The 121,780-nt window shown below is 35.0% G+C and overlaps 14 protein-coding genes, 5 non-coding genes and 2 pseudogenes across 44 annotated transcripts; 15 read left to right on the forward strand and 6 right to left on the reverse strand.

The window, feature by feature from the left end:
• Positions 1-25,274: 25,274 nt before the first annotated feature.
• LOC129889233 (xyloglucan-specific galacturonosyltransferase 1-like) lies at positions 25,275-27,284 on the reverse strand. The gene is made up of 2 exons (XM_055964452.1): positions 26,447-27,284; positions 25,275-26,044 (listed from the first exon to the last, which is right to left on the reverse strand). The coding sequence occupies exons 1-2, from the start codon at positions 27,282-27,284 to the stop codon at positions 25,275-25,277; spliced, it is 1,608 nt and encodes a 535-aa protein (XP_055820427.1).
• A 1,862-nt stretch (positions 27,285-29,146) lies between these two features.
• Positions 29,147-29,217, forward strand: TRNAG-GCC (transfer RNA glycine (anticodon GCC)). The gene has a single exon. It is a non-coding gene; the product is annotated as a tRNA-Gly (tRNA).
• Positions 29,218-29,253: 36 nt separating this feature from the next.
• LOC129889238 (probable phosphopantothenoylcysteine decarboxylase) lies at positions 29,254-33,202 on the reverse strand. 2 transcript variants are annotated; one of them, XM_055964471.1, is made up of 3 exons: positions 32,899-33,202; positions 30,438-30,686; positions 29,254-29,973 (listed from the first exon to the last, which is right to left on the reverse strand). In XM_055964471.1, the coding sequence occupies exons 2-3, from the start codon at positions 30,672-30,674 to the stop codon at positions 29,677-29,679; spliced, it is 534 nt and encodes a 177-aa protein (XP_055820446.1). In that variant the 5' UTR covers positions 30,675-30,686; positions 32,899-33,202; the 3' UTR covers positions 29,254-29,676. The 2 variants fall into 2 exon arrangements, with proteins under 2 accessions (XP_055820446.1, XP_055820438.1); XM_055964463.1 differs by having other exon boundaries at positions 30,351-30,686.
• A 5,500-nt stretch (positions 33,203-38,702) lies between these two features.
• On the forward strand, positions 38,703-39,423 carry LOC129889249 (auxin-responsive protein SAUR68-like). The gene has a single exon (XM_055964482.1). It carries the CDS (start codon positions 38,770-38,772, stop codon positions 39,214-39,216), a length of 447 nt encoding a protein of 148 aa, XP_055820457.1. The 5' UTR covers positions 38,703-38,769; the 3' UTR covers positions 39,217-39,423.
• A 2,239-nt stretch (positions 39,424-41,662) lies between these two features.
• Positions 41,663-42,479, forward strand: LOC129889258 (auxin-responsive protein SAUR68-like). The gene has a single exon (XM_055964494.1). The coding sequence runs from the start codon at positions 41,829-41,831 to the stop codon at positions 42,375-42,377; it is 549 nt and encodes a 182-aa protein (XP_055820469.1). The 5' UTR covers positions 41,663-41,828; the 3' UTR covers positions 42,378-42,479.
• A 1,736-nt stretch (positions 42,480-44,215) lies between these two features.
• Positions 44,216-44,797, forward strand: LOC129889267 (auxin-responsive protein SAUR68-like). The gene has a single exon (XM_055964501.1). It carries the CDS (start codon positions 44,269-44,271, stop codon positions 44,704-44,706), a length of 438 nt encoding a protein of 145 aa, XP_055820476.1. The 5' UTR covers positions 44,216-44,268; the 3' UTR covers positions 44,707-44,797.
• A 1,814-nt stretch (positions 44,798-46,611) lies between these two features.
• LOC129889275 (auxin-responsive protein SAUR68-like) lies at positions 46,612-47,718 on the reverse strand. The gene has a single exon (XM_055964511.1). It carries the CDS (start codon positions 47,307-47,309, stop codon positions 46,761-46,763), a length of 549 nt encoding a protein of 182 aa, XP_055820486.1. The 5' UTR covers positions 47,310-47,718; the 3' UTR covers positions 46,612-46,760.
• Positions 47,719-54,420: 6,702 nt separating this feature from the next.
• LOC129875720 (V-type proton ATPase subunit F-like) lies at positions 54,421-59,225 on the forward strand. Of its 5 annotated transcripts, none has more exons than XR_008763225.1 (6): positions 54,421-55,028; positions 55,617-55,698; positions 55,892-55,974; positions 57,020-58,272; positions 58,362-58,711; positions 58,811-59,225. XR_008763225.1 is itself a non-coding variant. In XM_055950992.1 (5 exons), the coding sequence occupies exons 1-4, from the start codon at positions 54,879-54,881 to the stop codon at positions 57,134-57,136; spliced, it is 408 nt and encodes a 135-aa protein (XP_055806967.1). In that variant the 5' UTR covers positions 54,435-54,878; the 3' UTR covers positions 57,137-58,272; positions 58,362-59,225. The 5 variants fall into 5 exon arrangements, 1 of the variants encoding a protein (XP_055806967.1); XR_008763224.1 differs by having other exon boundaries at positions 54,423-55,028; positions 58,362-58,564; XR_008763226.1 differs by having other exon boundaries at positions 54,422-55,028; positions 55,909-55,974; positions 58,362-59,225.
• LOC129903850 (U6 spliceosomal RNA) lies at positions 54,533-54,635 on the forward strand. Its single transcript, XR_008770303.1, has one exon. It is a non-coding gene; the product is annotated as a U6 spliceosomal RNA (small nuclear RNA).
• A 1,519-nt stretch (positions 59,226-60,744) lies between the features above and the next one.
• On the forward strand, positions 60,745-70,219 carry LOC129876717 (V-type proton ATPase subunit F-like). 15 transcript variants are annotated; one of them, XR_008763475.1, is made up of 10 exons: positions 60,745-61,011; positions 61,277-61,384; positions 61,650-61,742; positions 62,337-62,418; positions 62,612-62,694; positions 65,097-65,149; positions 67,654-67,746; positions 68,349-68,430; positions 68,646-68,704; positions 68,869-69,749. XR_008763475.1 is itself a non-coding variant. In XM_055952245.1 (5 exons), exons 3-5 carry the CDS (start codon positions 61,680-61,682, stop codon positions 69,945-69,947), a joined length of 321 nt encoding a protein of 106 aa, XP_055808220.1. In that variant the 5' UTR covers positions 60,745-61,011; positions 61,277-61,384; positions 61,650-61,679; the 3' UTR covers positions 69,948-70,219. The 15 variants fall into 15 exon arrangements, 1 of the variants encoding a protein (XP_055808220.1); XR_008763424.1 differs by lacking the exon at positions 68,869-69,749 and adding an exon at positions 69,756-70,219 and having other exon boundaries at positions 60,746-61,011; positions 65,097-65,170; positions 68,622-68,704; XR_008763438.1 differs by lacking the exon at positions 68,869-69,749 and adding an exon at positions 69,756-70,219 and having other exon boundaries at positions 60,746-61,011.
• On the forward strand, positions 60,833-60,935 carry LOC129903856 (U6 spliceosomal RNA). The gene has a single exon (XR_008770304.1). It is a non-coding gene; the product is annotated as a U6 spliceosomal RNA (small nuclear RNA).
• A 1,159-nt stretch (positions 70,220-71,378) lies between the features above and the next one.
• LOC129876273 (auxin-responsive protein SAUR68-like) lies at positions 71,379-72,321 on the forward strand. The gene has a single exon (XM_055951700.1). The coding sequence runs from the start codon at positions 71,875-71,877 to the stop codon at positions 72,319-72,321; it is 447 nt and encodes a 148-aa protein (XP_055807675.1). The 5' UTR covers positions 71,379-71,874.
• A 4,168-nt stretch (positions 72,322-76,489) lies between these two features.
• On the forward strand, positions 76,490-77,049 carry LOC129876438 (auxin-responsive protein SAUR68-like; annotated as a pseudogene).
• Positions 77,050-86,463: 9,414 nt separating this feature from the next.
• Positions 86,464-87,471, reverse strand: LOC129875891 (auxin-responsive protein SAUR68-like). Its single transcript, XM_055951156.1, has one exon. It carries the CDS (start codon positions 87,143-87,145, stop codon positions 86,597-86,599), a length of 549 nt encoding a protein of 182 aa, XP_055807131.1. The 5' UTR covers positions 87,146-87,471; the 3' UTR covers positions 86,464-86,596.
• Positions 87,472-93,641: 6,170 nt separating this feature from the next.
• On the forward strand, positions 93,642-98,458 carry LOC129876629 (V-type proton ATPase subunit F-like; annotated as a pseudogene).
• Positions 93,704-93,806, forward strand: LOC129903863 (U6 spliceosomal RNA). The gene has a single exon (XR_008770305.1). It is a non-coding gene; the product is annotated as a U6 spliceosomal RNA (small nuclear RNA).
• A 1,658-nt stretch (positions 98,459-100,116) lies between the features above and the next one.
• Positions 100,117-105,524, forward strand: LOC129875965 (auxin-responsive protein SAUR68-like). 7 transcript variants are annotated; one of them, XR_008763327.1, is made up of 7 exons: positions 100,118-100,454; positions 100,635-100,810; positions 100,931-101,085; positions 101,353-101,434; positions 101,628-101,710; positions 101,823-103,382; positions 104,057-104,939. XR_008763327.1 is itself a non-coding variant. In XM_055951264.1 (6 exons), the coding sequence occupies exons 4-6, from the start codon at positions 103,339-103,341 to the stop codon at positions 105,380-105,382; spliced, it is 534 nt and encodes a 177-aa protein (XP_055807239.1). In that variant the 5' UTR covers positions 100,117-100,454; positions 100,718-100,810; positions 101,628-101,710; positions 101,823-103,338; the 3' UTR covers positions 105,383-105,524. The 7 variants fall into 7 exon arrangements, 1 of the variants encoding a protein (XP_055807239.1); XR_008763305.1 differs by having other exon boundaries at positions 100,119-100,458; positions 100,718-100,810; XR_008763287.1 differs by having other exon boundaries at positions 100,121-100,454; positions 100,718-100,810; positions 100,943-101,085.
• LOC129903868 (U6 spliceosomal RNA) lies at positions 100,276-100,378 on the forward strand. The gene has a single exon (XR_008770308.1). It is a non-coding gene; the product is annotated as a U6 spliceosomal RNA (small nuclear RNA).
• Positions 105,525-108,623: 3,099 nt separating the features above from the next.
• Positions 108,624-109,205, reverse strand: LOC129876541 (auxin-responsive protein SAUR68-like). Its single transcript, XM_055952035.1, has one exon. The coding sequence runs from the start codon at positions 109,150-109,152 to the stop codon at positions 108,715-108,717; it is 438 nt and encodes a 145-aa protein (XP_055808010.1). The 5' UTR covers positions 109,153-109,205; the 3' UTR covers positions 108,624-108,714.
• Positions 109,206-109,704: 499 nt separating this feature from the next.
• Positions 109,705-110,126, forward strand: LOC129877243 (auxin-responsive protein SAUR21-like). Its single transcript, XM_055952760.1, has one exon. The coding sequence runs from the start codon at positions 109,777-109,779 to the stop codon at positions 110,053-110,055; it is 279 nt and encodes a 92-aa protein (XP_055808735.1). The 5' UTR covers positions 109,705-109,776; the 3' UTR covers positions 110,056-110,126.
• Positions 110,127-111,396: 1,270 nt separating this feature from the next.
• LOC129876190 (auxin-responsive protein SAUR68-like) lies at positions 111,397-112,420 on the reverse strand. The gene has a single exon (XM_055951587.1). The coding sequence runs from the start codon at positions 112,014-112,016 to the stop codon at positions 111,498-111,500; it is 519 nt and encodes a 172-aa protein (XP_055807562.1). The 5' UTR covers positions 112,017-112,420; the 3' UTR covers positions 111,397-111,497.
• Positions 112,421-121,780: the final 9,360 nt, after the last annotated feature.

Raw genomic sequence — 121,780 nt, forward strand, 5'->3', positions numbered from 1 at the left:
ATCCGAAGCTTTAGTCGGTATCGAAAAACTTAATGAACACTCTTGAGTCCTGGTTTTCTTTCTCACCGGAATGTTTTGTGTACTACCCGGAGTATATGAATCACCGGAATAGTATTTCTTTACTACTAAAAACTAAAACTATATTTGAGAATGTGTAAAGAAGTGTATAGAAAGAAGACTTGCTTGAGAAAGCTTGATGAATAAAATGAGGAAATAAGGTGGGTATTTATAGGTGGGAATGAGAGACCTAACAATAAATAAAATAATTATAAAGAAAAATCTGAAAATTTAATGGAATATATTGATGTCATGGATGATGTTAAATGGAGGACAATTTATGTCATGAGTGATGTCAAATGTATCTAGATCTTTCCATGGTAGGTGAAATGTGTTATCTTTCACAGAATACTCATTTTCAGAGCTGCGTTTGAATAGGATAAATTCCTTATTAGGATTTGGTGTCTTCATAAGAATTGTAGATATAGAAATATAGTTTCATGTAGTTTAAGAATCAACCAATTTGGAGCATCCTACAGTGAGATATGAATTTTCTTCTACAAACACTCCATTTCATCAAAGCACGCTGTCTTACAATAATTAAGTTATTTGACCTACTTAAACTCCAAAAATTAACATATGGTCTTCACAAAAGTTGTAGGTAATGATGTTATAATTACTCATAAATTTCAATCCCCTAATTTGGACTAGTCTATAAAAAGTTATGCCCAAAATATAGAGGTTGTATCATTTTTAGGCAAGAATTGAAACATCGTATACAACGTTCTTAGGGATATGAAAGGCTAAAAGAATGTTAAGAGGCTTGATTAAGGTACTTTCGGGTTTCTCATTCGCCATGTCACATCTAGGCCCTAGGCTTGATTATATTCTCTAGATAATGACTCGTGAAAGACCACCTCGAAGAGCAAGGGTTGACGATGAGGACCAAACTCCTCCAGTTCCCAATGCTCCACATCATGAGGATGGAGTAACCCATGACGAGTTTTGCAGTGTCATTACTTTGTTAGCTCAAGTCGTAGACAACCAAGGGCATCTAAGTGTTCCTCCTCCCCAAATGCAAAATCCAGCCTCTAGGATTCAGGATTTCCAAAGGATGAATCCACCCGAGTTCGATGGTTCTAAACTAGATGAAGACCTTATGGAGTTCATTAATGAGGTTTATCGGATTGTGGCTATCATGGGCGTGCCACCAAATGACAAGGCCGATCTAGTGGCCTATCAACTCAAAGGTGTGGCTCGAGTGTGGTATGAATAATGGGTTGTTGAGAGGGATAAAGAAATAGTCCAATAGGATGGGAAGAGTTTAAAGGTGCCTTCCTAGATCGCTTCTTCCCATTGGAGCTAAGGGAGGCCAAAATCCAAGAGTTTATCAACCTCCTTCAAGGGAGTATGAGTGTGAGGGAGTATGCTCTAAAATTCACTAAGTTGTCAAAGTATGCTCCCTTCATGGTCTCCGACCCAAAAGCTAGGATGAGTAAGTTTATTTTCGGTGTCTCAAGCTTGGTGTCCAAGGAGTGCAAAATGGCCATGTTGGTCAACGAGATGGACATATCTCGGTTAATGACTTACGCAGAACAAATTGAAGAAGAGAAGCTTAGAGAGAGATCAAGGGGGTTCAAAAAGGCTAGAGTAGATGGTGGAGGGTTTAACCCTTAAAAGTTCGATTATGATAACAATGGCAAAGGACAAGGTGGGCAATGATTTGTGGGACAAGGTTCCACCAATACTCCCCCTCTAAGGTTAAACAAGGACAAGAGTGGTAAACCAATGGTTCCAAGAGAAAATGTTGCTACTCAAACTTTTTCCGCTTGCAAGAAGTGTGGAAGGACTCACAAAGGAGAATGCTTAGCCGGCTCCAATGCATGCTTTAAGTGTGGCAAGCTGGGCCACCATGCTAAGGATTGTAGAGATGGTGGTGGTAGGACTCAAGGCCAAATTACTCATGGTCAACAAGTCCAAGGAGGTGTCTAACGCACCAACCGCTTTTACGCCTTGCATGGAAAACAAGAGGTTGAGGATGCACCCAATGTCATTACCGGTATGTTAAAGGTTTTTTCTTTTAATGTGTATGCACTATTAGATCCGGGTGCAAATTTATCTTTTGTTACTCCATTCCTTGCTAATAGATTTGATGTTTTACCTAAAATGTTATTAGAGCCCTATTTAGTGTCTACCCCCGTTGGTGAGTCAGTTATTGCTAGAAAGGTCTATAGGGGTTGCCTTGTGTCTATCTTGCACAAAGTTATTCCTTGTGATCTCATTAAACTTGACATGACAGATTTTGATGTCATTCTTGGGATGGATTGGTTACATGCATCTTATGCTTCCATAGATTGAAGGACTCGTCGAGTCAAGTTCCAATTTCCAAATGAGCCTGTTATTGAATGGGAGAGTCGTGATTCGGTGGTGAAGGGTAAGTTTATTTCTTTTCTTAAGGCCCGCAAAATGATTTCTTAGGGTTGTATTTACCACATTGTGAGGGTTAGGGATGTCAACTCCAAAAGTCCTCCTCTTGAGTCAGTTCCTATAATCAATGAATTTCTCGCTGTCTTTCCCGATGACCTTCCCGGTGTCCCTCCCGAAAGAGAAGTTGATTTTGATATCGATCTCCTCCCCGATACCCAACCTATCTCTATTTCTCCTTATCGTATGGCCCAAGCAGAATTGAAAGAGTTGAAGGAACAATTAAAGGACTTGTTAGAGAAGGGGTTCATTAGACCAAGTATTTCGCCATAGGGTGCTCCTGTTCTATTTGTGAGAAAGAAGGATGGGTCACTTCGAATGTGCATATACTATCGGCAATTAAATAAGATGACCATTAAGAACAAGTACCCACTCCCTAGAATAGATGACTTGTTTGATCAATTGGAAGAGGCAAGTCACTTCTCCAAGATCGACCTTTGGTCCGACTATCACCAACTACGGGTGAGGGAGTGTGACATTCCCAAAACGGCCTTACGAACAAGGTATGGTCACTATGAGTTTGTGGTGATGAGTTTTGGGTTAACGAATGCACCGACGGTGTTCATGGACTTGATGAATAGGGTGTTCAAACCTTACCTTGATACTTTTGTGGTGGTTTTCATTGATGATATTTTGATTTACTCTCGGGGTGAGGAAGAACATAAATGTGAATTTTAGTTAAAGAAGGTAGCATTTCTTGGTCACGTAGTGTCCGGTGATGGGATCAAGGTTGATCCTAAGAAAACAGAGGCTGTCAAAAATTGGCCTGGACCTTTGTCTCCTTCAGACATTAGGAGCTTCTTGGGTCTAGCTGGGTACTATAGAAGGTTCGTCCAAGGTTTTTCTTCTATCTCATCTCCTATGACAAAATTGACCCAAAAGAAAGCCAAGTTCATATGAACAGATGAGTGTGAGAAGAGTTTCCACACCTTAAAATATTGACTTACCTCCGCTCTTATTTTGACTCTCCCAGAAGGATTAAAAGGGTTTGTAGTTTATTGTGATGCTTCAAATATTGGTTTAGGTTGTGTCTTAATGCAAAACGGCAAGGTCATAGCCTATGCTTCTAGGCAATTAAAAGTGCATGAGCGTAACTACCCTACCCATAACCTTGAATTATTGGCCGTTGTTTTTGCTCTGAAGATTTGGAGGCATTTTCTTTATGGGGTGCATGTGGATGTGTATACTGATCATAAAAGTCTTCAATATGTGTTCACCCAAAAAGACCTTAATCTAAGGCAAAAAAGGTGGCTAGAATTCGTTAAGGACTATGACATGAGTGTGCACTATCATCTGGGTAAAGCCAATGTGGTTGCTGATACACTTAGTAGAGTGTCTATGGGAAGTGTGGCAGATGTAGATGAAAGGAAAAGGGAGTTGGTGAAAGATGTTCATCCGTTGGCTAGATTAGGGGTAAAGTTGAGTGGTAATGACGATGGTGGTATGGTTGTTCAAAATAGGTCTGAATCCTCATTGGTGGTGGATGTTAAATCAAAGCAAGATCTTGACCCGAAGTTTATCGAGTTAAAGAAGTTGGTAAAGGAAAAGAAGATAGAGGTCTTTTCCCAAGGGGGAGATTGGGTGCTATACTACCAAGGTCGGATATGTGTTCCAGGTGTTGATGGCCTAAGGAGTTTGATTTTGATCGAGACTCATAATTCTACATACTCCATTCATCCCGGTTCAACAAAAATGTACCGAGACTTAAAGAAGTTGTATTGGTGGGGTGGCATGAAAAATGACATAGCAAGGTTTGTGTCCGAATGTACGAATTGCCAACAAGTAAAGGCCGAACATCAAAGGCCGGGTGGCCTAGCCCAAGATATTGAAATCACTACTTGGAAATGAAAAGATGTGAATATGGATTTCGTAGTGGGTTTGCCTCATACCTAGAAGCGTCATGACTCAATTTGGGTAATTATTGATAGAATGACTAAGTCAGCTCACTTCCTACCAATTAAAACTTCCTATAGTGTCGAAGACTATGCCAAGTTGTATATTCGAGAGTTGGTGAGGTTGCATGGTGTGCCGTTATCCATTATTTCAGATCGTGGTACCCAATTCACTTCTCACTTCTGGAGATTATTTCAAAAAGGCCTCGGTACTAAGGTAAAACTGAGCACAGCATTCCATTCTCAAACGGATGGGCAAGCCGAAAGGACGATTCAAACACTAGAGGATATGTTAAGGGCTTGTGTGTTGGAGTTTAAAGGAAATTGGGATGATCATCTACCGCTCATCGAGTTTGCCTATAATAATAGTTACCACTCAAGTATTGAGATAGTGCCGTTTGAGGCTTTGTATGGGAGATGATGTAGATCACCGGTTGGTTGGTTTAAAGTAGGTGAGATGATCTTGTTGGGCCCCGATTTGGTACTTGATGCTTTAGAGAAGGTGAAGATCATTAGAGAAAGGTTGAAGATGGCTCAAAGTCGTCAAAAGTCCTATTCTGACACTAGAAGAAGGGATCTTGAGTTTAATGTGGATGATTGGGTGTATCTGAAGGTTTCACCCATGAAAGGTGTGGTTCGATTTGGTAAGAAAGGGAAATTGAGCCCTAGGTATGTAGGGCCTTATAGAATCGTGAGACGTGTTGGTAAGGTTGCATATGAGTTGGAATTACCATTGGAAATGGCCATGGTTCATCCGGTGTTTCACGTGTCTATATTGAAAAAATATGTGGGTGATCCTAGTTCCACATTATCTCCCCCTTGGGAACATTCGTCCTCGAATGAGGAAAGACTTAGATTGAGTAGAGTAGAGTGTAAAACAACAACCCATCATTAATGCAATAGTGTAATTTAAGACATCGTTTAAAATATATTTTATAATTTTGCAAACACATGACAAGAAACGTTGAGATGCAAAGATTTTAAGTAATTGAGCAAGGACAACTTAATACCTTAGGTTTGGGTAGAGGGGAAAAGATGAGGGTATCTCTTAATCATATCCGCTTCCACTTCCTGTGTTGCACTTTTTATTTGTTGATTCCTCCAAAGGACTTTAACAGATGCAACTTCTTTGTTCCTCAATCTCTTAACTTGCCAATCTAAAATTTCCACAGGAACTTCTTCATAGGTCAAGTTTTCTTCAATATTCACTACTCCCATAGATGATAAATAAACAAGCGAAAATCATAATAGTAAATCTTTAACTTACATATGTCCAACAATACCTCTAACTATTAGATTTAACGGGGCTAAGACAAATCCCTAGCTTACCCTCAATCATAATAGAAGAAATGTCATAGTAAAATATCTTAACATAACATAATCTAGAAAGATAAAGGAGTATTATTCCCGGAACATGGGAACTTACCAAAAGTAGTCTTCAATGGAATCTCAACTAGCCACGTGGAGGAGAACGAGGAGGAGCACTGGTCCCTACATGGTGATATCATGTAGGGCAAAGAGTATGTGTTAGTACTTTGAATGTACAAAGTATGTAAGGATGCATGAACATTGAGAAAACATTACAACATTTATGTAATATGGAACATAATTTAATGTATGCATAATAAATCATATAGATATCCTTTAAAACATTCATTTTATGGGAAATTAACCATAACCGACATTTAAGACCATGCGAGCTATTACATGAAATCCAACATAATCCCCTACTTTGGCCGGGGAGACTACTTGCCAGATAGAACTCCGTCAACTTCATTCATTTCTTTAACTTTAACTTTAAGGCTATTTATGGATCCATTAGCCTAAGTCTACAAGGGCTCCTATGTTGGCACATAGTTAATGAGACAAGGGGTTGCTACTAGAATTCTCTTACCGAATCCCACCTCAATGCCTCATTCAGTGCTAAGTCAATCCCACGGAATAATTTAATACTTTAAAATATTCATAGAATATAACTTGAGAATTCAAATATCATATTCGGTAGAATAGCTCATTAAAATATTTGAAAATTCAAATATGCAAGAATTGTCCTTATTGCATAAAGAATCCATCATTCATATCATTCCATCATTCTTTATTTTCATAAGACTCCCTTTTGATCATAGATATTGCTTTCACAAATATTCATTTGGAGTCAAGGCTTTCGAGTCAAACTTTATTAAAAATATAGTAAAACTAAGTGGGTTCAAATCACTACAACTTGCAAATATGTATGTAAATAAATATACATAAATACTTTGAAATCCATTAATTAAAAATCATGCTTTAAACAACCCACCATGAATTTCAAGAACCTTTAAATAGATAAATAGAGGAATTACTTGCAAACCATCAACTCATACATATAAAATTATGTTGCATTAAAATAGACCAATAATCATTAGTTTAACCATGATTCATACTATTAAGTAAAAATAAGAATTACCATAAGAAAATATTACTTGAAATTAAGAAACTTAATTGAAAGAGTTTTTGGACTACATGGGTGGAAGAACCCATGGATAAACACCCACATAACTTAGAGTAGAGCTTAAAGAAAATAAATATAATTTATCATATAATCAAAATAATTTAGACATGAGTGTGGAAGGAATACTCTCATTGAAGCCTTACATACCTGGAATCTGAAGCTTTAGTCGGTATCGAAAAACTTAATGAACACTCTTGAGTCCTGGTTTTCTTCCTCACTGGAACGTTTTGTGTACTACCTGGAGTATATGAATCACCGGAATAGTATTTCTTTACTACTAAGAACTAAAACTATATTTGAGAATGTGTAAAGAAGTGTATAGAAAGAAGACTTGCTTGAGAAAGCTTGATGAATAAAATAATGAAATAAGGTGGGTATTTATAGGTGGGAATGAGAGACCTAACAATAAATAAAATAATTATAAAGAAAAATCTGAAAATTTAATAGAATATATTGATGTCATGGATGATGTTAAATGGAGGACAATTTATGTCATGAGTGATGTCAAATGTATCTAGATCTTTCCATGGTAGGTGAAATGTGTTATCTTTCACAGAATACTCCTTTTCAGAGCTGCGTTTGAATAGGATAAATTCTTTATTAGGATTTGGTGTCTCATAAGAATTGTAGATATAGAAGTATAGTTTCATGTAGTTCAAGAATCAACCAATTTGGAGCATCCTACAGTGAGATATGAATTTTCTTCTACAAACACTCCATTTCATCAAAGCACATTGTCTTACAATAATTAATTTATTTGACCTACTTAAACTCCAAAAATTAACATATGGTCTTCACAAAAATTGTAGGTAATGATGTTGTAATTACTCATAAATTTCAATCCCCTAATTTGGACTAGTCTATAAAAAGTTATGCCCAAAATACAGAGGCTGTATCATTTTTAGGCAAGAATTGAAACATCGTATACAACGTTCTTAGGGGATATTACATCGTCCCAATTTGTCACCGACCTACATTTGTATTATTTGATCCTGGATTTAGTTTCTTCTATGTGTCTGCCTATTTTGCATCTGATTTTGATTTAACTTGTGATCGCATGCCCGTGCACGTTCATGTTTCCACACCCGTGGGTGAGCCCTTAATGGTGTATTGAATGTATTGATCTTATTTTGTTTCTTTAGCAGGGTTTAATACTTAGGTAGACATGATTATTTTGGAGATGGTAGATTTTGATGTGATATTGGGTATGGATTAGCTTTCTCCTTATCGTGTTATTCTTGATTTCTATGCTAAGATAGTGACTTTAGCGTTACTTGGTGCCCCGAGAGTTGAGTGGAAAGGTACTAGTGATTCCTATCCTAGCAAGGTCATCTCTTATTTTCGTGCTCAAAGATTGATTGATTGGGGGTGTATGTCGTACTTAGCCTTTATTCGGGATAATTACGTTAAGTCACCTCTCATGGTTAAGGAGTTTATCGATGTGTTCTCTATCGATCTTCCGGGAGTCCCTCCGAATAGAGATACTAATTTTGCTATTGACTTGAAACTGGCATTGAGCTCATTTCAATTCCACCTTATCACATGACCCCGATAGAGTTAAAGGAGTTGAAGGATTAGTTGCATAATTATTAAGTAGGGGGTTTATTCTCCCTAGTATGTCACCTTGGGGTGCACCAGTTCTGTTTGTGAAGAAGAATGATAGGTCTATGAGGATGTGCATCGATTATAGGCAGTTGAACAAAGTGACTGTCAAGAACAAGTATCCTCTTTTTCACATAAATGATTTATTTGATCAACTTCAGGGAGCGGCCATGTTCTCCAAGATTGACTTTTAGATCGAGGTATCATCACTTGAGGATTAGGCCGTCAGATATTCCTAAGACAGCGTTACGGACCTGTTATAGCCATTATGAGTTTTTGGTTATGTCATTTGGGCTGACTAACGCCTCGGCAACATTCATGGAGTTAATGAATGGGGTATTTCGGTTATATCTAGACTCCTATTTGATCGTGTTCATTGATGACATCTTAGTATATTCCAAGACAGAGGAAGATCATGCTTGTCATTTGAGATCGGTGCTTCAGAAGTTGAGAGAGCACAAGTTATATGCAAAGTTCTCTAAATGTGAATTTTGGCTCTATTCGATAGAATTTTTTAGGCTCGTGGTGTCCAAGGAGGGTATTAGAGTGGATCCGGCCAAGATTGAGGCAGTTAGAGGCTGGACTAGACCTACTTCTCCTACCAAAATGCGGAGTTTTGTGGGATTGTCTGATTATTATCGGCGTTTTGTACAGGGTTTCTCCACCATCGCGGCTTAGGGTGGCATAAAATACCAAAAACCGAATTACCAAACTGAATCAGTTATTTTGGTATTCGGTACTTCGATTCGGTATTCGGTACCAAAATTTAATATTTTGGTATTTTAGTTTCAGTTTTGGTATTTATAATTTTTTCATTCAGTATTAGGTAAATACCAAATATCGAAATTATTTCTATTGGCTATTGGGCCTCCTGTAATTATTTTTATTGGGCTCATTCCTATAATTTACTTATTCAGATGATCCATTTCAGTATTCAGTATTCATCCCTATACTGCCCAGCCCTAATCTTCACTCTTCACTCTTCACTTCTAACTTCTGAGTTCACCACCTCAAACCTCAGTCTTCACGCCGCCATTAGCCCTTAAGCTTCATGTCTTCACCGCTTCACGCCGCCATCAGCTTTCCGTTCTCCATCAAATACCAAATGTTTTGGAAAGATTTATATCTGATTAGGCTTTACAGCCTCACACACTGCTTCACACCATCTTCACTTTCACCACTTCACGCCGTCATCAGCTTCACCACTTCACGCCGTCATCACCTTCGCCGCTTCACGCCGCCTTCACTCTTTGCTTCTTCTCTTCCTCTTCCTCTTCCAGTCTTCCTTCACATTTTGTCTCTATTTCCCCCCCAAATAAATTATCGCATTGTCATCATTTGGCTGTGTAATCACTAATCAAGCATTTAAATATTCTCGGGATTCAGTGTCAACTTAGTTCTTTTTTTGGAGCATATGCACAAACAATTTTCACCTTAGTCTTTTTTTCTTGAACCAAATTACTTTTATTTGTAACCTTAGACTAGTTAAGTGGTAATTACAATAACAACAACAAAAACTCAAATATATTGCACAGAAAGAACACTACTATGTAAAATTAACAAATTCTAAGAGCACCTAATTTTTCAGAAAAAACAAAAAGAATATATATATTGCACATAAAGAAAGAACACTAGTATGTAAAATTAACAAAATCTATGAGCACACAAATATTCCAGAACATAAAAAAAATAGAAAGAATGTATATATATAGAGAGAGAGAGAGAGAGAAAATAAAAAAAAAACTATACTAAAATAATAAACAGTGTGTTAATTCTATTTCTTCACAGGGGATTATACATGACCATTATCGACGTAATTTTTCCAGTACCAATGGTCTGTCTAGACTCGAGACATCTCTTCCATCTCTTCAATAAACGGGCATATTATTTGTGTGTTTCGAATTATTGTTAATTTATGTCTTATAATATTTATAATCTCTTCTATGTTTAGATGGAAGATGAAATAAGTCGAACAACCAATGTCAGTGGAAGCGTACCTCTGGCTCTTACTAAGTCTCTTGATTCAACACCGGAAGTTGAACAACATTCAATTGAAGAGGAAAGCTATAAAATCAAGATCTGCTGCTTGGCCGCATTATGATAAGCTCATAGAAGATGGAATTAACAAAGCAAAGTGCAAGTATTGTGGTAAAGTTCTCTTAGCTGATTCAACTAAAAATAAAATAAGTGGATTGAATAAACATTTGAAAACTTGTCCTAAAATCCAAATAAGGCTAACACTTTCAATTCCAAGTACAAATAATCAAATTTAAACTTTCCATTAGAAGGTGAAATGCGTGATGGGGCAATATGGACTTTTGATCAAGAGGCATCTCGGAAGGATTTAGTTGAGATGTTAATCCTTGATGAGCTTCCTTTTCGTTTTGTTGAAAAGGAAGGTTTTAAGAAGTTTATGAAAAAAAAACCAACCTTTATTTCGAGTTTCCTCCCGTAGAATAGTGATTAGGGATTGTTATGTAGTTTTTGGTGAAGAGAGACAAAAGTTTATGAAGTCTTTGAAAGAAACATCACCAAGAGTTTGTCTAACCACAGACACATGGACTTCTATACAAAGAATAAATTATATGTGTTTGACAATACACTTAATTGATAGTGATTGGCTCTTGCATAAAAGAATTTTAAACTTTCAGGTTGTTACTAGCCATAAGGGTGATGAAATAGCCCATTGTATTAGTAAGTGTTTTCTTGATTGGAAATTGAAAAAAATTATCACTATAACTGTAGATAATGCTTCTTCTAATGATGTCATGGTGAAAGAGTTACACAAACAAATGGTTAATTATAGATCTAACATGAAATGTGGTAACCATCTTCACGTCAGATGTATGACTCACATTTTGAATCTTATTGTGCAAAATGGCATGAAAGAAGTTGGTCCATCGATCAAACATGTTAGGCAAATGGTGAAATATGTTAGACAATCTCCCGCAAGGATTAGAAAATTTGAGGAATGTTGTGAACTAAAAAATATAGACAATAAGAAGTCATTATATTTAGATATTTCAACCCGGTGGAATTCGACCTACTTGATGTTAGATGCCACACAACATTTTGAGAGTGCTTTTGATAGGTTTGATCTTGAAGATGGTGGATTGTCAACTTATCTTGCTAATCATGTTTGTGAAGATGAAAGTGTTACAGGTGTACTTGAAAGTGATGATTGGCAAAAGGTGAGAAATATGGTAATATTTCTTAAAAGATTTTATGATCTAACTGAGAAGGTTTCAGATTCACTCTATGTCACTTCTAATGGTCACTTTGAGGATATAGTTGAGCTTCACAATCATTTAAGAGAGTGTATGGAAGACAATGATCCTTCTTTGGCAAAAATGGAAGAAAAAATAAAAGAAAAGTTTGTCAAGTATTGGGGTGCTCCTGAAAAAATGAATAAAGTGCTTTTTACTGCCTCTATCTTAGATCCTCGTAACAAACTTGAGCATGTTGGCGACGCACTTGAGGATATGTTTGGAGATGAATAGGGGAGTGAAATAAAAGATGAAATGGTGACTTACATGAAATTTATATTTGAAGAGTATGTAGCAAAATTCTCTAATGTATCTCGATGCTCATCTTCTCTCTCTATTTTATCGGGTCAGACATCGGATTCATCTATCTCTAACACTAGCACAAAATCAACAAAAGTGAGAAATAGGATCCAAATAAAGAGGAAAAAACAAAATGGTACAGGTTTGGGTGGTAAGTCAGAGTTGGAAAGGTATCTTAGTGAAGAACTAAAGCCAAATGATGATGACGACAATTTTGATATCTTATCATGCTGGAAAGCTCATTCTCCTAGATATAAAATTCTTTTCGAGATGGCTCGTGATGTGTTGACAATTCCAATTTCTAGTATGGCATCGAAATGTGCCTTTAGCACCGGAGGCCGTATTCTTAATTCATTTAGGAGTTCTTTGACTTCGAAATTGGTGCAAGCTGTTATTTATCTTCAAGATTGGCATCGAAATGAGCCTTATCCCATAAATGTTGAAGAAGATTTTAATGATCTTATGAAACTTGAACTTGGTATATTTTTCAGTTTTTGTATTTTATTTTTATAGTTTTTTGCTTTGTTTAATTATTGACTTATTTTAAATTCTTTTTAGCTATGGATGATATTGACTGCATTATTCAAGCTGAAAAACAGGTGGATGTTATTTGTTGGTGTTGTTTGTTGCTATTATTGTGTGTTGCAGGTATAGTGTAGGTTGTGTAGGTGCTGCAACTTATGTTTTTTGATGCTGTTGTTGTGTGTTGCAGGTGTAGTATAACTGATGCAGGTGGTGGTGTTGACTGATATTGTTGTGTATTGCTGCTGCAGGTGGGTGTTATTTGTTGTTGTTGCTGTGTGTTGCAGGTATAGTATAGCTGCTGCAGCTTATGTTTTTTGTTGCTGTTGTTGTGTGTTGTAGGTGTCAATTGCTGCTGCTGCAGGTGGTGGTGTTGACTGCTGTTGTTGTGTGTTGGCTGTTGCAGGTGTAGTGTGTCGCTGATATAGGTGGGTGTTGTTTGTTGCTGTTGTTGTGTGTTGCAGGTGTAGTGTAGGTTGTGTAGCTACTGCAACTTATGTTTTTTGATGTTGTTGTAGTTGTTGTGTGTTGCAAGTGTACTGTAGCCGCTACAGGTGTTATTGTTGAGTGCTATTGTTTGTTGTTGTTGTTGCTTTTTAGTTTTAGGAACTCACATAATAGTAAAATTAAGATGGTTTGTGGCTACTTATTTTGTAATTAGATCAGATTCAATCATTCAGCTCACCTGTCAGAGGCCAGAATCTATCCTCTTATGTCGTGCTATAAATAAATATAATGTGAGTATGTGACTCCAGCAAATGTGTCTCTCCTTGCATATATTTTTTGAAGCATTTGTATGCTTGAAGCTAGAGAGAAATTAAAAGATGAGAAGACTTGGCCTTTCTTCTATTGTCTAAAATATTAGTTTTCAGAAACTTGCAACTGCATACGGAGGTGATCCATTTAAAAAAAAGTGCTTGCATTTTGGTTGATCTTATAAGATGCAAAAATTTTGGTATTACCGAATATCATACCGAATCGAATTTTAATTTACCGATTACAGAATTACCAAACCAAAGTTTAAAAGTTCGATATTTGGTATATACTTTGAATTACCGATTATCAAATTATTGAATTCAAATTTTGAAAATACCAAACCGAATACCTAATGCCCAGCCCTAATCGCAGCTCCTTTGACTAGATTGACTCAAAAGGTCATGGATTTCCACTGGTCCAATGAGTATGAGGCGAGCTTCCAAAAGCTCAAGACCTTGTTGACTTTAGCTCCTATATTGACCCTACCCGAGGAGGGTATGGACTTCACCGTATATTGTGATTCTTCTGGTGTTGGTTTTGGTGGGGTCCTAATGAAGAAGGGAAAGGTAGTTGCCTATGCATCTAGACAGTTGAAAACTCTTGAGAAGAACTACCCTACACACGGCTTAGAGTTGGCGGTGGTTGTATTTGTGTTGAAGCTGTGGCATTACTATCTATATGGGAAGCATTGTGAGGTGTTCATCGATCACTGGAATTTTTAGTACATTTTCATTCAGAAGGATCTGAACCTGAGACAGCGCAGATGGATTGAGCTCCTGAAGGACTGTGACATAATAATCTTGTACCATTCGGGGAAGGCCAATGTAGTGGTCGATGCTTTGAGTAGGAAGGCTCCTAGTATGGGGAGTCTTATAGTGATTAGTTTTGATAGGAGGCCCTTGGATAGGGATATGCAAAGGTTAGCCAATAGTTCTGTCCGATTACGAGTGTCTGGGGAGGGTGGAGGCTTTATTGCTTTCATTGAGGCTCGATCTTCACTAGTTGAGTAGATTCAGGAACGACATTGGGATAATGAGAAGTTGTGTCTCATTCGAGACAAGGTGATGAAGGGAAAGTCTAAGGAGGCCAAACTCGATTCAGAGGGGCTTTTGAGGATTGAAGGTAGGATTTGTGTGCCCAAGGTGGGTGATTTGATCAGATTAATCCTTGAGGAGGCTCATTGATTCAGATATTTTATTCATCCAGGTGCGGCGAACATGTATCATGACCTTAGCCAGTACTATTGGTGGTGTGGAATGAAGAGAGACATTGCAAAAAATTATGTCGAAGTGTTTGACTTGCCAGCAGGTTAAGTGTGCGCATCAGAGGCCTAGGGATATGAGTCAGAGGATTCCTATTCCCACTTGGAAGTGGAAAATGATCACCATGGACTTCCTTGTGGGTTTACCTCCCATTGTGGGTAGTTATGACTCTATATGCATGGTTGTTGACAGACTCACCAAGTCCGCCCATTTCATTCCAATTAAGGTGAAGTACAAGACTGATAGGCTAGCGCAGTTGTATATTAGTCAGATCATTCGGCTTCATAGAGTCCCAATATCCATTATTTCGGATCGAGGTTCGGTGTTTACTTCACACTTTTAGTAGGCTTTACAAGAGGGACTGGGTACTAGGCTTGATATGAGTACAGTTTTTCACCCACAGATTGACGGACAGTTCGAGCGGACGATTCAGGCATTGGAGGATATACTTCAGACCTGTGTTATCGATTTCGGTGCTAGATGGGAACAATATTTTCCCTTAGCGGAGTTTGCCTACAACAACAGTTATCACTCTTATATTCAGATGGCCCTATTTAAGGCATTGTATGGTAGGCAGTGTTGATCTCCTATCGAGTGGTTTGATTCACCTAGGATGGATTTTCTCGACACAAATTTACTTAGGGATGCTATAGAACAGGTTCGTATGATTCAGGGTAGGCTCTTGACTATCCAGAATAGGTAGAAGAGCTATGCAGATAGAAGATTTTGACCCTTGGAGTTCATGGAGGGTGACCATATTTGACTCCGCGTGTTGCCAATGAAGGGTGTAATGCAGTTCAGAAAAAAGAAAAAGCTTAGCCCTCGGTTCATTGCCCAAATAAGATTTTAGGAGGAATGGGAGAGGTGGCTTACAGATTGGCCTTACCACCAAGCTTGTCAGTTGTGCATCTGGTATTTCATGTTTCTATGCTCCAAAAGTACATTCCGGATGAGTCTCATGTGATTTCTCTTGATTCAGTGGAGTTGGGTCCAGATTTGTCATTTGAGGAGGAGCCCATAGCCATTCTTGATAGACAGGTACGTAAGCTTAGAACCAAGGAGATAGCTTCATAAAGGTCCGATGGAAGCACCGTATAGTTGGAGATGCTACTTGGGAGATGGAGTCTGATATGCGTGCCCGATACCCACTGTTTTTTGAGACTCCAGGTACTTCCTTTACTTTATGTTCGAGGACGAACCTTATTTTTAGTGGTGGATGATGTAATGACTCTGAAGGTCATTTTTGAATCTTTTATAAAAATACCATTTTACCCTTCTCTCTATTTGCCTCGAGCTTTTTTTAATTTGTATCGAGGGTTGGTTTTGGGAAAATTCTATGAAAAGATTGGCATTTGGGAATTTTTGAGTTTCATAAGCTTTAAGTTAGTAAAAGTGGAATTTTAGTCAACTAGAGTTACGAGTCTCGAAATAAAATTCAGTCAATTCCAACAACTCCAAAATGGGAAAATTGGTCTAAAAGAGTTTGCGAAATCAGAACGGGGGCTATAACAAAGAATTGAGGTCTTGAGTTGGAAATTTGATGAATTTTAGGTCAAGGTTTGACTTTGGTCAACTTTGTGAGTTCCAACGCTCGGAATGGAATTCCGACGATTTCCTTGGATTCGGGGGATAGTTTTTGGTTTAAATGAAGTGTTAGTTGAATTTTTAGAGGTACCGAGCCCATTTTGATACTATGGAGGCCTAAGTTAGTTTAGTTGTGACTTTCTGAGTTTCGGGTCAAGGAGACCTCGAATTTCAATTCTGATTATTCCATTGAGTTCGAAACATCAAAATTAGTGTAGTATCATATAAGGCTTGTGTGTTCGGAATTCCAAACGAATCCCGAGGATTGATTCTGAGAATTGAGACTTAGTGTTTTTGTTGTTGTTTGCTATTATTTGGTGCTTGAAGCATTGTTCTTCGCGATGGCGTAAGCTTAGTCGCGATCGCGAAGCGTAATCTCGATCAGTCATCACGATCGCGTGGGCACTGTTGCGATCATGAGGGTCAATTAAATAAGTTGACCCGTTGATCTTCTACAATCGCGAGGTACTGTTCATCGCGATCGCAAAGGGTAAAATGTGCCTGAACAATGTTTAATCCCTAAATCGCAAAATAGACCTCATTTCCTCCATTGTTGGACCTTGGGAAGCTCGGGAGAGACGATTCTTGAGAGATTTTCGAGGGACATCGAGTGGGTAAGTAATTTCTATCCAATTTTGTTATTACCCATCTATTATATATTCTTTTTAGCCTCTAAATCATGATTTATTGAACTCAAACCTTAGGGGTTTTTCAAGAAATCAAGTTTTAATATTTTGATGATTTTAGATTGGTTTTAAGTCTAATTTCAATTTCATTTTCACTAATAGTTTCTAAATACCTCAAGGATCGTTTTCATGTAAAAAAATTTGGATTTCTGTTCATTTTTTGAAATCGGGTAATTTGGGCTGTTCATGTCAGTTTTGGAACGGGTGTTAAAAATATAAAATTGGGTATCGTTAGACTCGTATTCTTATTAGGATTGCTTATTTGAATAGATTATCTTGATTCGAAATGTCAGCGTAAGGGTAAAGCTTAGATTTCAGCGTAGTTCGAAGTTGAAATCGAGGTAAGTAAATTTCTAAACCTATGTCTAAGCTTGTAGGATCATGCATTTGTGTTTTACGTGTTTGGAAGTGATGTAAAGTGATTATGGGGATTAGATGAGGATAATTGATGTTTAAGCAGATGTATATTGAATTAAAGGGTAATAAAAGGTGAATGAGAGGATTTATACATGTTGTGCTCAATAGGGGTGATACTTGACCGATCGTGAATATTTGAATATATTGTTGTGATATGGGTTGATATTTGACTTATTGTGGATATTTGAACTTACTGTTGAGATATGATTTGTGATTTGTTGATATTATCATTCCATCATTGTATTTTTTATGGACATTGCCTATTTGCATTGGTTCTTATACTTTGAGATGGAATTTGATTTGATGATTATGCCGAAGGAAAAAATGGTTTCTGTGAGAAGTAATTTATGCCGAAGAAAAATGGTTCCGGCAATGCCGAAGGAAAATGTTCCAGTGAGAGATGAGTTATGCCAATGGAAAATGGTTCCGGCGGATACATGGTCCATGTGTGGGCCCCTATGGGTTCTGGCCTGCTAGTCAGCGGATGTGTATCATTTAGGACAGACATGCATCACTATATGTGACATTGCATTGCATATCATTACATTATACATCTTTGTCATTTTGGACCTTTTACCCCTGCTATCTCCTTGATCTGTATTATTGATTAATGAGACCATTTTTTTGATGCTTGGGTTGTACTGTTACGGAGGCTTATATGTATACTCATATTGTACTGTTAGAACTGTTAGGCTGGGCTGAATTCCGTGCAGGTTGTAGTCTGGGGGTTGAATTGTATGACAGGAGTACGTGTGTCTTATTAGCTTAGCTTAGTCTTAGTTGTTCGCTTGCTGGGTACCATGTCGGTGGTACTCACTCTTGGTATCTACACTTGTGTAGGTTCTCAGCCCGAACAGTGATCCCGTTTTCTCATTTTCCATTTGTGGCTTATTGAGTAGATTCGAGAGATAGTTGTTGATGTCGGCCATCTTTCATATTCCTCTTTATCTCTTACTTTGATCTATTTGAGATACAAAGGTTGAGATTTGTATTTACTTCAGTTTCTTACTTTAGAAGACTTGTTACATGTGACAACCAGTCCGTGGGAGAAATTTTTTTAATGATTAAGACTTCCGCTTTTGACATTTAAATTGCTTATTTTTAAACTATTTCCGCTTTTATTTTTCGCATTTAGTGAATTAGGTTGACTTGTCCGATGAAAAAAAATAAGTGCCATCACATTCGAATTTCGGGTGATGACATGAAAACATTATAAAAATGTGAATGACAACTATTTATTGAGTTCTTCTTTCATCCTATGTTAAAGCCTTTTCAAATGCTAAATAATGTGTTCTTTAATTTCATCATCATTAAGCCTCTTAGATAACGTACTTACAGTATAACATAAGAAATAAATAATCAATGTGCCCACATCTTTTTTATATTGTCCACCTGACATTTCATAAATAAAAATAAAAATAAAGTACAAAATAAATATATCTGCATTTTTTATCATTCTTTTGTTCTTCACTTTATTTTTAGTTTTGTTATTTATTTCTGCAGTCAATAAATTAATTATTAATGGCAACAATCTTGATTAGCATTAAGTTTTTCAACCTTTGATATTTACCAATTTATTCGTTATGAAACTGAATCATAAAAAGTAAATTACTTCTTAGCCAAAAAATAAAACTTAATGAGTAAAGAGTAATTTGTTCGAACCTCAACACATGATAGTGCTTCTGTTTTTGGTGCTTCAATAACATACAAACAATTGCTAAAGTATAAAATTATGAAATTATGATGTAACAAAAAGATGACTAAATAATGTGTCCAAATATTAATTGGATCTCTTGTAACAAATAAAATTAAACTTATTCAAAAAATAATTTAAAAAATTATAAAATAACTATTAGCTTGAACGTCTTCAATGAAATGAAAATGTTTCTTATTAATGTACCCTTCTCGAAAGATCTTATTGCATCACCTACATTATAACCATTATAAATAATAATAGGTTTGAAGCCATTCAACGTATTAATTCATCAAACCTATCACTAAAATGAATCAACAATTTTAAAAAATTCAAAAGATGCTATAACACAACCTTAGTTAACCAATAAAATTAATAATCTAAAAGAGCAAGTGAATATGAATGGTACACATGAAAAAAAAAATGTTGAACCAAGAATAATATATAGTCAAGAAATATGTAAAAATAAAAATAAATTGAGCACTGAAAATCATATTAATTTACGATACATGAATAACAAAAAGACACAAATCACAGTTGAGGCTGAAATCAAAGTTCATGATGAATCAACTCCAACAATTTGCGCATTTTTTTTAAATATTATTTCTCCTCCTTAACTTTACTCGTAAAACCTATCAACAACTTCTCACGTTATTTTTACTCCATTTAGTTATTTATTAGCTTTCAGCTATAGCTGCTAATAGCCAGAAGCCCAGAAGTAACTATACAGTAACACAAAAGACTGAAGGCTTTGTAATTTTCAATTCATAAAACTCACTTGTGCAATAGGAAAATACAGCTTCAAGCAATACTTTTCACTAAGCAAATATATATAAAGGCAAAAAAAGAAGTAAAATGAATTGAAAATTTATAATCCACAAACAAAACTTACCTCAAAAAGATAAATAAGCCATCAGAATAAGAAGAAGAATGATCCCTCCCATATTGATCTCTCAATAGGATGAAAACACATCACCTTTGGTCTTTGGACATAACCACATTACCATCTAAAGACCATTTTTGTTTTCCCTAAGTATTTTCTCTCCTTTGCTTAAAGTTAAAGAACTAAAACTTCCAAAAGTTAAAGAACTAAAACTTCCAACTCGAAATGGAGGAAAGTTGATGAAAGAACAGTTACATGTTTAAAAAGATATTTATTTTTAAAAATAATATAACATATAGGGGAAGATAAAACATTATAAGAATAGGGAAAGATCTGTAGTTGAAAGGTGAAAGGTTATAGTATTAAAAAATATTAATGAGGTATACTAGAAATTAGATCTATAGCAACAATCTAAATGGCAACGGTTCTAACTTGTTGCAATAACATTTTCCGTGCTGGTAGAACAATTTGCAACTAAACTGTTACACAAGTAAAACAACCGTTTCATTAGATAGAGTCTATTGCAACGGTTTGTAAAATAGTCGCACAGACCCATCTATGGCAACGGTTCCAGGGTGAAATATCTCTCTATTATGGCAGGCCTTCTTCTAATATCTTTAAAAAAAAAACTAAAAAAAAATACTTCTTTAAAATCTCCTTCAGCTGGTATGTATGAAATTTGCACCTATATTTTTGTTCATGGTTCCTAAATTGTGTGTATGAGTCTAACGTTGTATGTGTCATTAACATATTTTCCTCACTTAACCTTAAAAGTTCAAACTAGATGAAAATGAGAATTCATGTTCTAATCCATTAAGGAGACATGGAGAAGTAAATGAAGTTCATTACAAGGAAACTACTATGTACGGACTTGATATAAATAGGTCTAGGTTCTTTGTGTTGTAATCATGAGTACATATTTGAAGGGTCGTATGAATTTAATATCAGCTTATCCAGATCTGTTTGAAGTTCCTTACATATAGTCTTGCTTATGTGTGGTAATCCATTATTTTCCCTAAACTGTGGAACTATATCATCATATTTGGTGATTTATAATAAAATCTCTTACTTTAATGGTGTACATTATGGCTGAGGTAGTTAAATACACATTGTAAAAGATGAAGAACTAGAGATGGAATGGTAAAATCTTCCCCACTTGTAAATGATAGTTTCAGGTTCATGTTAAGTTGATATAGTGTTTAAATTTTTTATATCATGTATGTAAATGCATTTCATATTAAATCTCATATGCTACCTCCTACAGTTGCACAACCTTAACAAATCAATGTTTCTTCCACTTTGCTTAGGAAACGCCATATTTCTCCTTCCAGGTGTTTTCTTATTTTTATTTAGCAGCTTTTTAATAGACACCTTCAAAGTTTCCCATAAAATGACTACTACCTCAATTGATATGCCGTATCATCTTTTATTTATACTGTTCTTGATCATGATCTTGATCAATAGATAAACTTATAGTATGCAACTTGATTCATTATTAAACAACTACTTTATGGATTGATACAGAGAAGCAAAAGTATCTCATATTAGTTCAGACCAAGAACTTGTAATTATAATTTGACCACTTAATGTTCCTTTTTTTTGTTTTTTTGTTTATTAGTTAGAGTGCTTATGGATCTATGAAAAGATAATTCTTTTGATGTTTTGAAAGAAGTAAAAGTATTTTTTTAGCCTAAATACTGTTTGTGAATATATTTGTTTGTGAAACTTTTACTAAATTATTTATTTATCATTTTTTGTAGGTGGTGAAAATGAATAAAAATTAGAGGAGAGCATGGGAGATCATCCTTGGAAGTGTGTGTTGAGTGACTTACAAATGTTATAAGAATGTTTCAATTTTTGACCATTTGAAAACTTGTGTATGTTTATACTTGAATTGTCAAACACTACTGTTTATTTTGCTTTTATATATGGATAACACTTGTTAAAATTTTGGATTATGATTTTGTTGTTGAATAGTTTTTTGTGATTTATATTGATTTCTTCATTATATTTTATTATATAGGTAAAATTTAAAATTCAAATCATTGCAATAGGTTCCAAAAGGTGTTGCAATAGACTCAACAAACTGTTGCAATATGCTAGAAAACCATTGCAAATAGATCCTAGTCACTGTTACAATATGTTACTGCAACAGATTTTTAACTGCCCCAATAAACAAAACAACCGTTGCCATAGATAGACATCTTGCGACGGTTATGGGACCATTGCATTAAGATGTCCTATAGTAACGATTTCACACCCGTTACAGAAAACCGTTGTAATAGGTCTATTGCAACGCGATCAGATGAGACGGTCGTAAAATCGTTGCAATAGGTCTATAGCAACGGTTTTTCCATCTATGGCAACGGTTTTGAAACCTTTGCAATATCCCTTTTTTCTAGTAGTGATATAATATATATTATGCAGATTTTTTAGACCAAAAACAAAAGAAAAAAATTCAAAAAATTGAGAAAAAAGATAAATGCAATCCTTGGCCAAAGAGAGGTGCCACGCCACTTCTCTATCATCTAGCTTTATATTATATATAGATATAGATTATTATATATTAAAGCATTTAAAATGTTATTTTTTCTTTGAATAATATACTCTTTATTTATGTGTATTATCCATCAATAACACATTTATGAATAAATTCATTTTGACAAGAGAAGTCGGTATGCAAATGAAGGGTATATAAACAGTCACGTATTGTTAAAAAAATGAACAAACTGTATATTGACTATATTTACTAAAGTATTATTATCTACTTGTATTATGTTTATTAACACTTTAACTTCAGAAAATAAATTTAAATTATCAATATTAGTGTGATTATTAAGTATGTTTTAAAGAACGTTCAAGGTTAAGAATTTTTTATTTTTTTTCAAATTCTCAACATCTAATGATCTGTCATCGATGACCCCTTAAAGTTGTCCGCATATTTCACTTAGACACTTCAATTAACACTAATATCTATTGAGCACTTAAATCATTCAAAATGTATACCTATTAAACACAAAATGCTGATTTGATAAAAAATGTGTTTTGCACTCTCGTTGAGTGAGTGGAAGGATCTTAAAACTTGCCTTTTTATTTCTTTTATTGACACTTGGTGGCACTAAGAAAATAATTAAAAATAGTTTTTATTTATTTTTTTAATAATAATAATAATTTAATTAAAAAAGAAAAAGCAAACCCCTACGCCCCTCCAGTCTGTCATCTTCCTTCCCCCCCGCTCTTAATTTTTTCACCTATACTCCTTTTTTGTTTTTTTGTTCTTTGATAAAAAAATTTAATTATTTACTGAAGAAAAAGATTCATGAATCAACTCTCGTTTTCTCTGGCTACCATCGGAGCACCTTATCACTGCCATCTCCGTTTATATGATTTGGTACAAGAAATAATATTTTTCATTTACAATTTCTATTTTTGACATTTGAATCTAAAAATTTCTTTTTTATTTTTAATGATTTATTATTATAAGAAGGAAAAAAAAATTGAGCCCCTTAGAGGAATATGGGGAGACTATAATGAGGGGAAGAAGACAATAGGGAAAAAGAGGAGGGTGGTTTGGCTGGGAGGGTGGCGCGGGTGCGGGGGGTGGAGGGTTTAGTCATCAACAAATAGAGTATTTTAAAAACAGTAATCCAATTGCCATCATTTCATTGGTCCATTTGTTGTGTATAGTCACATGCATATTTGTCATTTTATGGATTGTGTCAAATAAATATTAATTTTTTAAGATTAAAGTGTTCAATAGCTACAAGACTAAGTTGAGATCTCTAAGTAAAATATGCTAATAACTTTAAAAGGCCACATATGACTTAAGCTTAGAAAATATTTTCATAAGTTTCGAATTGTTCAAATTTATTTTAAAGTGAAAATATAATTTGGTCTACTCTATATTTCTTCAAAATACTTTGTAATTTTATTGTAAAGTCAATTGTTTATTTCTATATATTATAGGTTTACAATAAAATTTAAATTCTGTATTTATCACATATGCAATTATTGTTTTGCAAAAATCATAGCATTTACAAAACCTTCTTCCCTATATTTTTTTAAAAAAGAAGATGAAATCACCTCTTAGTTGAGTGATGTGCGTATCTTTTGATGAACTAAACAATTAGCTTTAATACTTTTATGTTTTGAATCTTACTAATTTCTACTCCCTCTTTCCTGGCACTCCCTATAAATATTTATTGCAATATACTATTAAGATTGTACATCATGATCATAAACTATATCAAACTAATCTATTATTAATATTAGGATTCTACATCCTAATTTTACACTCTGTTGCTCTCAATCATTAACCATATCATAAAGTACTAAATTTGAATTATGACAACCACAATGGAGCATAAAAGACTTCAGAATTTAGACCAAGAAGTCTTCTTTGCACTCTTTATTGTTTTTAATTATATTGAATCAATTATCTTATTCTTATCCTCTTAAATTATTAATCTCAAATCCAATATTTTGTTTATCTCATCCACGATAATTTGAAAAAGGTCTTTTTCCATTTATATCTTACTTTTAAAAATTCTAAAAATATTCAGTAACTTCGAAAAGACCTTTTCCTTCTAGTTAATTTATTACTCCGTTCCATTTTAGTTGTCTGGATAAAGTCTTGCACAATCCTTAAGAAAAATTAATAAGAATGCAATTTGACTAATATAACCTTACTATGAATATTCTTCAATCATTATGAGAACTAATCTCTATTAATGGATTATTAAATTTACATATTAAATATCATAGATTGATGTGTTATGTTTTGAATAATAGGCAAGGAATACCAAAAGTTTAACAAAAAGTAATCTTGTAACTTTAAAACGGCCTTTTTGAAAACTGTAGTAATAGAGTAGAGTTGTAGTAATAAATTTTTTCAAATTTCAAAATAACTTAATTACTAAAGATAGAGTTGGAAAAAAAGTGACTGATTATTTAAATTGACAACTATTTTTTATATACCTGACAACTAAAATAAGACAGGGAGAGTACATAATTAGCTACTAGAAATAGGACAAGTTTATAAGTAGAAAGATTCCATTATTCTTTATTGGTGTGTATATACTTGTACAAATCATTGAATATAAATCAACAAAAATTTCATCAGCTCCTTTCGTCTATCAATTCTATTAAAAGGATAGAAAAAAATAAATTAAATATAATACTTAATTGAGTCTCAAGTTATGAACATGTAAGAAATGATTAGTAAATTCTGACTGAAGTAAGATACATGTGATTAACTCAAGTAAACAAAACCAACATAAATATGAGACTTCTTGTGCACTAAGCTCTCGCTATACACGATATTCGAAGAAGAATTCGGATCTGTTGTACACAATCTTATATATAACCTTGCATTGTAAGAGATTGTTTCCACACCTTAAACCCGCGACTTCCTGAATTACATGACAACAACTTTATCTGCTACAATCTATTCAACCTTTCAAATAGATTATTCATTGTTATAGAAAATGCATCTTGGAATTTCTCCAGCTTAGATTTTGGATCTCCATACACCAATCCAGGCAATAATTCATAAATTATATATCTTCTCATGTTCTCTGTTTCCCCTGCAGGAATATTCATTAGCCTTTCCACAACATTAACTTTCATGTTCCGCACATCTTCTTGATCAATGAAAACAGAATATTTTTTGTAATCTTCTGGTAAATGCCATGGATATTGATAGTATGCTGTAAATGGATCAAAAATTACAGGAATACAACCTGATATAAGAGAATCAAATACTGATTTTCTTGTTGGGCTATCGCCCGGAGGCTGTAAACAGAATTCGGATTCAATGAACAACTCGATGATGGACTCGGGTTGATCACATGAACCCGAACTACAATTCATGAATTTGCATTTACTAGTTGAAGTGCATTGGTTGATTAAGATTGACCTAATGCTTTCTGGTGCATCAGGCCTTGCTGCACCAGCAAAGCTTATGAGGCTTTTTCGATTTTCGTTGAGGATTTTTAGTTGCCATGTTGTTATGTCTTCGTCTGATTGAGGATGGAAAAAAGTTGGATGAGGTATTCCTATGTCGTTGAGGTGCCATGGTTGTCGTTCTATCAATAGTTTCACCGGATTCTGCATTTCGTCTAGCTCCAAGAACCTACTTCCCCAATTCGAGTTGCTATATCTTCTGAAATCCCAAGAAATTTTCCCAAGAACAAAGATATGCTCTTTACCTGCATGTACCTTGCACGTTATAACTTCAATTGAATACGCAAAAGAGTTAATGATCAAAAACATATATAACTATCAGTTATTCCCTTTGCTATTGAACTATCACTACTATTTACGTATTGAAAACACACGACGAAGTTGACTAAGCCAACTATCTATTGTTCCTTTTTCCTAAGTAAACAATCACCATCTATTCAACTAGGTGTGTCTGTTTTTGAGATGTGAAAAGTGAAAAACTGATAGTTGAGATATGAAACTCACAAAAAAGTGATAGTTTAGATTTGAAAAATGAACAACTGATAATAGAAATGTGAAACTCATGAAAAATGATATCTCTATGTAAAAATACACTAAATTGTTCAATGCTATTATAAAGGTTGAACCAAGTCAAGTTTCTGTTTTACCTGATCGTTTAAACCAAGTTGGTTGCGACTCGAGCCATTTCACAAGTTCTAGTCCCAAAGAATCCTTGACATCATTTGTTACATTCTTGAAATGCCATCTCAAGACATCAAGTCCAGCATAGAAAGGCACATAAAAAAGCTCTGCTTCACTTCTGTTCTGTACTCTACAAGGATGACTCATAACTCTTGAGTGAAATATCAACTCCAATGAATATTGATGAGTTTGGTACCATCCTTTTCCTAGCTTTTCTACTGGTTCACCCATTGCATCATTGCTGAAATACTTACATAAATCGACCCACGGAATCATATCAGCACACTGAGACACCAAATCCTTGTTAAACTTCGTTGGCAATTCGTACACATAAATTCCCCTGCCATCACATAATGTTGCATTATGGTTTTGGCTCGTTGATGTCCACGATCGATGCACAACTAATTGATCCTCCACGTCGTTATAAGCCACAAGCAATTCCTCGTCACTCTTAACCATGCCATTTCTAAAGGCATGATATCCTGGAGGGATCGGTATGCCAAGACGTGTTGATTTTTGTTGCAAGTCATCAACATATTTCGTTGAACTAACGTTTGGTGAAAGGGCACTAGAGACATCAAGATTTGGTTGTGTGCCTGCAGAAATGCAATAAAGATCATTGAGTTTACGCGATTGGAAGCATAAATGGATGATTTTACCAGAAATAATGGTGGACGACGATGACCACAAGAAGATTAGAAGCAAGAAGAGGATTGTAATAGGTATGAGAAATATAAGTTTAGCTAAGCTGCAAAGTTCATTTTTGGAAAGCTTAGTTTTTTTCTTGGAAAAAGTAGTAGTCATCTTTGGTGACTAACAAAATTTTTTTTTGATCCTTTTAAAATTTCTCTTCTACAATGCTTTATTTGTTTTAATTTTTGTGTCACCAAGAGGATTAATTAAGTTGACTGAACATGGAAGCACGTAGCAGCATGTCAAATATGAAATACCAATATTAATTGAGGGCACGTTTAATAGGATCCATCAACTTATATAATTCCTGCATTTCAATTTATTTGTTTTTTTTTAATTTTACATTGTTTAAAAAAATAAAGAAGATTTTTGATTAATCTTATGGTCATAAACTAAAGATATGTCAAATGTATCAAAACGTTCTTTAATCTTGTAGTCTTAAAAATGTCGTGAAAAGTTAAAATTAATGAGTTGCCAAAAAAAAAATTAAAAAAAATTAAATGGAAAATGGTCGTATTTGCCCTTGTACTCTGAAAAAAATGTTATATTTATCCTTGGTCATACTTTTTTGATATATTTGCCCTTACTTTCCAACTTTAAACATATATTTGCCCTTAAAATGTTAATTCTCACGTCCTCAATCTTATTATCCTAAGTAACGCTTACCTAAATATATTTTTATCCCAAATAAAATTTGCTTTCAATTTAATTAGTCTACTCACCCAATATTACATCCAACTCATCTAGCCCATTAAACTCAATTCCTAACACATTTTTAAAAGTTTAGTAAAATGTATCTCTACTTTTTTCAAACCCTATTGAACACATCCTAATTGTACTTAAAACCAAACTAATTAGCCGTCGTCACATGGTCCCACATGCACACTTGTCTGCTAATCTATGTTGCTTTAATGCAGGCCTCTATCCATAATTGCCTTTTTTTAAAAAAAAAAAAAAAAGTTTCCTTAGTTGACTTTCTCTAAAATATACTATATTTAAAAGATAGTACTATAGGATATAAAGTTGTACCACGAAAATTAAAAAAATATTACTCCATCCGTTCCGGAGTCCTTACTATAAATAATTTTTTTTTTAATATTTATCATTTCATAAAATCAATACATAAATAACATTATTCTTTCTATTTTATCCTTGAAAGTTATTAGCTTTAAAAGTATGAATTTGACCAACATAGAAAAACTAAATGATTAATTCATGTTCATTGGTCAATATTATTAATTAAAATAAACTAATTTATGTTCATTTATTGAAAACCAACTTCAAGAGAACACTAAATAAAGGTACAATGACAAACTTAACTAGTTTCTTAAGGGACTTGAAATTTAAAATGGTGAAATATAAATAGGAACGGATGGAATATTAACATTAACTGTGCAATTAGGAGTACGAATTAAGTATGTTTATCCTAGTACAGATGTAAGCACTCCAATAATATGTGATATTGTCAAATCCCAAGTTGATTAATCATTAGAGATGTTATTATTTTGACCTCTTGAAAGTCCAACAAAACTAATTCTATAGAAAAGTAATTGAGTTAAAAAATAAATAGATAGAGGATAATTACCAGAGCAGAGTCAAAACTGAGAAAAATTATGGGTTAATATAAGATATAGTACCATTTTTATCTCAGTGCTATAATAGAGATATCCAATGAAATTTTAGAAACTTTAAAAAGTGAGTGAAAAATATATTTTGTGATCCAAATTTTAAAAATAAATCTAATTTTAGGCAATTTAAGAATCATATACAACATTTTTGAAAAAATAAAAATAAAAATAAAATAGAACACTTTACCACGTATGCAAATGATCTATTATGACATATCTACAAATTAAATAGAAGAAAAGGCATATAATGGATTATACACAAAAAGGGTATGCACGTCGTGTGCTTCAACTAATCCATAAATTATATGCAGATATTACATTATTTGCATGCATTTGCACACCGATGCACCAGTGGTCTAGTGGTAGAATAGTACCCTGCCACGGTACAGACCCGGGTTCGATTCCCGGCTGGTGCATTTTTATTTCATTTATTTTGCTGCAAGCCCAGATAGTAAGGTGAAAGCTTTTAAAATCACTCAATTATTCCCAATTAATCTTCAGTAACATGGTAGAGGATGCAGTAAAGTTCAATATAGCACAATAAGCCTGAGATCAACCAATTTGTACAAGTAAACCTAGTCTCAAATAGATTGAGTTTCAATCATCATTCGCTACGCTAATCAAGAAGCTGTGTCTATTTTGCACACGTTGTTCCATGATTACGTCCACTTTTAGCAGCTAATACTACTTGGAGTTGCATGGTATCTGCACACAAAAATGAAAGTGAACCCAAAAGGCAAGTAGCTCTAACGAGTACACAAACAAGACAGCAGGGGAGAAGAACAATATGCCAAGCCTTTTGGCGAATTTCAACAGCAATTTCTATGCCTTGGATGAAATGGTGAAAGAATTTTCATGATCCATATATATATATATCATGACATGGTTCTACTCCCCCCCGGTTGTGATCGGGACTCTACAAAGAGTCTTACAGTTGAGAAGATGTGAGAAGGCTCTGCCATCGCTCCATTTGCATAATCTCCAGAGGCAAGCCTCGTTGATACTGGTGGTATAAGAGAGATACCAAGCTCGTCAATTGTCATAAGGTGACGTTCTGTGAATGAGTTATACCACATAAATGTATTCATGGCTGGTGCCACAAAAAAGGGTTTCTTATAGTCCCACGCTCGCACAATGCAGGTCAGCAAGTTATCACACAATCCACCAGCAATCTACATCACAAAAATACATGTCAATTTATAACCATGAGATGCAAATCCTTCAAATATTTTATGTTTAATATATCAATATTCTGGATGACTGTTTTACCGAATTCCACACTTGCTCATGGGTACACGAGAATTCTGGGGACCAAATTCCATGATAATTTCAATAAGTCTAGGTCCTCGGTCAAATTAGTCATTTTTGAACATTTATCTGAACTTTGGTAATACCACTATGGTTTAGCGTGGCTCACTTTTTCTAAGTAATGGGGAAGGGACCGAAACGTGCCACTGAAAGACGTGTAAGGAAATGAATTTGTTTCTTGCAGTGGAATGTATATCCAATATGATGGAATGATGAGTAAAAAGATACAAAGAGATATCACCTTTCCAAGCGTATTTGCTGATAAAGGGGCAATAACCATGATATCAGCCCACCTACGGAGCTCAATGTGTAGCACACCATCACCTACCTTCTTCCAAACGGCCCATTCATGATCATCTGTATAAAGGTCGACGTCTTTTGGAAATGACACTTTGTCTATGAATTGAAGAGAAGCTTTTGTTGCAACTGCTTTGACATCTGCCCATTCAGAAAAGCAATGACATAGATTTGCAAATTTGATAGCTGCCACACTTCCACTTGCAGCTAGCAGAATCCGAGGTTTACGTGAAGCATAGTTAACTTGAACTGGAGTTGTAGGCTCCATGTTTCCTATAACCTGCAAAAGTCAGAACGGATTTTCTAACTAAATCAAGAGAAAAAAACAATAATTAAATGAGCATGCACCTATGAGAGAGAGCAGCAAGCAGATACAACATAGATCACTTGCAAAATTTGACAACCTTATAAATCTATATTTCCATTCAGTCGAGATAGAACTTCCATTTTCAATGGCGTTGATTGTGATGCCGTGACTCCATATCACTAAGATTTGCAAACAAAGGCTTCATGCCTTCATCCACAACAATAAAAACAACAGCTCTCCCTTTGCAGAGTACCAAAACAAGTAGTTATTAAGGAGATAAATATTATGTCAAAGAACCAACTTTGTATAGTAAAGCACCATTCGTTATAAGAATTAGGAAAGATTAATGTGGCAAATAGTCACTCTCCTTCCTATCACCACAGAATCTTCAAGTCTTCGGCAATATCGCTATTCACTTCAACATGGTTTAGTACAAAGGAAATCCCATCTATGGTTTAGTAACACATAATTAGAGCATATCGCAAAATCCCAAAATAAGGCAAAGTAGAGCGTATAAAAAAGATACAAATAGATATTTGTACTGCTGTCCGAATATATATGTATACTGTGCTAAATATTGGAATCTAATCGACAAAAACGGCAATCTTTTTGTGTCAAATTCCTTATTTAGATCACACCACAAATTTTATAATCCTACTTATATGTACTCAAAGCTGATATTGCTGACTCTGCTTTGCTGTAGTATTTTTCTTTTCTTGACACCGTCCATTTTGTTCTATGTTTTCAAAAATGACAATTCATTTTGAGATATTGGTTTACAATTGTTAATCCTAAATTGCGAAAAAAGATCAAATTGGAATCATCTGTTCATCTTAAAAGCGGACTTCACATTACAACTCTCAAAACCAATTATTTATAAGACCTTTCCCCAGAACAAAGAAGAAAAAAAAACATAACAGTGTCTCTTAAGTCTTAGCACAAAGCTATAGCCCAATCTCAAAATGAAAAAACTCAAACCAAGTGTACGGACCAAACCAGGGGCTACCTTCGGTGAAGGGGCTTCAATTGAATCCCCTTCGCCAAAAAATTACACTGTGCACAAAGGATAAGTAATTTTTTAATATATTCATAAGCTATTGAATCCCCTATTCCCCTTGACTTAGTTTCTTTTTTTTATAGAGTAATAAATTTCATTAGAAAAGGGCAAAAGCTTGCCCGTATACAAGAAGTATACCAAAAGTAGAAAACCTTACAAGAGGACATGGTTTTCTACAAATAACACCCACTCATCTATACATGTAGGAATCCTATGGGTGCATCAAAAAGAAATAAGGGAAAATAGGTCATTCCTCAAGTGTAAAAAGTCTTTCTCTACTTCCTCAAAAGTTCTTTTATTCCTCACTCACCATATGATCCACATAAGTGCTAGAGGAGCAACATCCCATTCCCCTTGACTTAGTTTCATATCTCAGGCATGACACTTTTACATTTCTTCTAGTCCCCATAACAAAATTTCAAGCTCCACCACTGGACCAAACTATGTTAATTTACCATGGTATGATCAATTGAGGCAAAATTATAGTACTCCCTCCATTTTAATTTGTTTATCTTACTTTCATTTTTAGTCCATTTCGAAAGGATTTATCTCTTCCTATTTAGGCAACTCTTTAGTTTCAACTTTTCACATGACATGTTCAAGATCACAAGATTAAAGGACATTTTGATGCATTATACATATCTTTAGTAGATACAAGATTCATAAGCATTCTTTAATTTCTTAAACTCACATACACCAATACTTCATGTTTACCATCCATCTAGTCCGTTCCAAATACAAAATTACAGTTCTCCCTCTCTTTCAATTTGTTCATCTTACTTTACTTTTCAGTCCATTTCAGAAAAAAAATGTTTCTCACCTGACATATTCAACACCACAAAATTAAAGGACATTTTGATACATTCAACATATCTTTATTTAAGACAACAAGATCCAAAAGCATTCTTTAATTTCTAGAACTCACATACACCATTACTTTATGTTTACGATCAATCCATCTAATCAATTCCAAATACAAAATTATAACTATACATACATTCCACAAAGGAAAAATTGAAGCACCACTCATTCCTTAAAACTGAAAAAAAGATCGACTGCAAACAAACGGAAAATGAACATTCTGGAAAAAACGCATAAACAGAGTAAGATGAAGAGTAGTAAACTTACGAAAAGCTTGAGTGGACGTGGAAACAAAAAATTGAAGTGCAAAACTTGTGAACAACAACTCTAGCAACTCTATGAATGTATGTATTTGCAAAAGAAAATCCAACAAGTCAGCTCCCCGTTTACGTCGGCGGCGTTGACAAAACCCTAACCGGAAGTCGGACGCCGATCAATTTTGTAAATGGAAAAAGGGCGGGATAAGCGCAATTTGTGCTTTATAACTTTTTCCACGGAGAATTGGGAATTGGGACTCGGAGGATTTTGAAAACAAAAGTCTATATAGTTTACTTGGGTAGCGAAACCCAATTTTGGGCCTCCATTTTCTTGCCCCGTGTCCATTATAACAACATAAATTTTACTAGTTTAGAGCCTAATTATGTGCTTTTTCGTGAGATTTTGAAATTATCATTCGTGCTAGTTTTTGGTTCCAGATACATGTATCTCGGATAAGTATGATCATAATTTTGTGTAATTTATTTCAGATACATTATATTCAAACGAATTTGCATGTATCTGGATACAATGACTCTCTCACTAGTCTTTTTTCTTCTCGCTCGCCTTTTAGAATGTATTTGTATCTCAAATACATGTATCTAGTTTAATTCATATGTATCTGTGATACACCGACTCTCTTGCTCGCTTCTCTCTCTCGACATATCTGCAAAAATACATATACTATGTGTATTTGACTTGAAATATGATATAAAATTATTAATAGTGTAGTTTAAGATATATACAATAAAGTAATTAGCTTACAACAAATATAATCATATTTTTTTACATAAAAAATAATCAAAAATCATACGAAGTATACACTGACTATACAATATAGCTTGCTAAAAGTCATAGAAAATATACACTGATTATACAATATAGCTTACATACACATGAGTTATACACTGACTATACATTATGATACACTAAACAAAAAGAATATAGCTATACATTATGATACACTCAAGAAAATGAATATAGTTTAACTATATATGAAATATACACTAAGGGGTCGTTTAGTTATGGGATACATACAAAGCTAATACATGAATAACTCTGGTTATTCATGTATTAATTTTATACCATGTTTGGTTTGCAAAATAGGATAAAAGTTATTCACATATTACTTTTATACGATGTTTGGTTGCGTTTTTTGTAATCTTACATAATTAATACTTACATAACTTATGAGGAAATCTATGTATAAGTTATGCGGGATAGAAATTACTTAATTGCTTTTAGTTATTTTTATTTACTTTATTATTTTAGCTATTGATATTTATTTAAATTTTAATGTGTTATTTATATAGTTATTTATTTTAATGAGTATAATAAATACTAGCTCACTAAATATTTTGAAATTAAAAAATAAGAATTAACTCACTATTTTTTTTTGAAACTCTACATAACTAAATTTTGCATAATTAATACCTACATAACTATTGTTGTTGTTGTTGTTGTAATACCTACATAACTAAATCATGCATAACTAATACCTGCATAACTAGATTCTTCATAACTAATATATGCATAACTTTAATCAGTAACCAAATGGCCCTAAGTACACATAAAGTATATACCAACTATTCAATCTCGATTAACTCAAAATCACTTCTAAACAGACCCAAAAATTAAATATGAATTCCTCTCGATATTTCGAGTCTTATTTGTGAACTTAACCCCATTAGAAACGTAATATAGTGACGGTGACAATATTTTCATCAAAACAGATTAAATTAAATATGAGCGTGCGGATCAAATATGAACGAGCTAAACAAAATTCAATTCTACCTCAATACGAATAGTAAAATGAGGAAATTAAAAAATGGGAAACTTACATAAATATACAATATTAAAAAAATATTTACCATCTATAGCAATAAAAAAAAATTCACTGAACACTTATAATACATTTATAATACAGTTTTAATACATATTGTAGAAAATTATTTATAAAACATATATAATACAAGTTTTATAGATAGATAATACATTTATCACATACTTTAATAGATTTATAATATATTATGTCAATTTCTTACTACACAAACATAATATATATTTTAAAACACTTATAATACATTTATATTGTATGCATAATTCACTTTTAATACAAGTATAGATTTATCATAATATTGCTATGTATTACTATAAATAGTAATAAATAAAAAATATCGCTAAAATCAGTAATTAATTTTTAAAAAACACTCAATTAAGTAATTTTTCCTTAAAAATCATATTAAGCTTTCTATTTCTTAGTCTCGCTGAGGATGGAGGATGGAGGATGGAAGTATTTCATTACTGAATGCTGAGACTGGATTATAAAGTAAGAATTTAGTTAGAAGAATTATTTGATTCTTCTAATTACTACTAGGCAAAATCTTAATGTAACGTAAAAGGACACCCAGAATAAATTTAAAAAATTAAATTACCTGATCTAAAAATGAAAAATTAAAAAATTAAATCAAAAGAGCTGATGAAGAGGGAAATTTCAATATTTGAATATTAGCTTAGAATAAATATAATTATATTTTATTTATATAAAAAATATAATGAAGATGGAAATTTTAATATTTGAAATTTAAAAAGGGAGGGAAGATTTTTCAGAATTTTTGAATTTGAAATATTAATATACCCCCAATTTTTTTTAAGGCTTAAGTTATCTACGAACCCTTATAGTTATCCGCATAATTCACTTAAACACCTGAATTCAGACTAGTACATCTACCTCTTCGAATTTGAATCATTTGGACATTTTTTTAACTATCAGCTAAAAGTATAAAATGAGTGAAATACACTTACAATGATATGGCAATTTTGACAAATTAAATAACAACACGTGTTATTTGGCTTTGAAAAAATATTAAAAAAATTTGCTATAGAATAAAAGAAAAGGAAAATTATTTTTTAAGTAAAAAAAAAAATGCCGCAACTCACAACCACCATCCCGATCTCACTGATCTTTTTCTCAAACCTCAATTAAGAGTTGTTGATATTCTTTTGTGTTGTGGATTTGAATTTATTAACAATTTCAAAAAAAAAAAAAACAGATTTGTATTAGTCTTTGCCCAGAAAAAAATGAAGTATAGTGAACATCAAAGTGAAGGAGATGATCGACCACTGATTGCTTTGCTATTTTTTTTGTTTATATCTTTATGTCATGAACCTCTATTTACATTCCATATCAATGGAAAGGCATCTCCCGCTCCATCTTCTCTCCAATTTTGTTTTCTTACTTTTTTTTAATTCTTAGATTTAGATTTGATTAATGTTTGGATTTGATTTGACAAAAAGAGATGAGAAGGGAGAGAGAAACATGGTGTCAGCGGCAAATTCCATTATTTCCGACGAACAAGGTAATTAGAGTTACAGATTTGAAAGTTGTGGTTGGCCATGGCTAAGGAAGAAGAAATATGTTGGCAACAATAAACTTGAATGAAAAAGAGGTGGTGTGGAGAAGGAGAATGATTGGAGATCGAGAAATAAGCGGAAGGAGCAATGGATGGTTACTGTGGTGGCGTTGGCGGTTGCAGTGGTAAATAGAGGTGGAAGCATTGAAACGATGAAGAAGAAGAGAAACTAAAACCCATTTTCCCTAAATATTGGTTTTTCACGCGCATGCATTACATACACTTTGCCATATCAGGTTTAATAGGCACAAAGCACAAAACTTTTGTAGTATAAGTGTTCAATAGCCATAAATCTAAATTTAGGTGTTTAAGTGAAATATGTGAATAACTTTAAGGGACGCATATTATTTAAGCTTTTTTGATTATTCTAATTAAATCTACTTTTCATTTAATCCCATTTACCAAGTCAAAGTCATCAATAAAAACAAGACTTGAAAGACACCTTTTATTAAATCTTGGCATCTTTCTTTGAGTACCAAAATATTTTCTATTGAGGCATCAACAAGATCAATAATTATTTTTTTTAAAAAATACTTTTAGATAAATAATTTTAAAAAAGTACATATTCATTTCGAAAAGAGTTCAAATAAAATGTGCTTAAACAATTACTTTTTGATGTACTTATTTGATTGAATCAAAATCTTATATGAAAAAGAGGAAAAGTGTGAGGTCGAAGATGACTTATTCGAACCACAAATTCATTAATTCATACATGGCATAATATATGTAGGACGTCACATAGGACGCAAATTGTCACGTAGGACGTCACGTATGACGTATGCGTCTACTTATTCAACTTTATATAAGTTTAAATACCTACTTATATACACTCAAAAATTAGAGGCTATATATGTCAACTGAAGCCACAAGTTTAATTGTGGTAGAAATGTCAGAAAATGATTTGTCTCGTCTTATCCCAGATTTCTGCTTTAAGCATGTCTATTGCTTTTTTCATTTTCGGATCATGGTGTTTGAACTAACTTGCATGTAATACTTGTTGGGTTGGGTTTCTTTGCTCATCAATGCTTGGATAGATGAAAAGAAATTATTAATATTGTCTCGATAGGTAGGCCCCCAATAAAACCCGCAAGAATTGGTGAAGTTGATCAATTTGTTTGCACTTAATGAAAGTCTGAATCTGAATGATTTAGACATTAAATCATTAAGTGTATTTATTTTTATTAAAATTTAAAGCACTTAATTGATCTGAATAGATCTTTAAAATCTAGAATAAAATTTTAATATCATTAAAAGGTATTCTTGTGTGGATAATATTCACCATTACTCTATTCATAATCACTAGCCGCCACCACTAAACCATCAAAACCACCACCACCATTGTCAACTATCATTGCCGTAGTCTATCACCAACCACCTCTACCATCACAATCACCACCGTTGCTAACTATTACTGTCAGCTGCTACCATACTTACCTCCATTATCATTATAATTATATCAATTGTTGCCGCCACCTCTACCACACTATAAACCACTATCATTACTACAGTTGGTTTCTACTATCATCAAACTCCGTCATCACAACTAGTACCGATGCCACCTCCACCACCATTATCAACCACTACCACCATTGTGGTCAATCTCTACAACCAACCACTATCCATAATCAACTAGTACCACCATCAACTACCACAAACACATCATCAACCACCACCAACACCACCAACTGCTTGCATCAACCAACTTCACCATTACAACCACTAACAACACTACTAATCGTCACCATTATGACAGTCACCACAACACCAGCCATCTCCATCATCACAACTATTACCACCATCATTACTAGCAATTAACTCTACCATCACCACAAACTATCTCCACCATCACTAGCAAGCATAATTATTTCATTTTTTAATCAAATAATATATATATTTTTCAAAAAAAGTATTTAATTAATTTTTATTTGAATGGTATATTTACTATGTACATATAAATATATTATGTATATTTAGATATTCAAAAACAAAGAGTCTTAATCATTCAATGTTCAGATCTAAAGACGACATTTTAATCATTCAGATATGCATTCAGATTTAGACGTCTAAATTTTAATGAAAACAAATGAGGCCTTAAGGTCACCTATCTACTTGATAACGAAGAGAGTAGAACATGGTTTTGCTTCTTACCAACAATTGTTCATTTACTGGTCTCAAATTATTGGCATTGCTGAGAAATACAAAGTAGGTCTAGTTGGTTGTTGATCAAAGAAGCTTATCATCTTTTATTTTCAAACTAGCTTCATCTACAAACTTTAGGCCCCATACTAAATTGGCCAACCGGCATCAGCACATGGCTTTGCCTTTGATTAGTAACAAAAAATTCTGTGTATAAATAATCCCTCTTTCATGAGCCTTTTCATCATCAACACAAGCATTATCAATTCAACAATCAAAGGTCTCTAAATTTCTTATTTACTTTCTTGTGTCCAATCTTCCAAAAAAAACAAAAATGGCAATGATAAGTACCAAGAAACTCATCAAAATGGCTAGGAGATGGCAGAAGTTTGCAGTCATGCAGAGGAAGAGGATTTCATTTCCAAGAAATGGCAGTGATATAGACAGTTGCAGTACATGTTCATCCTCTATAGTTGAAAAAGGACATTTTGTAGTATATACAGCTGATCAAGTACGCTTTGTCATTCCATTGGCTTACCTTGAAAATGAAGTCATTAGGCAACTCTTGAACATGTCTGAAGAAGAATTTGGGCTTACGAGTGGTGGTCCTATTACATTACCCTGTGATTCAGCCTTCATGGACTATATCATTTCGCTAATCAAGAAAGGTATAGCTTCTGGAGGTCTTCACAATGCGTTGCTCCTCTCAATTCCTTCATGTTGCTGCTCAACTTCTTCTTTCCACCAAGAAAGTGGAACTCAGCAGATTCTTGTTTATTAAGTCATAATCAATATTCTTTTTGTACATGCTACCTCAAATATAGTTTTCAGAGAGGACGGAGATTGAAGAGCACACAATTGTAAAACGCATCATACAGATTGAATACTATTTTATCAAAAAATTTACCATATTCATGACTTTCACTTTTCAATTTGGTTATTACAAGTCCTAATATTAACTAGTACATTATCCAAATACCGCTTTTATCCCAACACAGACATACAAATCGTTAACTAATAAAAGGGCAATTGACAAAAACCAGATCCAATCAGTATTACATTTAAAATAATTGGTAAACATCTCAAGTAACAGTTCGGTACCATGTCAAGTAAAGGGCTCGTCCCACCTAGAAATTCATAACATTCCGTAACACCATTTTATTTTCAAAATCATATATAAATCATGCATGTTATGGAAACACAAGTTACAACAAGGTCCACTACTCACATAGTACTCGTGTCGAAATCCCAAACTCGTCACCTAGAGCAATCCGTACGGCTTCCTTTGATCCATTCACAATCACATCATATCAATCTCATGCTATTTAAAACAAGAACTCATCGTGTTGCTTACCTTAAAGACGGAGTAAAATATCCCTCAGAAACCGAAGAGATTTGTGCCATATGTCAAGCGGAATTTGAGCATAAAGAATCCATTGAGACACTCGGGTGCGGACATGAATATCATATTGGCTGCATCAAACAATGGTTGCTGAGAAAAAAAGATTGTCCTATGTGTCGAGCTTCTGTTTTGCCCTGAAAATGTATAGCATTTAGAAATTCTGTGGTATTAATCTGAAGTTTTGACCAATACTTGTTTGTGGATTTTGTAAAACTCATCTCATTAAACTTAGTAATACAATTGTTCTGAAGTCGTGGATGTAAGGCACTATACATCTTTGATACGTTGTCGTCCTAAATATTGTTAAGAGACCACGAATTACAATATCATCTACATTTAATTAGTTTGTGTAGACACTCTAACGTACATTTATTAGACAAATGATTTGTACGGTGGTAAACTGTCTTTTCCACAACTGTTGTAGCAATGTGATATATTGATGCTTGTATTTCTTATAATGTTCGTCGATTAGCTTATTTTCGGTTGATTGTCCAGACATATGGAGATCAACTACGCCTCAACCCCAAAACTGCTTAGCTCAATTATATGAATCATCTTTATCCGTTATGTTCTAATCACGTCCATTTATTCCGATACTGAAAATTTTATCTTTCAAGTGAATCAGGTGTAGTCTAAAACTAGTACATAGTATTACATTGTACGGATCTTTGCATTCATTTTTTTTTATGTTCACGGTTAAGTTTGTATTAGCTCCAAGAGATTGCTAATATTTTGAGAACTTCGTGTGATATATGGTCTAGCTCATTCTGTCTTACCACCGTCCATCATCATACTGTTGCACCTATGGATAAGTGCATCTGAATGTCCACGTAGGATATGATGGATCTTATCTAATATTATCATCTATATTTGCACCACAAGGTGTAGTAGAACATTTACTCATAAGTAGAAAGAAGAATTCTAAGCGATTAAGGCAATTCTTTAAGCAAATATTACCAAATCGGAGATTAATCAGAAGCAGAACAATTTCTATTCATAAACTGACCATGAAGAATTTTCCCTCCAAGGTTCTTGTATATTTGAACTATACAATGAATTTTCTCTTTCTCATTTACAAGCCTACTATTCTACAAAATTTCATTTGTTGAATAATTTGCACTATGATCTTCTTAAGCGGGAAGTAAGATCAACAAACACATCCTCTTTGCAAAATGTTGTTAGACCACCCATTACCGTGATCAAAGCCAAACTCCTCTTCAGATTTAGAGAACAAATCTTGAAATAAAGGCTGGCTTAAGTATGATACTGACACGATAAATCTCTTCTTACGGCTCTCTCCTCCATATACTGCACAATGACCTTTTGGAACATCTCCGGATGCTGAAGACCTCCTTAAAAACCTATTAGCCTGAATAAATGGAGTCATTTTGATACCCATTTTCTTCAAGGGGTGTTTTGTAATTCCAAACGATGAAGGCAAAGAAAGAAGAAGAATTTTAAGAACTACACAGACTGTGAAAGTTGCTTTGAATGTCTAGATACTTGTGGTCTGCTCAAATGCTTTGTGTATTAGTACATAAAAACTAACGACAAGTATCATACACAAATGTTTTTTGGTGAAGATAAGAGAAATTCGAGAGACAACAGAACATGAAGTTTCACATGGTTTTGCCTACTCCATTATTGTCAAATTATTCAGGCCATAAATTTGTTGAAGAACAACACTAGGTCCCTCTTCTTCTCATGATTTGGAACAGAAGACACCCTTAAAATTAAGAGCCACAAGAATCGATGACTTAGTTCAGGACAACTTGGTTTAAAGATATGGTGACAGAGAATTGAATAAATGCATCAACCTCTTTGATTAAAACTAGACAACTTATAATCTTTCATCCTTTCAAATTTAAGGCCCCATATAAACATAGCCACCAAGCATCAGCACATGGCTTTGCCTCCGGTGGTTAGTGACAAAAACTTCAGCTCTAACAGAAAGCCTGTCTGCAGCCTTTTGTATAAATAACCCCCCTTTTATGATATGCTTTCATCATCAATTACAAGCATTATCTATTCAGACACCAAATCGTTCTAAATTTCTAGTTTACTTTCTTGTTTGTAGACTTCCAAGAAAAATGGCAATGCTCAGCGCTAAGAAACTCATCAAGATGGCTAGGAGATGGCAGAAGTTTGCTGCCAAGCAGAAGAAGAGGATTTCATTTCCGAGAAGTGGCAATGATTTAGAGGGTTGCAGTACATCCTCATCCTCTATAGTTGAAAAAGGGCATTTTGTAGTCTATACAATTGATCAAAGCCGCTATGCATTTCCCTTGACTTACCTTGAAAATGAGGTCGTTAGGCAACTTTTAAACATGTCTGAAGAAGAGTTTGGACTACCGAGTGCTGGCCCTATAACATTACCCTGTGATTCAGCCTTCATGGACTACGTCGTTTCACTAATCAAGAAAGGTGTAGCAGCCGGAGATCTTCACAAAGCGTTGCTCCTATCAATTCCTTCATGTTGTTGCTGTTCAACTTCTTCTTTGCACCAAGAAAGTAGAAATAAACAGATTCTTGTTTATTGAGTCATGACATCATGTTTTATAAATTTTAGCTCAAAATAGATTGTATAGCTAGTGAAAAATAGGCAACTGAAAGCATGTATTGTTACAAATTGGAATTCAGAAGCTTTAACATACTCATCTTTGGACTAATTTTTCTGAATGTATAGAATTTCATCCTATGGAAAACCAAATTTGGTATTTGGTATGATCAAATGCATGACTAGAAATCTTTACACATTCCTTTCAGAATAGGAGAGGAAAATAATGAGTTTTATAAGGTATAAAACAAGTTCACATGGTACACGCATTTTTGGGGCTCGATGATTGGTGTAGCCTACCAGACAAACTTGTGAGTTCCATGGGATCAAAGCTAACAGTACGAACCAGGGCTTGGGTTACGACATATTATCAAGCCCAAGAGACAAATCCGTTAGGTTATTGTGTCAAAGCGGTCAATATATGTCATGAGCTTGGGTCATGACATCTTTAGAGCACTATAGAAGCTAAATTCAGATATCTAATTAATGAGACTCTTTTCAACTATCTGCATTTTAAAGTCTTTGTTTGGTTTCATTTCTTGATGTAGTTGTATACATTTCCAGTGTTGACAAGAACAATTAAAACGATGGCGATTAGATGGCCTATCTCCGTTTATTAGTTGATTTTCCAGGAAACTATTTCTGATTCAAGTCAGATGCCAGATTTTACGCTCATCCAATTTTTATTTCGTGTTCGAATTAATCTTTTTCCTGTTAAATGACACTCTCCAGTACACTAGTCTCCTCCACATCAATACTTGTTCAGCAGCAAGACATTATAAGAATATGAGAATTGTCTAGGCAAATATGACTAAAGAGTGAGTAATTAATAAGAAGTAGAACTCTCGCTACTCATAAATTTACAATGAAAATTACCTATCTCTAAAATCTCCTCTTTCTCATTTACAAGTCCTATTTTACAGAAAAATCATTTGTTGAAGAATTTGCACTATGATGTAACTCATGATCTTCTTAAGCAGGAAGTAAGATCAATGAACACGTCCTCTTTGCAAGGTATCGTGAGACCACCCATCGGATGATCAAAGCCAAACTCTTCTACAGCTTAAGCAAACAAGTCTTGAAATAAAGGCTGGCTCAAGTATGATACTTGCACGAATCTCTTTTTCTGTCTCTCTCCTACATATACCGCACAATGTCCTTTTGGAATACCACCAGATGTTGAAGACATCCTTAGGATTCGATTAGCAAGAATAAACAGAGTCACTTTGATACCCATTGTCTCGAGAGTTATTTGGCAACTCCAAATGATGAAGGCAAAGAAAGAAGAAGAATTTTGAGAATTACAGACAACAAAAGTTCTCTTGAATGTTTAGATACTTTTGTTCTGCTCAAACTCTTTGTGTATTAGTATATATAAGCTAACGACAAGTTTCATACATAAATGTTTTTTGGTGAAGAGAAATTTGAGAGACAACGACACATGAAGGTTCACATGGTTTTGCCTACTTCATTACTATTGTCAAAATATTTAGGCCATAAATTTGTTGAAGAACAACATTAGGTCCCTCTGCTTCTCATGATTTGGAACATCAAACACCCATAAAATTAAGAGCCACAAGAATGGATGAAATCGATGACTTAGTCGTGGACCACTTGATTTAAAGATATGGTGACAGAAAATTGAATAAATGCATCAACCTCTTTTGTTAAAACTAGACAACCAGCCATGTCCACAATTCAATAGGTCCCATATTCAACAACAGCACATGATTTTGCCTTAAATGCCTAACTCAAGTTGACAAGCTAGAGCTATAAATAAACTGCTTCTATGAGCCATTTGATCATCAAGCAGATATCAGTAAATCAAATCTTATCATCAACTTTTTTCATTCCTGTATTCCAAAGAAATCAATATGATCAGTGCGAAGAAACTCATCAAGATGGCAAGGAAATGGCAGAAGTTCGCAGCCAAGCAAAGGAAGAGAATTTCTTTTCCAAGATCCAAGTACAATGATGCAGAGAGTTGTAGCACATCATCTTCTATAGTTGGCAAAGGGAATTTTGTGGTATATACAACTGATCAGAAGCGATTTGTGGTTCCATTGGCTTATCTTCAACAAGAGGTAATCAGACAACTATTGCATATGTCTGAAGAAGAGCTTGGACTTCCAAGTGATGGCCCTATCACATTACCATGTGATGCACAGTTCATGAACAATATTATATTACTCATCGAAAGAGGTGTAGCTGCAGATGTACAAAATGCTTTGCTTGTTTTTGTACCTTCCAGTCGATGCTCATCAGCTTCATATCTTCAAGAACAACAAACCCCGCAATTGCTAGTTTGTTAAGCTAACTGTGATAAGTTTTGTAGTGGATACATGATACTCAACAAGTGTAGAGAATGTTAACATTTATTATACACCATTTTCTTGACTCCAACTCGTTCTATTCTTTGACATTTTTGAAAAAGGTGATTTCTTTCCATCTATATATCTGTCTAATATTAGGAGGACATAGTTATTCGATATCTTGTTCTAGTCCTCGTGTTGTTTGAAAAGTTATTTTGATACTTGTATCGGTGCAAGGTAGCAAATATGACACAGAATGCCCCAAATATTAACAACCTCTTGGAGCCAACGTGGATTTAACCGAGAACATAAAACAATGGATGCTAAAGAATCTATACATCTAATACTAATCAGTTAGGATTAAAATTTAGTTGTTGCAATAAACATTACTGTCTGGTGGTTATCAACTGTCTTTTTATTATTTAAAGATTTGTAAGAGCCCGTTTGGATGGGCTTAAAAAAAGTAACTTTTATGTATGAAGTGTTTTAGAACTTTAAAGTGCTGAAAGTTATTTTTATAAATAAGCAGTTGAGTGTTTGGATAAAAGTGCTTAAATGAGAAAAATTATGTGAATTTTAGGATTAAAAGAATAAAAAGGGTAGTTTGAGAATTTAGTTAAAATATAAGGGATATAAAAGTAATTTTCATGGTCAAAGAAAATGACTTTAAGCACTTAGAAAAAAAATAATAGGAATCCTAACTTTTCATTTTTGACTGACTTTAAGAACTTTCTGGCTTAAAGTTAGCATTAGTCAAACACGTCCAAAAGCTGAAAAGGGGCTTTAAGTTGGTTTTGACTAACTTAAAGTCAATCCAAACGGGCTCTAAGTCTGTGTTGGGAAAAAAGTGAGATTTAAAGAATGTACTAGTTTTTGACTACTCCAAAGTTTGACTTAATAATTTACACGGTTGTTTTTCCCATTTAAACCTATCTTAATTGGACTTCTTCTTTTTAATAGGAATATTATTATAATAATAATAATAATAATAATAATAATAATAAAATAAAATAATAATAACAATAATAATAATAATAACAATAATAATAATAATAATAAGAGGAGGAGGAGGAGGGAGGAGGAGGAGGAGACGAAGAAGAAGAAGAAGTTTCCTACTTCTAAAAAACTTTCTCGACACATGAATAAATTTTCATTGTAAATTTATGAGTAGCAAGAGTTCTACTTCTGATTAATTACTCACTCTTTAGTCATATTTGCCTAGACAATTCTCATATTCTTATAATGTCTTGCTGCTGAACAAGTATTGATGTGGAGGAGACTAGTGTACTGAAGAGTGTCATTTAACAGGAAAAAGATTAATTCGAACATGAAATAAAAATTGGATGAGCGTAAAATCTGGCATCTGACTTGAATCAGAAATAGTTTCCTGGAAAATCAACTAATAAAGGGAGATAGGCCATCTAATCGCCATCGTTTTAATTGTTCTTGTCAACACTGGAAATGTATACAACTACATCAAGAAATGAAACCAAACAAATAGAAAAAGTAAGAGACTTTAAAATGCAGATAGTTGAAAAGAGTCTCATTAATTAGATATCTGAATTTAGCTTCTATAGTGCTCTAAAGATGTCATGACCCAAGCTCATGACATGTATTGACCGCTTTGACCCAATAACCTAACGGATTTGTCTCTTGGGCTTGATAATATCTGTTAAGACCCAAGCCCATGTTTCGTATCGTTAGCTTTGACCCCATAGAACTCACGAGTTTGTCCCTTTGGGCTACATCATCATCGAGCCCCAAAAGTGTACCTACCATGTGAACTTGTTTTATACCTTATAAAACTCATTATTTTCCTCTCCCATTCTGAAAGGAATGTGTAAAGATTCCTACTCATGCATTTGATCATACCAAATACCAAAATTTGGTTTTCCATAGGATGAAATTCTATACATTCAGAAAAATTAGTCCAAAGATGAGTATGTTAAAGCTTCTGAATTCCAATTTGTAACAATACATGCTTTCTGTTGCCTATTTTTCACTAGCTATACAATCTATTTTGAGCTAAAATTTATAAAACATGATGTCATGACTCAATAAACAAGAATCTGTTTATTTCTACTTTCTTGGTGCAAAGAAGAAGTTGAACAGCAACAACATGAAGGAATTGATAGGAGCAACGCTTTGTGAAGATCTCCGGCTGCTACACCTTTCTTGATTAGTGAAACGACGTAGTCCATGAAGGCTGAATCACAGGGTAATGTTATAGGGCCAGCACTCGGTAGTCCAAACTCTTCTTCAGACATGTTTAAAAGTTGCCTAACGACCTCATTTTCAAGGTAAGTCAAGGGAAATGCATAGCGGCTTTGATCAATTGTATAGACTACAAAATGCCCTTTTTCAACTATAGAGGATGAGGATGTACTGCAACCCTCTAAATCATTGCCACTTCTCGGAAATGAAATCCTCTTCTTCTGCTTGGCAGCAAACTTCTGCCATCTCCTAGCCATCTTGATGAGTTTCTTAGCGCTGAGCATTGCCATTTTTCTTGGAAGTCTACAAACAAGAAAGTAAACTAGAAATTTAGAACGATTTGGTGTCTGAATAGATAATGCTTGTAATTGATGATGAAAGCATATCATAAAAGGGGGGTTATTTATACAAAAGGCTGCAGACAGGCTTTCTGTTAGAGCTGAAGTTTTTGTCACTAACCACCGGAGGCAAAGCCATGTGCTGATGCTTGGTGGCTATGTTTATATGGGGCCTTAAATTTGAAAGGATGAAAGATTATAAGTTGTCTAGTTTTAATCAAAGAGGTTGATGCATTTATTCAATTCTCTGTTACCATATCTTTAAACCAAGTGGTCCTGGAATAAGTCATCGATTCTTGTGGCTCTTAATTTTAAGGGTGTCTTCTGTTCCAAATCATGAGAAGAAGAGGGACCTAGTGTTGTTCTTCAACAAATTTAATTGGGGAGACCTTCTGCTAATCTAAGATCGTTAAATAAGACCGAAAGATTTAACTATAATAGAGGAAACTAGAAAGGAGAAAGAATATTTTGAAAAGGAGAACTTTGTTAGGAAGAAGACTCTTTGATTTAGTTTTTTTTTTGTTTTGGGTTGATTACAAATGGCTAATGCCATCCCTATTTATACTTGTGTGGGATGGTTCTAGATATTATAAGTTCTAGACTATTCTAATATTACTACAGATATCTAGCTCTTTAGAATATCCCCATATTTCTTAGATACATCTACAAGAATATTCTAATAACTTTATCTTCTACTCTAGAATATCTAGACATATTTTTAAGATAATTATTATATAATATTTCAAAAAATCTATGATATTTCAAAAAATCAACTTTATCTTTTTTCACACTCCCCTTAAAGTGATTTTTTTGAAAACTACCCCACACTTGTCGTGGAAGAACTCAAACGAAGCTTTGAGCCACGTCTTGGTGAAATTCTCAGCAATTTCTTCCGGACTCCTCTTGCTTCTTCAAATGATGAAGATTCTTCATCGTCAATTGATCCATGCGAATTTTCTCCTTGTTGAGTTTTCGGACTCCCCCTTTCCCTTAGCTTTCCAACAGTTGTACTAGCTGAAGAAACATTAATGACAGGTGAGTTTGCAACTCTTGGGTTCAAGATTCTGGTACCTTCTCCTTCTAACGCAACTCCATAATAGAAGGGGATTTCATTTGTATCAGCCTCCTTATTTGAGTCAGTGACTATCTGATCATCAATTTCATATGAATCCTCTACATCACAATAGGATCTACCACCGAATTCTCTTTCTATCTCTTCAATAACCTGTTTATCAGCTTTAGAGCTTCCGAAAAATATGTCGTTTGTCTCTCCACCTAAAATTTGGCCTTTAAGGTCAACTTCTTCATTTTTTGATCTTCATTTGCTTCCAATATTTGATCTAAGCCAACGATTGACCTCGATATGGCTGAAGATTGATTAGAAATTTCAACTTCTAATATATATCTCTCAATGCTTTCTCCGTAAAGGTCACCACTAGCATATATAATTTCAGACACTACATGTTCAGGATCTACTTCCTTGATTTCTTCAATAGAAGCTACCACATGATCACCTGTATTATATTCTGAAACCTCGATCCAGTCTCTTTCAAGGTTGATAGAAACCATGGCATCTATTGCTCGAGCCTCATCTAAGAAGCACCTTCCCCAGTCTTCTTCTTCAACAGCTTTCTCAGCTTGAGCCATATTTCTCACCTTAGCTCGACAATATCTTTTTATGTGTCCTATTTCACCACAACGGCAATATTTGAGAGGCTTCTTACTGTAATTGCTAAAAGACTCTTCCTTGTTTCCAGGCGATCTTAAACCACCTGATAATCTAGAGTGCGATATATTTCTTGATTTTCCTCTAAAGTTCCTCTTGTCGGCTACAAGAACATTTCCTTCCTCTTTTTTGATATATACACCAGCCAAATGTTTGGCTAGTAGCTCCTGTGATGACAACAAATTCTCAAATTCCTCCAAGTATGGTTGTTGATCCCATCCTTGAATTGATGTCACAATTGGAATATATTCAGGTTTCAAACCACGAATGATAATTCTTCTCATTCGTGCTTTAGAGATAGCCTCTTCCAGATTTAATAAATATATCTTAGAACATAAGTTTTTAATCTTTAAAAAATAATCGGTGATAGAAAGATTACCTTGAGTGATTTTAGTCAATTCATTCTCCAATATCTACAACCGAGCTTCATTCTTCTAGTTGAACAAACGATCGAGGGTCCTCTATATTTCATGAGCTAATTTACACTTTGTAATATGATCGAATAAATCAGAGGAGATTGTCCTCTTCAGAATGAACTCCACCTTCGCATTCACTTGCTTCCACTTCTTGTATGTACTGCTATTTTCCTGCTCGTCCTCAAGAGGACTTGTGTCACTTCCATTAACAACATCCAACAAATCCTCATCCATAAGGTATGATTCCATACATGTCTTCCATACCTTGTAATTGGACTGGCTCAATAATTCCATTCCAAGTCCATTAACACGACCACTTAAATCCATTTAGACAAATCAGTTGAATCAACCACTAACCCGATCTTGAAATAAAATCTAGAAGTCAATGTATGGCTATGGCTCTAATACCATGTAGAGAATAGCAGAAGAAAAGTATAACTGGGGGGACGTTCTGCTAGCTCAAAATCGTTAACTAAGATCGAAAAATTCAACTATAGAAGAGGAAACTAGAAAGGAGAAGAAATATTTTGAAAAGGAGAACTTTGTTATACAGAAGACTCTTTGATTTAGGTTTTTTTTTTTTGATTTTGGGTTGATTACAAATGTCTAATGCCATCCCTATTTATACTTGGGTGGAATGGTTCTAAATATTATAAGTTCTAGACTATTTTATGACTTAGTACAAATATCTAGCTCTCTAGAATATCCACACATTTTTTAGATACATCTACAAGAATATTCTAGTAACTTTAACTTCTACGGTAGAATATCTAGACTTTTCTTTAAGATAATTATTCTAGATACTACCCTAGACTATTCTAGAAACTATACTAGAAAAATCTATGATATTTCAAAATATAAACTTTATCTTTTTTCACAACCCCCCCCCCCCCCAAAAAAAAAAGAAAAAAAAAAAAAGAAAAAAAAAAGGAAACGGGAAATAATACTAAAATGATTTAAAAACAGTTTTAAAGAAAAAAAGAAGATGTAGTGGGCGTTTGAACATGAGTGGTTGAGATTTTTAAAAAGTATTTAAAGTCAAAATAGAATATGAATCTGAGATTGTTCTTCATATTTCCTTATAAAGTGATTTTATCATGAAAAACATCATGACACATGTATTAATTTCAATACTTATACAATCAATTCTCTGTTTCTTATTTGTATATATCAGTTAATTTTTTTTGTTGTCAATAACTAATAAATATTTCTACCACAAATAACTATTATATACTATTTTGTAGGTGTACACTACGAAATTAACAATGATATATCAGTTATCATAAAGGAAGACATATGCCGATTGAAAGCTCTACAATTTATAAACTACGATTTCTTTGACCAAACAAATTAAATGTGAAATAATATATGAGATAGGGATAAAACCTACAACTCATATGCTTAGTCACTAATATAATTTATAATCATACACTGCTTGAAAGTGAAGATCATTCTTTCATATTCATAACTTGAAAGAACTTGTTTGTTTATGTTCCACACGGTTAAATTGGATTTATCATTTTATCAATTTGCATTTGTATCTTCTTCAAACGTAGTACTCTTAACACATATATTATTTAAATTATTTTAAAATATTTATTTAATTAATATTAAATATACGTGTGCGAAAATTAATGTGTGTATATATATACACACACACTAATTGTTTATATTAAAAAATTGAATTTATGATAATATAGTACAAAAAATGAGGGAAAGTTTGATGTCTTGAGAAGGATGAACTAGTGAATTCATCCGCGCTTCGCTCGGTAATATAAAAACATCCTATTATTTTTTTAAAAAGATTCTTTATAATATTTGAAACTAAAAATAATTTTGAATATTATAAACCTCATACCAAAAGAAATAGATTTTAAGTTTTAATACTTCTAGTTATTCATTCTTAATTTTATATTTTCTCTAACTTTTCATCACCCGAGACTTGATTCCGAGGAAGTAGATATATTCAAAGAGAAGAAAGGAATTTTAATAAAATTTATATTTTAATAAGAAAAGCTATATTCACACTTTGCATAATTAGCTATCAATTTTAGAAAAAATTACAGATTTTCTTTGTTTTAAGTTTGTTTGTCTAATTTTGAAACAAAAGTAGTATGTATTTTATCTTAATTTTTTTCATTATTGATAAGTAAATAAAGCAAAGATATAACATCAATCCCTTCATATTAGCTTATAGACATGTTTCTATTAAGAGAATATCTTTTTAATTATACATTTATCCCTTCATATTAGTTAAAAGACATATTTCTATTACGAAAAAATAGTTTTATAAATACTAACAAATGGAACAATAAAAAAAAATATGAATAAACTATGTGTTTGTTAGCTTGAAGAATCTCTACAAAGGGGCACCTGAAATAAAAAAACAAAGTACAATAAATGAGATTCTATGACATATCCACAATTAGTGATATCAATCACCACATTCATGATAGACGTTCATATCTAATGTCAATCACATAATATGACTATGTATTTGTAGCTTTATTTATTCAAAAATAATAAATATTTATCGTCTAAAAATGGATTGAGACACAAAATGAAAGAAATATTGAAGAAAGAATTGATCCGAATTAACACAATATTTGCACGTATTAAGTATTCAATTACCAGGACTAAACACAATAGCGTCAAAGAATATGAATTATTTTTTATAATAAATAAAACGAAATAAAGAAGGAAGAAAGATGATGGAAGCTCAAGAAGTTGCAAGAAAGGAAAACAACTCTACCTTCTCATATAGCATCAAAATAGAGAACTTTCTCAGTTTTCTTGCATCTCTTCTATTTCTCAAACCGATGATGGAATAACTGTTAAATTTTGATTAAAATGGTTGTTGATGCATTAACACTATGTTTGGATAATTGTTACGTATTGTTTCATAATGTATCGTATTGTATTGTTGTAATGAATACAGTGTTTGGATAGATTATATCGTTTTCCATCGTTACATAATGTCATACATCCATGATTCGAATGATAAAACTCACCAAAAAAGTAGGGGTACGTGGTAGAGTTACTATAAAAAGGTAGGATAAAAGATAAAATATAATTATTAAATAATAAATAAAGACAAAATGAGAAGAAAATATTAAGGTAACGACGCGAACACACCAAATCGGTCGTTACATGAGTCTTTTCATCGTTACCTAACGATGGATTTAAATGATATGATACAACAGATTTTAAGTAACAATCAAAACAAGCATTGTATTTAAACTAATAATACAATACAATATAATACAATGGGTAACAACCATCCAAACAAGGTGTAAATAAATTACATTTACATTTGTGAAAATTTTAATTGCAATTATATTTGTAAATATTTTAAATTAAATAAAGAAGAGGAATAAACATCATTAAAAAATTTGAAAAAAAAAACACGGAAGACAAAGAAAGAACTATTCTGAAACTCCCACCTTTTGGAATCATGGCTAATATTTTGAAAATTAATAGATTGTTTTATTTAATCTAAGCGTGAATGAGTCGACCTGCTTTTATGATTCCAAAACTATCTTCTATAAAATTCTCCAAACTTCAGATTCAATCCCACTCATAGAAGGTAATTAAACTCTTCTTCAAGGTTTGGCCTTTCGATAATATTAGGCATGAGTCCATAATCTTTTTTTGGCTGACTAATATAGACAACATTTAAACTCTCAATGTTAAACATATATTAAACTAATAAACATAATCGTGTTCAACTTAATTTCAAACACATTAGCTATAAGCACCACGTATGACATTTCGAGGGGGGCGGAGGGGAAGAAGAAAACTACAAGGACATAAAAGCTTTAACTTTGAAATTACATCAATTAAATAATTAGAAACCTAATAAAGTTATAAAAATCACATATCTGTATTTATGGTGCTTGAAAAAAAAGCAACTGCCAGTGCTCTAGAAAAACCACCACTGTTGGCTAAGAGAAAATCTTGAAAGAAAACAAGTTCAAATGCTCCTGCTCAAATGTAGACAGTAGAAATGAGAAAAGATCGATATGCCACACTTAATTCGTTATAGTTCGTTGATGTATTGTCAGATCTCAATTCGCAAGGAGGCTTTCATTTCCTCGTTAAACGAAACATTGAAGAAGAAACTGATGCAGGCCATAAAAAATAAATTAAAAAATACATTTACACAAAAAGGAAAAGATGAATCAAAAAAATCCAATAGTAAAAAGGATGGACAAAAATTCGTTGAAGAAGATAGATCGACATTTTTTGAAAACCTAAAATATAATAATAATGAAAGAGAAGCCTTAACGCATTTTTTATAATGCCGAATCTAGTTCATGTTGGGTCATAGTGCCATGTAATATGTTTCTTGTCGTGTTTGTTAATTGTTAGTTGTCCTATGACCTCTCTAGGGTGGGAAAGATGGGAAAGAAGTTACACATCGAGGAAAAGAACAAAACTCATATTACTTACTGCCAGACTCTATTCTTATTATTGCAAAAATAATACTTGAAACATCTTAAACGATGTAATTATAGTTTTTATACTCACATGTGAACCTCCCATTGAGAATTCGCATAAGATTCAAAGTTGGATCTTTCAAAGCACCATTGTATATAACCCAAGTACGTAATAAGTTGTTGATGTAGTATAAAATTGAAGCACAAAACAGAGAAAAGAAGTGAAGTACGTAAAAATGGCTAAAGGTAACAGATTAACAATTAAAATAAAAGAGGATCAATTTGTGAAATAATAATCAAGGAAAACGATGAGAAGCGGCTTTAATTGGAGGAAAGTGACGTTTGAACGGGGGAGAAGAGAAGCGATGTTTTGATAAATGTTAAAGCGACGATTGAGTTCTATTGTACATAGATTACCTTCTTTTTTTTTTGAAATGGAGAAAAATTGATAAATAGATTTCCTGATCATTGAGGCATGCCACGTAGGTGGACTTAAGATCCATATATATAAGATCAGATAAGATAGTTAAATGGGTAATGTTGAAATAAACGATTCTTCAAATAGGACGAAATGTTTGGTTTTCGAAACTTAAGGACCCAAACCGACATTTACTCTTCTTTTACGTTTCTCCCACATCGTGTAAAGAGAGAACTTTACAGCATAATAAGAACCCTAGCGAAGCAGTGGAGTTCGTCCCTTCGGGGACATCCGATAAAATTGGAACGATACAGAGAAGATTAGCATGGCCCCTGCGCAAGGATGACACGCACAAATCGAGAAATGGTCCAAATTTTTTTGCCGGTCGGAGGCGCTGATGCTCCGGTTGATCTGTATTTTTTTTGCCGGTCGGAGTTTCTTTCGTCTATTTTATTTCCTGTTTCCCCAAATTTAGTCGACGAAGATAGGCATACTATTAGTTTATTATGCCCTAGTTTTTCTGTCAACATGATTGGATTCAATTAGTATATTGTGATTGTGTTTTACTTCCTTGGTTTGGACTTAATTTGCATCTGAAGTTTTATCAGAATCCCCAAATTCATGTTTTTGCTAATTAGGTTTTGCCGTTTGATTAACTTACATTTTTTTTTTGTTGTAGTTGGTTACAATTACAATAAATTCAGTTTAGATGGCGAATCGAGCTCCGTCAGAACAAATAACCCAGCCCTCATTGCTATGATTGCTGATGAGGTTATTCACTATTTAATCTTTTACTAATAACCAATATGCTTTCATATCTATCTTTACAATTTGAATCTGTCACCTCAAAGGTGTGGAGGTAGCTGAGTGTTGTTGCACTTTGTTTCTTTTTCTACTATGTGTATTAATATCGGTTTGCTTTATTTTGATTTGTATTTTGCTGTCATATTTTCTTGCTACCATGCTTTAAATTCTTTTCTTTTCTGTCGAGCCGAGGGTCTATCAGAAGTAGTCTCTCTACCCCACAAAGGCAAGAATATGGTCGGTATAAATCCTACCTTTGTCAGACCCCACTTGTGGGATTACACCACCGCTATCGCTGAGGGTATGTTGTTGAATAGATTTGTTGTAGTAAATGATGGTGTATAAAACTGAATTGTGTCATGGGATTGAATATGTTCTTAAATCTTATTTCTGATTCTAACAAACTATAAAGTGGAAATTGTAGACATCAAGTATACTGTTAGCGTTATGGCCCCTTGTCAACGAGTCAATTCCTTTTATCTTATTGCACTTGCAGGGAAATTGGTATCTTAAATTCATATTCTCATCAGTGTACTTGCGAACTTGTTAATGTAGGATACAATCACTGGGTTTTTACTAGCAGGAGTTGGTAATGTTGATTTGAGGAGGAAAGCTAACTATCTTATTGTTGATTCAAGTATGTTTTCAATTTTTGTTCTCTCTAATATTGTGATTTAATAGCTGAAAAAATTATGAAAGAAAGAAAATCGAGGAGGCTTGATTAGGATTGCTAAGTCCTTATCAGTGATGAAGCTTTTACATTTTGTATTACTCTAATTTGATTTTTTTGAGACAGAAGGTAATGTATATTTCCGTTTCTTATGGTTTAGAAATAATGGTGAAATAGATTGCAGATGCTGTTAAAGAATTCACCACAAGGGAGGACATTGCGATAGTGTTAATCAGCCAGTATGTGAGTTTTTATCATAATTTGCCTCTTGTTTTATGGCAGCATCCGTAACATCATTTCAACTTCTGGTTTTAACTTTGTCATGGAGAATGTTGAATAATTAGTATGTTAGTGTTTATTGGAGGTATGACAGCCTAGATTTGAACTTGTGAAGTACCTCATCACAGGAAAAAATATAGACTTTCCTAAACTCAACAGTAGCTGAGAAGCCTGATTGAGAAGTGAAAAATAAAGTTTAATCAGAGTGTGATGTAGGAAGGTAAGCTTCATAAAAATCTTTTATGTGACAGTTCTACCACTTGCCCGGTATACTTGTATTTGCAAAGTCAACCTTGAATGGTGTGTGGCCCTCGAAGGGGAACCTTGGAGCAACGGTAAAGTTGTCTCCGTGTGACCTATAGATCATGGGTTCGAGTTGTGGATGGTTACACTGGAGTAGGTTGTCAATATCATAACCCTTTCCTTTTGGGTGCGGCCCTTCCTTGGACCCTGCTAATGTGGAAGGCTTTGTGCACCAGACTGTCGTTTTAACCTTGAATGGCGTCTAAAAAGCAAAATTGAGGAGTCATTACCATATAATGCCAGCTTCTATTAAGAGGAGGGCCGTTTTTTCTAATATGTGTCTGTCCTCTAGAATTGGACAATAGTGAGGACATAAATTACCTGTTAATTGCACCAAACAACTTGAGAGAAAGTAGAAACACTTTCCCTAGTAAAAGTGTCTAAGGATGTGCTTTCTGCAGTCAAATCGTTTGTCTTTGTTTATCATTTCCGACTCCAGTAAAATATTTCCACATGTACTACTTCAAACTAATATCGTACATTATTGTGACAGTAATCAATTTTACTTTTTTGAACTTTGATTGGTTTTGTTTTCTTCATATATTAGCAATTTGTATGTTGTCCTTCGACGTCTCTTTAGGGCAACTAGCTGCTCCTCTTTTGCCTCTATTTTGAGTTGCTCTAATAAATACTTTGGATCGAATAAAAGCTTCTCCCTTTTTTCATCTATCGTACAGCTAATATATCCACTGGTTTCCATATTCAGGTTGCAAACGTGATCAGATTCTTGGTTGATAGTTACAGTAAACCAATCCCAGCCATTCGGGAGATTCCTTCAAAGGATCATCCATATGATCCTGCTCACGACTCTGTTCTTTCATGAGTGAAGTAGCTCTTCTCTAGTGAATCAGTGGCATCTGATAGACGATGAGGAAAAAATGGTTTACACATACCTCTAATCATTAGTTTCACCATTTTATCATGCATCTTTCTATCATCATTGTCCTAAGATTATTCCTTAATCATTCTTGATGCTTAACTCACATTGCCTGTTCAGTTCCTTATTTACTGCTGCTTTTTTCACCGCTCGAGTGAGTGACTTATCCTTTTAATAAGTTGAATGTTGGTCACCCTACAGAGTTTGCACTTATTTTACGCAACAGAGTTTTTATAGGACAGAAATGTACTGTGTGCTTATTGATATTATGAGTCAAGATTTGGGTTTGTGTTGCTTCAATGTATTAAAGTCTTGGAAGGTAAACTCACAATGATCTTGTATCTGTTTTCTGTTAAGTTTTTGCCTTTTGTTATTCAAATATTAAGAGACAGAAGCCATAATTTGATTTGATATTGCATATCCAATATGATGGACATGTCGTGGTTGATAAATATCAAAGCCGTGTGGTCCTCAGACTGCCCCCTACCCGAAATTTCTTCATTCTCATAACTCGAGCCCCAGATTTTCTGGATATTCTAAGTCCTTTGACAATTTCTCTTTGTTGATACTAACTCGGTTAATTCAAATTCTCACCATACATAATCAAGTAAAAGAGAACATATCAGTGGTTTGATCTCCATTCACAATTGGACAATACACACGCCTCCAATTTTACATCCATGTACTCTGTTTTGAGATTTTCTTAATTGTTACATGTCATACAATGTTAACGGTTCTTGCCTCGATGATGAACTTTTAGCGTAAACGTTGCTACTTAAAGGTAGTGAGCCACTTCCTCAATGTAGATGTCGTGTAGCTGCTCCACAAGAATATATTGAGCCTTATCCTGTTCCTTTGATCTTATGGAAAACACCATCGGATTTTTTTGTTGTATGCACAGCGAATACTTGCAAAACTTACTATTATTTTATCAATCGCGTTAAGACTCACAAAGGCTTTGATGATTGTAAAGATTGTTTTGATCTTATTGGCAAAGAGAAAATTCGTTGGACAGTGAAAAATGGTGCTGGTGTTGACTTCTCTATGGATGAAGTGTTAGCAACAACGAGGGTTATACCTGTGTACATTAGCATCTTACAAAGATTTTCCTTTTTCGACAACATATTGAATACCAACACTTTTACACTTCTTGTTTTTCGATATTTTATAGGGTGTTAAGGCCTGGTGAGCTGTTTTGGCTTGACCATTTCTTCTGTGTTGGTTGAGCAATTGGAGAAAGTGTATGCACCACTTATCGATAGTATTGGTTTCAATAAGGTGAAGTGGATCGTGGGAAGGAAACTCGATAGAGGCCCCGAGCTAAACGAAATGTTACCTTTCAGCAATATTGGAAAAGCCATTGAAGAATTCTTGGTGACTCTACTACATCTTCCTTTTTCTTTTTCTTTCTTTGTAAAATACTTATATCTTTCTTCTGCATCTGTTGAAGTGATCGATAACTTGCCCTACTGGAAAAACGCAAGTTGCTGATGGCCTTCTCATTGAAAATCTGTCAAAATTGTACTCTTCATACTTCCTTTTCATCGAATGGTCTTGCTTACTACCAAATTGTCAAGTATTTATAATTTAGACCATATTGACTATTGTTCAATACAACAGGCCCTACTGTTAGCTTCTGACTAATCGATTGGAAACAAAGCAAGGCTTCTGGTTCAGTACTGGTGCCTATCAATTGATCTCAGAAGATCTCCATGTCAAGTGAAAGTGAAACAAATATTAATGAAGTTGTCAACAAATATTACCCTCTGATTCAGCCTTCATGTTGCTGTTCAACTTCTTCTTTGCACCAACAAAGTAGAAATCAACATATTCTTGGTTATTGAGTCATGACATCATGTTTTATAAATTTTAGCTCAAAGTAGATTGTATAGCTAGTGAAAAATAGGCAACTGAAAGCATGTATTGTCACAAATTGGAATTCAGAAGCTTTGACATTCTCATCTTTGGACTAATTTTTCTGAATGTATAGAATTTAATCCTATGGAAAACCAAATTTTGGTATTTGGTATGATCAAATGCATGAGTAGGAATCTTTACACATTCCTTTCAGAATGGGAGAGGAAAATAATGAGTTTTATAAGGTATAAAACAAGTTCACATGGTACGTACACTTTGGGGGCTCGATGATGATGTAGCCCAAAGGGACAAACTCGTGAGTTCCATGGGGTCAAAGCTAACAATACAAACCATAAGTTTGGGCTATGACATATTATCAAGCCTAAGAGACAAATCCGTTAGATTGTTGGGTCAAAGTGCACAATACAAGTGATAAGCGTGGGTCCTGATACCTTTACTATATGGGAATTGACTAGGCAAATATGATTAAAGAGTGAGTAAATAATCAGAAGTAGAACTTTTGCTCCTCATTAATTTACGATGAAAATGACCTATTTCTAAAATCTCCTTTTTCTCATTCACAAGTCCTATTTTACAAAAAGAGAAAAAAACATTTGTTGAAGAATTTGCACTATGATGTAACTCATGATCTTATACAAAAAATGTGTAATTATAATCTAATTTTATATTAAAATTGTAAATATGATTGAGCATATTTATTTCTAGAAATTTTTAAAAGAGGATAAATATTTTATCTTAAATTTTCATTCGCAACTTTGAAACACGTAACTTCTAAATTTCATAAATAGAAAATCCCCCTAAATGAGTTAGTGGGGCTATATACAGTGTTATTAGTTCTTTTCTTTTCTATTTTTGATATTATGCTCATGCTTTTTTATATATTTGAGATTGTTTTGATTAAGCTAAATTTATTTATTAATTACAATAGGAGGAGATTTGAAGAGGAAGATATTACTATATTAATTAGTGGGGTTGATTTTAATATGTGTTATCAGTCGTAAGTTTAGATTTAAACTTTATGAGTTCAATCTTTAAGATACTTCAATTGAATTTGTTATGTTTTTTGAATTACAGGTTCAAATCTACTTCAATAAATTCTTACATTAATATATGCTCTACATCGAAAGCAGCGAGTTCATATGAATGCGACGTGGCAACTCTACATCCACCCTTGTCGAAGAGAATAATTGAAGAAGTTCTAAGAAATAATAAAACACCTAATCTTTATTGGGTTTAAGATTCAATATTTAATGCCACTTTAGTTTTAGAAAACGTTTTATAATTAGTTTCTTATGTTAGTTTTCTATTGTGTAAGCTTAATTCTTCTTAGAGAAAATAATTTAAGCTCACCAGGAGCTCCTTATCACATTTTTCATGGAAAATTACTATGTGTTTGTATTATTTTTGAGGTGAGTGTTTGACTAGACACACAGATTAAGAAAATAATAAAAGATTTTGACTTTTTTTTTTACTATGTTTCAATAGTACTTATTTATTTTATCTTTTGATCAAATACATATATATATATATATATATATATATATATAGTACGATTTATGTAAAAAAACGATTTAAGCTTCATGACGTGAATGAATAGTTAAATGGGTGATGTTGAAATAAAGGATTCTTCAAATAGGACGAAATGTTTGGTTTTCGAAACTTAAGGACCCAAAACGACATTTACTCTTCTTTTACGTTTCTCCCACAACGTGCAAAGAGAGAACTTTACAGCATAATAAGAACCCTAGCGAAGCAATGGAGTTCGTCCCTTCGGGGACATCCGATAAAATTGGAACGATACAGAGAAGATTAGCATGGCCCCTGCGCAAGGATGACACGCACAAATCGAGAAATGGTCCAAATTTTTTTGCCGGTCGGTGGCGCTGATGCTCCGGTTGATCTGTATTTTTTTGGCCGGCGACGGTCAAACGAGATTTCTCGAAGTTCGTAAGCAATTCGGAGTTTCTTTCGTCTATTTTATTTCCTGTTTCCCCAAATTTAGTCGACGAAGATAGGCATACTATTAGTTTATTATGCCCTAGTTTTTCTGTCAACATGATTGGATTCAATTAGTATATTGTGATTGTGTTTTACTTCCTTGGTTTGGACTTAATTTGCATCTGAAGTTTTATCAGAATCCCCAAATTCATGTTTTTGCTAATTAGGTTTTGCCATTTGATTAACTTACATTTTTTTTTGTTGTTGTAGTTGGTTACAATTACAATAAATTCAGTATTTTTTTGCCGGTCGGAGGCGCTGTTGCTCCGGTTGATCTGTATTTTTTTGGCCGGCGACGGTCAAACGAGATTTCTCGAAGTTCGTAAGCAATTCGGAGTTTCTTTCGTCTATTTTATTTCCTGTTTCCCCAAATTTAGTCGACGAAGATAGGCATACTATTAGTTTATTATGCCCTAGTTTTTCTGTCAGCATGATTGGATTCAATTAATATATTGTGATTGTGTTTTACTTCCTTGGTTTGGACTTAATTTGCATCTGAAGTTTTATCAGAATCCCCAAATTCATGTTTTTGCTAATTAGGTTTTGCCATTTGATTAACTTACATTTTTTTTTGTTGTTGTAGTTGGTTACAATTACAATAAATTCAGTTTAGATGGCGAAGCGAGCTCCGGTCAGAACAAATAACCCAGCCCTCATTGCTATGATTGATGACGAGGTTATTCACTATTTAATCTTTTACTAATAACCAATATGCTTTCATATCTATCTTTACAATTTGAATCTGTCACCTCAAAGGTGTGGAGGTAGCTGAGTGTTGTTGCACTTTGTTTCTTTTTCTACTATGCGTATTAATATCGGTTTGCTTTATTTTGATTTGTATTTTGCTGTCATATTTTCTTGCTACCATGCTTTAAATTCTTTTCTTTTCTGTCGAGCTGAGGGTCTATCAGAAGTAGTCTCTCTACCCCACAAAGGTAAGAATATGGTCTGTATAAATCCTACCTTCGTCAGACCCCACTTGTGGGATTACACCACCGCTATCGCTGAGGGTATGTTGTTATTGTTGAATAGATTTGTTGTAGTAAATGATGGTGTATAAAACTGAATTGTGTCATTGGATTGAATATGTTCTTAAATCTTATTTCTGATTCTAACAAACTATAAAGTGGAAATTGTAGACATCAAGTATACTGTTAGCGTTATGGCCCCTTATTGACAAGTCAATTCCTTTTATCTTATTGCACTTGCAGGGAAATTGATATCTTAAATTCATATTCTCATTAGCATACTTGCGAACTTGTTAATGTAGGATACAATCACTGGGTTTTTACTAGCAGGAGTTGGTAATGTTGATTTGAGGAGGAAAACTAACTATCTTATTGTTGATTCAAGTATGTTTTCAACTTTTTGTTCTCTCTAATATTGTGATTTAATAGATGAAAAATTTATGAAAGAAAGAAAATCGAGGTTGCTTGATTAGGATTGTTAAGGCCTTGTCAGTGATGGAGCTTTTACATTTTGTATCACTCTAATTTAATTTTTTGAGAAAGAATGTGATGTATATTTCTGTTACTTATGGTGTAGAAACAACGGTGAAGCAGATTGAAGATGCTTTGAAAGAATTCACCACAAGGGAGGACATTGTGATAGTATAAATCAGCCTATATGTGAGTTTTTATTCTATTTTTCCCCTCTTGTTTTATGACAGTATCCATAGCTTCATTTTAATCGGAGTATGATATAGGAAGTTAAGCTTCGTAAAATATCTTTTATGTGACAGTTCCACCACTTTCTTGGTGTACTTGTATTTGCAAAGTCAACCTTGAATGGTGTGTGGGCCATCTAAGGGGAACCTTGGAGCAACGGTAAAATTTGTCTCCGTATAACCACTAATGCTTACATTAGAGTTGTTTGTCTACATCACACCCCTTCCCCTTGGGATGCGGCCCTTTATTGAACCTTGCTAATACGAGAGGCTTTGTGCACTAGGCTGCCATTTTAACCTTGAATGGCGTCTAAAAAGCATAGTTGAGGAATCATTGCCATATAATGCCAACTTCTATGGCTGCAAAAGAGGAGGACCATTTGTCTAATATGAGTCTGTCCTCCGGAATTGGACAATAATGAGGATTACCTGTTAATTGCACCAAACAACTTGGGAGAAAGTACAAACACTTTCCATTATAAAAGTAGCTAAGGATTTGTTTTCTGCAGTCAAATCGTTTCAATCTTTTGTTTGTTGTTACTGACTCCAGCAAAATATGTCCAAATGTACTACCTCTAACTAATATAGTGCATTCGTGTGACGGTGATCAATTTAACATTTTTGAACGTTGATTGATTTTGTTTTCTTCATGTATTAGCAATTTGTATGTTGTTCTTCGGCGTCTCTTCAGGACAACTACTGCTCCTCTTTTGCCTCTATTTGTAGTTGCTCTAATAAATCCTTTGGATCGAATAAAAGCTTCTCCCATTTTCATATTAAGGTTGCAAACATGATCAGATTCTTGGTTGATAGTTACAATAAACCAATCCCAGCCATTCTGGAGATTCCTTCAAAGGACCATCCAGATGATCCTGCTCGCGACTCTGTTCTTTCATGAGTGAAGTACCTCTTCTCTAGTGAATCAGTGGCATCTGATAGACGATGAGGAAAAAATGGTTTACATATACCCCTAATCATTAGTTCACCATTTTACTATGCATCTTCTATCATCATTCTCCTAAGATTATTCCTTAATCTTTCTTGAGGCTTAACTCACATTACCTGTTTCAGTTCCTTATTTACTGCTGCTTTTTTTTCACCGCTTGAGTGAATAATTCATCCTTGTAATAAGTTGAATGTTGGTCACTTTACTGAGTTTGCACTTATTATTCGATTGATGTCGTGATGGAGTTTTTATAGAAGAACAGAAATGTATTGTGTGCTTATGGATATAATGAGTCAAGATTTGGGTTGGTGTTGCTTCAATATATTTAAGTCTTAGATGGTGAACTCACAATGTCTTGTATCTGTTTTCTGTTTAAGTTATTGCCTTTTGTTATTCAAATATTAAGAAACAGAAGCCATAATTTGATATGATATTGCATATCCAATATGATGCACATATCCTGGTTGATGGACATGTTATGTGGACAACAATTGAGGCCCTGTAGGGATAGCAATGGGGCGGGCAGGGAAGGGCAGGGTAGTGAGCCACTTCCTCGATGTGGATGTTGTGTAGCTGCTCCACAAGAATATATAAGGTGAAGTGGATTGTGGGAAGGAAGCTCGATAGAGGCCCCTAGCTAACGAGATGTACCTTTCAGCATTGTTGGAAAGGCCATTGAAGAATTCTTGGCAACACTACTATATGCTCTTCTTTTTTTTTCATATACTTTCTTACTTTGTAAAAAATTAGGGGTCATTTGGTAGAGTGTATTAACAAAATTAATGCATGCATTAATTAGATATATTAGTATACCTTGTTTGGTACACTTTTTCATGTTACGTATAACTAATGCAGCATTAGTTATACAATCTATTGTGTATTAAGGTGTAAATGCAGCATTAGTTATACACTCTATTGTGTATTAAGGTGTGTATTACTAATACCATGGATTTCTAGGTATTAGTAATGCAAAGGGATTTAATGCGTGCATTAATATGATTAAAGACCCAATTACCCCTCAAAATCCTTTTTATATCTTTTCCACCATAATTGTTGAGGATATTTTTGTAAATAAATATTTTTATGCAATGCATACTATTTTAAATACACTAAACCAAACAATGCATAATAAATATTCTATCCATAATTAATGCAAGCATAACTTATACAAGCATTACTAATGCAAGCATTACCAATAAACTCTATTTAGCATTATTTTTAATCACTCTACCAAACGTCCCCTTATATCTTGCTTCTGCATCTGTTGAAGTGATAACTTGCACTACTGGAAAAATGTGAATTTCTGATGTTCCTTTTCATTGAAAATCCGTCGAAATTGTACTCTTTATACTACCTTTTCATTGAAAATCTGTCGAAATTGTACTCGTAACAAGTCTTTCCAATTTCCTTTCCCTCAGGAATTCCGACTTCAAACAGCATTCCGACTGGCCTTTCCATTGGATGAAACACGGTGATTTCCAACCCCTCAACTGTATAATACATTAACCATCTCTTTCATTGCTTTACAAATTTGTGTTAGCAAAAAACAGAGAATTTTTTCCCTTCTCATGTCCTAAACAAGCACGAAATGAGATTAATGAAGAGTTACTCTCCACAAGGAATTGTAAAACTGCCTATCATATGATCAAAATCAACTTCTTCCTCAGCTTGACTCAGCAAATCTTGAAAAGAAAAAGGTTGGCTCAAGAATGAAATCGGGACAATGAACCTCTCTTGTTATGGTTCTCACAACATAGACAACAAAATGACCCTTTGGAACATCTCCTAGTGTCGAAGACTTGTTGAGGGCTTGATTAGATTGAGTTATACGAGGAACTTGGATGGACATAATTATAGCTATAGAGGAACAAAAGGAAGCAGCTATCAACCTAAAACTAGACAACCAACCTCCACAATTCCTAAGGTCACCTATCTACATGACAAAGAAGAGAGCAATTCGGAGTTTCTTTCGTCGGTTTTATTTCCTGTTTCCCCAAATTTAGCGGACGAAGATAAGCATATTATTAGTTTATTATGCCCTAATTTTTCTGTCAACATGATTGGATTCAATTAGTATATTGTGATTGTGTTTTACTTCCTTGGTTTGGACTTAATTTACATGTCAAGGTCAGTCTTGTTTAATCACAAAATAAACAGAAAATAATCAACACAACATATTTTTTGGGACAATTTTCTAAGTTTCATTGAACTGAATTAAAACTAAGTTGAAAACTATTACAGTCTAATAATGAAAATAGAAAATGGATAGAGACTAGTCCGTATTCCATTGATGTACTGCTAACCTGATAGAAGAAGAAAGAGAAGGGAGTTAGAGGAGGAAGACAAGAAGAAACAGAAGGAGATGAGAAGAGAATCTGGACGAGAGAGAATTTATAAGAGTGAGAAAAATACCACTTTTCACGTAAGCCCACTCTCCCATGTCAGGGTGGTTATAACAGTGATAACTGCCCTGATGTCGTGGTTGAATCCTCGCCCTTGCTATTCATTAAACTGATTTCAATCTCAGCCGCTCAATTTAAAAGAAACGAAATTAGCCTCCCTTCCTTAACTCCACTTCGACTCTCTACAACTATGCTTATTTATTCTTCTATATTGGACTTCTCAGATCATAACAGTCCAGCTCCCATGAAATCATCCTTGACCTCAAGGATCAACAATCAAACCCCGGAAGCTTTGCCTTAAGGAACTGGTAGTTCTCCCAAGTTGCATCTTCCGAAGGAAGATTACACCATTGCACCAGTACCTTCACAACAGCAACATTATTTCTCTTAACCTGATGTCTCTGAAGAATAGCCACTGGCTTAACCTGAAATTGACCATCTTCTCCAGTAGTAGGCAAAATAGTCTGAACTACTACTTTATCACCCACCTTTTTCTTGAGAAGTGATACATGGAACACCGGATGAATCTTAGAATTAGGAGGGAGTTCCAACTTGTAAGCTACAGTACCAATCTTAGCAATCACTTTGTAGGGTCCATAATACTTAGAGCTCAGTTTTAAATGTTTCCACAAAGCAACAGAAGATTGTCGGTATGGTCGTAATTTGAGATAGACCAAGTCATTCACCTGAAATTCTCTTTCTGATCTCTTCTTGTCTGCATAGAACTTCATCCTTTCCTGCGCTTTACTGAGGTTATCCTTCAATAGTTGAAGCCATTGTTGCCGCCTCATTACCGCATCATCAGCTGTAGGAGCCATGGTTTCAAGTAGAGGACCAATTGACTCCTGAGGTGGAGAATAACCATATAAAGCTTCAAAAGGTGTGCATTGTAGACTAGTGTGAAAATTTGTGTTGTACCACCATTCAGCTGCAGGCAACCAGTGACTCCATTGAGTAGGTCCGTTGGCAGTCATACACCTCAAATAATTCTCCAAACATCTATTTACTCGCTCTGTTTGGCCATCACTTTGAGGGTGATATGCAGTACTATAGTGCAGTTGTGTACCCAACAGCTTAAACAAGGACTGCCAAAAGTTGCTCAAACAAAATTCTGTCACTGTCAGTAACAATAGATTCGGGAACTCCGTGCAAGTAGTGTATCCTTGCCCCAAAAAACATCAGCTTTAGTGACAGCAGTATAGGGATGTGAACGTGCAATGAAGTGAGCATACTTGGTCATCCTGTCCACCGCCACCAGTATGATCTCCTTGTTTTTAGACTTTGGTAACCCCTCTATGAAATCCATACTAATATGAGATTTCTCGAACTCCGCAAGCTATTCAGAGTTTCTTTCGACCGTTTTATTTCTTGTTTCCCCAAATTTAGCGCTCGAAGATAGGCATATTATTAGTTTCTCTGTCAGCATGATTGGATTCAATTAGTATATTGTGATTGTGTTTTACTTCCTCGGTTTGGACTTAATTTGCATCTGAAGTTTTATCAGAATCCCCAAATTCATGTTTTTGCTAATTAGGTTTTGCCATTTGATTAACTTACTTTTTTTTTGTTGTAGTTGGTTACAATTACAAGAAATTCAGTTTAGATGGCGAATCGAGCTCCGTTCAGAACAAATAACCCAGCCATCATTGCTATGATTTTTGACGAGGTTATTCACTATTTAATCTTTTACTAATAACCAATATGCTTTCATATCTATCTTTACAATTTGAATCTGTCACCTCAAAGGTGTGGAGGTAGCTGAGTGTTGTTGCACTTTGTTTCTTTTTCTACTATGTGTATTAATAACTGTTTGCTTTATTTTGATTTGTATTTTGCGGTTTTGCTGTCATATTTTCTTGCTACCATGCTTTAAATTCTTTTCTTTTCTGTCGAGCCGAGGGTCTATCAGAAGTAGTCTCTCTACCCCTCAAAGGTAAGAATATGGTCTGTATAAATCCTACCTTCGTCAGACCCCACTTGTGGGAATACACCACCGCTATCGCTGAGGGTATGTTGTTGTTGTTGAATAGATTTGTTGTAGTAAATGATGGTGTATAAAACTGAATTGTGTCATGGGATTGAATATGTTCTTAAATCTTATTTCTGATTCTAACAAACTATAAAGTGGAAATTGTAGACATCAAGTATACTGTTAGCGTTATCGCCCCTTGTCAACGAGTTAATTCGTTTTATCTTATTGCACTTGCAGGGAAATTGGTATCTTAAATTCATATTCTCATCAGTGTACTTGCGAACTTGTTAATGTAGGATACAATCACTGGGTTTTTACTAGCAGGAATTGGTTATGTTGATTTGAGGAGGAAAGCTAACTATCTTATTGTTGATTCAAGTATGTTTTCAATTTTTGTTCTCTCTAATATTGTGATTTAATAGCTGAAAAAATTATGAAAGAAAGAAAATCGAGGAGGCTTGATTAGGATTGTTAAGTCCTTATCAGTGATGAAGCTTTTACATTTTGTATTACTCTAATTTGATTTTTGAGAAAGAATGTAATGTATATTTCCGTTTCTTATGGTTTAGAAATAATGGTGAAATAGATTGCAGATGCTGTTAAAGAATTCACCACAAGGGAGGACATTGCGATAGTGTTAATCAGCCAATATGTGAGTTTTTATCATATTTTGCCTCTTGTTTTATGGCAGCATCCGTAACATCATTTCAACTTCTGGTTTTAACTTTGTCATGGAGAATGTTGAATAATTAGTATGTTAGTGCTTATTGGAGGTATGACGGCCTAGATTTGAACTTGTGAAGTACCTCATCACAGGAAAAAATATAGACTTTCCTAAACGCAACAGTAGCTGAGAAGCCTGATTGAGAAGTGGGAAATTAAGTTTAATCAGAGTATGATGTATGAAGTTAAGCTTCGTAAAGAATCTTTTATGTGACAGTTCTACCACTTGCCCGGTATACTTGTATTTGCAAAGTCAACCTTGAATGGTGTGTGGCCCTCGAAGGGGAGCCTTGGAGCAATGGTAAAGTTGTCTCCGTGTGACCTATAGATCATGGGTTCGAGTTGTGGATGGTTACACTGGAGTAGGTTGTCAATATCATAACCCTTTCCTTTTGGGTGCGGCCCTTCCTTGGACCCGGCTAATGCGGGAGGCTTTGTACACCAGGCTGTCGTTTTAACCTTGAATGGCGTCTAAAAAGCAAAGTTGATGAATCAGCCATATAATGCTAGCTTCGATGACTACAAAGAGGAGGGTCGTTTGTCTAATATGTGGCAGCCTCCGGAATTGGACACTAATGAGGACATAAATTACCTGTTAATTGCACCAAACAACTTGAGAGAAAGTAGAAACACTTTCCATAGTAAAAGTGGCTAAGGATTTGCTTTCTGCAGTCAAATCGTTTCGGTCTTTGTTTATCATTTCCGACTCCAGTAAAATATTTCCAAATGTACTACCTCTAACTAATATCGTGCATTCTTGTGATAATAATCAATTTTACATTTTTGAACTTTGATTGGTTTTGTTTTCTTCATATATTAGCAATTTGTATGTTTTGCTTCAACGTCTCTTTAGGGCAACTAGCTGCTCCTCTTTTGCCTCTATTTGGAGTGGCTCTAATAAATACTTTGGATCGAATAAAAGCTTCTCCCATTTTTGCATCAATCGTATAGTTAATATATCCACTGGTTTCCATATTCAGGTTGCAAACATGATCAGATTCTTGGTTGATAGTTACAATAAACCAATGCCAGCCATTCTGGAGATTCCTGCAAAGGACCATCCATATGATCCTGCCCGTTACTCTGTTCTTTCACGAGTGAAGTACTCTTCTCTACTGAATCTGTGGCATCTGATAGACGATGAGGAAAAAATGCTTTACGTATACCTCTAATCATTAGTTTCGCCATTTTATCATGCATCTTTCTATCATCATTGTCTAAGATTATTCCTGAGTTTGTACTTATTTTACGCGACAGTTTTAATAGGAGGACAGAAATGTACTGTGTGCTTATTGATATTATGAGTCAAGATTTGGGTTTGTGTTGCTTCAATGTATTATAGTCTTAGAAGGTAAACTCACAATGATCGTGTATCTGTTTTCTGTTAAGTTGTTGCCTTTTGCTATTCAAATTATAAAGAGACAGAAGCCATAATTTGATTTGATATTGCATATCCAATATGATGGACATGTCCTGGTTGATAAATATCAAAGCCGCGTGGTCCTCAGACTGCCTCCAATTTTACATCCATGTATTCTGTTTCGAGATTTTCTTAATATGCGACAGGTCATACAATGTTAACGGTTCTTGCCCTGATGATGAACTTTTAGCGTAAAAGTTGCTACTTAAAGGTAGTCAGGCACTTCCTCAACGTAGATATCGTGTAGCTGCTCCACAAGAATATGTTGAGTCTTACCCTGTTCCTGAGATCTTATGGAAAACACCATCGGATTTTTCTGTTGTATGGACTGCGTATATTTGAAACTTCGACTGTTTTATCAATTGCGTTAAGACTCTCAGAGGCTTTGATGATTGTAAAGATTGTTTTGATCTTAATGGCAGGGAGAAAACTCGTTGGACAGTGAAAAATGGTGCTGGTGTTGACTTGTCTATCAATGAAGTTGTTAAAATTGACAAGATTTTAGATAAATTAATGTAGCAACTTGGTAGGTAAATAGGTAGCTCTTGATTCATTTGAAACACACTTCTCATCACATCTCTCACTTGTCTTCTCATATTCTAAGGCATTTGTAAAATAATTAGAAGATTAGAGAATTGATAGAACAAATCTCTTAGATGTATTTATGATCTCTTCTCTTTCTTTGTTAATATAAAGACAGTTGTTCTCTGGTGGACGTAGGATTATTCTGATCCGAACCACGTTAAACGAGATGTTACCTTTCAGCATTATTGGAAAAGCCATTGAAGAAATCTTGGTGACTCTACTACATCTTCATTTTTCTTTAAATTTCTTACTTTGTAAAAAACTTATATCTTGCTTCTGCATCTGTTGAAGTTATAGATAACTTGCCTTACTAGGAAAATGCAAATTTCTGATGGCCTTTTCATTGAAAATCTGTCAAAATTGTACTCTTCATACGGCGTTTTCATCGAATGGTCTTGCTTTCTACCAAATTGTCAAGTATTTATAATTTAGACCATATTGTTCAATACAACCGGCCCTACTGGCTACCATATAGCCAAACATCAATACCTCTACTGCTAGCTTCTGACTAATCGTTTGAAAACAAAGCAATCCTTCTGGTTCACATGTACTGGTTCCTAGAAAATGATCTCTGAAGATTTCGATGTCAAGTGAAAATAAAACAAATATTAATGAAGTTGTCAACTTCCTTCAAGTTAAGCACATCTGAAAGAAAAAACAATGCCACATGAAGTATCACATGTTAATGCCTTTTGAATCTTTTTATATAGTCCTATTCCGCACAAAACGAAGAAAGAAGAAGCTATCAACCTAAAACTAGACAACCAACTATATCCACAATTCCTAAGGTCACCTATCTACATGACAAAGAAGACAGATGAACATGGTTTTGCTTCTTACCAGAAATTGTTCATTTAATGATCTCAAATTATTATCATCTTTTATTTTCAAACTAGCTTCATCCACAAATTTTTAAGGCCCATACCAACTTGGCCAACAGGCATCAGCACATGGCTTTGCCTAATTTGGTTAGTAACAAAATCTTCTGCTCCATCTTGTATAAATAATCCCTCTTTCATGAGCCTTCTCATCATCAACACAAGCATTATCAATTCAGCTATAAAAGGTCTCTAAATTTCTTCCAAAAAACAAAAATGGCAATGATAAGTACCAAGAAACTCATCAAAATGGCCAGGAGATGGCAGAAGTCTGCAGCCGTGCAGAGAAAGAGGATTTCATTTTCAAGAAATGACAATGATATAGACAGTTGCAGTACATGTTTATCCTCTATAGTTGAAAAAGGACATTTTGTAGTATATACAGCTGATCAAGTACGCTTTGTCATTCCATTGGCTTACCTTAAAAACGGAGTCATTAGGCAACTGTTGAACATGTCCGAAGAAGAATTTGGGCTTACGAGTGGTGGTCCTATTACATTACCCTGTGATTCAACCTTCATGGACTATATCATTTCGCTAATCAAGAAAGGTATAGCTGCTGGAGATCTTCACAAAGCGTTGCTCCTATCAATTCCTTCATGTTGCTGCTCAACTTCTTCTTTCCACCAAGAAAGTCGAACTCAGCAGATTATTATTTATTAGGTCATAATCAACATTCTTTTTGTACATGCTACCTCAAATATAGTTTTTAGAGAGGAAGAGTACACAATTGTAAAGCGCATCATACAAATTGAATATTATTTTATCAGAAAATTTACCATATTCATGGCTTTCACTTTTCAATTTGGTTATTACTAGTACATTATCTAAATATCAGTTTTATCCCAATACAGACATACACATCTTTAACTAATAAAAGGGCATTTGACAAAAACCAGATCAAATCAGTACTACATTGTACGGATCCTTTGCGTTCATGCTTTTTTAATGTTCCCAGTTAAGTTTGTGTAAGTGTTTAAGCATTTTAATATCAATATTAAGTGATTTTAATTTGCATAAGTGGCATATGTTATTATACTCTCTTTAGTGCATAAAAATATCTTTCATTATCATCTTTATTTAGTGCAAGACTAAATCATTCCATTATGTATTTTTAATCTAATTATCACTTATAAGTGGTGCACTAAATCATATTATTATGTATTTTTAATCTAATTATCACTAATAAGTGGTGCACTAAATCATAATGGTGCACTAAATCATAATGGTGCAGTAAATGATGATAATGATGGCATTCTATTATTTTTTTCATCTTTGTATGATTTTCTTTCCTATAAATAGAGAGGTCTTCTTTATTTTGAAATGTAAGATAAGAGAAGAAAAAATCGAGAGAGTTAAGTTTATCTAAAAAAGAGAGTTCTTATTAGTTGAAGGGAAGTGTTCTTTGTGTAGAGCTTTAAAACTCAACTCTTGTACAGAGTTTGTTGAGTTACATTTTTAGTACGAATACATTTTAGTTTTCTTTCGGTTTTTCTTTCAACTGAAGCCTGAAATTGCTTAAAGACACTTAACACTTGGTCTTTAGTTTTCAAGACATAGACCCAAAACTTTCTTGAGCGGTCATTAATAAAAGTGACAAAGTAGAGTGCACCGCCCAGAGTCCTTGACTTCATTGGACTACATAAATTAGAGTGCACCAGCTCAAGAAACTCTGTCTTTCTTGAAGGAGGGTTAGACTTAAAGAAAACTCTATTTTATTTTTTAGTCAAACAGTGCTCACACTTTTCTAATTTAGCACTTTGAAAATCCGACAACAATTTCTTCTTGGCCAAAACACTAAGTCCATACTCACTGATATGGCTAAGCATCTTGTGCCACAACGTTGAAGAGTTATCGCTCTCAACGGCATTCACCATATTGGCACAAGTAGAAGTCGTAGTCCAGTATAGACCACGACATTTGTTACCACAAGCCATAATCAAGGAATCCTTAATCGGTTTCCACTTTCCACCGCCATTGGTACTACTATATCCTTCATCATCTAGGACACCAACAGAAATTAAGTGTAGATGAACATCAAGTGCATGTTTTTACATTGTTCAAAACTAGTTTAGATCCAATACTAATTTCCAAACAAATTGTACCAATACCAACTACCCTAGATACAGTCTCATTACCAATACTCAAGGTTCCAAAGTCACCAGGAGTATAGGAAGAGAAAAAATCCTTCCTTGATGTCACATGAGATGCGGAACCAGTGTCCACAACCCAGTTTGACTCATCACAAGCAATATTTATTAGATATGCATTAAGAACTGTAATAAGATCTTCGGTGGAGACGGTGACTAGACAATTTTCATTTTCATCTTCTTTATTTTCCTCTTTGTCTTTGTTCTCCTTCTTCAATTTCTGACAGAACTTCTTTGTGTGTTCTTTCATGCCATTATGATAGCACTCAATATCATTAAGTCTGTCTCTAGATTAGCTCCTGCTATGTTCTAAGAACCACAATTTTTATTTCTCCCCCTAGAGTAGTTATAGGACATCCAACGAAGAAGAACCTTGAGATTTTCTACTCGTCTCTTCGTTAAAGACACTACTCTTGGCGAAATCCATAGACATCACACCATTCGGAGCAGAATTTGACAATAAAGTTCTAAATATTTCCCAAGAGCCTGGTAGGGAATCAAGTAGAAGCAAACCTTGAATTTTTTTGTCACATTTAATGCCCATAGCAGATAACTAGTTCATGATTCCCTAAAATTACTCAGGTGATCTGTCATTGGAGAACTATCATGATATTTTATACTTAACATCTTCTTTATTAAGAACACTTTATTGTTCTCAGTATTCCGAGCATACAAGATTTCAAGATGCCCTCATAGGTACGAGCACGTATCTCCCCATAAATATGGTTCAACACATTATCGTCAATCCATTGTCTAATAAATTCACAAACCTGTCTGTGCAATAGATTTCACTCTTTATCTGTTTTATTATCAGGCTTTACAGTGGTAAAGACTGACTGATAATTTTTTTTAACATAAAGCATATCTTCTATTTCCCTCTTCCAAATGACATAATTAACACCATTCAAAATAATCATTCTATTAGTGTTGGCTTTCATCGTTTTCCCCCAAAGAATATAACTATTGTAAATCAAAGTAAATCTTTTCTGATGTGGAAGTTCAAATTGTGCTGCAACCACAGAGCATACTCAGATAAAATCTTGCTCTGATATTAGTTTGTTGAAAAAATGCGGACTAACACAAGAATATATATGGTCAAAATAACATAAATAAAATAAAAAAATAATGAAACCAAGAATTTTACGTTAAAACCCAAATAAGGGAAAAAATCACGGGTCAAGAGGAGCAACTAATATCACTATAGTAAAGAATTTTACACTGTGTAGTCATGAGTATAATACTCAAAAATGACTATCATACACTCAAAAGGAATAACACACTTTTAATTTATTATCTTACTAAAATATCGCTTATATTTTATTTTTCTTCATAGACTATTTTCTTATATATATAGTCTATTTAACCTCACAGCTTCCTAAATATTTTCTCTCTGTGAATTGGTGTTTAACAAATGATCTAAGAACTCTTATTTATAGGGGTGAAAGAACTCTTCTTCCCACCAAAAGTAACCTTGCAATTGCAAATTGCTAAACAATGGCCGCAATATTTGACTAAAGAAAAGGGTGCAAATTGATGAACAATGTCAGCAATATTTGACTTTGAAATGTTGGTCTTTTATGACTTTGAAATGGGGACTGGACCCCACATAATTATCATATCGAATCTTATGTTCAGACGTTTCCACGAGAGAATCATGTAATAGGGATGGCTCCCGTAATAAAGGGTTAGATATAACAATAGGTCCCTTAAAGGGAAATCAGTATAAACTATGCTAGTTCTACCTTCCTTTTAACGAAGACTACAACGGTAACATGTAAATACAAGGTGCACTAGGTGTACTCTAACGTATATTATATTAGACAGATGATCTATACTGTGGTAATCCGTCTTTTCCACAACTGTAAGTAGTAATGTGATATGTTGATGCTTGTATTTCGTATAATGTACGAATCTCTTCTTCTGGCTTTCTGCACAATGACCTTTTGGAACATCTCCGGACGTTGAAGACCTCCTTAAGAACCGATTAGCCTGAATAAATGGAGTCATTTTGATACCCATTTTCTTCAAGGAATGTTTTGTAACTCCAAACGATGAAGGCAAAGAAAGAATAAGAATTTTAAGAATTACACAAACAATGAAAGTTTCTTTGAATGTCTAGATACTTGTGTTCTGCTCAAATGCTTTTTGTATTAGTATATACAAGCCAACGATAAGTATCATACACAAATGTTTATTGGTGAAGAGAAGAGAAATTTGAGAGAGAACAGCACATGAAGTTTCACATGGTTTTGCCTACTCCATTATTGTCAAAATATTCAGGCCATAAATTTGTGGAAGAACAACACTAGGTCCCTCTGCTTCTCATGATTTGGAACAGAAGACACCCTTAAAATTAAGAGCCACAAGAATCGATGACTTATTCCAGGACCACTTGGTTTAAAGATATGGTAACAGAGAATTGGATAAATGCATCAACCTCTTTGATTAAAACTAGACAACTTATAATCTTTCATCCATTCAAATTTAAGGCTCCATATAAACATAGCCACCAAGCATCGGCACATGGCTTTGCCTTCGGTGGTTAGTGACAAAAACTTCAGCTCTAACAGAAAGCCTGTCTACAGCCTTTTATATAAATAACTCCCCCTTCTATGATATGTTTTCATCATCAACTACAAGCATTATCTATTCAGACACCAAATTGTTCTAGTCTTCCAAGAAAAATGGCAATGCTCAGCGCTAAGAAACTCATCAAGATGGCTAGGAGATGGAAGAAGTTTGCTGCCAAGCAGAGGAAGAGGATTTCATTTCCGAGAAGTGGCAGTGATTTAGAGGGTTGCAGTACATCCTCATCCTCTATAGTTGAAAAGGGCATTTTGTAGTCTATACAATTGATCAAAGGCGTTATGCATTTCCCTTGGCTTACCTTGAAAATGAGGTCCTTAGGCAACTTTTAAACATGTCTAAAGCAGATTTTGGACTACCGAGTGGTGGCCCTATAACATTACCCTGTGATTCAGCCTTCATGGACTACGTAGTTTCACTAATCAAGAAAGGTGTAGCAGCCGGAGATCTTCACAAAGCATTGCTCCTATCAATTCCTTCATGTTGCTGTTCAACTTCTTCTTTGCACCAAGAAAGTCGAAATCAACAGATTCTTGTTTATTGAGTCATGACATCATGTTTTATAAATTTTAGCTCAAAATAGATTGTATAGCTAGTGAAAAATAGGCAACAGAAAGCATGTATTGTTACAAATTGGAATTCAGAAGCTTTAACATACTCATCTTTGGACTAATTTTTCTGAATGTATAGAATTTAATCCTATGGCAAACCAAAATTTGTTATTTGGCATGATCAAATATATGACTAGAAATCCTTACACATTCCTTTCAGAATGGGAGAGGAAAATAATGAGTTTTATAAGGTATAAAACAAGTTCACATAGTACGCGTGCTTTTGAGTTCGATGATGGTGTAGCCCAAAGGGACAAACTCGTGAGTTCTATGGAGTCAAAGCTAACAATACGAGCCATGGGCTTGGGTCGTGACATATATTATCGAACCCAAGAGACAAATCCTCTAGGTTATTGGGTCAAAGTGGACAATACATGTCATGAGCTTGGGTCGTGACTAGGTGTACAACGGTCATCTCGCCCCTTCTGTCGGCGATGCACTCCTGGCCTTAATTGGCCGGTCGTGCCTCCGACGCTGTTAATTTAAAGAAATTAGCGTGCTCAAAGCAAGCCTACGCTCTATATGCTAATAGGATAACATTATAGGATTTCGGTCCTATTACGTTGCCTTCAGGATCGGAGTAATGATTAACAGGGACAGTCGGGGGCATTCGTATTTCATAATCAAAGGTGAAATTCTTGGATTTATGAAAGACGAACAACTGCGAAAGCATTTGCCAAGAACGAAAGTTGGGGGATCGAAGATGATCAAATACCATCCTAGTCTCAACCATAAACGATGCCGACCAGGGATTGACTGATGTTGCTTTTAGGACTCCGCCGGCACCTTTTGAGAAATCAAAGTTTTGGGGTTCTAGGAGAGTATGGTCGCAAGGCTGAAACTTAAAAAGCTATTCAGATATCTAATTAATGAGAATCCTTTCAACTATCTGCATTTTAAAGTCTATTACTTTTTCTATTTGTTTAGTTTCATTTCTTGATGTAGTTGTATACATTTCCAATGTTGACAAGAACAATTAAAACGATGGCGATTAGAATTGAAAATAGCCTAAGTCGGCTGAGCGTTTGATGGCTTATCTCCGTTTATTAGTTGATTTTCCAGGAAATTATTTCTTATTAAAGTCAGATGCCAGATTTTACGCTCATCCAATTTTTATTTCGTCTTCGGATTAATCTTTTTCCTGTTAAATGACACTCTCCAGTACATTAGTCTCCTCCACATCAATACTTGTTCAGAATATGAGAATTGTCTAGGCAAATTTGACTAAAGAGTGAGTAATTAATCAGAAGTATAACTTTTGCTACTCATAAATTTACAATAACAATTACAACAACAACAACCCAGTGAAATCCCACGACGTGGGTTTTGTTTACAATGACAATTACCTATCTCTCAAAATCTCCTCTTTCTCATTTACAAGTCCTATTTTGCAGAAAAATCATTTGTTGAAGAATTTGCACTATGATGTAACTCATGATCTTCTTAAGCGGGAAGTAACATCAATGAACACATCCTCTTTGCAAGGTATCGTGAGACCACCCATCGGATGATGCAAAGCCAAACTCTTCTTCAGCTTGAGCTAACAAGTCTTGAAATAAAGTCAGGCTTAAGTATGATACTGGCACGACGAATCTCTTCTTCTGGCTCTCTCCTACTTATACTGCACAATGTCCTTTTGGAATACCACCAGATGTTGAAGACATCCTTAGGATTCAATTAGAAAGAATAAACGGAGTCACTTTGATACCCATTGTCTCGAGAGCTATTTGGCAACTCCAAATGATGAAGACAATGAAAGAAGAAGAATTTTGAGAACTACAGACAACAAAAGTTCTCTTGAATGTTTAGATACTTTTGTTCTGCTCAAACTCTTTGTGTATTAGTATATATAAGTTAACGACAAGTTTCATACATAAATGTTTTTGGTGAAGAGAAATTTGAGAGACAATGACACATGAAGGTTCACATTGTTTTGCCTACTTCATTACTATTGTCAAAATATTTAGGCCATAAATTTGTTGAAAAACAACATTAGGTCCCTCTGCTTCTCATGATTTGGAACATCAAACACCCATAAAATTAAGAGCCACAAGAATGGATGAAATCGATGACTTAGTCGTGGACCACTTGATTTAAAGATATGGTGACAGAAAATTGAATAAATGTATCAACCTCTTTTGTTAAAACTAGACAACCAGCCATGTCCACAATTCAATAGGTCCCATATTCAACAAAAGCACATGATTTTGCCTTAAATGCCTAACTCAAGTTGACAAGCTAGAGCTATAAATAAACTGCTTCTATGAGCCATTTGATCATCAAGCAGATATCAGTAAATCAAATCTTATCATCAACTTTTTTCATTCCTGTATTCCAAAGAAATCAATATGATCAGTGTGAAGAAACTCGCCAAGATGGCAAGGAAATGGCAGAAGTTCGCAGCCAAGCAAAGGAAGAGAATTTCTTTTCCAAGATCCAAGTACAATGATGCAGAGAGTTGTAGCACATCATCTTCTATAGTTGGCAAAGGGAATTTTGTGGTATATACAACTGATCAGAAGCGATTTGTGGTTCCATTGCCTTATCTTCTGTTGGGGGGAGGAAGCACCACAACTAAAGTTTGATATGATGAAAATATTGAAAATAAATTGGACACGAGAATTTTACGTGGAAACCCCTCTAAATGATAGAAGGGAAAAAACCACGGGGTAGAAGGATCTCACTATAAAATATATGGAGTACACAGCTCTCAAATACAAGGAGAAAACAACAATTAACACTTCTCTCTTGTAAAAGGAACAACTATTAAAAAGGACACTCAAGACTAAAAATATTTATCTTGGTGTATAACTCTCTTTGTATTCTTACTCTCTCTTTCTGGGATGATTTTGAATGAGGGCAAGAGGCCTTCTATATATAGGAGAAAGAAAACGCGTATACGCGTTTTCAAAAACGTGTAAGAGTTGTTGGCAGCAAATTGTATACACATTTTCAACAACCAATGTCAAAAAAAAAGGTTGCTGGCAGACAACCCCTTTTTTTGACTTCTGCATTGCCTCTTTTTTTGACTTTTGCATTCTCCCACTTGAAGATTTAATTGAGAATCAATTAAATCTTCACACCATCCTTTCTACCCAACTACTGCAATGTTACGTTTCTGCTAGGCCAATAGAAGATCGACACCATATGAACTTATTACTGTTGATCGGCTTTGTAAACATATCTGCTAGGTTGTCATTCGTGTGAATTTTCTGAATGTCCACACTGCCTTCTTCCACCTTCTCACGGACAAAGTGATACTGAACTCGTATGTGCTTTGTTCTTGAATGAAATGCCGGATTCTTTGCAAGATGCAAAGCGCTTTGACTGTCACAAAACAGAGCAACCTTCTCTTGTTTGTGCCCAAGCTTCTCCAGTAACATTTGCATCCATATTGCCTCTTTGCTAGCTTGTGTAGCTGCTACATATTCTGCTTCCGTCGTAGATGTAGCCACGATAGATTGCAGTTTTGAAACCCAGCTTACAGCTCCTCCAGCAAGAGTAAACACATAACCTGTGGTGGACTTGCTTTTATCAAGATCACCTGCATAATCTGAATCAACATAACCTTTAACAATAAAGTCAGATCCTCCATAACACATTGTAACATCTGAGGTACCCTTGATGTATCTTAAGATCCTCTTAACAGTATTTCAATGCTCTCTTCCAGGATTAGCCATGTATCGACTAACCACTCCCACTACTTGTGCAATGTCAGGTCTTGTACATACCATGGCGAACATTAAACTTCCCACTGCTGATGCATACGGTACTCGAGACATCTCCATCCTCTCTGCTTCATTGCTAGGACTCATACTTGAGGATAACTTGAAATTAATAGAAAGTGGGGTAGAAATTGACTTACAGTCTTGCATCTTGAAGCGTCTCAAGATTTTCTTCAAGTAGTTCTTTTGAGAAAGCCAAATCTTCCTATTATTTCTGTCTCGGTGAATTTGCATCCCTAGAATCTTGTTTGCTGGTCCCAAGTCCTTCATTTCAAATTCCCTAGCCAACTGTGCCTTTAAATTTGTGAGACGATCTTTGTTGGGGCCTGCTACCAACATATCGTCAACATACAACAGCAAAATAACAAAATCTTCATCACCAAATCTCTTGTAATAAACACAAGGATCTGAACTATGTCTGTTGTATCCAAGGCTTATAATGAAGGAATCAAATCTCTTATACCAACATCTCGGCGCCTGTTTGAGACCATATAGAGATTTGTTCAACCTGCAAACCAAGTTCTCTTTTCCCTGTTCTTCAAAACCTTCTGGTTGGAGCATATAAATTTCTTCTTCAAGCTCTCCATGAAGAAATGCAGTTTTGACATCTAACAGCTCCAAGTACAAGTCAAATGTAGCACACATCGCCAGGACCACTCGAATTGTTGTGAGTCGAACCACCGGAGAAAATATCTCATTGAAGTCTATACCTTCTTTCTGAGCGAATCCTTTCACCACCAATCTTGCACGATACTTCTCCACTTGATCATTACTATTGCGTTTGATCTTGTAGACCCATTTGTTTCCAATGGCCTTCCTTCCTTGTGGTAATTGAACAAGATCCCATGTTTTATTTTTATGAAGAGCTTCAATTTCTTCTTGCATTGCTGCCACCCACAGAGATGATTCTTGGCCTTTCATAGCTTCTTGAAAGGTTGAAGGCTCTCCATCTTCTGTTAATAGGCAGTATGCAATATTACTCTCCATAGAATAATCTGAGTGCCAAGCTGGTTCTCTTCTCTCCCTAGTTGACCATCGAACTTCTGGAGTTTCGATCTCAGCTTGCTCTTGTTCTTCGTGCTCTGGTGCTGCTTCAGAAGAAACTGGAACTTCTTCTATTTCTTCAACTTCAACTGTAGTAGTCTCTGATTTTTCTTTTGAAGTGCTACCTTCTTTTGCTTGTATCTTGTTTTCAACAAATACAACATCCCTGCTGATTACCACCTTGCGGGCTGTGGGATCCCATAAGCGATACCCCTTGACTCCATCAGCATACCCTAAGAAAATGCATTCTCTGGATTTTGGATCCAACTTTGATTTTTCTTGGGTGTTGTACATAACATAAGCAGGACTTCCGAATATATGTAAGCGAGAATAATCAGCTGGTTTTCCTGTCCACATCTCCATTGGCATTTTCAGATCAATTGCGGTTGATGGTGAGCGATTGATCACATAACAGGCGGTTTTGACTGCTTCTGCCCAGAATGGTTTTTCCAACCCTGCAGTTGCCAACATAGCTCTTATCCGTTCCAACAAGGTTCTGTTCATCCGCTCTGCTACTCTATTTTGTTGTGGAGTATATGCCACCGTAAACTGTCGTTTAATACCTTCTTGTTTACAGAAGTTATTAAATTCATCACCAGTGTATTCTCCTCCATTATCTGTCCTCAAACACTTGCTCTTTTTCTCAGATTCAAGTTCCACCCGCGCTTTGAATTCTTTGAAAATTGAAAAAACATCTGCCTTCCTCTTGATTGGATACACCCAACTTTTCCTAGAGTAATTGTCGATAAATGACACGAAATATTTCGCTCCTCCTAGAGACTCCACCGGTGCTTGCCAAACATCAGAGTGAACTAGATCTAGTATTTCCTTGCTTTTAGTAGAGGAACTGCTAAACTTCAGTCTATTTTGCTTACTGGTAACACAATGCTCACAAAAGGGTAGTGAAACCTTTTTGAGCCCTGGCAGAAGTTTTTGCTCAGCAAGAATCTTCAAACCTCGTTCCGACATATGGCCAAGTTTACGATGCCACATCATCGTTGATTCTTCACATGAACTTGCTGACGCGGTTGATGCTTCTCCTTCTTGGTGTGTTTTACCTTTAAGCACATATAGATTTGCCGCAAGTTTTTCCGCTTTCATCACTACAAGCGCTCCTTTGGATATTCTCATGACTCCACCATGAGTCTTATACGAACATCCATTATCATCTAGTTGTCCTAAAGACAATAGATTCTTCTTCAAGTCCTTTACATGTCGTACCTCCTGGATGGTGCGAACCGTGCCATCATACATCTTTATTTTGATGGACCCAATACCAATAACATCCAAAGCATGATCGTTTCCCATAAACACAGACCCTCCTGAGATAGGATTATATTGATGAAACCATTCTCTCCTGAAAGTCATGTGCCATGTTGCTCCTGCGTCCATGATCCAGACATCAGCAAAACGTTTTCTGCCTTCATTATTTGATATTGCCTCACTACACAAAATATCTCCATCATCCGAGGTACATGCAACATTCCCTTGAGCATTTGATGGCTCAGGGTTTTCACTCTTCTTCTTGAACCGACAATCTTTCTTGAAGTGCCCTTTCTTGCCACAGTTGTAGCACTTGATATTCTTCTTACTTCTTGATTGAGATCTACCATGATTGTGACTCCCACTAGGGCCACGTTCCGTTGGTCTTCCTCTCACCATCATCAAGGCTTCAGCTTGCTGCGAACTTGCTTGTCTGTCTTCCTTGTTTTTGCGCTGATTTTCTTCTTCCAAGATAGCGGCTGCAATTTCATCAAAAACTAGACTATCTGTATTGTTCGTCAGGTTGATGATGAGTTGATCATACGAGTTAGGCAGACTTTGAAGTAGAAGCTCCGCACGTTCAGTCCCCTCTATTTTGCAACCCATTGTTGTAAGTTGCGAAAACAGAGTATTCAAAGTATTGATGTATTCAGTAACTGACATGGACTCTGCCATTCGAAGAGTATACAATCTTCTTTTTAAGAAGATTTTATTATGTTAAGACTTGGCCTCATACAACCCCGTAAGAGTATCCCATATTTCCTTCGCTGTCCGCTTTTCCGCCAGACTAGACAACACTTGATCAGCTAGTGCCAAGTGTAGATCAGCAACTGCGTTGCTGTCTATGTCGTTCCACTTGCTGTCATCAACAAAGTCTGTGGGCCTGCCATCAATTGCAGCTAAGCAATTGTCTTTTCTCAATATCGCTTTTATTTTTATTTTCCACAATGAGAAATTAGTCCCATTGAATTTTTCAACATCAAACTTTGTTGTATTCGACATTATTATTTGCTTCACACCCTTTTAGATCGTTTCTGAATATTTTTGCGAACAGTCGTGACAAACTGTACCGTCATCGAAATTTACTATTCATGTGAATAGTACTATTCACCAAATTTTACTATTCATGAAAAGTTACTATTCACAGATAGTACCTTCGCATAAAATAGACAGAATAACCGAGGGCTCTGATACCACTGTTGGGGGGAGGAAGCACCACAACTAAAGTTTGATATGATGAAAATATTGAAAATAAATTGGACACGAGAATTTTACGTGGAAACCCCTCTAAATGATAGAAGGGAAAAAACCACGGGGTAGAAGGATCTCACTATAAAATATATGGAGTACACAGCTCTCAAATACAAGGAGAAAACAACAATTAACACTTCTCTCTTGTAAAAGGAACAACTATTAAAAAGGACACTCAAGACTAAAAATATTTATCTTGGTGTATAACTCTCTTTGTATTCTTACTCTCTCTTTCTGGGATGATTTTGAATGAGGGCAAGAGGCCTTCTATATATAGGAGAAAGAAAACGCGTATACGCGTTTTCAAAAACGTGTAAGAGTTGTTGGCAGCAAATTGTATACACGTTTTCAACAACCAATGTCAAAAAAAAAGGTTGCTGGCAGGCAGCCCCTTTTTTTGACTTCTGCATTGCCTCTTTTTTTGACTTCTGCATCTTCAACAAGAGGTAATCAGACAACTGTTGCATATGTCTGAAGAAGAGTTTGGACTTCCAAGTGATGGCCCTATCACATTACCATGTGATGCACAGTTCATGAACGATATTACATTACTCATCGAAAGAGGTGTAGCTGCAGATGTACAAAATGCTTTGCTTGTTTTTGTACCTTCCAGTCTATGCTCATCAGCTTCATAACTTCAAGAACAACAAACCCTGCAATTGCTAGTTTGTTAAGCTAACTGTGATAAGTTTTGTAGTGGATACATGATACTCAACAAGTGTAGAGAATGTTAATATTTATTATACACCATTTTCTTGACTCCAACTTGTTCTATTCTTTGACATTTTTGAAAAAGGTGATTTCTTTCCATCTATATATCTTTCTAATGTTAGGAGGACATAGTTATTCGAAATCTTGTTCTTTTCCTCGTGTTGTTTGAAAAGTTATTTTGATACTTGGTGCAAGGTAGCAAATATGACACAGAATGCCCCAAATATTAACAACCTCTTGGAGCCAACGTGGATTTAACTGAGAACATAAAACAATGGATGCTAAAGAATCTATACATCTAATCCTAATCAGTTAGGATTAAAATTTAGTTGTTGCAATAAACATTACTGTCTGGTGGTTGTCAACTGTCTTTTTATTATTTAAAGATTTGTAAGTCTGTGTTGGGATAAAAGTGAGATTTAAAGAATGTACTAGTTTTTGACTACTCAAAAGTTTGACTTAATAATTTACACGGTTGTTTTTCCCATTTAAACCTATCTTAATTGGACTTCTTCTTTTTAATAATAATAATAATAATAATAATAATAATAATAATAATAATAATAATAAAAATAATAAAATAATAATAATAATAATAATAAAATAATAATAATAAAAAAGTAATAATAATAATAAGAGGAGGAGGAGGAGAGGAAGAAGAAGAAGTTTCCTACTTCTAAAAGACTTTCTCGACACATGAATAAATTTTCATTGTAAATTTATGAGTAGCAAGAGTTCTTCTTCTGATTAATTACTCACTCTTCAGTCATATTTACCTAGACAATTCTCATATTCTTATAATGTCTTGCTGCTGAACAAGTATTGATGTGGAGGAGACTAGTGTTCTGGAGAGTGTCATTTAACAGGAAAAAGATTAATTCGAATACGAAATAAAAATTGAATGAGCGTAAAATCTGGCATCTGACTTGAATCAGAAATAGTTTCCTTGAAAATCAACTAATAAATGGAGATAGGCCATCTAATCGCCATCGTTTTAATTGTTCTTGTCAACACTGGAAATGTATACAACTACATCAAGAAATGAAACCAAACAAAGACTTTAAAATGCAGATAGTTGAAAAGAGTCTCATTAATTAGATATCTGAATTTAGCTTCTATAGTGCTCTAAAGATGTCATGACCCAAGCTCATGACATGTATTGACCGCTTTGACCCAATAACCTAACGGATTTGTCTCTTGGACTTGATAATATCTGTCAAGGCCCAAGCCCATGTTTCGTATCGTTAGCTTTGACCCCATAGAACTCACGAGATTGTCCCTTTGAGCTACACCATCATCGAGCCCCAAAAGCGCACGTACCATGTGAACTTGTTTTATACCTTATAAAACTCATTATTTTCATCTCCCATTCTGAAAGGAATGTGTAAAGATTTCTAGTCATGCATTTGATCATACCAAATACCAAATTTGGTTTTCCATAGGATGAAATTCTATACATTCCGAAAAATTAGTCCAAAGATGAGAATGTTAAAGCTTCTGAATTCCAATTTGTGACAATACATGCTTTCAGTTGCCTATTTTTCACTAGCTATACAATCTATTTTGAGCTAAAATTTATAAAACATAATGTCATGACTCAATAAACAAGAATCTGTTGATTTCTACTTTCTTGGTGCAAAGAAGAAGTTGAACAGCAACAACATGAAGGAATTGATAGAAGCAACGCTTTGTGAAGATCTCCGGCTGCTACACCTTTCTTGATTAGTGAAACGACGTAGTCCATGAAGGCTGAATCACAGGGTAATGTTATAGGGCCAGCACTCGGTGGTCCAAACTCTGCTTCAGACATGTTTAAAAGCTGCCTAACGACCTCAATTTCAAGGTAAGTCAAGGGAAATGCATAGCGGCTCTGATCAATTGTATAGACTACAAAATGCCCTTTTTCAACTATAGAGGATGAGGATGTACTGCAACCCTCTAAATCACTGCCACTTCTCGGAAATGAAATCCTCTTCCTCTGCTTGGCAGCAAACTTCTGCCATTTCCTAGCCATCTTGATGAGTTTCTTAGCGCTGAGCATTGCCATTTTTCTTGGAAGTCTAGAAACAAGAAAATAAACTAGAAATTTAGAACGATTTGGTGTCTGAATAGATAATGTTTGTAATTGATGATGAAAGCATATCATAGAAGGGGGGTTATTTATACAAAAGGCTGTAGACAGGCTTTCTGTTAGAGCTGAAGTTTTTGTCACTAACCAGCGGAGGCAAAGCCATGTGCTGATGCTTGGTGGCTATGTTTATATGGGGCCTTAAATTTGAAAGGATGAAAGATTATAAGTTGTCTAGTTTTAATCAAAGAGGTTGATGCATTTATTCAATTCTCTGTTACCATATCTTTAAACCAAGTGGTCCTGGAATAAGTCATCGATTCTTGTGGCTCTTAATTTTAAGGGTGTCTTCTGTTCCAAATCATGAGAAGAAGAGGGACCTAGTGTTGTTCTTCAACAAATTTAATTGGGGAGACCTTCTGCTATTCTAAGATCGTTAAATAAGACCGAAAGATTTAACTATAGTAGAGGAAACTAGAAAGGAGAAAGAATATTTTGAAAAGGAGAACTTTGTTAGGAAGAAGACTCTTTGATTTAGTTTTTTTTTTTGGTTTTGGGTTGATTACAAATGGCTAATGCCATCCCTATTTATACTTGTGTGGGATGGTTCTAGCTATTATAAGTTCTAGACTATTCTATAACTTACTACAGATATCTAGCTCTTTAGAATATCCCCATATTTCTTAGATACATCTATAAGAATATTCTAGTAACTTTATCTTCTACTCTAGAATATCTAGACATTTCTTTAAGATAATTATTATATAATATTTCAAAAAATCTATGATATTTCAAAAAATCAACTTTATCTTTTTTCACACTCCCCTTAAAGTGATTTTTTTGAAAACTACCCCACACTTGTCGTGGAAGAACTCAAACGAAGCTTTGAGCCACGTCTTGGTGAAATTCTCAGCAATTTCTTCCGGACTCCTCTTGCTTCTTCAAATGATGAAGATTCTTCATCGTCAATTGATCCATGCGAATTTTCTCCTTGTTGAGTTTTCGGACTCCCCCTTTCCCTTAGCTTTCCAACAGTTGTACTATCTGAAGAAACATTAATGACAGGTGAGTTTGCAACTCTTGGGTTCAAGATTCTGGTACCTTCTCCTTCTAACGCAACTCCATAATAGAAGGGGATTTCATTTGTATCAGCCTCCTTATTTGAGTCAGTGACTATCTGATCATCAATTTCATATGAATCCTCTACATCACAATAGGATCTACCACCGAATTCTCTTTCTATCTCTTCAATAACCTGTTTATCAGCTTTAGAGCTTCCGAAAAATATGTCGTTTGTCTCTCCACCTAAAATTTGGCCTTTAAGGTCAACTTCTTCATTTTTTGATCTTCATTTGCTTCCAATATTTGATCTAAGCCAACGATTGACCTCGATATGGCTGAAGATTGATTAGAAATTTCAACTTCTAATATATATCTCTCAATGCTTTCTCCGTAAAGGTCACCACTAGCATATATAATTTCAGACACTACATGTTCAGGATCTACTTCCTTGATTTCTTCAATAGAAGCTACCACATGATCAACTGTATTATATTCTGAAACCTCGATCCAGTCTCTTTCAAGGTTGATAGAAACCATGGCATCTATTGCTCGAGCCTCATCTAAGAAGCACCTTCCCCAGTCTTCTTCTTCAACAACTTTCTCAGCTTGAGCCATATTTCTCACCTTAGCTCGACAATATCTTTTTATGTGTCCTATTTCACCACAACGGCAATATTTGAGAGGCTTCTTACTGTAATTGCTAAAAGACTCTTCCTTGTTTCCAGGCGATCTTAAACCACCTGATAATCTAGAGTGCGATATATTTCTTGATTTTCCTCTAAAGTTCCTCTTGTCGGCTACAAGAACATTTCCTTCCTCTTTTTTGATATATACACCAGCCAAATGTTTGGCTAGTAGCTCCTGTGATGACAACAAATTCTCAAATTCCTCCAAGTATGGTTGTTGATCCCATCCTTGAATTGACGTCACAATTGGAATATATTCAGGTTTCAAACCACGAATGATAATTCTTCTCATTTGTGCTTTAGAGATAGCCTCTTCCAGATTTAACAAATATATCTTAGAACATAAGTTTTTAATCTTTAAAAAATAATCGGTGATAGAAAGATTACCTTGAGTGATTTTAGTCAATTCATTCTCCAATATCTACAACTGAGCTTCATTCTTCTAGTTGAACAAACGATCGAGGGTCCTCTATATTTCATGAGCTAATTTACACTTTGTAATATGATCGAATAAATCAGAGGAGATTGTCCTCTTCAGAATGAACTCCACCTTCGCATTCACTTGCTTCCACTTCTTGTATGTACTGCTATTTTCCTGCTCGTCCTCAAGAGGACTTGTGTCACTTCCATTAACAACATCCAACAAATCCTCATCCATAAGGTATGATTCCATACATGTCTTCCATACCTTGTAATTGGACTGGCTCAATAATTCCATTCCAAGTCCATTAACACGACCACTTAAATCCATTTAGACAAATCAGTTGAATCAACCACTAACCCGATCTTGAAATAAAATCTAGAAGTCAATGTATGGCTATGGCTCTAATATCATGTAGAGAATAGCAGAAGAAAAGTATAACTGGGGGGACGTTCTGCTAACTCAAAATCGTTAACTAAGATCGAAAAATTCAACTATAGAAGAGGAAACTAGAAAGGAGAAGGAATATTTTGAAAAGGAGAACTTTGTTATACAGAAGACTCTTTGATTTAGGTTTGTTTTTTTTTGGTTTTGGGTTGATTACAAATGTCTAATGCCATCCCTATTTATACTTGGGTGGAATGGTTCTAAATATTATAAGTTCTAGACTATTTTATGACTTAGTACAAATATCTAGCTCTCTAGAATATCCACACATTTTTTAGATACATCTACAAGAATATTCTAGTAACTTTAACTTCTACGGTAGAATATCTAGACTTTTCTTTAAGATAATTATTCTAGATACTACCCTAGACTATTCTAGAAACTATACTAGAAAAATCTATGATATTTCAAAATATAAACTTTATCTTTTTTCACAACCCCCCCCCCCCCCAAAAAAAAAAAAGAAGATAAAAAGAAAAAAAAAGGAAACGGGAAATAATACTAAAATGATTTAAAAACAGTTTTAAAGAAAAAAAGAAGATGTAGTGGGCGTTTGAACATGAGTGGTTGAGATTTTTAAAAAGTATTTAAAGTCAAAATAGAATATGAATCTGAGATTGTTCTTCATATTTCCTTATAAAGTGATTTTATCATGAAAAACATCAAGACACATGTATTAATTTCAATACTTATACAATCAATTCTCCGTTTCTTATTTGTATATATCAGTTAATTTTTTTTGTTGTCAAGAACTAATAAATATTTCTACCACAATTAACTATTAAATACTATTTTGTAGGTGTACACTACGAAATTAACAATGATATATCAGTTATCATAAAGGAAGACATATGCCGATTGAAAGCTCTACAATTTATAAACTACAATTTCTTTAAGACTAGCCAAACAAATTAAATGTGAAATAACATATGCGATAGGGATAAAACCTACAACTCACATGCTTAGTCACTAATATAATTTATAATCATACACTGCTTGAAAGTGAAGATCATTCTTTCATATTCATAACTTGAAAGAACTTGTTTGTTTATGTTCCACACGGTTAAATTGGATTTATCATTCTATCAATTTGAATTTGTATCTTCTTCAAATGTAGTACTCTTAACACATATATTATTTAAATTATTTTAAAATATTTATTTAATTAATATTAAATATACGTGTGCGAAAATTAATGTGTATATATATATACACACACTAATTGTTTATATTAAAAAATTGAATTTATGATAATATAGTACAAAAAATGAGGGAAAGTTTGATGTCTTGAGAAGGATGAACTAGTGAATTCATCCGCGCTTCGCTCGGTAATATAAAAACATCCTATTATTTTTTTTAAAAGATTCTTTATAATATTTGAAACTAAAAATAATTTTGAATATTATAAACCTCATACCAAAAGAAATAGATTTTAAGTTTTAATACTTCTAGTTATTCATTCTTAATTTTATATTTTCTCTAACTTTTCATCACCCGAGACTTGATTCCGAGGAAGTAGATATATTCAAAGAGAAGAAAGGAATTTTAATAAAATTTATATTTTAATAAGAAAAGCTATATTCACACTTTGCATAATTAGCTATCAATTTTAGAAAAAATTACAGATTTTCTTTGTTTTAAGTTTGTTTGTCTAATTTTGAAACAAAAGTAGTATGTATTTTATCTTAATTTTTTTCATTATTGATAAGTAAATAAAGCAAAGATATAACATCAATCCCTTCATATTAGCTTATAGACATGTTTCTATTAAGAGAATATCTTTTTAATTATACATTTATCCCTTCATATTAGTTAAAAGACATATTTCTATTAAGAAAAAATAGTTTTATAAATACTAACAAATGGAACAATAAAAAAAAATATGAATAAACTATGTGTTTGTTAGCTTGAAGAATCTCTACAAAGGGGCACCTGAAATAAAAAAACAAAGTACAATAAATGAGATTCTATGACATATCCACAATTAGTGATATCAATCACCACATTCATGATAGACGTTCATATCTAATGTCAATCACATAATATGACTATGTATTTGTAGCTTTATTTATTCAAAAATAATAAATATTTATCGTCTAAAAATGGATTGAGACACAAAATGAAAGAAATATTGAAGAAAGAATTGATCCGAATTAACACAATATTTGCACGTATTAAGTATTCAATTACCAGGACTAAACACAATAGCGTCAAAGAATATGAATTATTTTTTATAATAAATAAAACGAAATAAAGAAGGAAGAAAGATGATGGAAGCTCAAGAAGTTGCAAGAAAGGAAAACAACTCTACCTTCTCATATAGCATCAAAATAGAGAACTTTCTCAGTTTTCTTGCATCTCTTCTATTTCTCAAACCGATGATGGAATAACTGTTAAATTTTGATTAAAATGGTTGTTGATGCATTAACACTATGTTTGGATAATTGTTACGTATTGTTTCATAATGTATCGTATTGTATTGTTGTAATGAATACAGTGTTTGGATAGATTATATCGTTTTCCATCGTTACATAATGTCATACATCCATGATTCGAATGATAAAACTCACCAAAAAAGTAGGGGTGCGTGGTAGAGTTACTATAAAAAGGTAGGATAAAAGATAAAATATAATTATTAAATAATAAATAAAGACAAAATGAGAAGAAAATATTAAGGTAACGATGCGAACACACCAAATCGGTCGTTACATGAGTCTTTTCATCGTTACCTAACGATGGATTTAAATGATATGATACAACAGATTTTAAGTAACAATCAAAACAAACATTGTATTTAAACTAACAATACAATACAATGGGTAACAACCATCCAAACAAGGTGTAAATAAATTACATTTACATTTGTGAAAATTTTAATTGCAATTATATTTGTAAATATTTTAAATTAAATAAAGAAGAGGAATAAACATCATTAAAAAATTTAAAAAAAAAAACACGGAAGACAAAGAAAGAACTATTCTGAAACTCCCACCTTTTGGAATCATGGGTAATATTTTGAAAATTAATAGATTGTTTTATTTAATCGAAGCGTGAATGAATTAAAAAAATTCAATATTAAAAAGGATGGACAAAAATTCATTGAAGAAGATAGATCGGCATTTTTTGAAAATCTAGAATATAATAATAATGAAAGAGAAGCCTTAACGCATTTTTCGTAATGCCGAATCTAGTTCATGTTGGGTCATAGTGCCATGTAGTATGTTTCTTGTCTTGTTTGTTAATTGTTAGTGGTCCTATGACCTCTCTAGGGTGGGAAAGATGGGAAAGAAGTTACACATCGAGGAAAAGAACAAAACTCATATTACTTACTGCCAGACTCTATTCTTATTATTGCAAAAATAATACTTGAAACATCTTAAACGATGTAATTATAGTTTTTATACTCACATGTGAAACTCCCATTGAGAATTCGCATAAGATTCAAAGTTGGATCTTTCAAAGCACCATTGTATATAACCCAAGTACGTAATAAGTTGTTGATGTAGTATAAAATTGAAGCACAAAACAGAGAAAAGAAGTGAAGTACGTAAAAATGGCTAAAGGTAACAGATTAACAATTAAAATAAAAGAGGATCAATTTGTGAAATAATAATCAAGGAAAACGATGAGAAGCGGCTTTAATTGGAGGAAAGTGACGTTTGAACGGGGGAGAAGAGAAGCGATGTTTTGATAAATGTTAAAGCGACGATTGAGTTCTATTGTACATAGATTACCTTTTTTTTTTTTTGAAATGGAGAAAAATTGATAAATAGATTTCCTGATCATTGAGGCATGCCACGTGGACTTAAGATCCTCTTATATATATATATATATATAAGATCAGATAAGATAGTTAAATGGGTGATGTTGAAATAAACGATTCTTCAAATAGGACGAAATGTTTGGTTTTCGAAACTTAAGGACCCAAAACGACATTTACTCTTCTTTTACGCTTCTCCCACATCGTGCAAAGAGAGAACTTTACAGCATAATAAGAACCCTAGCGAAGCAACGGAGTTCGTCCCTTCGGGGACATCCGATAAAATTGGAACGATACAGAGAAGATTAGCATGGCCCCTGCGCAAGGATGACACGCACAAATCGAGAAATGGTCCAAATTTTTTTGCCGGTCGGAGGCGCTGATGCTCCGGTTGATCTGTATTTTTTTGGCCGGCGACGGTCAAACGAAATTTCTCGAAGTTCGTAAGCAAATTCGGAGTTTCTTTCGTCTATTTTATTTCCTGTTTCCCCAAATTTAGTCGACGAAGATAGGCATACTATTAGTTTATTATGCCCTAGTTTTTCTGTCAACATGATTGGATTCAATTAGTATATTGTGATTGTGTTTTACTTCCTTGGTTTGGACTTAATTTGCATCTGAAGTTTTATCAGAATCCCCAAATTCATGTTTTTGCTAATTAGGTTTTGCCATTTGATTAACTTACATTTTTTTTGTTGTTGTAGTTGGTTACAATTACAATAAATTCAGTTTAGATGGCGAATCGAGCTCCGGTCAGAGCAAATAACCAGCCCTCATTGCTATGATTGCTGACGAGGTTATTCACTATTTAATCTTTTACTAATAACCAATATGCTTTCATATCTATCTTTACAATTTGAATCTGTCACCTCAAAGGTGTGGAGGTAGCTGAGTGTTGTTGCACTTTGTTTCTTTTTCTACTATGTGTATTAATATCTGTTTGCTTTATTTTGATTTGTATTTTGCTGTTTTGCTGTCATATTTTCTTGCTACCATGCTTCAAATTCTTTTCTTTTCTGTCGAGGCGAGGGTCTATCAGAAGTAGTCTCTCTACCCCACAAAGGTAAGGATATGGTTTGTATAAATCCTACCTTCGTCAGACCCCACTTGTGGGATTACACTACCGCTATCGCTGAGGGTATGTTGTTGTTGTTGAATAGATTTGTTGTAGTAAATGATGGTGTATAAAACTGAATTGTGTCATGGGATTGAATATGTTCTTAAATCTTATTTCTGATTCTAACAAACTATAAAGTGGAAATTGTAGACATCAAGTATACTGTTAGCGTTATGGCCCCTTATCAACGAGTCAATTCCTTTTATCTTATTGCACTTGCAGAGAAATTGGTATCTTAAATTCATATTCTCATCAGTGTACTTGCGAACTTCTTAATGTAGGATACAATCACTGGGTTTTTACTAGCAGGAGTTGGTAATGTTGATTTGAGGAGGAAAGCTAACTATCTTATTGTTGATTCAAGTATGTTTTCAATTTTTTGTTCTCTCTAATATTGTGATTTAATAGCTGAAAAAATTATGAAAGAAAGAAAATCGAGGAGGCTTGATTAGGATTGTTAAGTCCTTATCAGTGATGAAGCTTTTACATTTTGTATTACTCTAATTTGATTTTTGAGAAAGAATGTAATGTATCTTTCCGTTTCTTATGGTTTAGAAATAATGGTGAAATAGATTGCAGATGCTGTTAAAGAATTCACCACAAGGGAGGACATTGCGATAGTGTTAATCAGCCAATATGTGAGTTTTTATCATATTTTGCCTCTTGTTTTATGGCAGCATCCGTAACATCATTTCAACTTCTGGTTTTAACTTTGTCATGGAGAATGTTGAATAATTAGTATGTTAGTGGTTATTGGAGGTATGACGGCCTAGATTTGAACTTGTGAAGTACCTCATCACAGGAAAAAATATAGACTTTCCTAAACGCAACAGTAGCTGAGAAGCCTGATTGAGAAGTGAAAAATAAAGTTTAATCAGAGTGTGATGTAGGAAGGTAAGCTTCATAAAAATCTTTTATGTGACAGTTCTACCACTTGCCTGGTATACTTGTATTTGCAAAGTCAGCCTTGAATGGTGTGTGGCCCTAGAAGGGGAGCTTGGAGCAACGGTAAAGTTGTCTCCGTGTGACCTATAGATCACGAGTTCGAGCTGTGGAAACAACCACCAATGCTTACATTGGAGTAGGTTGTCAACATCATACCCCTTCCCCTTGGGGTGCGGCCCTTCCTTGGACCCTGCTAATGTGGAAGGCTTTGTGCACCAGGCTGTCGTTTTAACCTTGAATGGCATCTAAAAAGCAAAATTGAGGAGTCATTACCATATAATGCCAGCTTCTATGACTACAAAGAGGAGGGCCGTTTTTTCTAATGTGTGTCCTCCAGAATTGGACAATAGTGAGGACATAAATTACCTGTTAATTGCACCAAACAACTTGAGAGAAAGTAGAAACACTTTCCATAGTAAAAGTGGCTAAGGATGTGCTTTCTGCAGTCAAATCGTTTGTCTTTGTTTATCATTTCCGACTCCAGTAAAATATTTCCAAATGTACTACTTCAAACTAATATCGTGCATTATTGTGACAGTAATCAATATTACTTTTTTGAACTTTGATTGGTTTTGTTTTCTTCATATATTAGCAATTTGTATGTTGTCCTTCGACGTCTCTTTAGGGCAACTAGCTGCTCCTCTTTTGCCTCTATTTTGAGTTGCTCTAATAAATACTTTGGATCGAATAAAAGCTTCTCCCTTTTTTCATCTATCGTACAGCTAATATATCCACTGGTTTCCATATTCAGGTTGCAAACGTGATCAGATTCTTGGTTGATAGTTACAGTAAACCAATCCCAGCCATTTGGGAGATTCCTTCAAAGGATCATCCATATGATCCTGCTCACGACTCTGTTCTTTCATGAGTGAAGTACCTCTTCTCTAGTGAATCAGTGGCATCTGATAGACGATGAGGAAAAAATGGTTTACACATACCTCTAATCATTAGTTTCACCATTTTATCATGCATCTTTCTATCATCATTGTCCTAAGATTATTCCTTAATCATTCTTGATGCTTAACTCACATTGCCTGTTCAGTTCCTTATTTACTGCTGCTTTTTTCACCGCTCGAGTGAGTGACTTATCCTTTTAATAAGTTGAATGTTGGTCACCCTACAGAGTTTGCACTTATTTTACGCAACAGAGTTTTTATAGGACAGAAATGTACTGTGTGCTTATTGATATTATGAGTCAAGATTTGGGTTTGTGTTGCTTCAATGTATTAAAGTCTTGGAAGGTAAACTCACAATGATCTTGTATCTGTTTTCTGTTAAGTTTTTGCCTTTTGTTATTCAAATGTTAAGAGACAGAAGCCATAATTTGATTTGATATTGCATATCCAATATGATGGACATGTCCTGGTTGGTAAATATCAAAGCCGTGTGGTCCTCAGACTGCCCCCTACCCGAAATTTCTTCATTCTCATAACTCGAGCCCCATATTTTCTGGATATTCTAAGTCCTTTGACAATTTCTCTTTGTTGATACTAACTCGGTTAATTCAAATTCTCACCATACATAATCAAGTAAAAGAGAATATGTCAGTGGTTTGATCTCCATTCACAATTGGACAATACACATGCCTCCAATTTTACATCCATGTACTCTGTTTTGAGATTTTCTTAATTGTTACATGTCATACAATGTTAACGGTTCTTGCCTCGATGATGAACTTTTAGAGTAAAAGTTGCTACTTAAAGGTAGTGAGCCACTTCCTCAATGTAGATGTCGTGTAGCTGCTCCACAAGAATATGTTGAGCCTTATCCTGTTCCTTTGATCTTATGGAAAACACCATCGGTTTTTTTTGTTGTATGGACAGCGTATACTTGCAAAACTTAGTATTGTTTGATCAATCGCGTTAAGACTCACAGAGGCTTTGATGATTGTAAAGATTGTTTTGATCTTATTGGCAGAGAGAAAACTCGTTGGACAACGAAAAATGGTGCTGGTGTTGACTTCTCTATGGATGAAGTGTTAGCAGCAACGAGGGTTATACCTGTGTACACTAGCATCTTACAAAGATTTCCCTTTTTCGACAACATGTTGAATACCAACACTTTTACACTTCTTGTTTTTCGATATTTTATAGGGTGTTAAGGCCTGGTGAGCTGTTTTGGCTTGACCATTTCTTCCGTGTTGGTTGAGCAATTGGAGAAAGTGTATGCACCACTTATCGATAGTATTGGTTTCAATAAGGTGAAGTGGATCGTGGGAAGGAAACTCGATAGAGGCCCCGAGCTAAACTAAATGTTGCCTTTCAGCAATATTGGAAAAGCCATTGAAGAATTCTTGGTGACTCTACTACATCTTCCTTTTTCTTTTACTTTCTTTGTAAAATACTTATATCTTGCTTCAGCGTCTGTTGAAGTGATCGATAGCTTGCCCTACTGGAAAAACGCACATTGCTGATGGCCTTATTGAAAATCTGTCAAAATTGTACTCTTCATACTTCCTTTTCTTCGAATGGTCTTGCTTACTACCAAATTGTCAAGTATTTATAATTTAGACCATATTGACTATTGTTCAATACTACAGGCCCTACTGTTAGCTTCTGACTAATCGATTGGAAACAAAGCAAGGCTTCTGGTTCACATGTACTGGTGCCTACCAATTGATCTCAGAAGATTTCCATGTCAAGTGAAAGTGAAACAAGTATTAATGAAGTTTGTCAACAAATATTACCCTCTGATTCAGCCTTCATGTTGCTGCTCAACTTCTTCTTTGCACCAACAAAGTAGAAATCAACATATTCTTGTTTATTGAGTCATGACATCATGTTTTATAAATTTTAGCTCAAAGTAGATTGTATAGCTAGTGAAAAATAGGCAACTGAAAGCATGTATTGTCACAAATTGGAATTCAGAAGCTTTAACATTCTCATCTTTGGACTAATTTTTCTGAATGTATAGAATTTAATCCTATGGAAAACCAAATTTTGGTATGATCAAATGCATGAGTAGAAATCTTTACACATTCCTTTCGGAATGGGAAAGTAAAATAATGAGCTTTATGGGGTATAAAACAAGTTTGCATGGTACATACACTTTTGGGCTTGATGATGGTGTAGCCCAACGGACAAACTTGTAAGTTCCATGGGGTCAATGCTAACAATACAAACCATAAGCTTGGGTTATGACATATTATCAAGCCTAAGAGACAAATCCGTTAGATTGTTGGGTCAAAGTGCACAATACAAGTGATAAGCAAGGGTCCTGATACCTTTACTATATGGGAATTGACTAGGCAAATATGACTAAAGAGTGAGTAATTAATCACAAGTAGAACTTTTGCTCCTCATTAATTTACGATGAAAATGACCTATTTCTAAAATCTCCTCTTTCTCATTCACAAGTCCTATTTTACAAAAAGAGAAAAAAACATTTGTTGAAGAATTTGCACTATGATGTATCTTATACAAAAAATGTGTAATTATAATCTAATTTTATATTAAAATTGTAAATATGATTGAACATATTTATTTCTAGAAATTTTTAAAAGAGGATAAATATTTTATCTTAAATTTTCATTCGCAACTTTGAAACATGTAACTTCTAAATTTCATTAATAGAAAATCCCCCTAAATGAGTTAGTGGGGCTATATACAATGTTGTTAGTTCTTTTCTTTTCTATTTTTGATAATATGTTCATGCTTTTTTTATATATTTGAGATTGTTTTGATTAAGCTAAATTTATTTATTAATTACAATAGGAGGAGATTTGAAGAGGAAGATATTACTATATTAATTAGTGGGGTTGACTTTAATTTGTGTTATCGGTCGTAAGTTTAGATTTAAACTTTATAAGTTCAATCTTTAAGATACTTCAATTGAATTTGTTATGTTTTTTGAATTACAGGTTCAAATCGACTTCAATAAATTCTTACACTAATATATGCTCCCCATCGAAAGCAGTGAGTTCATATGAATGAGACGTGGCAACTCTACATCCACCCTTGTCGAAAAGAATAATTGAAGAAGTTCTAAGGAATAATAAAACACCTAATCCTTATTGGGTTTAAGATTCAATATTTAATGCCACTTTAGTTTTAGAATTTTTTTTATAATTAGTTTCTTATGTTAGTTTTCTATTGTGTAAGCTTAATTCTTCTTAGAGAAAATAATTTAAGCTCACCAGGAGCTCCTTATCACATTTTTAATGGAAATTTACTATGTGCTTGTATTATTGTTGAGGTGAGTGTTCTTGTTATTCATTTTTTTTAAAACTTAAATCTACACCATATTTTACATTTTAATTTATATGAAGGTGTTTGACTAGACACACAGATTAAGAGAATAATAAAAGATTTTGATTTTTTTTTACTATGTTTCAGTAGTACTTATTTATTTTATCTTTTGATCAAATACATATATATATATATATATATATATGTATGTATATATATTTTCTAAAATAAATTAAAATCTAAAGAAGTAAAGATACAAACCAGCCTAAGAAAATTTGACATCTATTATATATAAATAAAAATGAATTATTTATATTGAGTCTTTATGTCAAAAAAATGAATTTATGATAATATAGTACAAAAAATGAGGGAAAGTTTGACGTCTTGAGAAGGAGCTTCATGACGTGAATGAATAGTTAAATGGGTGATGTTGAAATAAAGGATTCTTCAAATAGGACGAAATGTTTGGTTTTCGAAACTTAAGGACCCAAAACGACATTTACTCTTCTTTTACGTTTCTCCCACATCGTGCAAAGAGAGAACTTTACAGCATAATAAGAACCCTAGCGAAGCAATGGAGTTCGTCCCTTCGGGGACATCCGATAAAATTGGAACGATACAGAGAAGATTAGCATGGCCCCTGCGCAAGGATGACACGCACAAATCGAGAAATGGTCCAAATTTTTTTGCCGGTCGGAGGCGCTGATGCTCCGGTTGATCTGTATTTTTTTGGCCGGCGACGGTCAAACGAGATTTCTCGAAGTTCGTAAGCAATTCGGAGTTTCTTTCGTCTATTTTATTTCCTGTTTCCCCAAATTTAGTCGACGAAGATAGGCATACTATTAGTTTATTATGCCCTAGTTTTTCTGTCAACATGATTGGATTCAAGTATATTGTGATTGTGTTTTACTTCCTTGGTTTGGACTTAATTTGCATCTGAAGTTTTATCAGAATCCCCAAATTCATGGTTTTGCTAATTAGGTTTTGCCATTTGATTGACTTATAGTTTTTTTTTGTTGTTGTAGTTGGTTACAATTACAATCATTTCAGTTTAGATGGCGAATTGAGCTCCAGTCAGAACAAATAACTCAGCCCTCATTGCTATGATTGCTGTTGAGGTGATTCACTATTTAATCTTTCACTAATAACCAATATGCTTTCATATTATTATAGTTTGAATCTGTCACCTAAAACAATTTTTAAACTATATGTTGCTTCATTTGATTTATATCTAGCAGCTTTGCTATCAGATTTTCTTGCTACCATGCTTCAAATTCTTTTCTTTCTGTCGAGCCAAGGGTGTATTGGAAGCAGTCTCTCTACCCCACAAAAGTAGGGATAAAGTCGGTGTAAATTCTACCTTTCGCAGATTTCACTTGTGGGATTACACTGGGTATGTTGTTGTTGTTGTTGTTGAATAGATTTGTTGTAGTAAATGATGGTGTATAAAAACTGAATTGTGTCATTGGATTGAATATGTTCTTAAATCTTATTTCTGATTCTAACAAACTATAAAGTGGAAATAGTAGACATCAAATATACTGTTAGCGTTATGGCCCCTTATCAACGAGTCAATTCCTTTTATCTTATTGCACTTGCATGGAAATTGGTATCTTAAATTCATATTCTCATCAGTGTACTTGCGAACTTCTTAATGTAGGATACAATCACTGGGTTTTTACTAGCAGGAGTTGGTAATGTTGATTTGAGGAGGAAAACTAACTATCTTATTGTTGATTCAAGTATGTTTTCAATTTTTTGTTCTCTCTAATATTGTGATTTAATAGATGAAAAATTTATGAAAGAAAGAAAATCGAGGTTGCTTGATTAGGATTGTTAAGGCCTTGCCAGTGATGGAGCTTTTACATTTTGTATCACTCTAATTTAATTTTTTGAGAAAGAATGTAATGTATCTTTCCGTTTCTTATGGTTTAGAAATAATGGTGAAGCAGATTGAAGATGCTTTGAAAGAATTCACCACAAGGGAGGACATTGTGATAGTATAAATCAGCTTATATGTGAGTTTTTATTCTATTTTCCCCTCTTGTTTTATGACAGTATCCATAGCTTCATTTTAATCGGAGTATGATATAGGAAATTAAGCTTCGTAAAATATCTTTTATGTGACAGTTCCACCACTTTCTTGGTATACTTGTATTTGCAAAGTCAACCTTGAATGGTGTGTGGGCCATCTAAGGGGAACCTTGGAGCAACGGTAAAATTTGTCTCCGTATGACCACTAATGCTTACATTAGAGTTGTTTGTCTACATCACACCCCTTCCCCTTGGGATGCGGCCCTTTATTGAACCTTGCTAATACGAGAGGCTTTGTGCACTAGGCTGCCATTTTAACCTTGAATGGCGTCTAAAAAGCATAGTTGAGGAATCATTGCCATATCATGCCAACTTCTATGACTGCAAAAGAGGAGGACCATTTGTCTAATATGAGTCTGTCCTCCGGAATTGGACAATAATGAGGATTACCTGTTAATTGCACCAAACAACTTGGGAGAAAGTACAAACACTTCCCATTATAAAAGTAGCTAAGGATTTGTTTTCTGCAGTCAAATCGTTTCAATCTTTTGTTTGTTGTTACTGACTCCAGCAAAATATGTCCAAATGTACTACCTCTAACTAATATAGTGCATTCGTGTGACGGTGATCAATTTAACATTTTTGAACTTTGATTGATTTTGTTTTCTTCATGTATTAGCAATTTGTATGTTGTTCTTCGGCGTCTCTTCAGGACAACTACTGCTCCTCTTTTGCCTCTATTTGTAGTTGCTCTAATAAATCCTTTGGATCGAATAAAAGCTTCTCCCATTTTCATATTAAGGTTGCAAACATGATCAGATTCTTGGTTGATAGTTACAATAAACCAATCCCAGCCATTCTGGAGATTCCTTCAAAGGACCATCCATATGATCCTGCTCACGACTCTGTTCTTTCACTAGTGAAGTACCTCTTCTCTACTGAATCAGTGGCATCTGATAGACGATGAGGAAAAAATGGTTTACATATACCCCTAATCATTAGTTCACCATTTTACTATGCATCTTCTATCATCATTCTCCTAAGATTATTCCTTAATCTTTCTTGAGGCTTAACTCACATTACCTGTTTCAGTCCCTTATTTACTGCTGCTTTTTTTTCACCGCTTGAGTGAATAATTCATCCTTGTAATAAGTTGAATGTTGGTCACTTTACTGAGTTTGCACTTATTATTCGATTGATGTCGTGATGGAGTTTTTATAGAAGAACAGAAATGTATTGTGTGCTTATGGATATAATGAGTCAAGATTTGGGTTGGTGTTGCTTCAATATATTTAAGTCTTAGATGGTGAACTCACAATGTCTTGTATCTGTTTTCTGTTTAAGTTATTGCCTTTTGTTATTCAAATATTAAGAAACAGAAGCCATAATTTGATATGATATTGCATATCCAATATGATGCACATATCCTGGTTGATGGACATGTTATGTGGACAACAATTGAGGCCCTGTAGGGATAGCAATGGGGCGGGCAGGGAAGGGCAGGGTAGTGAGCCACTTCCTCGATGTGGATGTTGTGTAGCTGCTCCACAAGAATATATAAGGTGAAGTGGATTGTGGGAAGGAAGCTCGATAGAGGCCCCTAGCTAACGAGATGTACCTTTCAGCATTGTTGGAAAGGCCATTGAAGAATTCTTGGTAACACTACTATATGCTCTCTTTTTTTTTTTCATATACTTTCTTACTTTGTAAAAAATTAGGGGTCATTTGGTAGAGTGTATTAGCAAAATTAATGCATGCATTAATTATATATATTAGTAGTACCTTGTTTGGTACACTTTTTCATGTTACGTATAACTAATGCAGCATTAGTTATACACTCTATTGTGTATTAAGGTGTGTATTACTAATACCATGGATTTCTAGGTATTAGTAATGCAAAGGGATTTAATGCGTGCATTAACATGATTAAAGACCCAATTACCCCTCAAAATTCTTTTTATGTCTTTTCCACCATAATTGTTGAGGATATTTTTGTAAATAAATATTTTTATGCAATGCATGCTATTTTAAATACACTAAACCAAATAATGCATAATAAATATTCTATCCATAATTAATGCAAGCATAACTTATACAAGCATTACCAATACACTCTATTTAGCATTATTTTTAATCACTCTACCAAACGTCCCCTTATGTCTTGCTTCTGCATCTGTTGAAGTGATAACTTGCACTACTGGAAAAATGCGAATTTCTGATGTTCCTTTTCATTGAAAATCCGTCGAAATTGTACTCTTTATACTGCCTTTTCATTGAAAATCTATCGAAATTGTACTCGTAACAACTCTTTCCAATGTCCTTTCCCTCAGGAATTCCGACTTCAAACAGCATTCCGACTGGCCTTTCCATTGGACGAAACACGGTGATTTCCAACCCCTCAACTGTATAATACATTAACCATCTCTTTCATTGCTTTACAAACTTGTGTTAGCAAAAAACAGAGAATTTTTTCCCTTCTCATGTCCTAAACAAGCACGAAATGAGATTAATGAAGAGTTACTCTCCACAAGGAATTGTAAAACTGCCTATCAGATGATCAAAATCAACTTCTTCCTCAGCTTGACTCAGCAAATCTTGAAAAGAAAAAGGTTGGCTCAAGAATGAAATCCGGACAATGAACCTCTCTTGTTATGGTTCTCACAACATAGACAACAAAATGACCCTTTGGAACATCTCCTAGTGTCGAAGACTTGTTGAGGGCTCGATTAGATTGAGTTATACGAGGAACTTGGATGGACATAATTATAGCTATAGACGAACAAAAGGAAGCAGCTATCAACCTAAAACTAGACAACCAACCTCCACAATTCCTAAGGTCACCTATCTACATGACAAAGAAGAGAGCAGAACATGGTTTTGCTTCTTACCAGCAATTGTTCATTTAATGATCTCAAATTATTGGTATTGCTGAGAAATACCAAGTAGGCCTAGTTGGTTGTTTGATCAAAGAAACTTATCATGTTTTATTTTCAAACTAGCTTCATCCACAAAATTTTAAGGCCCCATATGAACATGGCCAACAGGCATCAGCACATGGCTTTGCCTAACTCATCAGCCCTATTTCACAAGTTACAAATAATCCCTCTTTCGTGAGCCTTTTTATCATCAAGCACAAGCATTATCAATTCAGCAATCAAAGGTCTCTAAATTTCTTATTTACTTTCTTGTGTCCAATCTTCCAATAAACAAAAATGGCAGTGATAAGTACCAAGAAACTCATCAAAATGGCTAGGAGATGGCAGAAGTTTGCAGCCATGCAGAGGAAGAGGATTTCATTTCCAAGAAATGGCAGTGATATAGACAGTTGCAGTACATCTTCATCCTCTGTAGTTGAAAAAGGACATTTTGTAGTCTATACAGCTGATCAATTACCCTTTGTTATTCCATTGGCTTACCTTGAAAACGAAGTCATTAGGCAACTGTTGAACATGTCCGAAGAAGAATTTGGGCTTACGAGTGGTGGTCCTATTACATTACCCTGTGATTCAACCTTCATGGACTATATCATTTCGCTAATCAAGAAAGGTATAGCTTCTGGAGATCTTCACAAAGCGTTGCTCCTATCAATTCCTTCATGTTGCTGCTCAACTTCTTTGTACCAAGAAAGTGGAACTCGGCAGATTCTTGTTTATTAGGTCATAATCAATGTTTCTTTTTTGTACATGCTACCTCAAATATAGTTTTTAGAGAGGATGGAGCAAGATTGAAGAGTACATAATTGTAAAATTTACCATATTCATGGCCATAGCTCAAATATACTAATTTTTTTTTCTTTAAGTGTTGTCTAAAACTAGTACATTCTCTAAATCTTTCTTTTATCCCAACACAGACATACAAATTGTACAGATCCTTTGCGTTCATTTTTTAATGTTCATGGTTAAGTTTGTACCAGCTCCAAGAGATTGTTAATTCTCAATTAACGATGAAAACATCATATTCATTCATCATATATAATTCTCAATTCTCAATTAACATTGAGTTGTTGTAATTATTGGGAGATCAATATTCAGTAAATGGTAACTAATGACTTTCCACCTCCTACACGAAATAACTATTGGTTTTCTTGTTTTCATGTTTCTCCATCTCCACAAATAATCCAAGTGAACCATTAAGAAATTCATTAATCATCATTAAGTTGATAATGAATTATATTATCTCATTCATTATATTCTTCTTAATAATCAGCTTTTATAAATCAAAAAATAGTAGAGGAAAGCTCCAAATTTATGAGGTAAATGTTTATGTTTATTTTCCTTTGTTACTTCATATGAATATTCATGAAAATGGTGGTATTGTCATGTAAATTCTTGTAACATCACTCTCTACTATTATTTAGAAAATTATTTCAATAACTTCGCAGAAGCATATGAAAGATGAATAGATAAGTTTTTTTTTTTCCTAAACCGATCAGCTGTCCAATTTTGCAGTTTCATACGATATATAAACATTTGTCGTCCAACAAAAAAATAATTAAATAGGATGTGTGTTCATCAATTTTAGCTTGTACTTTTAAACAAATTTTGTTATTGATTACACTACAATATTAATATAATTTATATCGTATATACTAGTTGCATGGGGTACACGTGCAATACATGTGTCCAAAAACTAATTTAAAATAATTGATAAGCATCTCAAGTAATGGTTCGGTGCTACATTAAGGAAAGGACTCGTCCCAACCATTTCATTTTCAGAATCATATATAAATCATACAGGTTATGGAAATACAAGTTAAGGTAAGGTCACTACTCACACAATACTCGTGTCAAAATTCCAAACTCTTCAGCTATAGCAGTCCGTATGACTTCCCCTGTAATCACATTATATCGATCTCGTGCTAATTCTTCCATTAAATAAATTAGAGCACCTAATCCTCAGAGTTTCATGTTTGTATCTCAATTCGTCCAATTATATTTTCCCTCCTTTTCCGTAGTCACTTGTTGGGAAATTAATTACATTCCCTCTCCTATTCCTTCTCCAACTATGATTCTTTTACCTTTATTTTTTTTTACCATTCATATCCATAAATCCTTAAATCCTACTCCTAAAGAAAGTAGGAGAAATAAATGAATTAGGAAACTTATTTTCTTTACCGCTTTAAGTTTCCAAAAAAAATAAATAGGGTTATAACGTTCCTAAATAAACTTGGAATATGGATCTGAGAGTGTCCTTAGACTTGTTATAAAATTGTGTTTTCTGATTGTTATTCTCTCTTCCTTCCAACAACTCAAGAAGTACTCAGAAATCCCAAAAACATTGTTGTGCTCTGTTCTTTTCAGAAATTCCAACATTGTTTCTGTTTAATTTGCTCGTTTTGAACAATGATTAGCTCTCATTCTTCTTCAAATTATCATCAATATTCTCAACATACCTCTGTCTATGGGCGTATTGCTAGAATAACAACTAGGCAATCCCCCTGTGATCATTCTTCGTCAGTTGATCATCCCTTCGTTTTGGGATTAGACGCCACAATTACTCCACACAACTATCAATCGGTGGCTCACAATCTCGGGATTACAATAACTAACGTTAGAAGTCGTGATTTAGTGGAAAGTTTCTTAAGGGGACAAGACGTAGAAGACAATTTGAATGCCCCATCATCACAATATTGGGGCAACTCTCCAGATTATTCTCAAGCAACAAGTGTACTGATTGATGATCAAGAGGCTTACACGGAGGAGAAACAGGACATATTATTGGAGTATTTTAAAACAAGAATTCATCGTGTACCTACTCCTAAAGACGGAGTAAATAATCCCACAGAAACTGAAGAGATTTGTGCCATATGTCAAGCGGAATTTGAGGACGAAGATTCCATTGGGACACTTGGGTGCGGACACGAATATCACACGGGCTGCATCAGACAATGGTTGCTGAGGAAAAAAGATTGTCCCATGTGTCGAGCTTCTGTTTTGCCCTGATATGCGGTAGCATTTAGAGATTATTTTATTATGAAATTCTGTTGTATTAATCTTAGGTTTTGACCAATACTTGTTTGTATATTTTAAAAATCTTATAATCTCATTAAACTTAGTAAGACAGTTAGCTGTACTGAAGTTGTGGATGTAACGCACTATACGTCTTTGATACATACAAGAACAATTTGTTTCATGTCCTAAATATTGTTAAGAGACCACGAATTACCAAATCGTCTACATTTAATTTTATCTAGACACTCTAACGTATATATTATATTAGACAGATGATCTATATTGTGGTAATCTGTCTTTTCCACAACTATAGTAGTAATGTGATATATTGATGCTTGTATTTCTTATAATGTTCGTCAATTAATTTATTTTCGGTAGATTGTCCAGAAATCTGGACTTGGACAGATGTTGTATGGTCTCTATGTTGTCCTTGACGAAAACAAAGTAAAACTGGAAAAATCAGAATACTAACTCATAGTAATTGTGCTAAAGGAACGACTATCTTAAATCTAAAAGGTAAGAGTAGTTACTTTTAAGTCAAACTTTGGAGTAGTTTAAAACTAGTACATTCTTTAAATCTCACTTTTATCCCAACACAGACTTACAAATCTTTAAATAATAAAAAGACAGTTGATAACCACCAGACAGTAATGTTTATTGCAACAACTAAATTTTAATCCTAACTGATTAGTATTAGATGTATAGATTCTTTAGCATCCATTGTTTTATGTTCTCAGTTAAATCCACGTTGGCTCCAAGAGGTTGTTAATATTTGGGGCATTCTGTGTCATATTTGCTACCTTGCACCGATACAAGTATCAAAATAACTTTTCAAACAACACGAGGAATAGAACAAGATATCGAATAACTATGTCCTCCTAATATTAGACAGATATATAGATGGAAAGAAATCACCTTTTTCAAAAATGTCAAAGAATAGAACGAGTTGGAGTCAAGAAAATGGTGTATAATAAATGTTAACATTCTCTACACTTGTTGAGTATCATGTATCCACTACAAAACTTATCACAGTTAGCTTAACAAACTAGCAATTGCGGGGTTTGTTGTTCTTGAAGATATGAAGCTGATGAGCATCGACTGGAAGGTACAAAAACAAGCAAAGCATTTTGTACATCTGCAGCTACACCTCTTTCGATGAGTAATATAATATTGTTCATGAACTGTGCATCACATGGTAATGTGATAGGGCCATCACTTGGAAGTCCAAACTCTTCTTCAGACATATGCAATAGTTGTCTGATTACCTCTTGTTGAAGATAAGCCAATGGAACCACAAATCGCTTCTGATCAGTTGTATATACCACAAAATTCCCTTTGCCAACTATAGAAGATGATGTGCTACAACTCTCTGCATCATTATACTTGGATCTTGGAAAAGAAATTCTCTTCCTTTGCTTGGCTGCGAACTTCTGCCATTTCCTTGCCATCTTGATGAGTTTCTTCGCACTGATCATATTGATTTCTTTGGAATACAGGAATGAAAAAAGTTGATGATAAGATTTGATTTACTGATAGCTGCTTGATGATCAAATGGCTCATAGAAGCAGTTTATTTATAGCTCTAGCTTGTCAACTTGAGTTAGGCATTTAAGGCAAAATCATGTGCTGTTGTTGAATATGGGACCTATTGAATTGTGGACATGGCTGGTTGTCTAGTTTTAACAAAAGAGGTTGATGCATTTATTCAATTTTCTGTCACCATATCTTTAAATCAAGTGGTCCACGACTAAGTCATCGATTTCATCCATTCTTGTAGATCTTAATTTTAAAGGTGTTTGATGTTCCAAATCATGAGAAGCAGAGGGCCAGTATTGTTCTTCAACAAATTTATGGCCTAAATATTTTGACAATAGGCAAAACCATGTGAAACTTTATGTGTCGTTGTCTCTCAAATTTTTCTTTACCGAAAAACATTTATGTATGAAACTTTTCGTTAGCTTATATATACTAATACACAAAGAATTTGAGCAGAACACAACTATCTAAACATTCAAGAGAACTTTTGTTGTCTGTAGTTCTCAAAATTCTTCTTCTTTCATTGCCTTCATCATTTGGAGTTGCCAAATAGCTCTCGAGACAATGGGTATCAAAGTGACTCCATTTATTCTTTCTAATCGAATCCTAAGGATGTCTTCAACATCTGGTGGTATTCCAAAAGGACATTGTGCAGTATATGTAGGAGAGAGCCAGAAGAAGAGATTCGTCGTGCCAGTATCATACTTAAGCCAGCCTTTATTTCAAGACTTATTAGCTCAAGCTGAAGAAGAGTTTGGCTTTGATCATCCGATGGGTGGTCTCACGATACCTTGCAAAGAGGATGTGTTCTTTGATCTTACTTCCCGCTTAAGAAGATCATGAGTTACATCATAGTGCAAATTCTTCAACAAATGATTTTTCTGCAAAATAGGACTTGTAAATGAGAAAGAGGAGATTTTAGAGATAGGTAATTGTCATTGTAAATTTATGAGTAGCAAAAGTTATACTTCTGATTAATTACTCACTCTTTAGTCAAATTTGCCGAGACAATTCTCATATTCTGAACAAGTATTAATGTGGAGGAGACTAGTGTACTGGAGAGTGTCATTTAACGGAAAAAAGATTAATTCAAACACGAAATAAAAATTGGATGAGCGTAAAATCTGGCATCTGACTTTAATGAGAAATAGTTTCCTGGAAAATCAACTAATAAACGGAGATAAGCCATCAAACGCTCAGCCGACTTAGGCTATTTTCAATTCTAATCGCCATCGTTTTAATTGTTCTTGTCAACATTGGAAATGTATACAACTACATCAAGAAATGAAACTAAACAAATAGAAAAAAGTAACAGACTTTAAAATGCAGATAGTTGAAAGAATTCTCATTAATTAGATATCTGAATAGCTTTTTAAGTTTCAGCCTTGCGACCATACTCTCCTGAAACCCAAAAACTTTGATTTCTCAAAAGGTGCCGGCCGAGTCCTAAAAGCAACATCAGTCAATCCCTGGTCGGCATCGTTTATGGTTGAGACTAGGACGGTATTTGATCATCTTCAATCCCCCAACTTTCGTTCTTGGCAAATGCTTTCGCAGTTGTTCGTCTTTCATAAATCCAAGAATTTCACCTCTGACTATGAAATAAGAATGCTCCCGACTGTCCCTGTTAATCATTACTCCGATCCTGAAGGCAACGTAATAGGACCGAAATCCTATAATGTTATCCTATTAGCATACAGAGCGTAGGCTTGCTTTGAACACTCTAATTTCTTTAAATTAACAGCGTCAGAGGCACGACCGGCCAATTAAGGCTAGGAGTGCATCGCTGCCAGAAGGGACAAGATGACCATTGCACACCTAGTCACGACCCAAGCTCATGACATGTATTGTCCACTTTGACTCAATAACCTAGAGGATTTGTCTCTTGGCTTCGATAATATATGTCACGACCCAAGCCCATGGCTCGTATTGTTAGCTTTGACTCCATAGAACTTACGAGTTTGTCCCTTTGGGCTACACCATCATCGAACTCAAAAGCGCGCGTACCATGTGAACTTGTTTTATACCTTATAAAACTCATTATTTTCCTCTCCCATTCTGAAAGGAATGTGTAAGGATTTCTAGTCATGCATTTGATCATGACAAATAACAAATTTTGGTTTGCCATAGGATTAAATTCTATACATTCAAAAAAATTAGTCCAAAGATGAGTATGTTAAAGCTTCTGAATTCCTATTTGTAACAATACATGCTTTCTGTTGCCTATTTTTCACTAGCTATACAATCTATTTTGAGCTAAAATTTATAAAACATGATGTCATGACTCAATAAACAAGAATCTGTTGATTTCGACTTTCTTGGTGCAAAGAAGAAGTTGAACAGCAACATGAATGAATTGATAGGAGCAATGCTTTGTGAAGATCTCCGGCAGCTACACCTTTCTTGATTAGTGAAACGATGTAGTCCATGAAGGCTGAATCACAGGGTAATGTTATAGGGCTAGCACTCGGTGGTCCAAACTCTTCTTCAGACATGTTTAAAAGTTGCCTAACGACCTCATTTTCAAGGTAAGCCAAGGGAAATGCATAACGCCTTTGATCAATTGTATAGGCTACAAAATGCCCCTTTTCAACTATAGAGGATGAGGATGTACTGCAACCCTCTACATCTCTGCCACTTCTCGGAAATGAAATCCTCTTTCTCTGTTTGGCAGCAAACTTCTTCCATCTCCTAGCCATCTTGATGAGTTTCTCAGCGCTGAGCATTTCCATTTTTCTTGGAAGACTAGAACAATTTGGTGTCTGAATAGATAATGCTTGTAGTTGATGATGAAAACATATCATAGAAGGGGGAGTTATTTATATAAAAGGCTGTAGACAGGCTTTCTGTTAGAGCTGAAGTTTTTGTCACTAACCACCGAAGACAAAGCCATGTGCTGATGCTTGGTGGCTATGTTTATATGGGGCCTTAAATTTGAAAGGATGAAAGATTATAAGTTGTCTAGTTTTAATCAAAGAGGTTGATGCATTTATTCAATTCTCTGTTACCATATCTTTAAACCAAGTGGTCCTGGAATAAGTCATCGATTCTTGTGGCTCTTAATTTTAAGGGTGTCTTCTGTTCCAAATCATGAGAAGCAGAGGGACCTAGTGTTGTTCTTCCACAAATTTATGGCCTGAATATTTTGACAATAATGGAGTAGGCAAAACCATGTGAAACTTCATGTGCTGTTCTCTCTCAAATTTCTCTTCTCTTCACCAATAAACATTTGTGTATGATACTTATAGTTGGCTTGTATATACTAATACAAAAAGCATTTGAGCAGAACACAAGTATCTAGACTTTCAAAGAAACTTTCATTGTTTGTGTAATTCTTAAAATTCTTATTCTTTCTTTGCCTTCATCGTTTGGAGTTACAAAACATTCCTTGAAGAAAATGGGTATCAAAATGACTCCATTTATTCAGGCTAATAGGGTTTTAAGGAGGTCTTCAGCATCCGGAGATGTTATAAAAGGTCATTGTGCAGTATATGTAGGAGAGAGATGTAAGAAGAGATTTATCGTGTCAGTATCATACTTAAGCCAGCCTTTATTTCAAGATTTGTTCGCTAAATCTGAAGAGGAGTTCGGCTTTGATCACGTCCGGAGATGTTCCGAAAGGTCATTGTGCAGAAAGCCAGAAGAAGAGATTCGTACATTATACGAAATACAAGCATCAATATATCACATTACTACTTACAGTTGTGGAAAAGACGGATTACCACAGTATAGATCATCTGTCTAATATAATATGTACGTTAGAGTACACCTAGTGCACCTTGTATTTACATGTTACCGTTGTAGCCTTCGTTAAATGGAAGGTAGAACTAGCATAGTTTTTACTGATTTCCCTTTAAGGGACCTATTGTTATATCTAACCCTTTATTGTTGGGGGAGGAAGCACCACAACTGAAGTTTGATATGACAATAAATATGAAAATAAATTGGACACTAGAATTTTATGTGGAAACCCCTCTAACAGATAGAGGGGAAAAACCATGGGGTAGAAGGATCTCACTATTTTAATATGGAGTACACAGCTCTCAAATACAAGGAGAAAACCACAATTAACACTTCTCTCTTGTAAAAGGAACAACTACTAAAGAGGACATTCAAGACTATAATATTTATCTTGGTGTATAACTCTCTTTGTATTCTTACTCTCTCTTTCTGAAATGATCTAAATGAGGGTAAGAGACCCTCTATTCATAGGGAACAAAAACGCGTTTCTGTAAAAAGATTAACGCGTTTTCTACGCGTTAATTATTAATGCATTTCTGCCAACTACTGCTAGCCTCTTCTTTTGACTTTTTGCTACGCGTTTTCCTTTATGCTTTTCCAACCTTTTCTGTCTTTTTGACTTTCACTCTCTACTTTTTCATTTCTTGCATTTTCTAGCATTTATGACGGGAGCCATCCCTATTACATGATTCTCTCGTGGAAACCGTCTGAACATAAGATTTGATATGATAATTATGTGGGGTCCAGTCCCTATTTCAAAGTCATAAAAGACCAACATTTCAAAGTCAAATATTGCTGACATTGTTTAGCAATTTGCACCCTTTTCTTTAGTTAAATATTTCGGCCATTGTTTAGCAATTTGCAATCCGTTTTCTTTTATCAAAGAAAGTGGGCAAGGTTGGTGGGAAGAAGAGTTCCTTCACCCCTATAAATAAGATCTCTAAGCTCATTTGTTAAACACCAATTCACACAAAGAAAATATTTAGAGAGTTGTGAGGTTTTCATAGACTATATATATATAAGAAAATAGTCTATTAAGAAAAATAAAATATGAGCGATATTTTAGTAAGGTAGTAAATCAAAAGTGTGTTATTCCTTTTGAGTGTGTGGTAGTCATTTTTGAGTATTATACTCGTGACTATACAGTGTAAAATTCCTTACTATAGTGATATCAGTTGCTCCTCTTGACCCGTGGTTTTTTCCCTTATTTGGGTTTCCAAGTAAAATTCTTGGTGTTATTATTATTTTTATTTTATTTCTGCTATTTTGATCATATATATTTTTGTGTTAGTCTGCATTTTTTCAATAAACTAATATCAGAGCAAAGTTTTATCTGAGTACGCTCTATGGTTGCAACACAATTTGAACTTCTACAACAACAAAAAAATTACTTTGATTTGCAATAGTTATATTCTTTGGGGGAAAACGATGAAAGCCAACAGTAGTAGAATGATTATTTTGAATGGTGTTAATTATGTCATTTGGAAGGGGAAAATGGAAGATATGCTTTATGTTAAGAATTTTTATCACCCAGTCTTTACCACTGTAAAGTCTGATAATAAAACAGATGAACAGTAAAATCTGTTGCACTGAGAGGTTTGTGGATTTATTAGACAATGGGTTGACGATAATATGTTGAACCATATTTCTGGCGAGACACGTGTTCGTACCCTATGAGGGCATCTTGAAATATTGTATGCTCGGAATATTGGGAACAATAAAATGCTCTTAATAAAAAAGATGTTAAGTTTAAAATATCATGATAGTTCTCCAATGTAACACCCCTCAAAATTTTCCTAAGATTCGGGCCTTCTTTGCATACGTATAGGGGCCCATCGTATTTATTTTGAAGTATGTGGTTGAGTTGAGATGAGTCCCTGGTAAATTTAAGAGCGTTGGAGGTGATGTGGGGTCATTGAGGGCCTCTAGGACCGAGCTAAGTCCAAAATATCCGTCGTGGCTAAGTTTAGGACACGTTCATGTAAGGGTCGACTTTTAATGACCCTATCTTTCGAAAGACGTCAATCTTGGTGGCCCACGAGCTATCAAATTAAAGGTCGTCGAGTCTTCTTTCCAATGCCACCAAGAGCGTAAAATTTGGAGTTCGGAGTCAAAAGATATGACGATCCAAAGAGGAACTAGCACGACAGGAAGTCCATTTTTGGCCTGGGTTGCAACTACTGGGGAAATGGTCTTGGCGCTGTAAGGGCGCGACGCGCCACTATCGCGCCAAAAACATGCCTCAGTAGTTTGGTCCCTGGCGCGAGGCGCCATTAAAAGTTGTGTAGGGTTTTTCAGGCCAAATTCCCAGAATTCAGAATAATGGGCTTGGCGCTGTAAGGGCGCGACGCGCCACTATCGCGCCAGAAACATGCCTCAGTAGTTTGGTCCCAGGCGCGACGCGCCACTAAAAGTTGTGCAGGTTTTAGGCGTAGTTGGCCTTGGCGCTGTAAGGGCGCGACGCACCACTATCGCGCCAAGGGCGTTTTGGCCTAATTTTCAGAATTTGGAGAAAGGGCAATTTGGGAAATTTCCTAAATTATATATACACAAGCCTTGTGTATTTTGGGGTCATTTCTTCAGCCCCCACTCTCTCTCTAAAAGCCCTAGCTCCTCTCTCTTCTCTTCTTCTCCATTTCCAACCAAAAAGGAGTCCAAGAGCTTCAAGACCTCAAGCTTCCATTGAAGACCCAACCACAAGGTTTTCTTCAAGTCTTTACTAAGGTATGTAAGTCTATCCAAAACATGGGCTAAGTCCACCCATGTGCCCTATTCTTGTTTTGAGGTTAGATGTCCATGAAAATGGAGTTTCTTGATATGGTCTAAGTTTAATGAGTTTTGTCCCCTATTTATTTGATTCTATATGCATTGATGTTGTTGAGCTAAGAGGTTCCTAAAATGAGCCCTTATGTGAGTATGAGATGATGAAGAAATGAGTTGCTAAATATGTTTTATTAGTCTTCTTAATTATGTAGACTTGATAAAGTATACTATTTTCTTAAACATGTTGCTTATTATAAAAATGTCGATTTGAAGTCTTGAGGATGTGATGAATCACAAGAATTTTCTCAAATGGATGGAGGTAATGATTGATTATATCTAGATGATGTTATATATGTGCATTTAAAACTTCCTTGAAGATATGATTGAGATTGAGCATTGAGATTTGATTGTAATAGAGTTGATGAGTTGACAAGGTTGTCATGAGACATGTTGATATGAGCTGATTGAGTTGATTTGATGGAGTTTCATGAGCATTGAGTCTTGGGAGGAGTATCGAGCACCGAATTGGGCAAGAGTATAGTCCATACTCGAACCCAATACCTGTGTTGCCAAACGTAGGGGGGATTGAACCGTTAAAGTCGGATGCTTCCCCGAGAGCTTTTGTCCTGACATTATAGGACCTAGTTGGATTGGATCCAATGGAAACAAGTTAGGGGTGAAGATGCTGAACCTGCTAGGTGGGATGAATTTGAGGAAGCTTTTCTTGACCACTTCTTTCCTCGGGAATTGAGGGAAGCGAAGGTGGAGGAATTTATCAATCTGAAACAGGAAGGTATGTCGGTTAAGGAGTATGGCCTAAAGTTCATCCAGCTGTCCAGGTATGCTCCAGAGATGATTCCTGATGTGAGGTCAATGATGAGGAAATTCGTCTCCGGATTAGGGTGGCATGTGAAGAAGGAATGCAAGGCAGCATTGTTGATCTCGGATATGGATCTTTCCAGATTAATGGTGTATGCTCAACAGGTAGAGGAGGAGAAGAGAAAAGACAGAGAAGAGCACCTGAGCAAAAAGGCAAGGTCATCTGGGCAGGAGAATGAGCAGAGGCAAAGCAAGAGCAACAGCAACAGGTCCTTCTTCCAGAAGAGGCCTTCCAACTATGCCTCATCTACCGCCAGCGCACCGATGCCGCAGGACAAGTATGATCGGCAAGGACAAAGTCGCCAGAATTTCAGACCCTAGATTTCTCAACCCCCGGCCAGTGTAAGTCAAGGTTCGAAGGGAAAGCCACCATGCGGTAAGTATGGTAGGCTCCACTTGGGAGAATGCAGAGCAGGAAGGGTTGGTTGCTATAAATGCGGCCGAATGGGCCATCTTCTGAGGGAGTGTCCAACATGGGGGAACAGGGCCCAGTCTTCTGCCACCGCACCACCAGCTAGAGGTAATCAGAGGGGTACTACTCCAAGTACGAGTGGAGGTACAAACCGCCTATATGCCATGGGTAGTCGTCAAGATCAGGAGAACTCTCCAAACGTCGTGACAGGTACGATTCGAGTCTCTTCTTTTGATTATTATGTATTGATGGATACAGGTGCCACTTTATCTTTTGTGACTCCTTATGTGGCTAGCAAATTCAATAAAATTCCTGAACGTCTTCTTGAGCCTTTTAGTGTGGCCACTCCTGTCGGTGATTCTTTCCTAGCTGAGAGAGTCTATAGAGATTGCACCGTGTCAATTCATCACAAGGATACCTTGGCCGACCTAGTTGAGTTGGACATGGTTGATTTTGACGTGATACTTGGCATGGACTGGCTCTATGTCTGTTATGCCTCTATTGATTGTAGGACTCAAATTGTCACATTCAAATTCCCGAATGAGGCTGTCATAGAGTGGAAGGGTAGCCCTATTGTGCCTAAGGGTAAGTTTATTTCATACCTCAGGGCCAGGAAGCTAATCTCTAAAGGGTGTGTTTATCACATTGTCTGAGTGAAAGATGACAGCATTGAGTCCCCATCTCTTGAGTCGGTTCCGATTGTCAACGAATTTCCGGATGTCTTTCCCGAAGATCTGCCTGGAGTCCCTCCTGATAGGGAGATCGACTTCGGGATTGATGTTCTTCCTGATACCCAGCCTATCTCAATTCCTCTATATAGAATGACTCCGGCTGAGTTGAAGGAGCAGCTGAAGGACTTATTAGATAAGGGATTCATTAGGCCGAGTGTCTCGCCATGGGGTGCTCCGGTCCTATTTGTGCGGAAGAAGGATGGGTCCCTTAGAATGTGTATCGACTACAGGCAGTTAAATAAGGTCACCGTAAAGAACAAATACCCTCTCCCCAGAATAGATGACTTATTCGACCAACTTCAAGGTGCCACTTGTTTCTCAAAGATAGACTTGAGATCCGGCTACCACCAGTTGAAGGTGAGAGAATGCGATGTTCTGAAGACTGCTTTCCGGACTCGTTATGGCCACTTTGAATTTTTGGTCATGTCTTTTGGGTTGACTAATGCTCCCACCGCTTTTATGGATCTCATGAACTGAGTATTCAAACCATATCATGATATGTTTGTGATTGTATTCATAGATGATATTCTGGTTTACTCCAAGAATGAAGAGGAGCACGCCTATCATCTTAGAGTTGTTTTACAAACTTTGAGGGACCGGGTATTGTATGCAAAGTTCTCTAAATGTGAGTTTTGGCTTGCATTAGTGGCCTTCTTAGGCCACATTATATCTGGAGATGGTATTCAGGTTGACGCTCAAAAAATTGAAGCTGTGAAGAATTGGTCCAGACCCACATCCCCAACAGAGATAAGGAGCTTTCTGGGTTTGGCCGGGTACTACCGAAGGTTTGTAGAGGGATTCTCATCCATATCATCACCATTGACTAAACTGACCCAAAAGAAGGCTAAGTTCCAATGGTCTGATGCTTGTGAGGAGAGTTTCCAGAAATTGAAGACCAAGTTAACCACTGCTCCTATTCTAACTTTGCCCGATGGAACAAAGGGTTTTGTGATTTATTGTGATGCCTCCAGAATTGGTTTGGGTTGTGTGTTGATGCAAAGGGGGAAGGTGATAGCCTATGCTTCAAGACAGCTTAAGCTTCATGAGAGGAATTACCCAACTCATGACCTTGAGCTGGTAGCTGTGGTGTTTGCACTTAAAATCTGGCGCCACTACCTGTATGGAGTGCATGTCGATGTATTCACCGACCACAAGAGCTTGCAATACGTCTTTAGCCAAAAGGAACTCAACCTGAGGAAAAGGAGATGGCTTGAGCTACTCAAGGACTATGATATGAGCATTCTCTACCATCCGGGTAAAGCTAATGTTGTTGCTGATGCTCTTAGCAAGTTGTCCATGGGTAGCACTAGCCACGTGGAGGAAGGAAGAAGGGAATTGGCAAAGGAGGTACACAGATTAGCCCGGTTGGGATTTCATCTGGAAGAGAATAATGAAGGCGGAGTTACAGTTCAGGATGGGTCTACATCCTCACTTGTGGCAGAAGTGAAGGAAAAGCAAGACCAAGATCCCGCCCTTTTCCAATTGAAGGGAGTAGTACACAAACAAGAGGTAATGGTTTTTACCCAAGGGGGAGATGGTGTATTGCGGTACCAAAATAGATTATGTGTGCCGGATGTCGATGATGTTCGAAAGAGGATTATGGCCGAAGCGCATAGTTCTAGATACTCTATTCATCCGGGTTCCACAAAAATGTACCATGACTTGAGGGAGATCTATTGGTGGAGTGGGATGAAGAGGGATATTGCGGAATTCGTTTCCAAATGCCTGAATTGTCAACAAGTGAAGGTTGAGCATCAAAGACCCTGTGGTCTAGCCCAAAACATAGAAATTCCAGAATGGAAGTGGGAGATGATCAACATGGACTTTATTACAGGCTTGCCGAAGTCCCGAAAGCAACATGATTCCATTTGGGTGATTGTGGATAGAATGACGAAATCAGCTCACTTTTTGGCGGTTAAGACTACTGACACCGCAGAAGATTATGCAAAGTTGTATATACAGGAGATCGTCAGATTGCATGGGGTCCCTTTGTCTATCATCTCAGACAGAGGAGCTCAATTCACTTCCCAATTTTGGAGATCCTTTCAGAAGGGATTAGGTTCGAGGGTGAACTTGAGTACAGCCTTCCATCCCCAGACAGATGGCCAAGCAGAGTGCACCATTCAGACATTGGAAGATTTGTTGAGGGCGTGTGTGCTTGACTTCAAGGGGAATTGGGATGATCACTTGCCTCTCATAGAGTTTGCATATAACAATAGCTATCATGCAAGCATTCAAATGGATCCTTATGAAGCCTTGTATGGGAGGAGGTGTAGATCGCCCATTGGGTGGTTTGAAGTAGGTGAAGCCGAGTTGATTGGGCCTGACCTCGTTCATCAAGCCATGGAGAAGGTACGAGTTATCTGGGAGAGGCTAAAGACAACCCAAAGTTGCCAAAAATCTTACACCGATGTGAGGAGGAGAGACTTAGAGTTTGAGGTGGATGATTGGGTGTATTTGAAAGTATCACCCATGAAGGGTGTCATGAGGTTTGGAAAGAAGGGGAAACTTAGTCCTCGATATATTGGCCCGTACCAAATTTTGAGGCGGATCGGGAGTGTTGCTTATGAGTTGGACCTACCCTCAGAACTAACTTTCATTCATCCGGTGTTCCACGTTTCAATGTTGAAAAAGTACTTGGGCAATCCCTCGTTGGTAGTCCCTATTGAAAGCGTTGGAATTAAGGATAGCTTATCCTATGAGGAAGTCCCAATCCAAATTCTTGATCGCCAAATCCGCAAATTGAGAAACAAAGAAGTCGCCTCAGTCAAAGTTCTGTGGAGGAATCAACTTGTTGAGGAAGCCACATGGGAAGCGGAGGAAGCCATGAAATCTAAATATCCACATCTATCCGTGCCTACCGAGGAGAATATTGAAGGTAATGACTATTTCCTTGACTCGAATTCATTTGTGCCTTTTTGAGTTTGATTGATACTTGATTGAAAATTTGATTGATTGAATGACGGAGTTTTGATTGTGATTTGTACCCTGAGTCCATTCTTGGTTGCTCGTCATTCGAGGACTAATGATCCCAAGGGAGAGATAATGTAACACCCCTCAAAATTTTCCTAAGATTCGGGCCTTCTTTGCATACGTATAGGGGCCCATCGTATTTATTTTGAAGTATGTGGTTGAGTTGAGATGAGTCCCTGGTAAATTTAAGAGAGTTGGAGGTGATGTGGGGTCATTGAGGGCCTCTAGGATCGAGCTAAGTCCAAAATATCCGTCGTGGCTAAGTTTAGGACGCGTTCATATAAGGGTCGACTTTTAATGACCCTATCTTTCGAAAGACGTCAATCCTGGTGGCCTATGAGCTATCAAATTAAAGGTCTTCGAGTCTTCTTTCCAATGCCACCAAGAACGTAAAATTTGGAGTTCAGAGTCAAAAGATATGACGATCCAAAGAGGAACTAGCACGACAGGAAGTCCATTTTTGGCCTGGGTTGCAACTACTGGGGAAATGGTCTTGGCGCTGTAAGGGCGCGACGCGCCACTATCGCGCCAGAAACATGCCTCAGTAGTTTGGTCCCTGGCGCGAGGCGCCACTAAAAGTTGTGTAGGGTTTTCCAGGCCAAATTCCCAGAATTCAGAATAATGGGCTTGGCGCTGTAAGGGCGCGACGCGCCACTATCGCGCCAGAAACATGCCTCAGTAGTTTGGTCCCAGGCGCGACGCGCCACTAAAAGTTGTGCAGGTTTTAGGCGTAGTTGGCCTTGGCGCTGTAAGGGCGCGACGCACCACTATCGCGCCAAGGGCGTTTTGGCCTAATTTTCAGAATTTGGAGAAAGGGCAATTTGGGAAATTTCCTAAATTATATATACACAAGCCTTGTGTATTTTGGGGTCATTTCTTCAGCCCCCACTCTCTCTCTAAAAGCCCTAGCTCCTCTCTCTTCTCTTCTTCTCCATTTCCAACCAAAAAGGAGTCCAAGAGCTTCAAGACCTCAAGCTTCCATTGAAGACCCAACCACAAGGTTTTCTTCAAGTCTTTACTAAGGTATGTAAGTCTATCCAAAACATGGGCTAAGTCCACCCATGTGCCC

Source organism: Solanum dulcamara, chromosome 1 (genome assembly GCF_947179165.1).
Source record: "Solanum dulcamara chromosome 1, daSolDulc1.2, whole genome shotgun sequence".
Classification (NCBI taxonomy): domain Eukaryota; kingdom Viridiplantae; phylum Streptophyta; class Magnoliopsida; order Solanales; family Solanaceae; genus Solanum; species Solanum dulcamara.

Excerpts from the sequence above, each read along its gene's own strand:
- LOC129889233 (XM_055964452.1), bottom strand. The coding sequence starts at position 27,284 with ATGACTACTACTTTTTCCAAGAAAAAAACTAAGCTTTCCAAAAATGAA. Across the intron at positions 26,045-26,446 it reads AACTTGGTTTAAACGATCAG|GTAAAGAGCATATCTTTGTT; the intron begins GTAAAACAGAAA and ends AGGTACATGCAG.
- LOC129889238 (XM_055964463.1), bottom strand. The coding sequence starts at position 30,674 with ATGGAGCCTACAACTCCAGTTCAAGTTAACTATGCTTCACGTAAACCT. Across the intron at positions 29,974-30,350 it reads CAGCAAATACGCTTGGAAAG|ATTGCTGGTGGATTGTGTGA; the intron begins GTGATATCTCTT and ends TTTGTGATGTAG.
- LOC129889249 (XM_055964482.1), top strand. The coding sequence starts at position 38,770 with ATGGCAATGATAAGTACCAAGAAACTCATCAAAATGGCTAGGAGATGG.
- LOC129889258 (XM_055964494.1), top strand. The coding sequence starts at position 41,829 with ATGATATGCTTTCATCATCAATTACAAGCATTATCTATTCAGACACCA.
- LOC129889267 (XM_055964501.1), top strand. The coding sequence starts at position 44,269 with ATGATCAGTGCGAAGAAACTCATCAAGATGGCAAGGAAATGGCAGAAG.
- LOC129889275 (XM_055964511.1), bottom strand. The coding sequence starts at position 47,309 with ATGATATGCTTTCATCATCAATTACAAGCATTATCTATTCAGACACCA.
- LOC129875720 (XM_055950992.1), top strand. The coding sequence starts at position 54,879 with ATGTTTTTGCTAATTAGGTTTTGCCGTTTGATTAACTTACATTTTTTT. Across the intron at positions 55,699-55,915 it reads CTATCTTATTGTTGATTCAA|ATGCTGTTAAAGAATTCACC; the intron begins GTATGTTTTCAA and ends AATAGATTGCAG. Across the intron at positions 55,975-57,019 it reads TAGTGTTAATCAGCCAGTAT|GTTGCAAACGTGATCAGATT; the intron begins GTGAGTTTTTAT and ends TTCCATATTCAG.
- LOC129876717 (XM_055952245.1), top strand. The coding sequence starts at position 61,680 with ATGGCGAAGCGAGCTCCGGTCAGAACAAATAACCCAGCCCTCATTGCT. Across the intron at positions 61,743-68,638 it reads TTGCTATGATTGATGACGAG|ATTGCAGATGCTGTTAAAGA; the intron begins GTTATTCACTAT and ends ATGGTGAAATAG. Across the intron at positions 68,705-69,755 it reads TAGTGTTAATCAGCCAATAT|GTTGCAAACATGATCAGATT; the intron begins GTGAGTTTTTAT and ends TTCCATATTCAG.
- LOC129876273 (XM_055951700.1), top strand. The coding sequence starts at position 71,875 with ATGGCAATGATAAGTACCAAGAAACTCATCAAAATGGCCAGGAGATGG.
- LOC129875891 (XM_055951156.1), bottom strand. The coding sequence starts at position 87,145 with ATGATATGCTTTCATCATCAATTACAAACATTATCTATTCAGACACCA.
- LOC129875965 (XM_055951264.1), top strand. The coding sequence starts at position 103,339 with ATGTACCTTTCAGCATTGTTGGAAAGGCCATTGAAGAATTCTTG. Across the intron at positions 103,383-104,056 it reads AGGCCATTGAAGAATTCTTG|GAATTCCGACTTCAAACAGC; the intron begins GTAACACTACTA and ends CCTTTCCCTCAG. Across the intron at positions 104,110-104,945 it reads TTTCCATTGGACGAAACACG|TGATAAGTACCAAGAAACTC; the intron begins GTGATTTCCAAC and ends CAAAAATGGCAG.
- LOC129876541 (XM_055952035.1), bottom strand. The coding sequence starts at position 109,152 with ATGATCAGTGCGAAGAAACTCATCAAGATGGCAAGGAAATGGCAGAAG.
- LOC129877243 (XM_055952760.1), top strand. The coding sequence starts at position 109,777 with ATGGGTATCAAAGTGACTCCATTTATTCTTTCTAATCGAATCCTAAGG.
- LOC129876190 (XM_055951587.1), bottom strand. The coding sequence starts at position 112,016 with ATGATATGTTTTCATCATCAACTACAAGCATTATCTATTCAGACACCA.